Consider the following 113,147-nt stretch of genomic DNA (forward strand, 5'->3'; position numbering starts at 1 on the left):
GTTATGTGCTCACCAGTAAACAGAAGACATAAAACCACCAAAACTTTACTTAAACAACTTAAGGGACCTGAACCTCTTGAGGAACCTTACGGGAACAGATTAGGGGATCAGTCCACTCTACTCATGCTTTATAGGACACTAATCCGATCAAAAATTGAGTATGGGTGCCAAATTTATTCCTCGGCTAGCGCATCTATGCTAAAGAAACTGGATCGGATTCAGAACCAAGCCTTAGCTGTCTGTACCGGGGCTCTCAAAAACACCTCTGGGGAGGAGCTACACATACTAGCTGAGGAAATGCCACTCAGACTTCGAAGGGACGAACTTGTTGTTGTTCTAGGGTTTAACGCCATTTTTCAGCACAGGATAGGCTATACATAGCGGCCAGTATAACTGGTGGAGGAAGAACCCTGGAAAACCCAGTGAAGAACCACCTACCCACGAGAAGCTACTGGCAAGCTTTCCCACGTACCCACGCTAGCCGAGCCTTGGACTCGAACCCACACAGACAGAGGTGAAAGGGACGCACTAATACTGCGATACGAAACTAGGTTATCAATAAACGACGAATCAAACACCACAAGAGCTGTCACTGAAAACTGCCCATTTAAACCGGGGGTGGGTAGAAATACACGACCTTCAAAGGGAACTCGAACTACCGGATCTCCAAGAAGATAGCATACGGTACCCAGACCCGGAACCATGGAAATTTAACATTTCGAAAATAAACTTCAATGCCATCAAATATGGCAATAAACTGGGCTAACCCCTAGAAGTAGGGGCCACATTTCACAGAGAAATTCATGAAAATTAAAAGGGTTACACCGCTATCTATACGGAAGGATCTAAAACCTCTAACACCGAAGAAACTTTAGCAGCAGAGGTGATACCAGAGGAGGACTTCACGCTGGGGGAGAGACTACTTAATAACTGATCCATCAATACAGTATAATTTTGGGCAATCAGTCTAGCTGTCCAGTGGGTGAGAGATTCCAACACCCAAAAAGCAGTTATCATTAGCGACTCCCTCCGTGTGCTGCGATCCATGGAATCGGGAACCTCCTCTAGTCGGGAACATATGAATAAAAATAAACTACTCCACCTCAAGACCCTGGAGAAATAAAACATCATTATACAATGTATGTGTGACCCATGACATATAAACATACCTGGTAACGAAAAGGCCGACCAAGAAGCGAAACAGTCCAGACTGGCGGAAACTCATTAAACCTGACACTGGCTAGGGAAATCAGTCAATCCAAATGCAAAATTTACACACAGAAACCAACCAGACGATCCTACTCCAACCAACAATCTCTTAACATCTTGCTCTTCTTCCTTCACAATCACAGGAGAAAACGTAAACATAAAAATAGCACAACCTCGAGTAAACTTAGATAAAATAAGGTGGTCCTAAGCCCAGACCATCAGGCCCACCACACAAGGTGGCAATGCTTGGTGCACCTAAAGAAACTAGCAATAAGACCCGAACCAAATGATTACCCCAATAGTAGTCCGAGTTCCCTCTAACACTGCCACTCCACTTTTTGATATTTAGACATTTACGTTCGCGTGCAGGGTCAGAGTTGATTCCCAATCGAAATGTTGGAATTCACCGACACCATTTGGTGTCGGAATGGGGTAGAATCTTACTAGTCGGCCCAGCAAACTCGAACGACCTTTCATCGAGCTCTACCTGCATGAAATCGATAGGTATATGAATTATTTTGTCAAACATCGTGAACAAAGCATTCGTCATGTCTTTAATCCACTGACAGACGAGACGAAAGTACGTCGTTGCTGAAATTTGACCTGGATCTGCCCATTTGTATTCCAAGTCACATGACTATACAAATCTCGCAACCTACTCTCGGTGGTGGTATTGGTCGTGGCTGACATTGTTGTGTCTGTGGCTATGGTTTACGTTGTAGTGGCAGTGTCGTCACTGCAGGTTTGACCTCACAGACCTGTCTCATGATAAGGTGAGGAAAAAATTTTCTTTTCTTTACTTCTTCTTTCTTCTTCTTTTCCTTTTTCTCCTCTTTTATTCTGTCTTCATCCTGTATCGCCACCATGACCAGATCATCCAACAAACGTTGGGTATACTCCAGGTGCATTTGGAGCTCCAGTAACTTTACTGCTCTCTTACTCATCTTAATATTGATGCGTCAACGATTTGTAGCCAGACTGGTCGGTCGGTCGATCGGTCCTTAGAAGTATTGTCGTGTTCGCCCCCCTTGCGGACATGTACGATTTTTTAATTTCCCATTTGGGAATTATTGATTTTTTTCGAGGGGGAAGGAATGGTGCCACTTCCTCCAATGTATTAATGCACTTAAGAAGCGCTATTTGAAATGGTTCTATTTCGAGACATTTATGTCTCACGGGATTAATGGTTAGTAGGAATGGTCCACACGCACTCATCTAGATGGTACATGTCTGGATGTGGCAAAGGAGGATCGGGCTCAGTGGAAGGAGTGCGCCTTACATCCGGCATCGATTTTTGTGCCCCAATTTCCGAATAGTAGATGGCGTCGTTTGTCGTATTTATAATCAGAAAATCATTTGTGCTGTTTGTAGAAAAGATATAGATATGGATAGCAAGATGAATATCCAAGTCTATTTTAGGGAAAATATTATTTAATTGAATAATATTTGGTATTCTAAAAATAAATATTTCCGCCTAAATGACTGGGTTTTAGTCACATTATAGATTAATATTTTAAGGACATATTTCCTAATTATATGATTTGGTGCAACCTTGTGTGGCTGGTCCTGGTGATTTTGGGTTTCTAGCCACCTTATAGATCTAAGTTTGGGTTGTTACTCTAGTTTCTAGTTAGTTTATGGGTCAATTTGTTGCCGCATTATGCAGCGGACCCTGATGGCTGGAGTTTAAACCACCTTATAATTTTTAATTTTGTTGGCCAGTCATAATTAGTACATTCTAAGTCGAATCATCGTGCTTTAAGTAATGATAGAACAGATAGATGTAAGTATGAATGATGGTTTCTTAATTAAAGATCACTTATTGCATTGCTTAATAGATTATACATTTGGACAGCTCAAGGCGCCGAAGTGAGTGATAGATGCGATTGTAGCATCAGCCCGCACACTGGCAGTACTCCCCCCTATTCGAGCTATAAACCGTCTGCTTATCCCGCCCCCAATTCCCCGCCCAGCCGTACTAAGAGGGATGTCCGATAATGCACAATCAAATGTTGTAAGAATGTTTATTGATTTGTCCTATTTCTAAAACTGTCTTAAACTATATTGCTTATGTAATCGCCCTAGGTGTCCGGTCTGTCTGAGGATATAGACTTAGTTGGCTTATAATTTATTGATTTAGTCAATTTCCTTAAGGAAGATTAACATATAATCAATTGTTTGATTGGGTTTTGGGTTGATTTGGTAAAGAGGTACGGGGGAGGCATATGACGAATTAATTTTCTTTAATGTATTGACCAATTTTTTCCTTTGTTCGTCATATTTCCGACATATATTGAAAACATGTCAAAGGTCTTCATCATCAACGCAATCGGAGCACTTAGCTCCAATTCCACAAATTAGCAAGGTCATATTTCCCCATACTGCTTGCAAATAAGGTTTTTCCTGTATTGATTCGGTTAATGCTCCGTTGATGATGCTTGATATTGGTTTTCGGTGGTTTGGTATTGCGACTCATTGTTTTTTATCGAGTACAGTGTACGTCCTTTGAGGCATGTATCCCACTGTTTTGCCATTAGAGACAATTTCTGTGGTTATCATGCTGTACAATTCTGGGACGCTGTAATCTGTGTGGGTTGGTTCAAGTTCGCTCAGTGCATTCTTTGCTGCTTGATCGGCCTTCTCGTTGCTTGATATTTATATATGCATATGATGGAACCCACATAAATTCTACAATTTGGCCTTGTATTTCCATGTTGTTAATTAGCAAATAGATTTTAAGGAGGTTTTCAAGCCCCTTTGAGTTGCCTGTTTCCGGTGTTTTAAGTACACTAAGTGAATTGCTTACTATTAGTATTTTCTGAATTTTCTGTTGATATGCTATCTTTATTGCTTCAAATATAGCCCAGAATTCTGCTGTGTATACTAAGCATTTGTCCGGAAGTCGGCTTCCTATTTCGTTATTCAGTTCCGGTATAGTGAGTGCTGCAGCAGTTATGTCTGGGTTATTTAGATTTAGACCTGTATGTGTATATTTTGACAAAGTCTTTGTAAGAGGTGTCTAATATAGTGCGGATTTTTGATCTTATTTCCAAGGGATGTTCTTCTTTGGATCAGAAGGTTGTTGCTAGGGTGTTGATAGTTGGTTTTTTCATTGACCATGGGGTAGGGTCTGGATATCGTATTATTTCTGCACGAAGGCAGTCGTTGTAGTTTTTTACATATTGCGTGGGTCATTTTCCCGGATGGCGGGAAGGGGACGAGTCTCCGGCTAAATGGGATGTTGCATTTGTTAATGATGATCTTTCTTGGGTAGTTCGGATTTTGTATTGAAATTCTGGCTGCATATCTTAGTATCAATTCTTCTCTCCTTAGGTGTTAGAGATATTTCGCCTGTTATGATTTGTAGTTCTTCTTTAGAGGTGTTTCTGAGTGTGTCTGTGCATATACGTAAAGCTTTTGCTTGGATTATGTCAAGGCGTTTGAGTACTGGGACAGTATGGGCTTTCCGCCCAATTCCATAGGTCTGTTTTCCCTTATTGCGGTTCCTGTGTTGGGTGTTAAGATGTTGTCGCCCAGGATATGTGAGATAACATCCAACGGGTGCTCAATAACTAAACTTGAGGAGGGGCTGGATGTAAAATGCCCAAGAAAGTTATTGGGGGTGGGGTATAACGTTTGAAATGGACCTGTTACTGACGCCATTGCTTTCCATATTTTCTCTAGTCTTGCCAATCTTGCCAGAGGCGTCAGGACTTGCTGAGTTGTTCCCAACTGAGTTCTTCACTATGCTGGGTTTTTTTTAAACAAATTGTTCGTTTTCCTAACTGCATATCTACTGGTGTTCATTTTAATTTTAACTTGAGATCCAGCAACTCTGGACATTTTGAAGGAGTAATTTATGGTATTGAGTTATATGGGGTATCATAATTATCTATGTGTATACTACCATTTCTACTTAATTGAAAAATGTAAACGTAGTAAAAATTGTGAAAATTGTTAGGCAGAATGAGAAATAAGAAAATAGAGAGTAGAGAATTTTAAACAGCACAAATAGATATATACCCGAAGGTTTAATGCCAATAATTAATTACCTTTAGAATCCCTGACTTAACTTGGAGATGAAAGATGGTGTGAGCGTATTATTGGGTTCTGCTAGGCGGGCAGCAAGACCTCATCTGCTAGTCGAAACGGCGGGGCGGCAGCTGGGCCTCTTCTGTAGGTCGAAACAGCTTGGCGGGCAGGATAGCGGGCTGCCTGTCCACTTATGCAGGTCGATACAGCTTCGCGGGCAGCTAGGCCTCGTCTGAAGGTCGAAACTGCTGGGCGGTCTGCAAATCATCTGGATATTATTGTTGTTGTTGTAGATGAAGGTTGCGGTAATGTTTGATGGTTGTGGTCATGCAGCATCAAATCAAAAAAGAAACTTGTATCTTTTGGATCTGCCACTTCTTAAGAGCGGCAAAATCCAGGTGTGTACTGTTCAGTGTCCGGCTATCGAATGAATGATGGTCAGACTGATGATGATGAGATTTGATTAGCGCCGCTTGCGCACATAGTGCATGTGCGACTATTTAAATTTCGCAGTAGCGGACTAATTAATTGTTCGAGGGGGACGGAAAAAGAGCCTTATCCCCCAACGCTTGAATGCAGTGCTAATTAGTTAACCTGATTATAGACGAGTGGGAATCGGCCCACACACTCGTCTTTAGATGTCCGTGCAGGCAGGAGAAGAGGGACTCAGAGGAGTGGTCCAAATGTCACTGGAATGCATCTGAAACGCCAAGATTAATATTGCCAAATTCAACCCAGTTACTTATATAATGGGTATCCCCCATTACCAATTCTGTGTTAGCCACAATCGCAATTAGAGTCTCGAATTTAAGTATTAAATTTTCCTATCTTAATTAATTCCAAGTGCACAAAAAGTGCATTAATACTTTAAATCTCAAGAAATTTAGGTCTAAGAGACCAAATGAAAATGTTTGAATGTCAAGTTAGGTATTTCGGTTTTGATTTAGAACGGTGGTCAAATGATCATATTAGGTATGATAGTATTATCAAGCCAAACTGAAATCTCTTAAAATGAAAACAAAAAGGCAAATTTTTCATAGCCCTCAGAAGGGCTGAGGGCTACCCCTCAGACAGTGGATACATGAACGGCGGGATGTTTGATGGAGGGTTGAAGCTTTCCCTTCTACGGGCTGCGTTCCATATGAACCGCATAGGTCCCCCAGGATCAGGAGTTTCCACTGGTGGTGATTTTTAATTGGATTGGACTGCACTCCATGGGGCATCAGAAGCTCGTTTATCAGCATCGCCAACATTGGTCTCGGGCAGTCATAAAAATCTTCGCCCAGGGTGCTGATATCTACAATTGCTTATTTGGCATCTTCAAATATTTTGCGGTTTTTCTTTCCTAGTTCTCCATCATAATAGATCTTTTGATGGACCTCAAATATAGTCCTGAGTGCGTCAGTGAAATAAATGGCTGCGCTGTTGTTTTGAAGTAGGCAGGAAATGCCCCATGCATCACATTGGTCAGTCACATAGCTGTCTACGTCTGTTTTTATTGTCGCTTGGTCAATCTTGGTTGGGCCACTTGTTCTTGTTTCTTTAGTGTCTTTTCTTGCAGTTTGTAGTAGTCGTTTTTTACTACTTTCTAGTGGTATACACCTTTTTGGTCTGGCACAAGTGGTTGCTGACTTGTTTGCAGTTGTTATTGTTGTTGCTTCAGTTGGATGTGCAGTGGGTTGTTGTTTCTTGGTACGCTCACTAGTTTTGGTTGTTGCTGCTGTTGTTGTTGTGAGTTTCCCACTATCGGTAGTTTTACTTTCAGCAATTTTCCCGCTAGTTGATTTAGGGGGTACTGCAGTAGGAAATTACAGTGATTCTGATGCTCGAGTTGTTAAGTTGTTATTCCAGTTTTTGGTTTAGCAACAGTAGTTGTTGATTTTGTTGTAGTTGTGGTTCCTTCAAATGGAATTAAGATTGGTTGTTGTTTCTTGGTGCGCTCACTAATTGGGACGTCGGAGATGTCGTTGAACCTGTTAGTGGGGTTGTTGTTGTTATTAAACCCGTGCCACTTGCTGGGCTATGAGTGGTAGTGTAGCTGCTATGGATCTTCTTAATTTGTTAAGATCCTTAGTTTTGTGGGGAGGGGTACTGGGATAGTAAAAGGAATTGAAACTGTTTCCTTTTTTTTTCATCATCCCTTAGGGTATCTTCAATTGCCATAGACTCCTGTCCACTAGGTAAATGATTTGATTTCACTTCCATGCCCCTCTCTTGAACCTCTTTTCCATTTCTGGTAGATTTCAACTGTTCTTGTCACCAGTTGAATATTTGGAGGTGGTTTTACAGTGTTGACATCATTACGTGAGTGGGAGTCGTTAAGTTATCGATACAGGGAGTCACTTGCATCTGGGTGTATAAATTCTGCTGTTGTAAGTTGTGCTCCCTCTGCGGTGCCTCGTTTTCTCTTCTTGGTGTCGGTCTTCTTGGGGGAGCATTTCTCCAATTGCTTTTATTGGCACCTCTCCAATTGTATCTTCTATCTCCTTTACATATCAGCAAAAGTGTGGTTCTTTTGCTTGAGCACGAAGGCTCCATCCCGTGGCAACTTGGAGGCTGAACTCCCTTATCGCGTTCAAGGCTTGTATAAGAAAAATTGCTTCCATCATTGACTCTCTTAGTAATTCACGTGCTGCTTGGTCAGACTTATTTACTTACTTACTTAGTTGGATTAAAGTGATTTTCGCTCTAATGGAGCATGTATCACTGTTTAATGCACGCACAGCGTGCTATTTAATTACTTCTGGGGGAAGGTAGGACAGCCACATCCCCACACTTTTATGTGTTCATGGAACACTTATTAATTAGGCCGTCAGATCGAGGTATTATTTAGTTCCTAGCGATCTGGATGTATGGCCGAGGTGAGTGGGATTGGACCCAGCACGCACTCATTGCTAAGGTTGCATTGCTTTGCTGATTGAGACGAGTGGGATTGGACCCAACGCGCTTCGTCTCCGCACTCTGAGCCAAGAGACCTTCGATGTGACGAATCTCTAGAGTGATCAGTGGAGGAGAGGAATGATCATACAAGTCTTTATACCACTGATGCAACACGGCTTCTTCCGAGGCGAGACTCCAAGTTTCCTCTAGATACTCGTTCAATGTTACTTCTTGATTCAGCGTCAGACATTTATCGTGTTGAATTTGAATGGGATGATCGTTCTGACATCCATAGCAATCTTTCTTGATTGATTCCGAAACATTTTCTGCGAAACTAAATGTTGTTCTTGTTCTGGCCAGCTGGACTTCATGACTACGTCCTTTTCGTCTTTGTCTTGGGGTTATGCTGGCACGAAATCCCAACAAGATTATCCACAAGTAAAAGAGGGATAACAGTCTTCCATGGTTCTAATAGTCTAGAATAACTTCTCTCAAACAGTTTATTTCTATGGCATTATCGACTTCGGCATAAAGGATGCCGTTCACCGTGTTTTTACATGTATTGGCTTTGCAAACTGAAGTTTCACACGAATCCGTCCTGATTTTATTGGGTGGAAATATCACTCGTCGCTGCCTTGGTCTGGGGTGAAATCAAAGGCCCACAAAGTGTAACCTTCTGCATAATCCTCGTACGTAATGCCGTGACTAGTGTTGGCTCTTAACTGTCCGGGGCTTCATACAGGGACAATTACGATCTCAAGTAATTCTTCTTTACGTCACTTAAGTCAGGTTCGAAAGGTCTGGTACACAAGGTCATGCCATCTCGACTGACTTAGATCTTGGACGAATTGTAGTGCTGAACTCAAAAGGATTTCCCTTGAAGGTTCCATTGAAGGATGTATTTTTGACGATACTAATGTCCAAACGTTTGAGTAACTGCCCTTGGAACAGATGAACATCGATCATGGATTGATGTTCAGCGTGAATGGTGAAAGTTTTCACTTCAACGCGTCGTATCGGATACTTGGCGGTCGTTCTGCTCAAAGTGTTACTGGTGTCGTTTCACGCATTAGGTAACATTTCGACGCATCGTACGTAGAGTCTGACTTCTTGGATGATGGTTCTGTAATAGACAGCATCACTTACTAAATGGAAAGCGGCACTCCTACGATTCAGTCTCAGACGGACATCCATGCCGTTCAGCAAATACTTCTCTTGCAACCACATGTCAAAATGCAAACGATCAGTTATACATTTTTCTTGGAGCCATTGATCTTGTTTCGTCGGGCGTTGAATCCCACATTGTGGTTGGTGGTCTTTATCTGTAATCAAATCGGTATCGTCAAACTTACCCGCTGTATCAGGTTTCCATCCCAAGCAAGCATCCACATGGGTCTTCTTGGCTTCTTTTCCGTACGTTAAGAGATTTTCCAGGTACGCTCGATAAGGGTAAGTGTGCATGCTGATACTGACCAGTTTGTTATTCAAATACAAATCTACTCCACTGAACAAGGAATGCATGAAATTGTTGACAGGGTTATTTTATCTTCGTCCTTTATATCGGGACCGTCCGTCGATTTGTCGATCACTGTCAGTTTCAAGTACAAGTAACTGCTATTCAGATCGATGTAATCTTCGGGCTGTTCTGATGATTTCATACTCAATTACAGAGGAGATGGGATGAAATTCGACCCATTGGGATTCTTGCATCATCATCATAATGGGTGGCATGGCAAACAGATCCAGTTCCGTCTTGAAACAGACGCAAGACTCTCGGCGAATCATTTTTGTCTCTATGATTTAATAATCAAAAACGTCTAAGTCTCGAGCAGTTCTTCTTTTCTTAATCTTTCTAGATTTATGAGTGTCCTCTGGAGAGTTGTTTTCGTTGTCTCTTTCTGCCTTGTCCTTGCTGTGACGCCAGGGAAGCAGGAATGCCTAACTCGGCAGCTTACAAGGCATTTACAGGAGTTTCTCGCCTACCCAAAATGGCTTTGCCCCTTTAAAGCAAGACATTTTTGCCTGCTCTCAAGAAAGCTTCCTTGAGGTTTTGTTTGTCGATAATGACATTCTGGAGACATTCTTTCCCGTGCGTAAATTCGGCATCTTTCAAAGAGTGCAATTCTCGTGTCACCATCGGTTTCAACACCGGAGCCACCAAAGGAAAGGCCGATTTCAACATACCTCCTAAACCATGTCCTCGTTGTCGAGCAAATCATCGGTACACTGGATACATGACTTACAATTCGTAAGAGAATAGTTTTCAAAAATGGAGTTTCACCGTGACTTTTCCTTTGGAGAATGGAATATTTTGTCCCAGAACTCCTTTTATAGTAATGTTGACGGTGTCGAAATACGACTTACTGACGGGTAAATACTAAGGATGTACGAATTCGCGATGAACGTTATAGGTATATCCACCTTCCTGGTCATTGGTCGTGGAAGAATTCACTTTGAAAGGAATGACACGCAGAAACGGTACGGATGTGTGTCCCACCACGTTGTACTCCACCACATCGGGATACACAAAGCTCACATTGAGTCCTACGTTCAGTTTCTACAGGGGATCCAAAAGCCCTGTAAAAATCCATATTATTGTTGATCTTTGGGCCAAGATTGTGTGCTGCTATCTGTGGATGTCCACCCAAAATTTCAAAAAAACTACCATTAAACTTGAGGGACACTGTGTTGGTATTCTGAAATTTTATCAGTAGACGACGTGCCACTTTATGATAGTCAATCTTAACACTTCTCTTGGCTCTGTTCAGGGATTTACTTTGTTGAAACAAATTTTGAGTAATGTAAATGACGCTGTCATTACGATGATGCCCTTTGCGCGTAAATCAGTTTAATTTCTTCTTCGTCGTTTCCTAACATGTCATCGAAAATGACCAGATGGTTTTGACTGGAGTCAGACACGATCCCGTCTTCTTCGCTAGGAATACCTTCCACAAACACGATTGAATCGCCTTGACTTTCTCCCAAGAGACTGTACGCCGATTGCCACTCTTTGTAACACCACACGAATCGTTGAGGTGGACGATCGATCAAATGATGTTTATGTTCGATAAAACTTTTGAAAAATTCGGTTTTGCCTGAACAACTAGGTTAAGCAATTAACGTGTTAAAAGCATGGCAAAGATACAAGGCCTCCCGACTAGTACGATCGAAGTGTTTGTCGATGACTTTGAAAGTGGAGGAAGAGAGAGCAGACACAGTAGAGGTAGACATAGTGCAGGGAATGTCACTTTTGACACGAAGACAGACAAGAGTTTTATACTTTTTAGGACACGTTTATTGCAAGTAAAATGGAACAACATGAAAGACAAAACTACATAAAAACCAAATGGGTAAGTACAGCAATAAGAAACACATCAAAACTATCACATTGGAATATAAACAAGTCACTGTACAACATGATTTTGATAACCAATGTGTCCTAGGGACAGTGTAATGTTTTAGAGTCTCTACACTGGGTACAATCACACAGTTGTCCTCCCGGAATTGCCTTTCGAGAATGTCTATGACAGTCTTGCCCTGAAGGGAGTGGCTGTCCAGGGCGACAGGGTCTTCTAGCACTGTCACTAACACAGGTTTAAAAGTTACTTTTTTCCGTGGACGTTTGAATTGAGGATCACAACTCTTGAGCATAACTGACCACTTCTTTGGTCCGAGCCTGAAAACCTCAACTTTTCCAGTCACGTACATATGTCCAATGAGAGTGTAAGTCACAAGCTACACACACATTGTTGTACACATCTTCAGTACCTAAAAGTTGACGAACCTTTTTCCCCCGTAGAGGTCGAGGCGTATCCAGATGAAAACGTAAGGCTTTGAACAAAAGTTTCTCGTGCTCATTTAAAGAAACATTTTTCATGTTTTATTTATTGGTAAGTACTGTTCGGAAAGAGTCCGCAAGGAATCAGCTGGTAAACGAAATTCTAGAAAGGAAGTCACTAAGACAGACACCACACGTTGACCCCAATTCAATGGATAGAGTTCTCGTAATAAGTGTTGGTAATCCTCCTCTGTCTTAATAGTGTCATTGATTTCCTTTCACGGAATCTGTTGTATCACGAGTGATAAAGGTTGTGGCATGGTAGCCCGTTTTTATATCCTCTTTACGGAGGTAATAAGTGTTCTTTCTGCACAGAGATGATCGTATGATCAGAGATAATCCAGTGGCGAATATAAATGATTCAGTCACTATCCTGCACGTCACATTTCGTTCAGAAGTTTCCTCTTCAACTAAATTTAAGTTGTGTGAAAGATTTTGGTAACCCTCTAACTCTTCTTCTGGAATTTACTGCAGTAAGCCTACCTTGTCGCAAATAGAATCAGCAATACAACCCAATCCTTCGTGCCAATGGGTAGTTGATCAATGTCTGAACACTGGAACACTTTCATCTGAATCAATCCTCTTATACCATTCAGGTTCCAGTGGTTTAAACACCGATGACGTAACGAATGCAATTCTTCTCTGCGTTTCACTTGTAGTTTGACCAGCTCTTGGTAAATGCATTCTCTCAACTCCACAGGCAAACCACGAATGTTCTCTTGTAAATTATCCATGATCACGTCAGTCAGTATTATTTTATTTAAAATCTTCTCCTAGAGCAAAAGCAATGAACATATTGAGTAATTTATGACCACAGCCATTCAGGGTAATGGTCAAGAACGTAAATAAAATCTTCTGATGTAAACGGTCTAAAGCGGAATAACACGATGAACGCACACTTGATCCAGAGAAATTTTACCCGTTTGTTGACTTTTTTCACTTTCCTCTTGTGAATTTCTCGACATAAAAGTTCTAGTCACCAAATGAGATTTTGCTCTGGCAAGTCCCAACCAAACTTCCTTGTAGATCTTTTCTTGCAATTCGTTTGGTAATCCTTGAATATTATTTTTGACTGCGATTTAAACACTTGTCTAGGTGTTGTCCAACATTTGACTAAGATGATTTCGTAAACGACATGGTAGGCCACTTCAATGACTAGGTCCATCTAAAGGTAGGTAGTGACAATCTGGAGACCATCGAGCATGTTCCAGGTAAGCTGACTCTTTATGCTTCCACTGGTGTAGTGACATGCTACAACTGAAACACCTGACTTTATCCCCTTCGTCCAAGTAGAAAAATCCGGCTCTGGCAAATTCTTTGGGGGTAGGCCCTCCTAGATATTTAGGCCATCTTCCTTGGAAGGTTTGGAATCGACTTTCAAAGTTGCAGTATTCAGGCAAACGCACAGGGAATGAAATATCTTTCACATGTTCATTTCGAAGAAAGTAGGGTGAAATCCGCAGGAGTTTGCTCAGTTTTGGATGGCATCCATAGGGTGGTAGCTGCATGGTTTCAAGTGGAGGATAACATTGACCATGAAAACCAGTAAAGTGCCCACGATAACGAGTGGCATCGCTTTCGCATCTGTCAGGTTTGACACTGTAGTAAGTATAGCAAAATTCCCGTGATGCTTTACTAAATTGCTGAGTTCACAGCATATGGCACAGCTCTCATTGCAAGGCACAGCATCACACTTCACTTGAGAATCCCCAAACTTGAATGATGTCTGTTTAAAAGGATTCATCTTTCTCGCTTGGTCTTGGTAGTAACAATGAACTATAGGTCATGGACGTTGTCCCTTTTTATTTGTTGGCCAATATTGACATGACCGTACGGTAAAGTGAAGTGGATGGGAAGCTGCACTCGCTTCTGGTAGACAATCTGATACGTTTCTCCAAAGGTTGACTGATGATTTGGTGAGTGGGTAAATGTACAGTCTTGTGCAGTTTGTAGGTGGTCACTTTAAAGTGTCCATCCTGTCCAAACTGCAAGGCTTCTTTAATATGCCAAAGTTCACCACTTGACTGTTGAGATAATTGAGAGTCAATCCTTTCACTTTACACTCTGTGTGCATTTCTCCTTGTTTGTCCGTAATTTTTAGGACCGCCACTAGCAAAACATAGAATCTTGTCGTCGGGGTGTTCGTCCGTCCAGGCTCCTAAACAGTCTCCTTCGATGTCAGGGTGACGTTGATCCAGGCGATCAATGTAGATGCAACTGTCCATGTCAAAGTACAGGACACGTTCTCCGAACAGTTCTAAAGCTTCATAAAATTTTAAGTGAGCATGAGCTGTCACGTAAGCCGCAATGATGTCATTTCCAAATTCATCGGCTTCTTGGACAGACGAGACCGAAGTACATCGTTGCTGAAATTTGACCTAGATCTGTCCATTTGCATTCCTAGTCACATGACTACACAACTCTCGCAACCTACATGTCAAACACATCAGAGGTCATACAGACACGTATATCAACAATGCACCATTTCTAGCATTGCTGTAGGAAAACAAATCGAGCGTATACATGAAAGTCACGTAATTTTTATAGAAAAATGAAGAAAGAAAAAAAACAACAATCTGTAATTGTTTCAGCAATTTGAAGAAAACCAGATTCACTACACAGAGAGTACATGTCAATGTGGTAGTCATGTGACACCAACAAAGCACATCGCTGACACGAGCTTGGTAATTCTTGAAAATGGTTTTCTCCACCCTGTTGCGATACCGACAGGATTCTGGTCGTTATTCTCAGAATAAATATGTTGAGAATTAAGTGTGCATTATATTTATTTACAAACATTAAGTGACTTCTACATAATATGTCCAAATTCTATGTACAGCAGCTTTGGAAATTTGTTTATTGTTGATATCATATGACTATATGAATCCTGACCAGATTTGTATAGTCATGTGACTCACAATGCAAATGGGCAGATCCAGATCAAATTTCAGCTTCGACGTACTTTCGTTTCATCTGTCAGTGGATTAAAGACAAGACGAATGCTGTGCTCACGATCTGTGATAAAATAAATTATATTCCTATCGATTTCATGCAGGTATAGCTCGATGAATGGTCATTTAACTTTGGTGGGCCAGCTGGTAAGTGGCTACCCCATGCCGACACCAAATGGTGTCGGCGAATTCCAACTTTTTGATAGGGAATGGACTCTGACTCTACACCCCAACATAAATGTCTAAATATCAAAAATGGGGTGGCACAGGTCAGAGGAAACTCGGACTACTATTGGGGTAGTCAGTTGGTTCGGGTCACATTGCTAGTTGGTTTAGGTGCACCACGCATTGCCACCTTGTGTGGCGGGGCCTGATGGTCTGGGCTTAGGATCACCTTATATCATCTAAGTTTACTCGAGGTTTCGCTATTTGTTCATTTACGTTTTCTCCTGTGATGGTGTTCATTTATCTTACTGATAAGGTGATTTCATACTGTCAGAGATTTTGCAGTATTTTATTGTTAAAACGTCAGACTCTTTTGCTCGTATATACAAATAGAGTCAATCGGACAACACAGATTCGCCTGGAGGTGTGTCAAATAATCAATCTCTGACTGGTTAAATCGAAAGGCTCGTTAAAGTTCTAAATTGATCACATAATCATGTGTGTGTAAAAACTTAAAATAACATGTCCAGTTTGTAACCAGCAATTGCATAAACAATGTTTGGTTCTGTTTTGTTAATCGGGGATGTTAATAAATAAATATACACATTGGGATCAAATCCTCCACACTTTGGATAACATTTGGTTAATAAATTAGGTGTCATTAAGTCTCTTAAATGTTTACCAATTTTATGTAACAATCAGTTTTTTTATGGCTGTACAAATAAAATTTATTTAAACTTTGGATAGTACAGGGCTTCATTTCACATAAAAAGTGATGTCAATTATTGGCTCATTAAGAGCAACAACAGTTGTAAAATACGACTTATACAAATGACTGCATTTTATTTGCTTACCATAACACATTTAACTGTAATGTACAAGTTTGTGTTCAATGCACTTTCACGTTACATGTATATGTCGACATGGTCAAGCAAATGAGTAGACTTACCAGCCAGCATGAAAAAGATTTGCCAGTAATTGTTTGAACTTATATTTCTGTATAAGTACATCTTATAATAAAGAGCATTTACTAATTAATTTCAACCTTTATTGAATATACATGTATAGCTAGCAAATACATGTATACAATATGATGACAATGTAAATTAAAAGTGTGCATGATTCAATTATCCAGAAAACTCGTTAATCTGGACATATTCATTGGGAACAAATGTGTCCAGATTATATATATATATATATATATATATATATATATATAATGAAATCAAGATATAAATTTATCTTGCATACATGATGTATTCACAAACAAAAGTGAAAATGCAATAAGGGGATCACGAAAGCAATAAACAATTTTATTAGTACACGTATATCATCACCTTGTTAGGCTAAACAATGTGTATAGAAATATAAAAATGAATGCAAGTATATTTTGACAATGATATATCTTCTCAATATAGGTTTGCACTTTGTACACACACACACACACACACACACACACACACACACACACACATATATATATATATATATATATATATATATATATATATATATATATATATATATATATATATATATATATATATATATATATATATATATATATATATATATAAATTTTAAAATTAAATTTAAGCAAATCAAGAGCCAATCCATATAAAGGTTTATGGACCAGCAAACCCTTTTTAATTTTCTGCTGAAACGGAAGCCATTCTGGAGTTTTAAAAAGACTTGATGGTACATATATCTATATCAGTATAAAAAATAACTCTTTGCCGCTCTTTTTTGAAATTTCAGTAATCATTCTTGATTTTCTGTACCACTATTACCAAAGATAGAACAAAATTCAAAATGACCTTTTCAACTTGGTTTTTCCAGCAAAAGGTATTGTCTATCACAATGCAAGTTGTTTTTTATTCTCAGAATGTTGTATATCCGTTCTAGTTTTTGTGTTACTTTGAAGTCATCTTTCTCACCTTGTACTCCTGCTAGACTTCCTATGATCATGGCTTTTGATTTAGCTGCATTTACCTTCATACAATTGTGCTCACACCGGTTGGCTATTTATATTAAATCTTGATTTTCTTAGTGCTAATCTCACGGTCTGTTCATCCAATGCTTCATCATCTCTTTTTCTTTTTGCTGGATAAATAATCTGTGAACAATGTTGTTCATTTGATCTATGGTTTTATCACGAGAAGACGTCTTAATTAAACCTCAGTTCTGCTTATCAACTGACTAAAAAAAGTATTTTCTTCTCTAGCTCTGCTGATCTATCTCTTTTTAATTCAGCCTAATATTCATTTATGTTGGAAGTAGGTACAATTTATCTATTTGCTGAATCTCCTGTTTTTCATATTGTCAGATAAAGGCTAGATTCTCAGACTTTTCTAACCACTGAACTGTTATGAAAGCTCTGTATCAACACTGGGATATTCAGCTAGACCATTTAGGCTTTCTGCCTTTGAATTTTATTTAAATTACACCTCAACAATCTTTATTCAATATGTATTGCATATTTTCTTACGAAATCCAAGCTGACACAGTTATTTAGAGTATAATAGTTCCATTAATATAATGTGGTTCTTATCCAATCAGTGTATATATTAATTCATTGAAGCCATCTGCAGTATTTACAGGCTCAACTTGTATTTGAATTTGTCTTTTTGCTACCACATCGTCATGGATTTTCAATTTTGTTTATTTCTAAATTTTCACCTCCCTAAATCATTCTTCCTGTGATATAAATATCGAAGATATTAACCTTTGATTAATGGTAAAAGTCCAGCTATAAAATACAGGGGTTCATCAAAAACAAGAAAAGCAATTACTCCTTTTCTCCAGAATTGGAAAAGCACGAACAGGAATCGAATGCAACTATTGCAGTTGAATCATACAAAGAGATAACGGGTAAATAAATTATCTTGTGCTGGAAAATGAAAGTTGAAAAGGTTGTTAATAAGTTAAGTTGCTACTTAATCTCTTGAACAGAGCAATATCTTATCTCCTGGTTGCTTTGTTCTTGATGCATTTGTACCGTTTTAACAACTAACTTTAAGAGTATATGTCTATCATGCATTTAAGTCAATAATGAAAAACAGATCAGATACAACTGTCTTAATTAAAAATTTAGTTAGCCATTTTAAGCGATTTAATTATTTCTTGTGTGCTTTGATCATTTTGGACCATAATTTATCACTCTGGACTTATATTCACTGGATATCAGGTACCATACCTAGTGCTTGAGAATTGAAAACCTTTTCTTTGTTGGTCAGGGTTTAACAGACCAAATTATGAACAAATAATGATTTGACCTATGCCCAAATCATCTTCACGAATGCCTTCATACTTTGTCCACTTTAACCATATAGGATATGTGAATTAAGGGAACACCCAACATTTTTAATGTCTTATCAGATTTAAGTTTTGCTTCCATGAAATTAAAATTATTAATTATTACCTTTGCATCCTGAAATTGTCATGACTAATGGTGTGTATTCTTTACTGCATTCCTTGCATTCATTTCTCCTTACTTATCTTCTTGCTTTACTCTGTTGTTGTTTTTTTTTACTGTACTAATGAAAAGTCTATAGCTGTAACTGCTAGATCTGTAAACGTCACATTTTTCCTACATCAGAATTTGGACACAATTCTGTATCTGCAGTTTTCATTTACCCAATTAAATTTCAACATTATTTTCACTTATAAACGTGAAAGTGAAAGATTCTGCTTTGTACTAGTGCACTCTACGTAATGATTTACAACTAACCCTTTAACATCTTGAAATTATGTTTACTTAACTCTCAAAATTTACTTGCAAATTGAATATATAGTACACAAGACAAAAATAAAGAAGAAACAAATATTAATAAAAAATACAAAAAAGATGACTTCACAAAAAGCTAAAAGATCCACAACAAGTTCAAATTTACCCTGAAAAAATTTTAAAAGCCAGAACTGAAAATTTGAAGACAGAAAAAGAAAAGTCTAAAGCATCAAAAGATGATGCAAGCACAATACAAAAATAGCTGTTGGAACATTTTTTGGTCAAAAAGAAAAGGTTTTTCTTCACATAATTTTGAACATCCAGTTGTGAAAAGAGTTAACAATCAACCAAAACAGAAAAAAAAAGAAAATATTTTGAACACTGGACAAATGTAAAGTGAACAAAACATACTAACCAAAACTATTACCACTGTGCAAACAAAGGTTAAATTAAACTTACACTGCTAAATGCTTTACCGTTTCTTCACTAATAATTAGCATTGTTTTACCTACTGAAAAATGTAAACTAAATCAAATAACTTTAGCAACACTCTGCTCTTATGAGAACCAACATAATGCTTTTGAGAAAGGTTTCAGCGGTTTGCAATTTGTCCACCATCATGCTTGGATACTGAAGCAGTTTGAAAGATAACCATTGTATTGTAGCAGCAAGGCTCACATGTGAGGCAATCATATTAGTGATATGCATGATAGCAGCAAGGCTCACATGTGAGGCAATAATAGTAGTGATAAGCACGATAGCAGCAAGGCTCACATGTGAGACAATCATAGTAATGATCAGCACGATTGCAGCAAGGCTCACATGTGAGGCAATCATAGTAGTGATAAGCATGATAGTAGCAAGGCTCACATGTGAGACAATCACAGCAGTGATCAGCATGATAACAGCAAGGCTCACATGTGAGGCAATCATAGCAGTGATCAGCATGATAGCAGCAAGGCTCACATGTGAGGCAATCATAGCAGTGATCAGCATGATAGCAGCAAGGCTCACATGTGAGGCAATCATAGCAGTGATCAGCATGATTGCAGCAAGGCTCACATGTGAGGCAATCATAGCAGTGATCAGCATGATTGCAGCAAGGCTCACATGTGAGACAATCATAGTAGTGATCAGCATGATAGCAGCAAGGCTTACATATGAGACAATCACAGTAATGATCAGCACGATTGCAGCATGGCTCACATGTGAGGCAGTCATAGTAGTGATAAGCATGACAGTAGCAAGGCTCACATGTGAGACAATCATAGTAGTGATCAGCATGATAGCAGCAAGGCTCACATGTGAGACAATCATAGTAGTGATCAGCATGATAGCAGCAAGGCTCACATGTGAGGCAATCATAGCAGTGATCAACATGATAGCATCAAGGCTCACATGTAAGGCAATCATAGCAGTGATCAGCATGATAGCAGCAAGGCTCACATGTGAGGCAACCATAGCAGTGATCAGCATGATAGCAGCAAGGCTCACATGTGAGGCAATCATAGCAGTGATCAGCATGATAGCAGCAAGGCTCACATGTGAGGCAATCATAGTAGTGATAAGCATGATAGTAGCAAGGCTCACATGTGAGACAATCACAGCAGTGATCAGCATGATAACAGCAAGGCTCACATGTGAGGCAATCATAGCAGTGATCAGCATGATAGCAGCAAGGCTCACATGTGAGGCAATCATAGCAGTGATCAGCATGATAGCAGCAAGGCTCACATGTGAGGCAATCATAGCAGTGATCAGCATGATTGCAGCAAGGCTCACATGTGAGGCAATCATAGCAGTGATCAGCATGATTGCAGCAAGGCTCACATGTGAGACAATCATAGTAGTGATCAGCATGATAGCAGCAAGGCTTACATATGAGACAATCACAGTAATGATCAGCACGATTGCAGCATGGCTCACATGTGAGGCAGTCATAGTAGTGATAAGCATGATAGTAGCAAGGCTCACATGTGAGACAATCATAGTAGTGATCAGCATGATAGCAGCAAGGCTCACATGTGAGACAATCATAGTAGTGATCAGCATGATAGCAGCAAGGCTCACATGTGAGGCAATCATAGCAGTGATCAACATGATAGCAGCAAGGCTCACATGTGAGGCAATCATAGCAGTGATCAGCATGATAGCAGCAAGGCTCACATGTGAGGCAATCATAGCAGTGATCAGCATGATAGCAGCAAGGCTCACATGTGAGACAATCATAGTAATGATCAGCATGATAGCAGCAAGGCTCACATGTGAGGAAATCATAATAATGATCAAAACTGTATCAGATAGATCGTCTCCATAGTGGTAAAAAGTCTGGGAAAAAAATGGAAGATCAGCTTGTTAATATATATCTCACTCATTACTAAACATGCAAGACCTTGATGAAATACCCATGTTTGATCAAACTGGATCAGAAATATGGCTTCCGCGGTTATGACAAGCAACTACTGACAGATAAATGATGCAAAATGGATGCTGGATACAATCAGCCTAATCTCTTAAGGGTGAGTCCCATTGGGCTTATTACTGGATTAATTAGGTATATATGAAGACATTAGACTATATTTATATCCACTTGATAAGACTAGGCAGAGCCATAGAAATGTTGATGATGATTACAAAATGACAATATATTTTTTTCACCTCTGAGCCTAATAAATATTTTCATTAAGTTGAAGAATTGCTAGCCAGGTGATGATAATTTAAGAAAATTAATTTACAGTGTCTGCCAATAAACCAACAAGCTGGGGTAGGTTTATTATCAAACATAGATTTATCACCAGATAAATACAGTACTTTCAGGTCTGTTCAGTGTGATAGGATGTGTCATTCTCTACTTTTATTCAGTACCAAAGATGACAATATCTGTTAACATAAAAAGTTGTGTATATACATTTTAATTAAATGTTGTAAAATCTCACAAATCTGCTTAATTAAATCAGTACAAAAATCATGTTGTTCTAACACTGAACAAATTAGGAGCCACAAAATAATTTATTATAGTACAGTGAAAATATTATTGCCAAGCATCATGTCAACTGAAATAGAAGGAGAAGGAGATGAGGTGGAAATTATTTCACTGTAGTTGAGTCAATAGCACATAAATATAATGCAGACAACACAAAGTAGTTTTTATCTTGTCTCCAAGTGAATCTAATATAGTAGGAGATGAGGGGAACTTACCACAAGATAGTGGATTATAAAGCAGGCAAACATAATGCAAAGAAAATACAGTAGTTTTTTATACTTATTTTTTTGCAACGGTCTGAATTCAAATACAATATTTCAAAATAAAATGTATCACGTAACTATTGTGCTATCAAGGTTAATATACCAATAACATGATTCTTCTATATACAACATGTTTAATAACAACTCATAAGAAATGACATCACAACATAGCCTAATGGACAGACATTAGAATATAGTTTCAAACACTGGTTTTGCCAATCAAATTCCCAATGGTCTGTCACATGATAAACAGAATCTTACAACTATTAGTATTGTACATGTTTTATCTTCAAGGCTCGACAAAAGAAATAAATTATTTAACTTGCCTCATAAATGTCATCTGAAATGAACACTCATGTAAGATTGTCTGTAATTAAATAAAAACAAGCGGAGAATGGTGGAATTTGTTAAAATCATTTTATCAAAAGCATCAACAAAACTCAGTAAACAATAGGTATAAAAAATGTCACAATATCTATAAACATTCAAATACATTTAAAAAATCTTAAATAGCATATTTTAATTAAAAAATACATAATTCAACAAATGTAAAAGTGTTACATTTTATAAAATAAATACAATTTGAATAAGAAACAGTTTCCAAGGGTAAATCCTTGTGCCTACAATAAAATATTGCACCATTTCATTTAAAATTAATGAACACCTAAATTCAATAAAATAAGACAGAAATATCCTGAGATTAAAACAAACATATGAAAATAGTGGATAAAGAGTGGAGGATTTCTTCTGTTGCTTTTGAACTTTTTTAAGTCTGTTGCAGCATGGAGAATATAACTTGGTAATTGCTATACATGGCTGATGCTTAACTTTCAGCTTTTTATTTAAGTCTGAAAAATAAAATATAACAATGAGCTTTTTTTAATCATAAATGCTCAAATGACATAAGCTAACAAGCCAACCAAATGCATAAACTTGTCACATGATTTAAAATACATTTAGAATTTACAGTACAAATTAAAGATAATTCCCTTAAGAAATCGCTAATATATGAAAATGATTTGTTAAACTGATAACAATTCATATGATTAGCATATAAATTGTCTATTAGTATATCAGTACCACAAGTACTCTGCCCATTTTCTTACCCCACCATAGCACAGATACCCATGAAATACTCACCAGTCATACCAGCTGTGGGTTGCAATTTTATTTTTGTCAACTATACATGCAATTGTATCTTAATGGTTCTAAAAATAAAGCTTATCTAAACATCATCCACATTGTGAGCTGCACTTCTGCAAGCAATATGCCAACTCTATAGTTCAAATGCTGAACCCAACAATATGGCATCTCAATAGTTGAATTGCTGAACCTAGCAATATGGCATCTCAATAGTTCAAATGCTGAACCTAGCAATTGTCAGGAATTACATCACAATTAATACTTCCAGTTCAGTACCCATGAATGTAGTTCTAGTCTATTTTTAGAACATTTTTTCCTCTCTCATTTTGGTGGTGATAGAAGAGTTTTATTTATGCATTTTTGGTAGGGATTTAAAGGCAACTGTTTATTCTTGATAATATGAGCTCAGGGTGTTGTTGTCTGTATGTATTTTGGCGACAGTGCACAGTGAGTAATAAGGCCTTGGTGATGATCCAGAAGTGAAATATGTGTTCTGTTTACATGCTGTTATGTTGACAGTCAATCATCTAAAAAAAGAGCAGGTCAACCTTTGACAAGAACTTCACCGTGAAGTCATCTTTGAAGGTATTTTAGATTAACATATGATTTGCATTGATTGTCACACAGTGGAAAGGTCAGTACTGAGAAACAAATGTATAGAATATATAGTAAAATTAATTGTGTACTATGTCCTGTCAGGGCAGTATTGGAGCAAACTTTAAATTGGTATAAAATCTTTATTATCAACGATAGACACATGAAATTTTAATATGTCATGTATATTGACTTTTAAAATATAAGAATGAAATTAAAAGTAAAAAATTAATTTTTATTTTAAAAATTTTAATAAAATTTTAAAAAAATATAAAAAATAATTTAAAAAACCCCTAAAATGCACATATATAATATTTTTGGGAATCATATTAAATGTTATCAGCATGTATATATTCCTACACCATATAAAAGCTCCAATGTTGGATTTTTGTCACATTTTGTCAGAGAAAATATCTTTGTAGTCAAAATGAGACCTTCACTAAAAATACATGAAGACAAAATTATAATTTGTATTGGCCATTCAGACTATTTATTAGGGGTCCAAGAAGTTAATTTATGTGTTTATGATGGGGTCACTTCCTGAGTAACACATATCTGCTTGTATAGCCTTCAGTAATTGTTTATAAACATAGTTATAAGGTATTTAGTAAGAGAACAGCAATGAAAACTTTATACTAGAACCTACTCAAGTTCTCTACTAAATCATTTTAAACTGTCTGAGAATGAAATACAGGTCAAAGGGATAAAATATGCTTCCCCCAGGTATATTTACCCTTGGATGTAAGAAAAAGGCAAAATGATGTAAGTTGAACACAAAATGCATTCCATTTTATTGTTCAGTTAGGTTAAGATATTGATTGGTGTAGTGCGGCATTGTGGCCTATATGATGTTATGGGAATTCTAATTATCCATCTTGCTTTATGCATTATTAATTACTAATACTATTTGTTAACTGACACTCTAAAGATTACACAAGAAGCATTCAAACAAATTATTTGAATTTAACTTTGTGCATGGTTACATATCCCACATGTACAAATATCCATTTTAGAATGTTTGGGATCAAAAGTTCACATTCAGTACATCATATAGGCTGACATTGTACCAATAGTGAATCTGTAAGGCACATTTATGGCTATGTGCACTGAAAATATCCTAAAATGTTATTTTCATCATGAATATGCCTATGTATGGTAACATATTTTAATTTAGTACTTTGACAGAGCGCGGTATTGAAACATCAGCTGATATCTGATTCCATTCAATCAATGAGCTTAATAATTGGTAACCAACACTCTTTAAAAATACCATATAAATGTTCAAATAGATCATTTGAATTATGTTTGCACATTTGATCTTAATAAGTACATTGTATATGTCCCACATATGCAAATTTCCATCCTTGTTTACAAGTTTTGGGGATCAGAATTTCACATTTAGCTGATGATATAGGATTTATTGGTACCTATAGTTGATTTGTATGACCACATTTGGCTGTATTCACTTGCAATATCCAAAATTGTTATTTCCCTCATGAATAAGATTGCTTATAGTAACACATTCTAATTTAGTACATTGTCACTTGACTTTCCTGTATACTGGTATGTAATAATGTTTGCACCAATGATCAAACCTCACCACCCCAACATTGCCTTAAACTTTATGATACATAGTCTACCTGATTAGTTATTTAACTTGTAAATGGCTAAATGTGCTTCTAGAAACCTCATATTTTTTAGGATGAATTTAACACTTTAATATATGGCCAGTGCTTCACATTTCTGAGTGTCACTCTGTCAAGTTTAATATTTTCCCCCATGCTTGCAACCTTAATGTTAATTTGAAATCACCATATCTAACACATTTTAACTTCATTTACATAAATCTTACTGTTTTCTAGAATTAAGTGAAACATATTGTATCTTTTCAGGTCTAGCCTGGTATCTGGAACAAAGTGTTAGAGTTGGATCAGCTTGGAAGCTCTCCAGTAGTCTGGTGGTAATAGCATGGTTTCATAAAGGCATGTGCAGTGTACTGCCTTAAGTGACCAAGATTAGTTCATATCACCACACTGATATATGGCACCTCAAAGACATGGCTTAGGTTTTCACGAGAGAGATCAGCACCATTTTTCATTAAGGTAGAACCTCCCTAGAAACTATTTTCCTATCCCATTGCCACCTTTTGTTGTTATCGACACTGAAATGGAATGCATTTTTGCTATAAAACATGGTAGTGGTCCCATCAGAACTTTAAATCTGAATGTGCTATTAGTTATGGAAACAACTGCCTAAGTACCTGACACAGTGAATGTGGAACATAGCGCCTGTCAGTGTTTCTTTAGTCTGTACACCTATATGCATCTGGACAGGCATATTGCGGTTTGCTGCCAAAATCACTATGAGCTATGATGCTTCACTACCCCTGGGGAAAATGTTATCAGTTATACAGACCCAAACTACCATTTGTTTTAAATACCATTCATTAGTCAACTTTTCTGTCTAAAATTTGTCAAACTGTGTTTTAAAACTTGTATGAAAATTTAAGTTTTCAATAAAATTTAGTTTTTAAAATTTAAATGTTTATTTAATTTGCCATTAAAACTGAATTTATCAATATTTGTAACTTTTCAAACATATTTTCAGACAGGGCTTATCTTGTATCACAATTAGGTTTTTAGTGCATTGAAAAATTCCCACAATTAAGGAAGATATAGCAAATTTAGTTTTGGTTTCTCAAGAGCACTTAGACCAGAACTTGCACCCTGTGGAACACCAGCACTACATACTTTGTGACAGGTGTCACATGTTTTGTTTGCAAGGAAATTCAAAAAGACTTCTTGTATAAAGTTGAAATAAGTATAGCATGCAAATATAAAAGTTTGACTAAAATTGGTGTAAAACATGGAGCCTGTCAGGAATTACATCACAATTAATACTTCCAGTTCAGTACCCACGAATGTAGTTCTAGTCTATTTTTAGAACATTTTTTCCTCTCTCATTTTGGTGGTGATAGAAGAGTTTTATTTATGCATTTTTGGTAGGGATTTAAAGGCAACTGTTTATTCTTGATAATATGAGCTCAGGGTGTTGTTGTCTGTATGTATTTTGGCAACAGTGCACATTGAGTAATAAGGCCTTGGTGATGATCTGGAAGTGAAATATGTGTTCTGTTTACATGCTGTTATGTTGACAGTCAATCATCTAAAAAAAGAGCAGGTCAACCTTTGACAAGAACTTCACTGTGAAGTCATCTTTGAAGGTATTTTAGATTAACATATGATTTGCATTGATTGTCACACAGTGGAAAGGTCAGTACTGAGAAACAAATGTATAGAATATACAGTAAAATTAATTGTGTACTATGTCCATATGGCATCTCAATAGTTCAAATGCAGAACCCAACAATATGGCATCTCCATATTTCAAATGCTGAACCCAACAATATGGCATCTCCATAGTTCAAATGCTGAACCCAACAATATGGCATCTCCATAGTTCAAATGCTGAACCCAACAATATGGCATCTCCATAGTTCAAATGCTAAACCTAACATTCTTTGAATATCATTCACATTTTGATGACTAGTTCTCTACCAATAAAAAACACAGGATGTTTGCAGCATGAATTTTTGTAAAATTTTGTTCCTTTTCTTTTTAAAAGTTCATATGAGTACAATTCTGATCATTCCAGTATGGGAATACAATACAGCTTCACAACATGTTGTGTCAAAAGCCTTTTTGTTTCAAATTAAAGCTGTCGGTTCCTTTATTACTTTTAGTGGAAAAGGGGTTTAGAAATAAATGTGTACATTGCATTTTTGTGTTGCACATTAAATACACACTGCTTTACACTAAACCATAATAAAAACATCATTTTAAAAGAGAGAGAGAGAGATCAACAACACTTCAAATTTACCCTTTTGGAAAAAGCTCTAATTTTTTTATTTATGAGTGTATGCTCACATCATAGCAAATTAGTCCAGCTACATTTTAACTGTTTACCAAACTATTGGCAAAACCACTCAACTACAAAAACTACCAACACAATGAGCAGGACTTGACTGAAAAAATGACCAAAAAAACCAGGAATAAAAACTAAAACATGTTCTTTCTTTTAGATACACAGTTTGTTATGTCAGAAATGTTAAAAAGAAATGTTTATGAAGCTGTACTTAAAAGAAGTTTTTTAAATACCTAGTAGGGTAGGGTGAGGAGACAATGTCTATTGAGTAAATATTCAAAATAATTTACTCTCAATGTTTAGATATTGAGAAAGATTTAATTCACTCACACTCTACAATCCAAATAATGAGATCTTAAAACATTATTTTAAACATTAAGTAAATTTCCAATCAACCAAACTAAAAGAATGAATGTCATTACATAATACTGTATATGGGTACAGAGCCACATCTTAATCCCAGTATTTAAAAAACCACACAGTATATTCACAAAATTTGAGTGCATAAACAACTCAAATTTTGATGCTCAATATTGAACAAACAGATCTAAATACAAAATATTTGTAAGTTGTGATTTATTCGGCTGAAGATTGCTGTTAAATACGGTAAGTGATTTCATTAAAATAAAGCATGTATGATGTAATATAATGAACCAAAATACAAATTTGAGTGTGCAGTCAAGTTAAAGAGTTTTGTGAATATGGAGCCAGAAACTACAGTTTTCCCAGGGATTCAACAATAGTGATAGGTATGTTAGATTCACCCCACCAAACCATCCCCTGCAACAACAAAAAACTACATTTTGATAACAGTAATACATTACCCTTCACTACTGTGTTGTTGAATTTGTCAGTTAAGGGGGTATATTGATGCTCTAATTACAACTTATCAAAAATAGAGAAAATTTAATGTACTCACTATTGCATATCAGGCCCATTTTATAGAATAGTGATATCTCTGAGTCACATGTTGTTGCCATAAAAATATGTCCCAGAGAAATATTGATGTGCTTGTTTTGTGTGGTGCACAACCACCTCAACAGGAGGAAGCAACATGCCACTCAGGGCATGTGGAGAGTGGTGCACAACCACCTCAGCAGGAGGAAGCAACATGCCACTCAGGGCATGTGGAGAGTAGTGCATCACCTCTACTCTGTGGAGGAAGCAACACACTGAACATGAAGAGTGTCTGACATCTCCATTCATTGTGATTAACTCCTAGAACATTCAGTCCCTCTCTCTGACCACTGAAGATGCTAAAGAGCAGAGGTAATAGGAGAAGGCATGGAACTGATCTATCAACAGGTCTAGAAGACCAATGAACCACGATTGCAAAGGCCACAGTGAGACTATGAGATTCATATAAGCAGTGAAGTTCTCCTTTTTTACAGAATTTAAGGTAGAATTCAGAAGATTTTTTTTTTTTTTTTTTCTTGGCATCCATCCGTCTACGGGAGACGATGGCATAGCTCCAAAGTACACTTTTGCTTATCCTTCTTTTTAGCTCTCTTTTCAGCTTGCTTTATTCTTCTCTTTTCCTCTGCGTTTTGAACTCCCTGCCTGACAGCTAGACGCCAGCTGGAACGGTTGTTTGCACAGCTCTCCCAGTCATTGACATTGATGTTTGCTGTCTTCATATCCTTCTTGCAAACATCTTTGTAGCGCAGATGTGGTCGTCCAGTTGGTCGTGCACCTTCTGCTAACTCCCCATATAACAGGTCCTTGGGAATGCGACCTGGGTCCATTCTCTTGACATGGCCGAGCCAGCGAAGGCGCCTCTCGCTGAGTATGGAGAACATGCTGTTCATGTTGGCGCGTACTAGAACCTCTGTGTTGGGTACTTTGTCCTGCCACTGGATGTGCAGAATGCGCCGCAGACATCTCAGGTGGAAGCTGTTGAGTTTCCTCTCGTGTCTTGCATAGGTGGTCCATGTTTCACTGCTGTAGAGAAGTGAGCTGAGCACGCACGCTTGGTAGACACGCAGTTTGGTCTTCTCTGTGAGGTTGGGGTTGTTCCAGACCCTCTGGTTAAGTATGGCCATCACTGCTGCTGCCTTGGCAATCCTGCCGCCCACCTCAGAATCAATGGAGAGTGAGCTGGAGATGTTAGACCCGAGGTATGTGAAGTTCTCGACAACTTCAAAATTGTACCCATCGATGGAGACAGAGGGAGGGGAGTCTGTGTCCTGTGCCATGACATTCGTTTTCTTCAAACTGATGGTCAGTCCAAATTCCTTACATGCACGGGAGAGGCAGCATACCAGCTGCTGAAGTCCATCTTCCGTGTGTGATGTCAAGGCTGCATCGTCGGCAAAGAGCAATTCACGGATGAGTACCTCTGTGACTTTAGTCTTAGCACGGAGACGGGCGATGTTGAACAGCTTGCCGTCAGCCCTGGTATGGATGTACACTCCCTCGCTGCAGTCCTTGAATGCGTACTGGAGAAGCATGGAGAAGAAGATGGCAAAGAGCGTTGGTGCAAGGACACAGCCTTGTTTGACTCCGCTGATGACAGGGAATGCTTCAGATGTTGCGCCATTGAAGCACACTGTGCTGTGCATGTTCTCGTGGAACGACATGATGACAGCAAGCAGACGTGGGGGGCAGCCGATCTTCTGCAGGAGTGTGAAGAGTCCACTCTGACTAACCATGTCAAACGCCTTCGTCAGGTCTATGAAGGCAATGTAGAGGGGCATCCGCTGCTCGCGACACTTCTCCTGCAGCTGACGTAGTAAGAAGATCATGTCTACAGTTGACCTGCTGGCTTGAAATCCACACTGGGACTCTGGGTAGACGCGGGAGGCTAGGATCTGCACACGCGCCAAGGCAACACGGGCGAAGGCCTTTCCGACGATGCTGAGGAAGGAGATGCCCCAATAGTTGTTGCAGTCGCTACGGTCTCCTTTGTTTTTGTACAAAGTGACGACGTTGGCGTCACGCATGTCCTGTGGGATGTATCCCTGTTCCCAGCAAAGGCAGAGGAGTGTGTGTAGGGGCTGGAGCAGTGCTGGTTTTCCGCTCTTGAGGACTTCAGGCGGAATGCCGTCGCTTCCAGGAGCCTTCCCACAGGCAAGGCAATCAATGGCTTTTCCGAGCTCTTCCAGGGTGGGCTGTGTGTCTAGCTCCTCCATGACAGGCAGGTCTGGAATGGCGTCCAGGGCAGTTCCAGTGACATTGTTTTGGGTTGCATATAGGTGGCGCTATACAGTTTCGCATTTTGCATAGGGTTAGGAATTTAAAGAAAAAGAATGTCCCCGGCTTTCCTCACTGGTTATACTGGCTATTTAAAAAAGACCTTGTATATCTTAGGTATATTGCAAAGAACCTTTAATTCCCTTTATTTTGGTGTATGATTGATGGGTGTACTATGGGTTATAGAGTATACAGCTTGGCCTTACTTCAAATGTGCACCTTTCAAAAAAGTGCTAGCTCTACTTGGTCATTTTCACTTCCTGAACTTCAGAGGTCAATTGTATAAAAAAGAGCCGATAACTTTTTTTACATTTTATATATTTGGTAATTCATTCATTGCACTTTCAGAAGCTGGTATTGTCTAGTCTGGCAAAATTCATTTTCCCTATTTTAATAGCTGCTATGTATAGTGTACTTTAGACTAATTCAGACTGATTTTTTAACACAAGGGAGCAGTCATTTTAATTAGCAGTGTGCTTAAATCATGTAAAATTTCCAAAAGTACAATATCAAAAAGAAATATCATCCACATTACATTAATGTAGCATAGAGGTATGCAAACATTCTCTCCACTGTGCATGTTTTAAATGCCAACTACTTCACCTTACATACGTCACTCTCTCAAAAGTACATATTATCTGGTGAGCGCCACCATAGCTCGAGATAGTGCTCAACCCATCGCTGCAGTTGTTTCCCCTGGTCTGTGATGACTTCGCCCGTCTTGGACTTGAGGGGGGCGGTCTTGTAGCTGGGGGGCCTGTCGCCTTTTTGATACCCTCATACATTCCTCTTGTATCCCCGGTGTCAGCAGCTGTCTGTATACTGTTGCAAAGGTTCAGCCAGTAGGTGTTGGCACAGTGGCGGGCAGTCTTCTGGGCATTATTCCTTGCAATCCTGAGGGCTTGTAGTGTTCTGGGGCTAGGTGCAGCCTTGTATGCCAGGAGGGCTTTCCTCTTTGCCTCAGTCACGGGCTCCATCTCCTCCCAGTTTGCCTCATACCAGTCGACATTCTTTCGCTCCCTCTTCCCGTAAGCTGTGATGGCTGAATTGTACACAGAGTCATGGATATGGGACCACTTGGAATCAATGGTGTCATCAGGTGTTACTTTGGTGAGGGCTTCCTTCAGTTTGCTGATGAACTGCTGTGTTTTCTCTGGGTTGCTTGCACAGCAGGTGTTGATACGTGGGTGACCCCTCTTCTTGGCGTGGTGCAGCTTCTTGGGCAATATTCGCACCTTGCTGGCCACCAGGGAATGGTCCGTGTCACAATCGGCACTGTGGTAGCTGCGGGTAAGGAGGACACTGGCCAGTTCTGCACACCTGGTGATGACAAGGTCTAGCTGGTGCCAGTGGCGTGAACGTGGGTGTCTCCACGACACCTGGTGGATCTCCTTGCATTTGAAGAAAGTGTTGGTCACACATAGGCTGTGGGAGCAGCACATCTCCAGCAGTCGCTGACCATTCTCATTGATCTTGCCCCTTCTGTAAAAGCTGAGACAGGTGGTCCAGGCCTCATGGTCAGCTCCCACTCTAGCATTGAAGTCTCCTAGTAAGTAAAGGCTTTCATTGTTGGGGATACTGGATATTGCCTGATCCAGTGCCTCATAAAACTTGTCTTTCTCCTCGTAGGTGGAATAGAGGGTTGGGGCGTACACACTGAAGATGTTGACCGGGCCTAAGGATGTTGACAGCTGGAGGGCAAGGATTCTCTCAGTACCTGATGATGGAGGTTCAATGAAGGCGATTAGTGTGTTCTTGACGGCAAAGCCTACACCATGCTGCCTAGGTTCATCCAAGGGCTTCCCCTGCCAAAAGAATGTGTAATTGGCTTCCCTGATGGCGCCGCTGTCAGCCAGTCGGGTCTCCTGGAGGCAGGCAATGTCGATGTTCAGTCGGGAGAGTTCTCTGTCAATGATGGCAGTCTTCTGTGCATCGTCGATCTGCTGTAGGTCAGTGGTCAATCCAGGACACATGGTCCTGATGTTCCAGGTTGCAAAACGAAGAGTTGGAGTCTTTTTATTTCTTCTTTTAGTCTTTCCTGGTGCAGAGTTTTGTGGCCCACTTGTCGAGATGGTTCTCTAAGCTCCACGCACCCAGTGAAGCAGGCAGGCCATGGCGGGCAGCACCTTACTGACTGGGGGCTGCCCAGCTTGAGGTGGGCGGTAGCTGTCCAGTGAGACCTGATGATCTCTCCCACCGTCAGAAATAACCCCTGGCGCCAAGCTCTACGCCAATCGAGCTTTGACTTAGAACCGGTAAACTGCTACTTCTTGTGTTGTGCCGACGCCGTATGACGACGCTGGAGTGTCCTCTCCAGTGGAGCTATGAAGCCTGGGAGAATCAGCTGTTGCCCATGCAGCAGATCCCCCCTCTCCATGCAGCTGGTGTGCCCAAGGGAACGACGAATGCCAATACAGCTTGGCACCAGCGGCGTCGCAGGAGTTGCCGGAATGACGTTGAAGTCAATGTCATACCGCCTTAGGGACTCCATCTCCGGATTTTCTGTCGGGGTTTACTCCCTTAGCCTTTCCTATGAGTGGGTATAGCCACAAGGCAGCAGAGGTTTGGAATCGGAGTTTTCCTTCTCCTAGATGAGCTACCATCCAAGGTTTACGAGTCCCATCTACCCGAAGCAACTGGTTTTAAGGCGCCAGTGGGCCGCCTTCACCCCTTCTCCTGTTAGTAGAAAACATGGTCTGCTGGGCTTCAAATCTAAGCCACTCGCGAAGGCCAGGAGCTGGATTTTAGTTGACAGAGGCAGTAAGAGACACAGGCCATATGGGGCATTTTGGAGGATTGGGGCGCTTGCCTCCCACTCCCACCCCGGGCAATGTCAACCTTAGACCACAATTCAGAAGATACATGAATGCAAACAGACAATCCCAATGGAAGCTGAATGTGTCAACTTCACATGTTCTCTGGTTTAGGACTGGAGAGATATATAAGGAAAGTTTGCCGTTGAGTCTGGTGGCAACCAAGTCCACCAGAGGCTTTCCCCATGGGTCCAATCCATGATGACTCTTTTTCCTGACCTAGGCAGATTGTCCACTAAAACATTCTTCTTTCTTGGAATGTGAACTTAGAGGGTGACTTTATACGAGGTGGCAGAGCAGAGCAGGTTCCACATTTCCATGCAAAGGAAGAGATGTGTCCATCTCCCTGACATCAGAGCTATGATATGATGGACATCAATGACACATTGACCCTTTATTTGCTGATATACCCTTGAAATGCTTGAAATACAGCTTTCAGTTCTATAGGTTGTTGATGTAGGGTTTGAATTGTCCCAAGTCCAAAGACCCTAAACAATTATGCTCTCCACCTATCAATGAGTACCTGAAACAGAATCAGACATGTCATCAGACAAGAAAAGGAGTTCTGTGCATGCATGGGAACCCCACTCAGGAATCTGATCTGATTCATCCTCCTATGCAAATTTTGAAAATCTGGTCCTAAACAATTTGGAGTTGAGAGAGAATCTCTGTCTAGTTTCTAAATTGCAAGAAGGAGAAACTGTCGAGGGTGCAATGAAGACATCCTGTAGGAACCAGACCTGCAACACTGTTCAAATGTAAGAGTATGGAAAGGTAAAAGTTCAAGAATATGATCTGTTCTGGTTCATGAGGAAATGCATTACCATGTAAACACCTTTCTTGGTAACCAGGAAGATTCAGGAATAGAATGTGGGAGACTGAATGTTCATGACTCTCTTAACTGCCTCTTTCTGCAACAGGGTGGGCACCTCCTCTCTCAATTTCATCAGACTGGGCTGGAAGAAGAACACAGCAGTCTTTGACAGAGTGGGTTGTTCCCAAAACTGGAGTCGGTCATGTTGGCAGTGCTCCACCTCCATAACGGGAGGGAACAACATGTGTGTGCAGTGCTCCAACTCCCTACCAGGAGGAAGCCTCACTTGTGTGATGTTCCATCTCCTTATCAGGGATCATCAACACATTTGTGCAGTGCACCACTTCCCTAATTGGAGAGAGCAATACACTTGCTGCTCCTCCTCTCTATCTGGCTGGAGCAATACACTTATGTGTTGTTTAATTTCCTTAATGGGAGGAAGAAACATGCTTGTGTGGTGCTCCACCTCCATAATGTGAGTAAGCAATGCACATGTGTGGTGCTCCAACTCACTAATGTGAGTAAGCAGTGCACTTGTGTGGTGCTCCACCTCACTAATGTGAGTAAGCAATGCACTTGTGTGGTGCTCCACCTCCATAATGTGAGTGAGCAATGCACTTGTGTGGTGCTCCACCTCACTAATGTGAGTGAGCAATGCACTTGTGTGGTACTCCACCTCCATAATGTGAGTGAGCAATGCACTTGTGTGGTGCTCCACCTCACTAATGTGAGTGAGCAATGCAGTTGTGTGGTTCTCCACCTCAATAATGGAAGATACCACCTTGCTACTGTAGTGCCATGAAATGAGTGGCACACCACCTCCTTCTCTTTTGGTCTCAGGAGGGTGCAACACACTGTCCTAACATGAGGAGTATTTAACATGTCCCTTGCAGGGGTAGGTGATCAACCTGTACATTCAGTCCCTCTTCTGGAAGGCCCTCATGTGCCAGTGTCTGAAGAAGTTGGTCCCATAAAGAGCTGAGACCCTGGAGTGCTCTTCTGAGCTGAAAAACTAAGCCAGCCTCATATTTTTTCTACCTCGCCATCTTGGAAGCATCTCTCAGAGAAATACCCCAAACTTACCATCAACTCCAGAGCAGCAATAACAAGATAATTAAGAGGTGTTTGTAGTGGTTATATTAGATGACCAAATGGTACCATTTCCATTCTGGATCAAGTCTTTTAGTGAAACCCCATGTGAATACATCCATCCATTAAGGAGGAGTAGCATGATTAACAATATTTTTAAGATGGTTGTCATTGTAGCAATAATAATAATAATAATAATAATAGTAATCTTTATTTCACAAAGAAAATATATTTGGTCATTAAAGACCCATCTGCATTTTGTCCTCACTTTTTGTGATGGATTTTGTTATAAAACCTTTTTTTAAAATAATGTCACTTGCACACTCAATTAGCCTTGCACATGTACTCACACAGATTTAAAATAAGTTAATAGATGTAACTATAGTGATCAATACATGTATATACATATATAGACAGGTATACACATTTCAGCATGTCAGAAATCATAGATACATGAATAAAGCAGGCACATATTTTTTCTGAATACACTGAAAGAATTCTCTATTGGGAGCTTTAATATTTAATTACAATTGGTCAAGAAAAATATTCTTTAATGAGGTTTTAAACAAAGCAAGGAAATTTAAATTATCTATCCTCAGAGGTAAAGAATTTCAAAAGGTAGGTTCTAATACAAGGTTGGTTTTCAACCAGTGAATGTGGAGATCATTCACAGATCGCACTAGGCTTCACCAATGTCGCAAACTGAGATTGTTCTTCCCTATTGGCGACAAAATATATCATCTGCAGATTATTTTCGCAACATTTTTTGCTGTTAAAAATTGTAATATGCAGTCTTGGGTTTTGAGTGGAGAAATTCAAAGGCACCAAGACAGGAAGCCACCAACTTGGAAATAAATGCAATGAAATCTTCTGTTACATAAATAAATCCTTTGTTCATACTGACAACCCACCCTAACAGTGCATTGTTATATCATAATCCGCTTATGCTGATGCCTGGCCTTAGTACTCTGTGCTGTAATATAACCTAAATAGTCATGCTACTGACTATCAACAATCGACCACCTCTAAAGGCGGGAATGGGAATGACTACAATTGACCAGACAATGGCAATATCTTTTTTGAAAAATGTACCCAAAAAATAGTTTTGCTGAAACTTCCAAGAAAACTTATTACCTTTGAAGCACTGATCATTCTGTATACATACTAAGCAAATGAAGAAAATAAAACAATCTCAGTCAATGTTCCACAATTATTTGATGTTGCCATGGCAATAAAAATGGGCATTTGTTTGGTCCTTCATACCTGGCCTTTAGCAGTACCTTCAATAACACATACACCTTCATCAAATTCGCCAAAGACCTTTGATCAAAGGAAGTCAGCAATAAACTTAAATAAAAGTATTCTTTCATTTTTCATAGTGATTGGAACATATTTATTGTGTCATGAAAGTTTCCTGTTTGCAACAAAAAAGTTCATGCTTATGATAGCTACCAATGGCGAAGTAAAACCCAAATTAAATTTCCAATATTCTGAAACAACAGATATCTGGCCATCAAGTTGAATGAAGGTGGGACATCTCCCAAGAATGTTTGTTAAACTTATTAATTTGTTCATTTTCATTTCTCTATGAATAGTCTCATCCCCTTGGTAGCCTCGGCATGATGGCGTAGTTGTCTCTGGCTGATAAAACTCTAGGCAAATTTAAGTACATGTACATGTAGCATTTAAACAACAGCCACATGCTGCTAGGATAATGAATATCAGAGTGAATTGTTTCATGAAACGTGTTTATTGACAAATGGATATAGATCAAATGAGGGCTGCCATTTTTGTATACATACGTGTTGTCTTTTCTAACTGGATTTAACTGATACATGAAATTTCTATAATACTCAAATTCATGGATTTTTCATATACATGTACATTCTTTAACTCATTGTGGAGTGTACTACACAAATGTAAGTTATCAATATACACAAATGTAAGTTATCAATATATAAGTGTATTTCAGACTAGGTAGCTGTCTTCATTTAATTAAAAATTTCCATTGTTTTTTTTCTCTGTGTAAATCCTAGTCACTGGCAACAGGTCACCTCTTCTTGTATGCAAAATTTCAATTTTTTTTTTTTCAGCCTCACCCCTTACCTATCTAAACATCAGCTTATGTCAACTATATTACCTTGGTCCAATGATGTTGAGATAAATGGATAGTACTTTATTATGAAAATGGTGAAAAAAAATTAAAAGTGGCAACAAATTATTGAGGGTGGCGATTTTTGGGTGAAAACTTTTGTAAAGCTAGCACCAACCCTGTCGTTGTTAGCTGTTCATCGGAGATTAAGCTCAGTATTTGATGATCTTAGTTTAGTTAAATTATAAATTTAATCTGGACAAAGATCATTCAACGGCTTATGTCATGATTCCTTTAAAATAATGCATACATTGTATAGATAGCCCTTGTAGAAACAAAGCAGTCAAATTTTAGATTTTAGACTTTTTGGTCTTATATCATAGGCAAACCGGTATGAACTGCAAACAGATAGATGAGCCTTTGCAGAAAGTAGGATAAGATGGGCATTTGGAATAAAGAGTGGTCTTCATACCAAAATAATGGCTCTGTTTAGCAAAAAAATAAAAAAAAAGAAGTCCAACTTTTATCCTTCTGCTCATGCACGAGTCAAATAGCCAACAAAAAACAATGTTTCTAACACAACTAGGCAGTATATTATTGAAAGATGACTGGGGATTTGGTGTTTTTGAGTCTATTCAGAAATAGCTTTCAAAATGTGTTTCCTACTCGATTTTCAGGCAAAAATGAAAAAAAGCTCCAGGGGTTAATGTGTTAACAAGTAAAGCAACCTTTAGCTTATGTTCAAACTGGTCAGTCCAAGATGAGAAAGAATTTAGAGGTCAGCAAGCAGAGGAGATATAATTAGATTTAGTACTGAGTAACTCAGTCAATCCATATTGCTTATACACTGGATATTCTGAAATCAGTTCTCTTGCATGTTACGCTGTTTGAAATGTATATGACTATCCCTCCTCCCAAGCTCTGGTGTTGATCTTGTCTTTCTAATTAAAAGTTGATAATGGAAATCAAACAGTTAGGTACATTACAATCTAGAAACATTTTGCATAGTCCAATTACTGCAAGGATGGATTCATTTTATCTCACAAATCTTCGTTCATCAATTTTTTGGTAAGATGTTGCAGCCATATTGGATCAGCATCTTTCCTGTACGGAAACTTCATAACAGGTCTTCTAATGAACACCCCATGTCAATATGGTGATCCATTCATGTGGTGTAGGAACATCAAGATTTTTCAATCTGGCCAATGTGCTGGCTATAATCGATGCCAGATTTCAGTATCTTTATTTAAGGCAAGAAATCTTTTGGCAAACCCCTCTTTGATATGACTGTCCACTCAAGAGGAGTAGCAGTAACAAGATCATCAAGATAATCACCATGGTTGCCATAATGGATGTCTGAGGAGCATCAGTTAGGACCAACTAGATCTTGGGAATTGAAAGTGTGTCAAGTTTTATTGCAGTACTCCCAGATGTTTAAAAGTAGTACATGTAGCAATAACAAACTTGTGATAACAGACACCAGAGACTGGATGACCACATGACATATAAGAGACAAATGATGAAATGCCATCTTATAAAACCTTCTGGTCTATTGCCATTAGAGATAAAAGTTAAACTATGTTTCTCATATATTCTTTATGTCAGTAACTTGCAAGTCCATGCAACCAAAATTAACTGTTTTAACATCTTTAGTTTGGTTGTATATCACTATGCCAAGTCCATGATGGACATACTGTTTATAGACCAAAAATGTCTACCATTTTGACATGGTTTTTACTAAATCCATGACACATATAATGTACCTGCTGTGTGGCTGTATCAAATAGGTAGCTTTTACAGTTACTCCAGACTTTATGAACATTTATCTCTAAACAATGTAGCAGAACACCACCTTTTGATAGTTTAAAATGTATGTACTCATTTCAATCAAGAATTACATGTCCAGTTATAACAGGCCATCTAGTAAGCAAAAGTTTTATTTTCTCAAACATTAACCCAGAAAATGAATAAGTGGTCTGAACATTATACTGCATGATTCATTTACTGTACTGTTTACATGCAACTTACAAGACAAGAGTGATACAAACTCTGTCAGAAAAAAAGTTGGAAAAATAAAACCATTAAAAAACACTGTTTTAAATAAAGCAGTATGTCTGCCAAACAGCAACGAATTTAATATGCCAAAGGGCTGCCAAGTGTTATGTATATTTAATTTAATTGTTTGTTTGCTTGTTTCATATTTTTTTAATTACATCTTAAGTTTAATTAAAAAAAATTATTACATGCTACTGTAATGTAACATTGTATGCTGGACTTGACCTTGTCCAAAATTGAGTTCATTTCTGCTTGACCTGATTGACTTTCTTTTTTTTTTTTTTTTTTTCAAACTACTAATAATAGCTTCATTATTCTTTATGTCTATGAATTTAATATCAGGATTTTTATTCAGTAAACAAGAAGGAATAAATATGTTGATTTGGGTCAGGATTTTGGAGCTTCCTAAGTGAATTTTACAGGTTATTGGATTGTAAATAAACAAGGCTCATTAGATCATTCTAGAAGGTTATTTTCCATTAGGTAATGTTTTTTAAGAAAATGCTAATTGTGACCTGATGTCAAGAAGAGAACTATATTGTTACGTTTAGGCTCTTACAAAATGCAACAAGAAAAGAATGAAGACAACAAGCTTTGTAAAATTTAACAAATAATTTATTTCCCTACAAAAAAACAAGGTAAAAATGGGAAAAAGAACTTGCAGTTTTAAAAATAAAATCCAAAAATAATCCCAGAATAATCCAAGAATTAAAAACTAGAAGTCCTAGTAATAAAAACTCCAAATGAAACTGAGTTCAAGTCCTGATGAAACCCAAAATGGAAGGTGATGACGTATGCTGATCACAGCATCATCTTGATGTGTCAACAGTTCTTTAATGAATCACAGAAAATCATATTCCAGTGTTTGAAATCTTTGTAAATTTTAATAACTGTCCTTGTCCAAGAATTAATTTAGAGCACAAGTATTTCCAGGAAAAAATAATCTCTTAGAATCCAAATAATTTGAACATTTTTTAAAAAAAAATCAAACTGGTCACAATAAAACACCTTTAAGTGCCAATGGTTTAAAGTCTGACTGCCCAAATTCTCTATAGGAAACAGTTTTACACTAATTTAAGACACAAAACAGATTCCTGTATGAGGGTCACATGATCATGCTTCTAGAACAAGAACATACCTAACATCACGTAGTCCGAGTATGGCCTTGACTAAAACCAATGATTTTTACTCTGGGAAAGAATTTTTTTAAAAACATATATATCCACTCTACTGATTCTGAATCAAGGTCAGGAACTAGGTCATTATTAGATAAAAAGTTTCTATTATTAGTGCTTACAATAAATAGTCAGGTCAAGCTGAACTAAATTTCTGGAAAATGTCAAGTCCAATAAATAAAATTACATTACAATAGCATGTAATGGCATAGAAAAAAATTAAATTAACTGTAACTGTAAGGATTTACCATTCGTGCTATAACATCTAGCACTTTAAAGTTATATTATGTTGTGACCAGTTTGGGCTGAATTTTATTTTCTTCAAATTATTGAATTCAAGTGATTATTTTCTCTGGAAATACAAAAGTGCTCTGATAAAATTCTTGGATAAAGACATTCACTGGAATTTATACTGAATTCAAACCCGGAATTATATTTCTGTGATTCAACAAAAGACTGCTGACACATCAGCACTCCATAAGCTGTAACATCACCTTCAGTTTTGGATCTCTTTGGGACTTGTACTGAATTCCTTATGTCACTTGTTTAGGCTTGAATAAACAGTAACACATGAAAGAGTGAAACAACAAGCTTTGAAAAAATACAATAATTTATTTCCCTCAAAAAATTCTGTAAAAATGAAAAATTATGAACTTATGATTTTATATAGCATCAAATCCAAAAATAATCCAAAAATAATCCAAGAATAAAATTTTAGTAGTCCTAATAACAAAATGTTCAACTGATTTCACTTTTGAATCCTGACAAAGAATCCAAGATGGAAGACGATGACGTATGCTGTAATCTGTAGTGTTGAAGTCTACAGTTCCTTGTAGAAACAAGAATTATCACTCCAGTTTCTGATAGCTGAATAAATTTTTATAAAAAAATGTTTTGTTCCATAATATTACATGAGCACAAGTATTTTCCAGATAAAAAATAACAATTAATCCTTTTGAATCCAAGTAATGTGAAATAACTCCAAACCAAGAAAACTGAAATAACTCCAAGCAGCACTACAACTAACAGTTTAACAGCCCAGCTTCTACTGAAATTAACTCTGCAAAACAGAGGTTACATGGTCTTGTAAAACCTAAACAAGGGGTCATGTGATCATCTTCTGGAAGCTTATAGAAAGCAAGTGCCTGTTATAGGTCACATACACCCAGTGTGACCCTGACGAAAACCAATTATTTTACTCTAAGAAATAAAAAAAATAAAAAAATTGTTTACATCTTAAAGACAAAATCCCATCATGACCTCAAAAACAACCAAAAATTTTAAAATAAAATAGAACTTGTTTACGATGGTTGCTACAAATTCTGAAACAAGGTCAGTGTGAAGTGTCGAAGTTTGAATTGAAGTGAACTTTAAACTTGAATGCATTAAGCATTAAAATTTTATCGCATTTAAGCCAGAAAAGTCATTGTGAAGGGTCTCTTCAACCTTTCATTGCTCATCTCCCCCCATGTCAGTGTGAACTTCAAAGGGGCAGCATTCCAACTCAGTGAAATTGACCGGGGTATCTTAACACGGTCCTTAGAAAGTAAATAGTTGAGCTACCAACCCTAACCGCTTGGTAGGAACTTATGTCCACTTATCATTTTTTCAAAGGGAAATTTGTTAAGCACAGTCACTCACAAATTCTGAGCTGTCTACACCTGATGAAAGAATATATTTCTTTGGGAAAAATTAGGGACCACTGCCTATGATTGGGCAGAATAAATTCAGGCATACATTTTAGAGCAATCAGACTTTAAAGTGACGACCTTAGTTGAGATTCTTAAGTCTGAAAATCTCCTGAAAGAGGAAGTAGTCTCAACTCCATGTGAAGCCTAAAGAGAATAGTGATTTCATCACTAAACAACAAAGGGACCAGGTGGCCATCTTGTAAAAAGAAAGACAGGGTTTAGTGCTAGGACACACAAGTTCTGAAAGAGAACAGCAATAAGGTACGCAATTTTAGTTTCACATAATATTCTATTATTTGATTGTTTGTTTTATGCAAATGTGTTTGTTATGACTAGGTTTCCATATTATGTATCGTTTATTCAATTCATGGAAATGTGTTGACGCTAGAGTTGTTATGCAATTTATTTTATTCAATTTCATGGAAAGTGTTGATGCTAGAATTGTTATGCAAATTACCTTTTTAATTTTACAGTTCTTAGTTCAGTGGTAGAATTGATTGCATGCAATCCAAATGTTCACATGTGTAGGATTTCATAGGGTTATATGAAATAACTTCCTTTGTTTGTTAGGATGATACAGATCATCGTGAGTTAATGATAATTACCTAATTATATCTGACTTTGTAATGTTTGAATAATCTTGTAGATTAAGGATTACTGTGAGTTACAATTTGTGAATTTCATGCATTACTAATCGAACATGTAGTAGTATGTAAAGGAATACAGTAATATTCTAAAGACGCTCATGTGGTAACTTAAGACCTGTTGCTGGAAGCGAGGTCAATGTCCTACCGTACTAAGTCAGATTTTACGCAGTGTTTGGATAGTCAACATGCTCTGAATAACGTGGGTGAATTTTATATACGTCTTAAAGAGTGGGGTATACAGAATTATTGGGTAATTTTGTCCTTTAAGGAACAGCTTTCTAGGAGAGAGAGATGAGACAGTCTGAAGACTGAAGTCTGAGGGAAAGAAGGATGAGGTCAGAACTAAAGGACCAGGAAGTCCATGAAGGGGGCAAAGTATAGAGTTTAGGAAGTATGAACTAGGAGACGTTGATATATGGTAAAAAGGAAGGAAGGTGATGCACATCAATCGTGGACATTGCGCTCTCTTCACCTCTCATTATGATGATGAAATAAATTCAAATTCGACATTCCTGTTAAATTCTATTGATGTAATCTAACTTGAATTGGAATTGCCATTATTAATTTGTTTCTAATTCAATTTATTATTTTCTTGTCAAAGGGGGCTCGTATTGCTTTATTTCTTTCCAGTATTCTTGCTCAGTTCTCTGTTGAAATTCTATTCTTCTTTCACTCCTGCTGGGCAATAATATCAAGGGAGGTCATCCTCTAGATAATGCCAGCCAAATCCAATTAACCACCGTTCTTTCTAAGAGGGCGATGTTACAGTCAGGATTTAGATCAACACCTGGTGTTTATAAAGTAACAGTCAAGGTCAAACTATTTTCTGAAAAAGGTATCATCTCTAGTGAATTAATTTACATTACAATATAGGGGCCCCGAGTGGCCAAGTGGTCTAAAGCGCTTTCCGTTATGGATCACTGCCATCTCACCTCTGTCTGCGTGGGTTCGAGTCTCAGATTCAGCCAATGTGGGTATGTGAAAAAGCTTGCTAGTAGCTTCTCATGGGTTGGTGGTTCTTCCCTGGGTTTTTTCCCAGGTTCTTCCTCCACCATTGATACTGGCCGCCATGTATAGCCTATCATGTGCTGAAAAATGGGGTTAAATGCTACAACAACAACAACATTGCAATATCAAGTAATGAAAAAACTTTTAAAAAATGACAAACAATTCAATTGAAATAAATATATATCAAATCAGATATAATTAAATCAAATATACATAACAAATTTTATTCAGGACTTTAAATTACTAGGACTTGTGTCTGATTCTTGTATTTATTTGGGATTTATTTCACAATACCATAAGTTCTTTCTTCTTATTTGCACTTTGTATTCTAGGGAAATAAATTATTTGTTAAATTTTACAAAGCTTGTTGTCTTTCACTCTTTTCTGTTACTTATTTTAAGAGCATAGACTCATAACACAAGATAAGTTGGTTACAGGTGTGAATAGATGAACAGAAAAGGTGGTCATACTGCCTTGTTCCTACATCATGATGCAAGACAATAACAAAGAAGATCCATACCTCTTCCATATTTTGTTCTCATGAATATTAGAAACTACTTACTTTTTGTGCCTCTTAGTTTCTCACATGACCCTCTTCATTCCTAGAGTATGAAGAAAGCAAATCAACAAAATATTTCATCAATCGCTATTGTAATTCTCCTAAAATAAGCCTGTTACTGTAACTCTCCTATCATAAGCCAATGCTTGATGGTATGCCCATCTTCTGCTTAACAATTTTTTTTATTTTTTTAAGAAAGCCTTGTTCAGTTTATAATAAGCCCATCCCTGAACATAATTTAAAGGTGTCACATTGGGCTTATTAGAGGATAAAATCTGTTCTGTACATGAAAACATTTAATTTACTTATACCCCATGCATATTGCTGTGTCATATTATTTTAACCTTAAAATAACATATGTTTGCAAGTTCATGGGATCCAGTTTGAGATGTAATTTGTTTTGCTGTCAGCCAACCAACCCCATTTTTTATGTGACAAATGCACAATTTCATTGAAATGTACTAATTCAACTGCACCCACAGACACCATTCAAAATAATGTTTAAAACAAATTTTTAGGAAACAACATTACAAGACTTTTTCTTCATAAGCCTGAGCAGTATGATTTAAGAAGAGCACATACATGTATTTTCTAAACTGAAGTTGTATTAGAGACAAATGCCAAGTTAATTACTTTTTCAAATGAACCATTAACCTTTTACCTCAGAACATGCTACATGTCTCTAATATGCTACAATACTGTACAATGTAGCATCCACAGAACAGTATGCTGCCAGCTGACAATACTGCAATATGAATATCTTGGAAAAACTGCTCACTGCTATATTCATATTTAATGCTTTCAAATTCAATATTTATTGTTTTGTTATTGTTTCTTTCTGAAGTATAAATTACTATACAGATTTTTCTTGCATACTTGTATCAGAAACTTGTGTACATGTAGAAGTCACTACTTATATATCAAGCAGTGAGTCCACCCAATATTGGGTCTCAAAGATTGTAATCAATGTCATTGCTGTGGAAGCTATTTTGGCATCGTTTGTTCTTTTTAATTTACTAAACAGATTTTCATCAAACCAAGTTTTGACATAAAATTAATCCCCAGAAATCAATCTGCATTTCATGCTTCTACCTGCAAACAATGACATCTGTATGTCTCTCCTGCAGACATAATGGCAACCATTTCTGATTGATAAATTTTACAAAGCTTGTAATCAATGTGATTGCTGTGGAAGCTATTTTGGCATCGTTTGTTCTTTTTAATTTACTAAACAGATTTTCATCAAACCAAGTTTTGACATAAAATTAATCCCTAGAAATCAATCTGCATTTCATGCTTCTACCTGCAAACAATGATATCTGTACACCTCTCCTGCAGATATAATGGCAGCCATTTCTGATTTGGGGGAATTCCCAATGTGCTCTTTTCTTGGACTGACACTGTTGGATTCACCTAATACACTTGTACATGCTATGACATGACAGACACTTAAAGAAAGTCTGTTTTACTAGAGGGGATTGAGATAATTTTTATGAACTGACCATGGAAATAGCAGTTGTTTAGTATGGGTGTTTGGAAGCACATGGACATACGGTAGGTGTGGCAAAAGACACTTGCATTTAAAATAAAATACCAGACACACATATTGTTGTACTATATATTATTATAGTACATTTATTATTTATTATGAGTGATCTAAAGCACTCGCCTTCACTGCCAAGCCTGTGACTCCAACCCACATGGACAGAGGTAGCTCTGTGTGTGTGTGTATGTGTGTTTTTGGATTTTCGACATAGCTTTAACAATTTTGCAGTCACATCACTACCATGTCTGCAGTGTGGTAGTTTATAGTGATGTCTAGCACTGGGGCATCATGCCGCAGACATGTAACATGATGTCCCACCCAGTCACATTATTCTGACACCAGGCCAACCAGTCCTAACACTAACCTCTTAATGACAAGTGCCTAATGAGGCCGCTGTCAGTACCATTTTTATAAGTCTTTGGTATGACTCGGCCAGGATCAAACCCACAACCTCACGCATTCAAGGCATATGCTCTAACCACTAGGCCACAGGAGCAGTCCAGGAGCTGTTGGCTTATAGATGATTTGTTGTATGACAATACAGACAATTCTTGAACTTCATTTATCAGATATTTCTATCCAGCATGTATTATTGACAAATATACCTCTATAACAATAATAATAGTAATAATAATAATAATAATAAGGCTTTATTTATAGAGGGTGACTTATCAGTCAAGGACTATTCTCCCTTGAGGCCCTCTTAAGAAGAGTATAACAATGCACATTATATCAATATAGTAATAATTACTGTTTATTTAAAAATGTTTAGCATTAAAATACATAATTCCATTATCTATTAGAAGCACATACATGCTCATGATATCTCTTCTTAAATACTCTAAGATTTTCAGCAGAATTTTTACATGTAGTGGAGACTGTTCCAGTGGTCTAGTGGTTAGAGCGTCCACCCTGGATGCAGGAGGTCAAGGGTTCGAACCCTGGCTGAGTCATACCAAAGACTTACAAAAATGGTACTAACAGCTGCCAGGCTAGGCGCTCAGCATTAAGAGGTTAGTGTTAGGACTGGTCGGCCTGGTGTCAGGATAATGTGTCTGGGTGGGACATCATGCTACATGTCTGCGGCATGATGCCCCAGTGCTAGACATCACTTTGAACTGCCACACTGTAGACATCGTAACAATATGACTGGAAAATTGTTAAAGCTATGTTAAAAATCTAAATCACACACACACACATACATGTAGTAGAAGCTTGTTCCACAGAACTGTACCAGAGTATAAAAGCATTATTTCCATTGGTATGCAATGTTATAGAACTGTTATAAATTCACCTGTTGCTAAAACAAATACAACCGATATTGACATACATTTAGACAATACTGAATATCAAATCTGAAGCAGTTCTTATGTTACGTGTTTAGGCTCTAATAAACAGTAACAAAAGAAAAAGTGAAAACAACAAACTTCGAAAAAATTTAACAAATAATTTATTTCTCTGGAAAAACACTGTAAAAATGAAAAAATAAGAACTTAAGGCTTTAAGAATCAAATTCAAAAATAATCCAAAAATAATCCACGAAAATTAAATTTTAGAAGTTCTAGTAATGAAATGTTCTAATGATCTCAAGTTCAAATCCTGATAAAAAATCCAAAATGGATGGTGATGATGTATACTGTAGTGTTGTATTGTCTACAGTTCTTTTTTATTCCACAGTCAATAATATTCCGATGTTTGAATTTCCGAATAAAATTAAAATAAATCTCTTTGTCCAAGAATTCTGTATGAGCACTCAAATATTTCCAGGAAAAATAATTGATCTTTTAGAATCCAAATAATCTGAATAAAAATTATACCTCCAAACTGTCACAACAAAACAAACATCTTTACGTCCCAGTGTATAGAAGCCCAGCTGATAAATATCTCTATCGACAGTGGTATAAAACCTGACTAGTGTGCAATTTTGGAAAACCCAGAATTGCAAAATAGAGGCTGTTTACATATAAAAATCACATACTCCTAGTATGACCTTGATAAAAACTAATCATTTTACTCAAGAATAAAATAAAAATAAATAGTTGTTTACTTGTCTCAGTGAGTTCTAAATCAAGGTTGGGAACTAAGTCAGAAATAGAAACAGTGTTTCTATTATTAGGTAATTATGAAAAGATTCAGGTCAAACTGAATTTTCTGGAAAATATCAAATTCCTAGCAAACAAAACCACATTACATTGACATGTAATGAAATTAAAAATAAAAAATTTAAAACTTACAAACACACAATTAAATTAAATCAAATATAAATTAAATCAAATATACACAAGACAGTTGTTGTGTGGAACCAGTTAGGCCCAATGAACATCCATCATTTATTTAAAACTCTATTCAGTACAATTTGAAATGGTCAAATAAATAATCAATATTCAGTATAAAGTACATTTTGTCTCTTCAACAAAAAAATTATGGCATGAGAAATAATGATAGTGCTGTAACTGGTGCCTTAATCTGTTAGGGGCCAATGTAAGTGCTCTTAAAACTTTCTTATTTTGACTGCAATAACATAATTCAAGATTTATTTTTACTTCTTAATTACTGTCATCATTTTTAAATTTTGTAATTTCATGATGTCTGCTTTTTGTAATCTTGTCATTGTATATGTTTTACTGTCTTATCTAATATTGCAAAGCACTTAGAGTGTCTAAAGATTTGGTGATGTAATAAGGCTACGTTATTATTATTATTATTATATTATTATTATTATTCTTGTTATTATTATTTGTATCATTATTATTTTTATTTATTATTATTATTATTATTATTATTATTATTATTATTATTATTGTTATTATTAGAAAGAAAGAATATGCTCTGTACCAGCTGAGGTAAAACTCCCATGCTTACTGATCAAACAACACAAGGAGAGAAAGAGAGAGGCCTTCAGACAATTTAATAAACAAAAACAAAATAAAGCATCAAAAACTGATTAAAAAATGTGTGTTCCACCTGCCAGTAGCTTAGGAATTTACAGTAAGTCTACTTATCTCATGAAACTATTGCAACTCTCCATCTTTCATATGGTGTGACACAACAAAACTCCCATATACTTATACCATTATAATGACTTGGGTTCCTCTAGCTTACTTAGCAAGTTCAAGTTTAAGGTTTTCATCCAGCTCAAATTCTTTTATCGGTCTCTTACTTCATAGATTTCCATGCATTTTTTTTGGGGGGGGGGGGGAGGGTCTCTGATGGCATGAGAGAGGGAGAAAGATAAAAGGAAAAGCAGAGGTGATTTTGATGAAGCTGTATTTTATATTTAAATTTATTTAGAGAACAGGGATTGTTAATATTTTTCTTGCTATTTCAATATTTTATTCATGATTAATAAGTGGAAAACATCACCAATCTAAAGAAAAAAAGAATAATTGTCTACCATTCCAATGATGATTATATGCCTATTCATATGCAAAATGGGCAAAGCACAATTTTCTATACCAACATTGTTGGTAGATTAAAACTGGTTTAGTGCAACACTTTAAGTGTGTGTGTTTGTGTGTATGTGTGTGTGTGTGTGTGTGCCAAACCTGGATGCTCATATATAATCATCAATAAATTTTTTTTAAATTCTACCCCTGCAAGGCTTTTACAGCTTTGTTAAGGAGGACCCAATGACAAGTACTAATTTTAACTAAACTGAAGAAAAAAATCCAAGATACCCACTAGATAATTTAATATGGTTTTCTTTGAATCCATTGTTGTACATGTTTATGCAGGAAGACACAGTTGTGTTGTTTTGACACATATATTACAAATGTGAGTATATTTTTGTAATCAACAGACTAAAGTGAAGTTATACTTACAAAATGTCATAATCCTTGTTCATGGAACCCCGGAGTTTAATATTTAGCCTTGTGTCCATTCTTGTGCCCATTTCATCAAAGACATAAAATTCATCTCCCTCTGTAAAACACAGGTTTGATCACTTTTGAGAAATGATCATATCATCTCTCTTGACAGGACATTAATAGCTATCAAGTGTTAACCAGCACAACTAACAATTTGAAGATACAAGAAAGGTATCTACCTCTACATTCCACTTGTAAAACTTTCCATGTAGTTAACCTGGGGCTAGTCCTAGATATATACTGTGGAAATGCATTATTGGTCTGTCTGTATTGCAGATATGGTGATTTATTCTTGAGCTCTGAATTTTTAAAAGTGTTGATAAATGAATGGATTTCAACTGCAGTCACAGAATAATAGATTTTTCCTTACTTCTCAAATGGAACATAGGTTTTGGACCAGTAAGTCACCCATTATCTTACACTGTACTTACAGAATACACATCCTCTGGTTACAAGCGAATTTCATGGAATATTTCACCGAAATTAAATACATTCATTTTTGTACATTAAGCTCATTAATTCAGTAATGCTTTCAAGAAGTTGAAGATTTGGTATCTTCTAACATTTCAAACAGATTTGTAATATTTGTCATGATATTTGTAACAAGAAAATTATAAACAATATTATTCTGTTTTCTTCTCTTTATTTTCTACTTAAAAAGATACCAAAAGTTTTAAATATAAACAAGCATACACTACCCTATGTGTGCCCCAGTGATGAAAAAGTCTCAGTGACATTATAACAAGAAGTAATCCTTCTAAATCTGCACCAGTCAAAACAGATGCAGCTCTGTGTGATGTGTCTACCTTTTTGTTGTAAATGTTTGTAAGTTTTATCCTCAGATTTACTAAACAAGTTTGATTCTTCAGTAATAATAGCAGACAAATTGAAATTTTCCACACTTAGCTCTGTTTAGGGTCATTTTACCCAGAATTCAGCATTTTGTGGCATTATCTGCAAATCCATTCAAGGTTGAAATGCTGTAGCTGAAGCTACTGTCCCTTAATTATCTGTCTATAGCTGTGTTGTAACCATTAAGAGTATCTGGTTCATGATAGAAACTATCCAGCTTCATTAAAATAATCATGTAGGCACCAATTTTGAGTGTCTAATAAAACATGCGGTAAAGTTTTCTCCAAATGTAGGACATTTCTAACCATGCCTTGAGCCCTGAATTGACTCCCAGAGTCTTTCTTACAAGATTGTCTGGATTTTTTAAAACTTTCAATACAAGATTTCAGCAGCAAAGTACTTGCTCTCTCTCTCTCTCTCTCTCTCTCTCTCTCACACACACACACACATACATACACACACACACACTCACACACATATTTGGTGTCACTCTGCATACCAGCTTTATTTGAGAATTCATTGTGAAACATTCTGTAAAACTATTTTTGTCAGCCTCTAGTAGCTCTAATTTATTAGTGGTAGACAGTTGTTTGTTGTTGCACAGGGGATTCCCTAGAGGTAAAACCAGATATTTTCATCCAATATGACAGCTTTTCTCGAAATTACAAACATGTATTGACATTTTTAAATAATTTAAAATGTATGGCAATAATCATTCCCAATATTTTATAAATGGACTGTAATTAAATACTTCAAGTTGTAAAAGTGGTTGCAAACTGGGTGTGCGATATGGATGTTTTAAGTGTGTAAATGGAATCAGAGACAGAACATCTGTACAGAATGCCAAAACAGGCATGTCCAATTATATGGGATGTAAACAAATTATTAAAATTTAAACAAAAGACCTGACCTTGTTTATAACTTAAAATGTTCTTCAAATGAATTTTTAACACTCACCCTGGTCCTCTTATTGTGTTTTAGGTTTTAATATTAAGGTTATTCACATCAGAATTAGTTATTCATATCTTAACAGTGGAAGTGGAATTAGTCTTTTGATTGTGGTCAGTTTTAATTGAGATGCTTTATTTATTTAGATTATTCATTGGAACTACAAAGAACTCATTAATACTTTCAGATTAAATCACTACTGCAGGATTTTTTCTGTCTATTCACTTGGAGACATTTTGGATTATATTTTTGTGATACATAAAAACTGTTAGCACATCAATACTATTCCAGGCTATTGGTACATCAAATTCATGGTTGGAATTCACTCAAAACAACACTGAAATTCATTTGAAATACTCTATACTTTTGGACTTATGATAAAACTTTTAGGTCTCTTTGGGATTTAATTCACATAAGCATAAGTTCCTTTTAAATTTTTACTTCATATTCAAAGGAAATAAATTTATTGAGTTTTACTAAATTTGTTGGCTTTTGCTCTTTTCTGTTGTTTAGGACAATATAGTCAAAACAATGTTGTTTGTCCTACATATTACTAGAGAAAAACTGCATATATCCAGATCTGTCAGTGCATTATGCAATAGCAGATCTGGGTCTGCACATTTCCCATCTGAACTTGACCTATAAGCAAGTATACACAGTACTGTTCTATATGAGGTTTAAAACTCTTTTCTTCTTCTAGCCTTTAGTATTCTGCCTTCATCAAGAAATTATTTCATTTTTTAACTACACCTGTGCCAAATTAGTCTTCAGGTACTATCATTTCCTAATTGGATTGCTTCACTTCTACTGTAGCCTCAATGGCTGGCTGTATCAACTTCCTAGAATCATCAAGACACAAGCTGTCCATAATAACTGCTTTGACAGAACAGTGCAAAACAGAATGCCTGACAAATATGATCAATGAGAGGATCACCAAAACAGAATGAACCATCTTGATAAAGCATTTGATATGGAATTTCACATCATAAAATTTATGTTACATCTCAAACTAAGTTATCTAGAAATTCCATAGTCATGGTATTAATTGTCCAAGTTACTTAATGTTGCAACAACAGATCAGGTTCAATTTATATCCATATGGGGTTTCAGCAAATGTATGACACTAAAGGGATCTTTATCTGACACTGTTAACAATATCTTTGGAAACTTCCAAATGATGCTGTGATTGTGTAATAACAGAGATTCTGAGGAACCATTCTTATTTTCCAAATATTAAACATTACAACTGGTAAATGAAAACTGCAGTCATTATGTGGTTGACAATGTAACATGATGCCATTTTTGCTTTCTCACTAATGATTACAAAATACATAAAATGATTACAAAATACGTTAGATGGCTCTCCAAATGAATAATCATCAATGTAAAACATGGAAATTGACAAAAATATTTACTTCTTGTTTTGCAGTTGTATTGGGTTCTAACCACTATTCCTTATTTGGATAATATAAATTTTCATGTCCTCTGTTACTCCATGGCAATTACAGATTTTCCTTTTCGATTTGGTCACTGGAGCATCTATTGTCTCATTACATCATGTCTCTGATACAATTAATATACTGGGTCATTTTTAATAAGTCTCTGTTATTCTTTGAGATAAGTCATCACCACTCACACATATGTTTTGGAGGTGTGTGATATCAAACTGACTTAAACTTTATCACTCTATTATATTGTAGAGAATTATCATGGGGAAAGCAATCGGATTTATGTACGATGTATATAAACCCTGTTTTATGGATGTATTAGGGCAACACGTACAGAAAGTTTGTTTAAACCAGCCACTAGATTGATGAAAATAATAGGCAGAATGGTCAGTGATGTGATTTGGATTTTTAACATAACTTTAACAATTTTTCAGTCATATCGCTATGATGTCTGCAATGTGGCAGTTTATTGTGATGTCTAGCACTGGGGCATCATGCCGCAGACATGTAGCATGATGTCCCACCCAGTCACATTATCCTGACACCAGGCCGACCAGTCCTAACACTAACCTCTTAATGCTGAACACCAAGCAAGACAGCTGTTAGTACCATTTTTGTAAGTCTTTGGTATGACTTGGCCGGGGATCTAACCCATGACCTCCCACATCCGAGGTGGATGCTCTAACCACTAGGCCACTGGAGCGGTGACTGAATGGTCAGTTACCAAGAATATGCTGTGGATAATCCACGAAAAAGATGCTATTATTAACCCATTATTTTGGACACAATCATCAAGGATCAAAATTAATCCACAGCTAGATTACACAGATAAAAAATAAAGATACTTTAAAATAAATTTGAAATCTTATTTTTTTGGTCATATCTGAGTAAGTTTCAACACAAACACCATGTAATCTATGGAAAGCTTCTTACTTTCAGCCGCTATCAATGCAAAAAATGACACCATGCTAAGATACTGTGAACTTCAGTATATTTGATATTGACTAGCTAACATAAAATCAACAATGTAGCTCCTTAGGTGATTAAACATGAAACAGCCTCCAATTAATTTTTTTTTCTGTAATATTTGCTTTTCGATCCCCAAACCAATGGCCTAAAATACTCTTTTATATTCCAAAACTGATGCAGACAAAATAATGGACACAAAAGTCAGACACCATGCACTTGAGTATGTTACATCTCAACTACCATACAGTTGCCTGTAACAGGATGTTTCTACTTGTATCGACTGGATGTACCAAATATCCTCTTTCTCTGCTGAAAGAATCACTGTAATATGAAAATATTCTTAGTCTGATATCAAGGAGTGCTAGTTATACTTGGAATCTAATAATGAGTACTGAAATTAATGGAAAGTTATCAACAATGGACATTGATTTAAAAATCAAAAGTTCTTGAAAATTAGTCAAAATACTTGAACTGTCGATTTCAAGTGGAATAGCTTATAAGTTGAAATCATTGATTAAAGTTGTCTTTATATATTTTCCATTTTTAATGAGCAAAAATCCCATACACAACAAGTTGATGACACAGACGTAACCATGACAACAAAGTAGACACACATCCTGTTGATCTGACAATGAATGAAATCATGTGCTTGTATGATGTTAGGCTTTCATAAATGAGTAGCAAATATGTACATGTCATTAAAAACACTGCTTGATGTAGAAGAACTATTTTTCCAACTGATGCCAATATTTTGCAAGATCCAGAGGCAAAAAACATTCTGATAAGAAACTGATTTACAAAAATCAAAAATCTATGTCAGATATTTTATATTAGTGCTTTCTTTATATGACATGTGTCATGAATTCGGTCAACAAATGTATTTTCTGCCCAAAGTCAAACACAGTTGGGAACATATGATACTAGCTAATAATTAAATTTTTGCGACATCACAAATATGTATATTTTCAGCCAGAATGAGAACAAAATAATTTTAGAATTTATTTTGATTTTGTTCTCAAGATTATTGTAAATGTGTACTGTTATTGCATTGTCAGTAATAGTAAGATCAATGACTGTTCTCTTAATGAAGTATTACAATGGCAACTAATGAGGATACCCCCATTACAGGCATGAAAAAACTTGGGAATGTCCTAACCCTTTATGAAAATTTCAGCTTTTAAATTCATTTTTTTTATGATCAAGTAAAACATTTACAGTATTATCTTTCTCTCTTGTTAACTTAAGTTTTGCTTGCTGGCTTTTTAAGAACTATTACATTTTTATTTTAGACAATGAATTTTTAAGATAAAAATTTGCTACAGCTGTGTGAATGTTAGGAATAGAGCTATCATCAAGCATGGGTTATCATTAAGAAATCCAGTAATTAGGTGTGGCACTCGAACTTCAAGTAGCTGAGGGCTTTTCAGAAACACTAGCAAGATAGTAATCGATCTCTCTTTCACTGCCTATCTCCCTGCTTAAATGCTGTAAGAGGCATTACACTTGAGATCAAAAAAGGCCTTACACTTGAGATTAAAAAAGGCATTACACTTGAGATAAGAAAAGGATTTACACTTGAGATTAAAAAAGGCATTACACTTGAGATAAAGAAAGGACTTACACCTGAGATTACAAAAGGCCTTACACTTAAGAGTTAAGTTAATAAATAATGTACAGATATCCAGACACATTATATGTTTCACAAGACTTACCTGTGAAGGGAACAATGGGTGCATTTTCCATAAAATCAACAGTATCCTCCACAATATCCTCTTCTACAGCTGAAGTAAAAACACAACTTTTGAATTAGATTACTTTTTCACAAATGCAAGGACTCTTAATGCAATAATAAGAGCATTGGCAGCTGGTAAATTGAGTAATTTTGTATATTGTGTATGCAACTTCCCTTCCATCACAAACAAATTATGCAAAATCCAAAAATATCACATGATCAGCTGATTTCTCATGAGTTATTCCCACATCTTTGCTGATCTCACCTCAGCAGGAATGTTTTCCTCCAGCATGGCAGTCTTGATCCTGATTCATTCTGGACAGGTATTATCCTCCTGATAACAACTTTATGGTGATGATGGAGCCATTTAACTCATAAAGTTCATTTACTGATCAAAGTTTGGAGACGAATTCTACTTTGCAATGTAATTAATATGCATTCCTGAATCAGGTGCACAATCCATCAACTGCCTTCAATACTTAATCAAACATGATAGCCAGCTATTTTACATTAGCTGTATTTTAACAGTAAGATCAATGACTCTTCTCTTAATGAGAAAATGTGTATTATGATGGCAATTAATAAGGATACACCCATTACAGACATGATAATACCTGGGAATGACCTAACCCTTTTGAAAATTTCAGTTTTGAAATTTATTTTACTTATGATCCCCAATCAACCTGATAATAGGTACAGTCAAGTGGGAAGAACCACTTGATAACTAGTATCTGTGGCATGAAGAAGACAAACTTGAGATCTGATGAGTCAAGTGATACATAATCAACTTGATAACTGGTTGAGACAAGCAAGAAGACCCACATGACAAATGGTAATTGTAGTTATTGTAGTTATTGTAGCGTGCAGAATCAAGTTATAGACAAACGTGAGAACCAAGAAGTCAAGTGATCTGTGATCAACTTAATCACCACCTGATACAACATAGTCTGAAACAAAACTAAAGTGTATGAAGCCACAGGATAGTTGATGTACATGCATTGGTACAATGCAACCCATGGGAAAATCCACAATAAAGTGCAAACAATTGAAAATGTAAAGTTAAATACTTTAGAAATGGAATGTTCATGTAAGGATATCTTCAGAAATATAAAAAAAAAATATTTTAAAAAACACTGCAAAATTCAAACCTGAAGGGTCATCTAGTGCCTACATAATGGCTTGACATGCCTAATTTAATTTTTGTGAATTTTCCTGCAAGCAGTAATAACTGCATCCCGCATAGATTTGTACAAATAGTATTGCTTTTGTTTGTGTGTGTGTGTGTGTGTGTGTGTTTTTGGATTTTTAACATAGCTTTAACAATTTTCCAGTCACATCACTACCATGTCTGCAGTGTGACAGTTTATAGTGATGTCTAGCACTGGGGCATCATGCCGCAGACATGTAGCATGATGTTGCTACCCAGTCACATTATCCTGACACCAGGCCGACCATTCCTAACACTAACCTCTTAATGCTGAGCACCAAGCGAGGCAGATGTTAGTACCATTTTTTTCAGTCTTTGATATGACTCAGCCAGGGATCAAACCCACGACGTCCCACATCCAAAGTAGACACTCTAACCACTAGGCCACCGGAGCGGCCCCATTGCTCTTTGTTTGACAACTGTATGATGTCTGATCAGAATTTATCCTGGCAATCCCTGCCTTCAACTAAGAATGGAAATTTACCATTATGCTCCCATCCCAGAATGTCATGTATGGACAGGAGGTGATCTCTGTTTGCTGAATCTGATTCAGTGACCATGCCAGATCAAGGTAATTACAAGGTGTAGGACCACTATGTATGAAACATGGAAAAATATGACATATTACAATATGCTTGACATTCAATACTTATGATGTAATTGTGAAGCAACTGAAATCAACTGAAAGTCTAATGCATCGGGTCTCTAACTACTTGGCCAATATTATTGTCACCCAAAACATAACAACAATGTCCAGATGTAAAAAAAATGAAGAGAAGACCTGCCAAACTTCATCCATATTTCAAAGTTCTGCCCCAAAACCATGAAACTTCATGGGCGTAATGTTTGTCAAATTAAAATCAAGGTCTGGATGATTGTCAATGCCAGTAGTGAACCATGCAAGCTATTTGCAAATAGAATGGCCTGTAATTAGAGTGAGAGGTATATTAAATGAAGATCAGGACTCAATTAAGGGGGGGGGGGGGGAATAAATTAGCAAAATGGGCGTTTACTTACATTACAAATCCTCAAAAGCTGTAATGCACAGTGGAAATAAATTAGCAAAATGTGGCAAGGTGGAGGCGATAACTAAAATTATACAAGTTTTTCCAGAATAAAAAGCTACATCTCTGTTCCTTTGTGGTTCCATATGTGACAGGAATTACTATTGAGTAAATTATGCATAATTGTTAGCCCTAACAATGATCTGTCAATGAAACCCATGATACGCTATGGGGAAATTCAGTTGGCCCTTTATGTCTGATCTCCTTATCATAACAAAGTACTGTACAAAGTAGACTGAACCTTATTACACCACCCATAAATTTACTAATGCAAGTGTCAGCAGTTTTACTTATAAGAAAGCAAAAAATTTACAGTATTTTATCTCTCTTGTTATCTGTAAATTTTGTTTATTATGTTTTTTAATACTATAAATATGTACAGATATAAAATTTCTTTGATTCAAATTCTAATTATCAGTTCTCAGATAAATCCAGGGTGTCAAACTGATAAACATGAAAAGTACTGGGTGAGCTTGTTATTTACAATGAATTTTTAAAGATAAAAGTTTTGCCAAAGTTTTGTGACAGGCTAACATCATCAAGCATGGGTTATCATTATAGAAATATAGTAATTAAGTGTAGTGCTTGAGCTTTAAGATTAACAAAGACCATACACTAAAGATTTAACAAAAATGTACATTGATACAGACACATGATGAGTTTCATTAAACTTACCTGTGAAAGGAAGAAGGGGCAGATTTTCCGCAATATCAACAGTATCCTGAGCAGAATCATCATCTAGAGCCGATGCGAAAAACCAAATTCTGAATTAGAATACTTTTATCAAGACTGACTGATTGGGTTGCTTGGTGTTCAATGGCATATCAATACGTGTAAGGTTATTAACGACTCAGCCAGTGCAGCTGTTTAAGCCTGTATGCATGTATAAGTATACATTTATATAAATCTACACACGTGTATAAATTCATATAACATTAATAGCTGCAATTAAATCATCCCCCCAAAAAGAGGTCCCTTAGCCACGCTCATTCTAAATACAAAACTGCTGGGCAAATTCTGATGGTACAAATGAAGAAAATGTTTTGGCCACAGGGGAACGTGGCACTGTGTCCAGTGTTGTGGGATTCTATGGCATTATAAATCAAATGTTTACAAATTTTAAGTTTTATCAACTGTTTTTCTGAGTTATTTCTGGCATTATGGCAGCAACTCAAAATGATTATATAATAATAATATCACATAATATCATGGCCTGAAATGGACTTTTTCAATACTAAATGTAGCACAAATTTTATCGTTGTAATATTTTCCACTTAAAACTTTCTAGAATTTACCAGCAATTCCAAACCCTGAATAAAGATCATATAATAAGATCCCTAATTCATTATTTAATTTTTTAAGTAAATAAAATGTGCAGAATTATTTATAAAATTTACAAGTTCTAATTTTATAATAAAGCCTTAATGTAGTGAACTGCAAAATATTACCTTCATAATTTTTCTTCTGACCATTTCTCCACAGTCTACGTCCTATCTCACGTAACTGTAAATAAAATGTGTTCATATAACTTCGTACAAATTATTAAAATGGAAAAATACACACACAGACACACATACAGATGTATAATGCACTATTAGCCATGAACAGTACCAATCTACTATTGCATAATGCGTCAGCAGATCTGCTGTTCAGATCCAGATCTGTTGTCACATACCACATGGCAGATCAAGTTCTATGCTGCTTACTGTTTGAGCCAACTCACACACAAAAACCAAAAGCATGCATATATATATATTAATGTTTCCTCTGATAATAATATCAGTACCAAAAAGTTCCATTTAGTGACAAATGTTACAGTCAGTGTGACCAGAGCTACAGATTTTAAACAGAGTTGGATGGTTTTAATAATAACAGTAATAATAATAATAATAACAACAATAATAATAATGATAATAATGTGAACTTATTACATCACTTAATCTTTAGAACCTCCAAGTGCTTTATAATATTAATAACACATAAAACATACACATGTAGTACGAAAAGATTACAAAAACAAACACCATGAAATTACAAAACAAAAACATGCTGACAACAATGAAGGAAGTAAACATTATTAAGTCTTTAAGTCTGTTCTTGCAGTCAAAATAGGTGAGCTTTAAGAGCACTCTTGCTAGAACATAGTGTCCTTGTGTCTTAAGATCTATAGGCAATTCATTCCATGAGCTGGGCCTCAATGGTACACACAAGAAGGTCTGTATGGTTTATTTTAACAGTGGTTACTATGAGGTAAGTCTTTGAAGAGAAGCATAAGTTTCTAGATGGGGTGTACACATGGGTGAAGTCAGATAGGTATATTGGACTGGAGCCAGTTATATTAGACTGGAGCCAGTCAATGAAATGTAGCATAGTGAACAGATTTTGTGTTTGATTCTTGATCAAAATGATGGCCAGTGAAGGTTACAGAGCAGGGAGAGGTGCACTCAGTTCTTCATACTCTAAGGATGATCTGAGCAGCTGTGTTTGAAGTTTCTGTAGTAGATACTGTGATGAACCAGACAGAAGTGAATTTCAATACTCCAGCTTTGAAAGCACTAAGGAACACACGAGTGTTTTAGCAGCATCAACTGAAAGAAAATTGTGAATGGAGCTGATGCATCTCAGCTCCAGAATGAGAGAGTACTGTCGAGAGTGACACCTATGTTTCTTACTATGTAAATTTAATTTTGGTATTACTGATGCTTATTGTTTGAGGTAAAGGATGTGAATGAGAAAGTCTTTGCATGTTGATCAGGATGGCTTCATCCATGACTTCACTTTCGCAATGCGGTAAAGGATGTGAATGAGAAAGTCTTTGCATGTTGATCAGGATGGCTTCATCCATGACTTCACTTTCGCAATGCACCTTTCTACACCTTGGATGGTAACCTCAACTTCAGCTGTAGCTATATTTGAATAGTTGTGTGTCATCCGCATACAAATGGTGAGACTCCAGATCTTGAGCTATGTAACTTGAGAGCGGCTGCATGTATAAAATGAAGAGAACTTGGCTGAGAACAGAGCTTTGTGGAACATCAAAACATAGATCAACTGGGCAGGAATGTTTTCCATTTAGAGACATAATTTGTGTCCTGTTGACAAAGTAGGACTTGAACCACAGTAAGGCTATATCATGAACACCAAATGCATGCTGAACACGGTGAAGTAATGTATCATAATCTATTGTAACAAATGCCGCAGACAAGTCAAGGAGGAATAGGACTGTAATTTTTCCACTATCCAAAGCAGAGAAAAGGTTGTTAACTACTCTCATTTTTAGTATTACATGATGAGGGCAATATGCCAGATTGCACATTGTTAAAAAAAACTATTTGAAATCAGATGGAATACAAGTTGGGATAGAACAACTTTTTCTAAGATTTCTAACATGAATGAGCAGAAACAGTGTGGTAGTTCTTTAAATTGTTATGGTCAAGCCTTGGTTTCTTCAACAGAGGTTTTACAATGGCTGTGTTTTGAAACATGATGGATATTGCCCATATGAGAGAGAAGAATTGATAACATTGGTTAGTGATGGCAACATTGAATCTAAGCCCTCAAGCAGCAGTGATTTCAGAATCTGATCAAGTTCACATGACTTTGGGGCGCTCTTCTTCACAGCTGTATATACCAAATCCATAGAGACAGATTTAAATGCTGTTAAAGGTTGCATTGTATATTATGTATCATAAATGTATGGTAACTATGAGTCAGCTGAAACTGTGTTGTCAACCCTGTCTCTAACAGATTGAACTTTGTCAAATAAGAAGTTTGCAAACAGGTCTGGAAGATCCACCAGAGAGAACGTCATTGAAAGTTGTGTACATTTATCCCTTGACATTAGCTAGTTCGTAATCTCGAAGAGCTCTTTGCAGCTGAAACTTTCAGTGACCTTAGTAACATAGTAAATTTTGTGGAATTTCTTTTACAGATCTTTATCCAAGACTTCATTCAGTGAAAATAAACACATCTTTAAACATATTAAGTGACTGCTTTTTCGTTGCTGATAAGATACAAGTTACCTTTCTTGCTAAAATGCAAGTTACATTTGTTGTGACACAAAGAAGAGCTTACTGTTCTTTTCTGAAAGTAAAATATTTATAGCCCTATAGTGTATTAATATTTTATTTTATGTTCTTTTGGTTTAGTCGTTTGACTGACTTGGGTATGTAATCAGCTTGTGATAATGGAGCTTACTGGTTGGCTATATTTCAGTTATTTCCACAACCAGCTTAGTAGCTGTGGCATATACTACTTTTCATGTTTGTAAAGTCATTAGTAATCATTCAGAAAATGGAAAAATCACTTTCCTGCATCATGCAGTATACACAAATATCTGAGTGCACTGCCACCAGTAGGTCAACAATTGATTTCAAATTCAGTTGTAGAGGCCTACTTGATGATGATAAATTCTGTCCAACACATACATTTGAAAGAAGAATTGTATTTATTACATGGGGAATAAATTATATTTTTGGCTGTCACGTTTTTGTTTTATTTCAGCTAGAAGTTTTGATATTATGCAGTCTATGTTGTGACTCAAAGCAGCAGGCTAATAAGTTGGAAATCATTTCACAAATTGTTATTAAATGGAACTAGATGAGCTTTTTTATGAGATAGAACTTATGTATACATTCTATAAAACTGAAGACCTATATTTATAAAAGGACACAATTTCCTCTCAAGCAAGAGGTGGGGTGGGGTTCATTTAAAGCCTGAATCTTGTAAGATTTTGCTCTTGCATCACATTTAAGTGTAAATGATTGATATTATTTCACTTATAAGTGAGCTTCATTTATATGTTGATCGCCTAATCTGCAAATAAAATCATAGTTGTTCACCTGTATGTCATTTATAAGTGACATAACATCGTAGCAATTAAGTAGCTCAATTTCACTTCATTTATAAGTGATATACCCAATTTGTATATAAAATCCTAATCCCTCATCGATATATCACTTTGCAAGTATCATATAAAGATGTTAAGAAATCTTATAAGATACTGTAGATATCCTATCTTGAACTGCAAGGTAAAAACACTTTACAAAATATCTTACAAACTTCATTTCACAAGACAGAAATTACAGGGCTTGAAATCAACCTTACCCAATACCATAAAGCATTTTGATTTTTGCAGTAAGTTCAATTAGCAAAAATCAGGCCAAGCTCTTATGTCCACCTGCATCTTTTTAATACAAGGAATTATAAGCAAGAAACTGCTAATTCATTTTTTTCTGCTAACAATTACTGTCATCAGAACCATAAGCAGCAAAAGGCTATCTTGTATATCATCTATTTCAAGCTATGAAATCATATCTTAATTACAGTCTACCTTAGAATACTTACAAGATATCATATATTATTAGCCCAACTAAAGGATATTTAAAACTGTATCAGATATGGTAAATAAAATTATTATATTCTGACACTAAAAACAAGAATTATAACATGAATTACTGGTAATGTCTTTGAGCTATAGCTGAACTACCAGTTTAGTAGCTTTTGATTCCCACAGAATTAATCATGCAAGACAAAATTTCATTGATTGCATTGTTGTGAGTGGAGGTGAGCCTATTAACTCCATAGCTGACTTCTGTGGAATGAGTTACTCAATGACACTTAATCATATTTTTCTGCATTTCCATGTGAAATCATTTATTCTGACCCTTCTTGAATAAGAGCTGAATCTACATGATACATTTCAATACCTGATATCATCCAAAAATATGTCAATCAACATGTAATGTAATAAAGCACACACCTGTTTGTGTCTACAACAGTCAGTGTTGCAGTATCTTGGTAAATGTGGTCCACAGATAAAGATTTTATGATACTTTACTATGTGTAATGCATATGACCTGTGATTATAGCTATTACTCACATGCATGAAAGTTTATCCACTGGAGATTTTTTTATTCAAGCAGTTGTCTAAGCATTTAATTTGAAATTTTCTAGTAAATAAAGAAATTATATAACTTAATTAACATTATCTGTCATGCAGTTGTGTGAACAAGATAGCTGAGAAATAAGCATACATAAGGTATATGTAATTTATGGATCGGTATGATTTTAGGTGTACACCATTTTTATAAGGCAGTTGTTACTTGGTATGATGACAAAAACTTTTTTATTTGGTAAAACAAGTGACTTCTTGGAAACTATATATCTGTCATTTTTGCAGTAATAAGTTGCCCAGCAGGAGTTTCTCACAACATCCAAATGAAATGTTTGAGTATGAAAGAAGTACAATAGAATCTTAAGTTATTTTCTTTTACAATAAAATTCTGTAATTTAAAATGCTCATAAATTGCCCCGAAACCTCATATCAATATTTCATATCCTATAAATATACGTAAACTGTGAATTGGATTTGAAATAAACAATACTGAGGCAAAATTGCTCAGTATCTGGCAATGTTCTGCACTGGGATCCATGGAGCTGATCATTAAGTTTATAAGATATTTTCTAAGGTACATAAACCATCTTATACACATGATAACATGAAATATGTAGAAAACAAAGTTATTAAATTTATACAATGTGCAAAGTAATTTATAAGCATAATTAATATATAAAATATGTGTGAAATAGATTTTTAATTATAAACTGTTATGGATCTTATAAAGCTTCTGAAATTTCTTATAACCTTCTATAAATGTTATTTAAAAATCTTATAAATACTCCAGTATTCTAAGATATATAATACCCTATAAACCTAATAAACTGTTATACAAATGTATGTAAGATATAATACAAATTCATATTAATAATACAAGTTTGTATCAGATAGATCCATACTTTATTTGAGATTCAAAATGGCCACCATTGCTTAACAGGTCTGAAGCAACTGCTCTGGAGTTCTGTGCCGTTTCTCATGTCACATGTGTTTGCTGTATGCATCAGCATTGGTGGTTCATCATGCACTGGCTGCTCTGCTGGAATGCGTTTTTTAATGTGCTTGTTTAGTGGAGGGAAGGACTGTTAGACTTTGTTTTTAACATGACATCATCACACAATACGGACCAGTTGACCCATTTATGCTACGATGGATACTCAATAATTGTATGAAATAGTAACTCCCTGGCACTCCATACCACACAATGCACTACGTTTCACCTGAAACTACATTTATCTTTACATAAATGTAAACAGCAGTGAACAAATAAACATAAAGTGATGAGCTAAAGTTTGTTGATCTAACATTCTCCGCTCATTCCATCAAGTCATTCCCATGCCAATCGTCTGGACATAAAATTGTTTTCATTGCAAAAAACTAAATATTTCACCATCTAAACTATATTACAACTTTCTATTTTGAATACACATTGTTTGAGCTGTTCCAAACCTCACTCACAAGGGAACAAAGGTCAGTCCATTTTTTCTGCCTCTACCACCTTCCTCTTAGTACAAAAAAACAAGCTGATTGAATCACTCTTTTTGGAGCAGTTTCTTAACCTCCTGAGGTATGGAAATTTGATATGTGGCAGCCTGATTATTTTTGGAGATTTCAATTTTCACTTTGACTGTCCTGGATTCTATTTAAATTTTCAAACAGTCAGTTAACCATTTCATCCATAAACATGGGCATATTTTAGACTGGATTCTTCAAAAAGACCAGACATAATATTGTAAATTCCCACATTGGTGTCCCACAAACTTGCATCAGATCACTTCTGCATCATATGCCATCTCACCTTATCAGTTCCTAACCCAGCTCCTCCATCACTGTTTGCTACAACAAGAAACCTCCCTATTATACACTGAACCCAACTAATGCATGATATCCAACCAAACCGTAACATCTTCATTTTGTTTTGTAATTTCATGGTGTTTGATTTTGTAATCTTGTCATTGTACATGTTTTATGTGTTATCTAATATTGTAAAGCGCCATGACTTTAAAGAACAGGTACTGTACTAAGTCCACATTATTATTATTATTATTATTATTACAAAATCAAGTGAAGAGTATCACTATGAGGACATTATTTTCTTGTATATGTTTTTATGTAATTGCATAGAAATGCACAGGATACACTAACTGCTTTAAAAAAAACAGCCACCCCAACCCCTACTGAAACATTAGTTTTGCCCAAGACTCCTGGTAAAATAATATAAGATTTATTCATCTTGTTTGCATTTCAGGCAAAAATGAAGCTGTTGATGTAAACGATTAGACAGACTGCTCAATGTGTTTTTCCAATTTTTAGAACAGCATATTTTCAGTAAAAACCTTGTCACCTCGATTCATCTGCATCCATCATTTGCAATGTCACGCTTTTATATCTTGAAATTAATATAAAGGAATGCAACTAACAAAGCTACAAAACTTAACAGAATTATTCAGAACTTCTATACAGCAAACTAAATCTAATCTGTTGTCTGAAAAAGTAGACTTGCCCATGCACATAAGGCGGTCTTGTTAGTAAAGAAACACACTTTGGTTTTAAACGTGACCAAGATGAGACCCTCTGACGACGATCCATTTAGAAATTATACATTGATGAATGAACACTATGTTACATGCAATTGTTTTATCCTTGAGGCTTTTAATCGGGGTGGGTAAGTGAATACTTATGCATCTAAACTTCAAAGTAAACACCATTATGGGTTAAATTTACTTATAAAGTCAGTACGACTGGATTCAGTTTATTTGCATTTCTTCTTAATAATCATATTATTTTTCATCTTTTATTTCCAGAATTGGAAGCAAATGCAGGTCACAAATATATTGGTTTCAAAAAGTATATATTCTATCGTCAATATACTGGTGACGTTGGTTCGTGCCGTCTGCATTTCTTTTTTCTTTTTTCTTTTTTGTAAAAAGTTTCAACACCTCCCGTTCCTATCCAATTTATATTGATACTATTTTAAACGCAAGCGTTTATTATATTGTTGGTACTTACCCCGAGGCTCAGAAGAATTCTGATTCCCTCAAAGATACTGCCAAACATTGTGTTAATAAACACAATTGTTCTAAGGCATTTTGAATTTGATGGCGACTCCTAGTGCTGTTGCCATGGAAGCTCAAAGTCCAGACTGGTGCCTCTTTTTTTATCATATCGCGGACATCTTTTTATTTTATTTATAGGCCGATGGGTCACGGTCCCAGAGTACCTTAGGAAAAAAGGTGCTGGTTATCAAGAAAAATAAGAACATCCGTCAATGAATATCGGGAGGAGTCCATTCTGTAACAATATATTGTTATCGTTATTGTTATTCAATGAATAGAAGGGTAGGGGTTTCCAATCTGTAACAATATATTGTCCCTTTGTCTCGTTATATGCACAGGTACTCGACGCAAGCTTGATGCTGAGAAAAATAAACAATAATCTAAAGGAAAAAAAATCATAGAGGGTCAAAAATACCTTAGATTACCCCCATGACCCGTAATGACATAGGACCCTGTCTATCATAATATATGATAGAGAGGGTCCTATGTCATAACGGGTTATGTTTGTCCTTCTCAGGGCTAGCCATAGCGGTAACCAAGTCAACTGTTCAAACTGCATGAACAAATCCCTCTGAACATAAAATTTAGACAGAAATAAGTTGTCCTCTCAATAGCCGCGGTGTGTGTTTTTACTTTTAATCTTATTTTGTATATTCATACCAATGATTGCTTAGAACTGAACGAAAAGGACAAGTGGATTTGGCAAGAGCAACCATTACCAGCGTGTTGCTCCAATAAAAATGAGGTCAGATGTACTCAGTTACTTTCGCGACGTTCCGTCGGCTGGCCATCTGGATACAGAAAAGACACTTGAGAAAATCAAAGATAGTTTTTACTGGTCAAATATGAAAAGGGAGATAGAAACCTACTGCACAACCTTCTATAGCTGCGTAGCAAGGAAAACACCGAAGATATCACGCAGGGCACCACTAAGCCAATATTTAGCTGGAGAGCCAATGGAGCGAATAGCAATGGATAGTTTGGGTCCATTACCTAGGAGCAAAAATGGATACCGATATATCCTTATCATGTGTAACCTGTTTACAAAATGGACAGAAATGTATCCATTGCCAGATCAGGAAGCTCAGACTATCGCAAATGCCTTTGCTGAATGCTTTATTAGTAGATTTGGCACTCCATTTCAAGTACACTCTGATCAGGGTACTAACTTCCAGTCAAAGATATTTCAAGAAATATGTATCTTCTTCATATCAAGAAGACGAAGACCACCAGCATGTATCCAGAAACGAATGGAACTGTTGAAAGATTCAATCGGACTCTCACAGCTATGATTTCAATGTATTGTGAAAAGAATCAACACAGTTGGGATGAGTATCTCCAACAAGTAATGTTAGCCTATCCGTTAACGCCAGTACTGGATTTACGCCAAACATGATGACTTTGGGAAGATAAATTACATTACCAATGAAGGCAGTAATAGGCAGTCCGCCGGAGTTGAACAGCATGGACACAACTAAAACTGAAAGTGCAGATTATGTCAAATATCATCAGTTGAGGTTGAAGGAATCACACAACATCGGCCGTACTCATCTTAAAGTCAATTCCCAATACCAGAAGAAACAATATGATCTACAGGCAAAGAAGAGATTATTTGAAGTTGGACAGGCAGTTTGGCTACACAATCCAATAAAAAAAAAAGTAAGAATCTATCAGAAGTTTGTTCCAAAATGGAAAGGACCGTATCTGATCACAAATAATCTAGACGATTTAACCTATTTAGTTAAGAAATCGAGGAAACAGTCAGCAAAGGCTTATCACGTTGACCGTCTATTGCAGTATAGAGGAAAGAAGATACCAGTTTGTTTCTACCCACAGAAGTAGACGTATCACAAATTGAGTAGCAGGAACCATGTCCATGTTAAAATTATTTCAGTTTTCCCGACGAGTATGAAAAGCCAAGAGCGGCAGATTGAGAGGGCAGCTAAACAAATTCTAAGAGTAGGAGACGATTACATGTTGGTGGACGGCTTAGTGCAGGCAGGGTGAGATTTCCCTATACAAGAGAACGGCTTAGACTTCGTGATGGTCATAACTCGAGATCAGAAGGTACATACGGAGGCTGGTCCAAAACCTGCTCAGTGTGTTATGGTGGGATGGTCCAGAGACGAAATACGTCAAGATCAGCTGCAGGATCCAATATTGCCCCATATCATAGTTTCAGCTGAAGCAGGTTCTGGCAGACCCGAGAAGTCAAATATCTCAGGCAGTCCAGCAGAGCTGAAGACGTTGTGGCGCAGTTGGGATAGGCTACACATAAAGGATGGCATGCTGTACCGAAAATGGATGAGTGAAGATGGCAAGACCACCTATTACCAGCTTGTTGTTCCAACAAAAATGAGGGCAGATGTACCCAGGTACCTTCACGACGTTCCATCGGCTAGCCATCTGGGTGCAGATAAGACACCTGAGAAAATCACACAGAAGAATATTAGTTAGAATTAGTTTTCAAATAAAAATGGGAGGCTACAAGGATTTTCTTCGCTATCATAGATAAAGGTATAGAGTGATATAAACCGAGTCAATCACCTACTCGAATGAGTCAGATATCGGTGTTTGGTTGACTACTAGTGATGATTTCATGTCAAAATTATCAATAGCTCCGAAATATTCTTGCAATGCAAATATGCAACGTTCTTAATGACATTCTTCATTGGGTTTTCTCCAAACTTAAACTTTTATACTTTACTCAAAACAACCTTAGATTCGTCACTAAATTATTACCGACTATTGATTTTCAACTGTCCCGTTATTTCTCTATTTAAATCATGCAATACATGTTGCGGGATCCTGATAAAACTTCGTTGTTTTAAGCTCTTATCTTCCATCTGATTAACCCTAAACTCTTTTCATCTTCTAATGACAGCGATTTCAGGAACATGAACACCAACAGACACCATTAATAACGCGTTCTGCGCTTCCGTCACATTTCTCTTGTTCTAATGATCCTCATTTGCGAAACCATTTCGATTTTTTCTTAATTGTATAATCTGATACTCCATTTTTTCAAGATATTTTTCAGTCACTTCAATCTTTCTTGGCTAAATGAATTGTCTGGTTCTGACTGTTGGTCAAATCTTTGACTGCTACAAATTTATAGTTTCCAACCACGGTCAATATAATTAGTAGTGTACATAGACCAAATGAAGTTGAAAATCAGTCTTAATCCATGCAGTGACTATTTGAAATATACTTCGCTAATTGATGTCAACTTTTCATGCTCAGATTGCATCTCACTTTTGACCAACGTTATATTGTAGAGGGAATTATAAATAAGATCAGGTGAGGAAAACCTTGTTTTGAATTAAAAGGCATAAACATTAGTGTAGTACGAGACATCCATTTATCACAGACTCTATTCACCGTCTTGAGACTGAACCGAAGTGGCCCCAGTTTAACAAAACATCTTGAAATTTCTTTCTCGGGTTAAGATTAGTTAAATCTATTTCATATTGCTTAGCATGATTTTGTTTAGCAATTGAATTCGTTCGGTATCATTTGTATATTCGCACATATTTGCATCGCATTTTCCCAAATGCAATAAATCTAATCTGACAGTCGGATATGGCACTAATTTTCGGGGGAGGGGGGTCCTAAACAGCTCGCTGCTGACTATGCTTGAGTAGTCAAGATGTAGGTGTTTTGGGATTTTATTGTGTAAGCGACACAGATTATATCCACCATGACTTTTGCCCGTTTTAGTAACCAAACCACACACATTGTGCAGCCGGTAGATTATTGTCATTTATAATCCACGAAAGTGATGTGGCCCAAACAAGCAACCAGAGTCATACAGTAACGCAGAGAAAAACCGCCATTGTCATTCATGTTCTCAACAGTAATCAACTTCGCATTGCCAGATTTGAAATCACCGAATCTAACAGTCGCTATCGAGCGGCTTCATGACCGAGTTTGCTAACCGCAGCCGGCATAGTTGATGTAGATCGTAACGTAATCGCCTTTGGTGATGTAGAGTCACTAACCGTCATAGTTGCTCTGAGCCACTTGCAATCTCTGTTGTTGTGTTTTTTTTTTCTTCATTTGATCCTCAGCAACATTTTTGATACTATAAACGACTCGCATAGCAACTTGTTTAGCCATTGGCGCAGATAGCGAGTAAGCACTGTTTGGTGCAATCAACGACAAAAATCACCAGAATCAGTTCCATAATTCCATAATAGGTTAATGTTAGGACTGGTCGGCCTGGTGTCAGGATAATGTGACTGGGTGAGACATTATGCTACATGTCTGCGGCATGATACCCCAGTGCTAGACATCACTATAAGCTGTCACACTGCAGACGTAGTAGCGATATGACTGAAAAATGATTAAAGCTACGTTAAAAAGCCAAATTATACACTCCATAATATTTACGTAAACGGGTTATCTCACGTTAATCACACACAAGGGTTTCAGACGATAATGTTTCACATCGACGATTTACCTTGCGCCTGTCTTGATTCACAATGGTTAAGCGAATGTGTCATTCGATTATTACGACATGGAAGATGCACAGAAGCCAAGGGAGTAACTGATGTCAAATCACCGGGTTCCACAGTTGAGGACAACCCAAATAGTGTATAACCTTGAACGACTAAATCTGTCGTTTCAGACCGGAGTTAAATAATTGCCAAAGGTTAAATAGATTTAGGTCGTTGAGGTAATTCTGACTATATCACACGTAACATTGATATCCAGTCCCGGATGCAGGTGATGCAAGTGAAACAAATTGATTTTCTGAAGATCTTTGGGCCAACCAAGAACTGTTCTCAATGACGACTGCCCAATATTAACCAGATATTTCGGAGATTCAATTCAGATGACGGAGCTGAGTGTGGGATCACGTTCACGTGTATAAATTTTATAGTCTTTACTGGTGAACACCGAAATTCTTCTTCGGACCCCATCATTGATTGAGGTAATATCATACACCCTTGTAGGAAGTTCTACCATACCCATGATGCTCAACGATCTGATGAAAACACAAACGTGTTTTCGGAACCAGACCATCAAACGGATGTGATCGGATTGTAGGCCAACAGGTATACACTCGCAGCGATGGTAGTGCAATCACAAGTGTGCGTGATGAGATTGTAATCGTCGAGGTAACACTTTGGGTTGTATTTTTAACATCCTTATGCCTCGCAGCATAGATTTCGCGGAAGAGATGCAGTGTATCAATCGCTTCATAACTAGTCATCGGTGTTAAACGAATGAAGTTCGTCTTGTACGTTAAGGATATCTTCAACAAGCTCATGCATGTATTTCTGTCCATGATGTCAATGGTGAGCAATCGCTGACAAATCGATGCAGTCTCAATGACGTTGATTGGCAGCATGAACTGATCACTCCAATTGTTCCGTGAGGTCGTTAGGGTCACTTACACTACCAAGGTCTTGTTTTGATTGGTGTTGATATATTTTTATTTGTTCGTCTATCCATTTTTGTCGTATTCCTTCACTGTCACATTCGTAAACTCTGCGTCGAGGTTGTTGATCTAACCACTCTGCCAATTGTTCCCATTATGCCTTTTTGGCAAAGTTGGAGATATATGTAAATCTTGTGCTTCGAGTAAACGTCAGCTTCATAGTATATTTTGTTTGTTCTTGTAGGAACATCTGGAAATAAGTGCTCATATTCAAGTAATAACTGTTATAATTCATTCACTTCTTGTTGCTGCAAATGTGAAGGTTTCTGGTCCAGATTATTCATTATTTCTGAATTCGAAAATCAATATAGTCCGATTGCATTCCATCGCTTAAATTCTCTGTGTGTGGGACAGGTACAACTAAATTAATTGAATGATTAACCTTGCTATCTCTCTCAACATACATCTTTCACATATTTATTTGGCAAAATTATTTTTGTTTTCGCCTCCCAGGAGCATTTATGGTATAATTTAAATCATTTACTTTCTTTTCAACTGTGTAAGGACCAAAATACTTGGTCTGAAGAGGAATTTGAAATATGGGCAAGAGAGACAGAACTCGATCACCAGGCTGAAAACTCTTTGTATTTTTGTCATACCTTATTTTCATTTTTGACTGAGTAGAGTGCAACCTCACAAGCCTTTGACAACTTACACTTAATATTGGAAACATAATCGAGAAGATTAATTTCTTTATCTTCATTAGAAAGAAACTCCTCTTTTAAAAACTTAAGTGGTCCACGCACAGTATGTCCAAATGCTGTATCAAAGTGATTGAATCCTAAACATTCTTGAACTGATTTCCTAACAGCAAACAATAGTAAATGAATGCCTTCATACCAATCTTTACCTGTATCAAAACAATATGACCAAATCATATTTTTCAAAGTTTGATGAACTCTTTCCAAAGCCCCTTGGCTCTCAGGGTGATAGGCAGAAGAATTGAATTGTTGGATGCCTAATTCGTATATAACTTGCTGGAATATTCCAGACATATAATTTGACCCTTGATTAGATTGAACAGATTTAGGAAGGACAAATTGAGGGGAAAAACTGTATCAAGGCTTTTACTCTTGTTTTAGTTTTTATGTTCCTCAAAGGAATCGCCTCTAAGATTCTTAATGACTCACACATTCTGGTCAAGAAGTCTTGGTTACCTGACTTGGTCTTAGGTAAGGGACCAACACAATATACCATTATTTTGCTAAATAGATTGTGAAATGCACGAATGGGTTGCGAATGAGCCTTAGGTATCTTCTGATTGGGTTTTCCTACCATTTCACAAGTGTGACAAGATCTGCAGTATTTACAAACCTCACTTTTAATTTTTGGCCTATAGAAGTGATTCAAGATCCTGTGATGAGTCGTATTAGTCCCTAAATGACCATCCAAAAGAGTTTCATGGGCCAGACTAAAAATTTCCTGTGTGTACGATTTTGGAACTACAGTTTGATAGTTCACTGACCACTCGTCAACAGCAGGTACCTTAGATGGTCTCCATTTTCTGATAAGAATCCCATTTTAACGAAATACCAAATAGGTATTTCTATGGCTTCAGTTTAACTAATAGCCTTTTGAAACAAGCAGTAGATTTCAGGATCTTTTTCATGTTCGACGACAACTAGTTGTTGTTTGTCACCTTGATTTGAATAAAGAGAATTAGTAGTTTAAAAAAAGGATCGCTGTGATCAATACCCTTTGATTGATCCAAACAAGGAGTGAAAGTGACCTCATCAAAAGCCTGACCAATACATGTGTCAGCTAAAGGAATATTTTCCTTATCAACATCATTCTCAAGAGTTTTCTTTGCCATAGCTCTGGTAACTGCAGAAGCTGGGTATAAATCAGGGAATTCTTTTTTAATAGGATCATCTTTCTGATCCAAACAAGGCTTGTCAGCTACAAGTGGATTAACCACAAACTTATCTCCAGCTAAGTCATTGCCTAGTAATAAATGAATGCCCTTAAGTCTGATGACAAATTTGCACAATGGAGAGTACCATTAACAACGCTGCACTCTACTTCCTGAATAAGAACACTCTCATTAGAAGAAGACTTCTCAGAAAAAGGCAAATTACCTGATAATAAAAGACTCTGAAAAGCCCATGTGTTCCTTAAAATTTAATAGCGATAGGATTGGCTGGATCACCCGTGAGTTATATTGAACCCTTCGACATGAATGGTTCATAATTCTCCATAATAAAATCAGACTGAGGTTTGTTAGACCCAACAAATGTATTACTTTCAATACATGACCGTGACCTTGACCTCTTAGAAATAAGAGCATTTGGAATAGGTCTGTCTTGACTCTGTTGCCTATTTTTCAATTTGCAGCAATCAGAAATAACGTGTCCTTTCTTCTTGCAATAGGTACATCTAGCAAGAGACAAAGACTTCTGATCAATTTTATCAGAAAATAGATTTCTTAAAGTTGTGCCAGATTGAGATTTAGAAAGGCTCGTATTAGGCTGAAATACTTTTTTGACCAGTAAACTGCTGAGTGGAAGACTTACAAAATAAACTTTATGAGCTAAGGAATACTCGTCAGCAGTACGAGCAGCATTTTATAAGGTTTCGACCTTATGCTCATAAAGATAAGTCTCAGCGTCACTATGAACCCAATTCTTGAACTCTTCAACTAATACGATTTTTTCTGAGAGTTTCGTAATCTTGATAAACTTTCTTAGCTAAGCACCACCTATCGTATAACTGCTCTTTTTCTCTTGCAAATTCAACACGATTTTGTCCAGCTTCTTTCTGATATTTCATGACTTTATGTCGATAAGCCTCAAGGACTAACTCATAACCATTTAAGACGCATTCCTTAATCAGATCATAATCAGCACTTTGCTGTACTGACAGGGAAGCAAAGATGTCTCGGACTTTGCCAAAAAGTGCGCTCTGTAATAATAGAGTCCAATGCTCTGTTAGCTATTTCGAATTTTCAGCAATTGTTTTCAAAATGAGGAAAATAGTTATGTACTTATTTTTCTCTAAAAGGGGGGAATAACCTAATATTCTTAACAATATCAAAACTTGACTTTGTTTGTAAAGTGCCGATGTGTTTTGCATTGCCAGCTCTAATTATTTTAATATAAATTTGAAATTCTCTTTCTTCCTTTTCTTTTTGCATCTGCACTAGCATTTTTATCGCTCACCCCTCTTTTTTCAGTTGCATTTACATTTGTTTTTCTCTCTTCTATTTCTCAAATTGGATTTACATTTGTTTCTCTCTCTCTCTCCTCTTTCTGCAACTACATTTTCCTCTCTCTTTCCCCTTTATCTAGCTGCATCTGACTTTCTTAGAGCTCAGGCTTTCTTAATTCAAATTCCATCTTGTATTTTAACTTTAATTCCTTTACTTTTATGTTAGGGTCTGATACATACTTTCTAAACAAATCCAAAGCACTTTTGTCCAAAACATTCTTTTCCACCAAATATTGGACCAAAATATTTTTTTATTTCTTGCTTCGTTAATGAAGATTGTGCCTCAGAAAGATCATATTTTCTGGGAAGCTGAAGCAATTCGTCTTTTTTCAAGAAGTCTAACTGTTCCTGGGTAGGATTTGAAATAAAGATCTCCACTTTAGACGACATTGTTAAAAGCTTGTTGATTTCACAAAGGATTTTTAAAATGTGAAATAATATTTGGGAATTTTAGAATTCCGAAATTGGGGGAATTTAAATTTTAAAAACAAATTTTCTAAAATATTTTAGCAAAATTCGTATCCCAAGGACGAGAGCCCAATTTTCTGTTACGAGTTTATGCTCTTAAAATAAGTAACAGAAAAGTGTGAAAGACAACGAGCTTTTTAAAATTTAAAAAATATATTTATTTCCCTAAAATACAAAGTGAATATGAGAAAAAAGAGCTTACAGTATTGTGAATTCAATCCCAAAATAATACAAGAATTAAAGACAAAAGTCCTAGTGATTTAAAGTCCTGAATAAGATTCAGAAAAAGTCCCAAAAAAATCCCAAAAACTGAAGTTGATGACGTGTAAGTGGTAGCTATTGAAGTGTTAATGTGTCAACAATTGTTGAATCACAGAAATATAATTAAAGGTTTGACTATACTAAAAATTCCAATGAATGTCTCTATTCAATAATTTTATTAGAGCACATTTTGTATTTCCAGAGAAAATAAGCACCTGAATTCAATAATTTGAACCAAAAAAAAAAAGATTCCACCCAAAAATTCATGGTCACAACATGTAATACAACTTCAAAGTGCTAGATATTAAAGCACAAATGACCAAGTCCTCACAATTAAAAGATTATATAATTATCTACTTGAAGAAAAAAAATCCTAAAGGAAAATAACCTTCTGAAATGATCCCGATGTTTCCAAAATCAAAATCATAACCTGTAAAATTCACTTAGGAAAGTCCAAAACCCTGACCCAAATAAACATATTTACTTCTATTAATATAGATCTTGATATTAAGCTCAGAAACATGGAGAATCATTTAGCTATGTATTAGTTGTTGCATAAAATGAAACAAACAAAAGCAAATCAGGTCAAGCAGAAATTAACTCAGTTTTGGACAAGGTCAAATCCAGCATACAATGTTACATTACAATAGCATGTAATGAAATGATAAAATGTTAAAGCTAACAAACAATTAAATTAAATATACATAGCAGTGTATGTATGTATGTATGTATGTATGTATGTATGTATGTATGTATGTATGTATGTATGTATGTGTGTGTATGTGTGTATGTATGTATGTATGTATGTATGTATGTATGTATGTATGTGTGTGTATGTGTGTATGTATGTATGTATGTGTGTGTATGTGTGTATGTATGTATGTATGTGTGTATGTGTGTATGTATGTATGTATGTATGTATGTGTGTGTATGTGTGTATGTATGTATGTATGCATGTATGTATATATGTATGTATGTACCTACTTATCTAAATACATGTCTACTCCCACACATACAGTACATACGCAAGTCCCTACTTTACTCTCTTCTCTCTGCCTACCTATCCGTCAGTCAGAATAGATTGTAACGCACATGCATCATGTAGTGCAATAGACCTAACTTGATAGGCATAATGAATTGAACAACACAATTCATGCATTAAGTATTCACTTGAACGCTTTTCTTCTTTTTATACAGTATTACGCAAGCTGTATCCATGGCACTTTATGCAACCTTGATCAGTAATCAAACTGCTGATCTTTTACTTCCGTACATAGTTCGCGTGTTCGTACCAAATGGAAGTTATGCGTTGTTTCACGTGGTCCCAAGCGCAGCGGGTTGATGGAAGTGATTTAATACAAATCCTGTTGTTCCGTCCGCGATACGTTATTAATCTTGATACACCTTATGCTTATGCTACCGCTTACATTGACGACACTCTGTCTTATTTCCCGATTACTTAAGTATATACGCGATAACAGCTTGGATTCTACAGTTGTATAACTTTGAATGACTCAAAAGCAGTTCTTAAGACTTGATAAAATGTGTGATCTTTCTCTGTCCAATGCGCCACCACCCATACTGTTAGAGTAATTAAAAAATTATATATATATATATATATATATATATATATATATATATATATATATATATATATATATATATATATATATATATATATATTCCTGCCATAATCTTGAAATGTGTATATTCCATTATGTTTATTATATTTATTGAACATATTCGCAAAACTTTAGGCTTTTGTTGAACTCATTCCATTATTTTATTAAGCTGTGAAGTACGATACAGACCGAGTCTAAATGGAGATCATTATCTGTATTTCACAATCCCCCCACCAAAAAAAAAAATAAAAAAAAATCCCCCGTCTTTTGACCTAAACAGAAACCTGTTATTATTTATTAATTTCCGTATCGTGATCAGGAAAACCTAAGAATTTAGAAAATTTTGGATAAAGGTATTGCATTCTTTCATTTATCTTATCTAACTTTTAAGCTTTTTATTCTTATTTGTCCGAGTTACAAAAGAACTGGCAATAACAGAAATTGAGGCTGACCCTGAAATCAAACAGTCTGTGTGGGTAGTGCGTATGAAAATGAATGTGGCAGTTAAGGATCGACGAATAAAACGATTTTTTAAACATATTATATTACCTCGCGCACAGTGTAAATGGCAATTGGATTGGAAACAAACGCTGTTAACTTCCGCGTTCTTTTCTCATCTATTATAATAATGAACACAGCGACAAAATAATTATTACTGCAGCAACAACAACAATAATAATAATAATAATAATAATAATAATAATAATAATGATAATAATAATAATAATGATAATAATAATAGGACACCCATTGGTCAACCTGATCATAGATAATAATGAAAAAGATTTTGACCTTGGTGACGAAAAAATTACCGGTATCATCTTTCTTATTTATTTTTTGTTTCCATTTTCTATTTTTACCATGAATATTTTGCTGAAAATGGGATACTGAAAGATTCATTCAAACTCTCTTTAAAATGAATTCGTAATTATTTATTTATTTAATAAAGAAAAAGTTTATTTAAAGCACAACAACAATAGCAACTACTACTGTTGCTGCTGCTACTACTAGTACTAATTTGTCTTCCTCTTCTTCTTCTTCTTATTCTCTACATTGATTGCTCTTCATTAGCAGAAAAAGAGTTTAGTGGTTAGAGTCTGGAATATTGTTAAATAGCTATTTCAGGTCAATTACCTATTATAAGCATTTATATCAACTGCACAACCGCTTTTATCATTTTGTAGCTGTTCAGATTTCTACATGACAAGACGACGAAACTGATAGAAAACATGGTCCTTAGACTCATGACCGCTCAGTTTCGTACGTGTCAGAATCTGGGATCAAACCAAGAATCGCATAAGTGCAAACCGAGCGCATTAAAATTATCATAACCAGCCTTCTTCAAGGTAGATAACATCGAAGTCGCAGATTAAAATAGATTAATAATCTCCATTTTCATCTACACGTAATATCAAAACTGAGTGTGACCGAAAGCATCAACGTATGCACTGTTAGGAGATTAATAGACTCCGTATGGTCAGGTAAGGAAAATTTAAACCGAGGGTCAAGATTTGTCTGTGACGATGCTTGCCAAATCCATGAAACAAGTCTTATTCCTGAGGGTTGTGTCTTTCTTTTCGGCTATATCGCTACGATGTCTGCAGTGTGGCAGTTTATAGTGATGTCTAACACTGGGGCATCATGTCGCAGACATGTAGCATGATGTCCCACCCATTCACATTATCCTGACACCAGGCCGACCAGTCCTAACACTAACCTCTTAATGCTGACCGCCAAGCGAGGCAGCTATTAGTACCATTTATGTAAGTCTTTGGTATGACTCGGCCGGGGATCTAATTAGTGTATTTTATGACGAAAAAAGTTATCTTTTCTTAGAGAATCTGTATTACCTATATCGGGTCTGACACTTGGCTTTACTGCAGAAAAGACAGATTTTGCGACTACGAAGCTGAAACATTGTGGCAAAATCATACAGACTAGTTGATCTGGCCTAATCAAATTTTCTTATCGGAAAAATCATTAAATAAAAATGAAAAACAAAAATGGAATATCATTGCTTCTGCCAGTTAAACCTGGGTTTAAGAGTATAATCAGTCGTATCAAGCAATACACATTTGTATTGATACCTTCTCTTATCTAAAACCACATTTTCTAAACATTCATATATTCCCTCGTTCTAATTCGTGAAGACGGAAGATAGCGAAAACAACAGTCAGACGATTAGGCTCTTATCAACCGGGTCAAGTTTCAGTGACGTTGATTCGTGTATAGGATTGGACTGTGATAGAGCACATTGTTAAATCAGTACGACAACGGTAGACAACGCGTTACTACAGCTTGTGTGTAACTGAACACTGTTGCACGAAAGATGGAGAGAAAACGGGCGTACAACTTGGATATTATTCGAACCAATACCAACATAATGGTAAGAACAATATGTTTATTCTTTTCTATCAGGCCTGTAACTTGATTGAATGTGAATTTGTACCATAACATGCTTCACTATAATTACATTTTCAGATGCTCTGTTTTGTTAGTAATTATTCACTATATATATTTCGAATCCGGCGTAATAATCACTGAACCACCGTGGCTACTCGAAAATTTAATGGTTGCTACAATTGTAAGATCCAACAATGGTCCATCTGTGAAAACAATAACAATCGTTCCGCAATCCAAGAATTTTTGTACCGAAAAAATGTCAATTCTCGTAAAGCAACAAAAATGTGTAGACTTGAAAATCAACAAATAATCGGTAAGGAAGAAAGATGGTATGACTTGGCCATTTATCCGACTCAACGATAGTTTCAACCAATTATGATGTAATGGCGTGGAAGTGCGGGCATCGAACTACCGGGAAATATGATATTAGATTTCCGGTCAGTTATTTATTTGTAAGCCCTTCTTGAACCACATAGGTTGATTCATTTTTCTTGAATACTTTTACTTTTTCATGACATCCCCACCCCCCAATACGTAAAAGATGTCCTCCATAATTGTATTAACTCTTGGAATCTATGGAAGCTCTCTCTCTCTCTCTCTCTCTCTCTCTCTCTCTCTCTCTCTCACACACACGCAAAATTAGCTACATAACAGTGGAAAGCTTAACCCTATAAATTGTAAATAGTGGTCTAAACTAGAATATATATATATATATATATATATATATATATATATATATATATATATATATATATATATATATATATATATATATATATATATATATATATATATATATATAGTTAAGTATATTGTCTGCTAATACAATCGTCAGAAAAAATAATCGTTATAATACAAAGTAAAAATAAATACATACATACATGCATGCATGCATGCATACATACATACATACATACACACACGTGCACACATACATACATACATACACACATACACACATACATGCATACATACATACGCACACACACATACATACACACATACATACATACATACACACACACATACATACATACACACACACACGTACGTACGTACGTACATACATACATACATACATACATACATACATACATACATACATACATACATACATACACATTGGTGGATATATAGAAAATTTGTTAATCTTTTAGACATTGTGCTTAATGTTTGTGAGCCCATTTTCGGCATTAAACCATATATTATAGCTATATGACTTCAAATGAGCACATGAGACAGTATGGTATGCATGTATGACCACTTTGGTGTGAAGACAACTGAACAAGCGGTCTACTTACATTTCTAGGAGTTGTTTCAAAATAGCTTTGAAATGTTTGGACATTTTATGCGAATGTTTTAGCAACTAACAAAAACTGAATTGGCTGTTAAACATTAAATATGTTTACCGTTTTCCATTAACACAAAGTAATCTTTTGTACTTGTATCAGTTTGAATATATTTCAATGCATAGGTTCTGACGTGTTCATTGGAAGTCATAGACAAAGCATACCGTGTAATTACTAAAGTGGACACTTAAACCATAATCAATATTTATTCAAGAAAATATCTTCATTTATAATTCAAAGCAATTCAATAGCAAATCATTATGTAGTAAGATACAAGCTTCTTCAAATAAGTTTCCACTATTATAAAGAACTTCTAAGAAAAATAAAATATTTTTCTGCAGACTAACGTGATACACCATCAATACTAGTATATGTAATTATCTCAATACACCATCGGTACTAGTATATGTAATTATCGCAATACACCATCGGTACTAGTATATTAAATCATCGTAATACACGATCGATGTTAGTATATGTAATTATCTCAATACACTATCGCTACTAGTAAATGTAATTATCGCAATACACCATCGGTACTAGTATACTTAATTATCGCAATACACCATCGGTACTAGTATATGTAATTATCGCAACACACCATCTGTACTAGTATATGAAATTGTCGCAATACACCATCGGTACGAGTATATGTAATTATCGCAATGCACCATCGGTACTAGTATATGTAATTATCGCAATACACTATCGGTACTAGTATATGTAATTATCGCAATACACCATCGGTACTAGTATATGTAATTATCTCAATGCAACATAGGTACAACTTTATGTAATTTTCTCAATGCACCATCGGTAATAATATATGTAATTATCGCAATACACCATCGGTACTAGTATATCTAATTATCGCAAAACGCCATCAATACTAGTGTTTCTAATTATCGGAGAGAGCTGTTGTCATAAAAGCATAATACATGTGATTGTAATCCATGTATTAGTCTAAAAACGTTCTGATAATTTTTGAAGGGTTGCACTTCCTAGTATAACTGAATTAATATCATAGAGTTCATAGAAGTGCCAGTTGGTAATATGGTAATGTGGTTAGAGCAGGATGTATAATATTTTAATTTGAATAGAACACGATGTATCATATGGTAATATGAATAGAACACGATGTATAATACGGTCATGTGAACAGAACACGATGTATTCAAGCTTTTATTTTCACATTGTAACAGAAAGTGTTAAGCTACGTGCAGTCATATGCAAAGCAAACAACGGTGCCTCGACTAGGACGTATAATTCATTGTGAAATTAGCCGCGAACAGGCCGTTGCGTAAAGGTTACCCAACAGACAGGCAGTTTCTTTGTCCAGAATCGGGTCTGTAGACGAAATCTTACGTAATATGTATTAACATATCCAGGTAATCTTACTAAGAAGTAACTATAAGAAAATATGTGTATACATGAAGCCTGAATATATAGTACGTGTTTGTTTATGCTGCTTTGAAATTTAAACAAAAATAGATTACTTATATATATGATGGTAGAGTTGTCTAAGAATGAACTGTTGAAGGGATAAATGAAATTGTTATACAACGTTGTTCTTCACAAAGGAGGCAGATAAGTACCCGATATTCGAGTGGTATAGGATTCATTGTCAACAAAACAAGTGTCGAATTACAGTTCAATTCCTCGCATAGTACAGCTATCCCAAATTTAATCAGTATAGTCAACAAAGGCAACTATATACAATTTACACATTCTTACCAAGAACAAACAATCCAGTTGATATTTAAAAGTCTTCAAAGTGTTGACATTTTTCCCAGGATACTTCAGAAAAAATGCTTGGCATGAATATGTGAAGTGGCGTTCCGAGATTTTATAATAAATAAATGCTTGTATTGGGACAAGAACTGAATACCTTTGCTTGCCGTCTGTAGTATAGGATGAGTGTTAAAGTTGGGTTTCGTTTTCAAAAGCATTGATTTTTTTCTGGGTTAAAAGTCGCGTGCCATTGGCGGGACTAATCATGTACGTTTTGAATATCCGAATTTATAGTCTCGCCAACCTGAATAGGATTTTGAACGATTATATAAGTTTAGTAGCGTCTGTGAAAAATATAACTAATCATTGCATAGTTTATAATAGTGTGTGTGTGTGTGTGTGTGTGTGTGTGTGTGTGTGTGTGTGTGGTCAAATGTTAAAAGCAATAATTGTACTAGGATAGATCTTTGAGAGAATACGCATTGATGTTTCGATAAAATCGCGATCAACTTGTTATTTCGTATTGTTAAATAATTTTCTAACCACGACAGTGAACTACCATGAAAATCATTGTTTCTAAGTTTCATAATCAGTCATTAGTGTCAAACACAATCAAATGCATTTTTATATGGAAGCAAGTAGTTATAACTTACTTTTCCTGGTCCAGAGCAAAGCGAATCGTATTATACATATACAACAAACAGGGCCGGCTTTAGGCTGATTGGGCCGATTTGGCCCAATTGGTCCCCGTTCTCACAGAACCCAGCATGTTAGTGATTTTAAAAATATATCTATAGAGAGAAATTATTTTTAAAGTCATGGAAGAAAATGTTAAGTTCAATATCATGTAAAGCATGTTTAAAGGTTTATTTCCAAATACCGTGCTCATTGGGGGGCCCCGCGGGTAAATCCAGGGGGTGCCGCCTGCGTGTACTGAGGCCATTACTGGCAATAAGGGATGGGCTGCATGTCATAAAACACGGGTTAACTTGGTACACAAGAAAACTATGCTGAATAATGTAATTATTATATATAGAAATATTTATTGACACACTCTGAAATAGCATTGACAAAATTAAAAGAAGTTCGAATGGACGATAATTGAAAACATTTTTCTACAATCCTATTTATACTGGGATCACTATTGCAAGTTTCGAGAATTTGGAAACGTTTTAATTTCAGTAGAATCATTAACTATTCCACAGAGTGTTTAATTGACTGACATTCTTTAAGTAGCATAGGATACAGTAAATCCGAACCACATGCCTGATTTTGGTTAAGCCAATCATGACGTTGTAGACGTCATCTTCACCATGAAACCCCCCAAAAACGTGGATAGGAACATACAGCTACCTAAGGGTACCTATTTAGAACATAAAACCATAAACAGGATAATAACTGGAAAAACTAAACTAGCAAGCAGTTTTGGAAGGTTTATAGGACCCAAACCAGCAACCATTAACTACTTTAACTGCCACACCACCGAAGATCTACACCACGTATTCAATATATGCCCAAAATATCAACCCGCTCGGAAAATATTTATCAAAAACCAAAAAGAGATTGGATCACCACACACATACCCAGAGTTACTTATGGAATCTAATAAAAATAAACAATCAGCATATAAAAATATAAATCAATTCATAGACTCAGCAGGACTTAGGAACAAAATATAATTACTATCCCCACAAAACCAAAAGACCCAGTAACTAGCTAAATAAATTTAGAAGCCACCACATTAAAAACCATAACATTTCATTAAATTTTATAAAAGTATTAATAAATAATTCACTTACGAAGCACCTATCCAAAACTAAGGAAACCGCAAAATCGGATGGCCTAGATGTCCTTAACGAACCGAGTAATCAGCTAGGATTCCTGTCCTAGATGTCCTTAACGAACCGTGTAATCGGCTAGGACTCCGGTCTCTTGTTAAATAAAGTATAAATAACATTCAGTCTCTAAAAACATCAATTAATAAATAACTTAAAGAGGTAATATCTAAAAACTTATAAATAACATAACGTAGGAAACACACCCTAAACACCTCGACTAGTAATCCCATAATAACCTTGAAAATCTCTCTTCATACATGATATCTACTAAGAACCTCTATAAACAGCATAGAACATCCCCCCTCCTTTTAGAACATTTTGAAGAAGAAAAAAAATCTCGGAAAAAAAAAAAAAAAAAAAAAAACACACCAGGCAAATGCAACAAGAAACCAGCGATGTAAAGCAAGCAGGACCGTTCCCGAGCTCTCCTTCCCGCTAATGACAGCCAACCATTCAACTGTAGGGACCTTTATGGACCCACAGATTGAGGCCAAACTATCAGGGTTCCTTGAATCCATAAAAGCCTGGGGGGAGGTGGCACCATCCCCTTCCCCAAGAACAACTAGCAGGCTGCGGTGCAGTCAGAAAATAGTGGCACATGCACAATTGTGCGAACGCTACTAATAATTAAACTCAAAAAAAAAAAAAAAAAGACTAATATTACTACAATAAGGAGGGACCGATACAACAATTAACGCATGACTGATGCGGCAGTTTGGCAGTAGTATATATGCTCGGATTATTTATACTCGAGTGTTCACAAAATAAATCATAAAAGTGAAGCTTCCTCTCCGCTATCTATTCTTGTAGTCCTATGATTTATCTGTGATGTGCAAGATTTCTTCTTAAACTTTCCCTGGATGTCTTTTATGATTTCCCACCATTCCTTAATACAGTGACCTTAGGGCTGCATGTATTGGACAATTGTATTGGACTCCCCAATAATGAAACGAACCAAAGATACCAATACTAAATATGAACCCGGGATCTGATATCAATGTTATATCGCTCAAAGTTCCAGAATGTTCTGTAAAATTAGTTGGTGTTTTTTTTTTTGGGGGGGGTGTAGAATTTGGTTTAGATTAGAAGACAGACAAAGTTTGAGCACTATGACAAGGAAAAAGAAAATTTGCGTTAATTTTTTTTATAAGGACTTAATAATCTACCCTAGCGTTCTGGGTTCTCTCGATGCTATCTCACTATTTGGTTGTCTTTATGTCCCTTCTTATCAATATATGCTTCCTGTTTAAATATATTTATACTCAGATCCTTTTAATACCAGGCAATCCAAGATTATTAAATCATAGAATTGCATGAATATAGCTTTGATATCCTGTAGTTAAGTTTAAGCAGTGAGTTTATTACTCGCTGCCAGTTGTGTTTATTCATCACCCGGGCTTCTATTTGTTTTCCATATGAAAATCATAATGATAAAAACGTTCATTGATGTTCGTAGGGTAAAATAGTATACACAGCAATAACATGCTGCTGCAATACTTTTCTGATCCATGCTAGCAAAAAGATTATCATTTTCACTCACATTGAATGTATATTCAAACAATGATTTTTATTTCCGAGAAACCGTCTTAAAGTTAACCTTGATACAATACGATCTTGGTCATTTTGCACCTTATAACATATCATGCGTGAATGGCAAGTGCCTTCAAGCAATCGGGTGATATTCCCGTCTCATTTGCGATTTTGTGACTGACATAAGCAATATACACAACATTAAAGATGCATACGCCAGCCGGCTTCTGCTACGTATGCGAAGTTCGTGGATATATTTTTTTTTCTTTAAAAATTTCGCATGATAAACAAGAAGGAATAAATAATAACAGTGCAAGGTTTGATTCCTTCATTTTATTTTCAAATAAGTGTTTTGTTTATCTATTTTATTGCAGCGTGCATGGGGGGGGGGGGGGGCGGCACAAATCCAACACAAAATTATTTCGCTTCTTAAGTCTTGGGACATACCTTGAGGAAAAAAGTTCTGGGACAGGAACAAAACATATTATTTTATTCGTAATACCTCAAATTTTGTATAATAGTTTTGAATTCAATATGGTTATAATAATGCTAAATAAAGAGTTTGATCAAAGTCTCTACTACGAATATTCAAAATGTATTATGATTATTTTAAACATTAATATTTATATCTGCAGTAACATTACTGTACTGTACTCCTTTATTTGATATGTTTGCATCACACTCTTTCTATCCCTCATCTCAAGTACACTGTAGAGCTTTCTACGGGATTTAGGAGAATTTATGACTTTTCCATCCCTCACCCTATTCGATCCCACTGCTTCAATCCATTTTTATTGTGGCAAAATAGGGTGTTTCGGAAAAAGAAAGAAAACTTTTGTCCCATCACTCCTTTGGTTACATCAATATGCAACACAGAGCACCATATTTGCTGTACAAATGAACGATCGTAAGATATATCACATAGACATCAACATGGGGAAATTAAACAATTGAATGGCTAGTCGATATAGAAGTATACGTCATATCCGTTTTTGGCACGCGGAAACTACCGAATGTTTACGGAGATTGTCGAATAATTTTTTCACTTATAAAAGCGGATTTTTAAGTGTAATTAAATATTTTTATGGTGTGCATACATAATAAATGCGTTTTTATGACTATAATAATATCACACGTTTATATAATATAGGTCGCCAGTGACCTTTAAGCGAATGGAATCGCATGATAACCGCAATTTTTTAAGAATACTTTGTTGCAAATAGAAAATCACTTTCTGAAGCAACAGCAATCTTGATGAGAAAAACTTCTTTGATGATAATAATAAAATACCTTTTTACGTCATTGACACATTTAATGATTTTGACGATAATCATTAGGAAAATATTCGAAAAACTTATATTGGATGTCGTTAATAATCATGCTGCAATAAACCAAAAATATTCTCCAAATGACTCACCTCCGTACATTACGAGTGAACTTAGAAAATCTATATATAAAAAACGTGTGCCCTTTAATAAATTTAACAAAATATAAAACTCAAATACTCAGGAAAGCGTACCAAAATAATATAGAATCATTGTCAATAAAATCAGAAGACAATCTGTTAGACCTTATTTCTTTGAAAGGTGTAGTGGTTACTTGTTTTGGACAACCAGTAAATAATTTTAATGAACCAAAAGTAAAAGTTCCGTCTGTAGCATCTTTCTGATGGATGTCCTGATTACTGAACAGATTGAAGTCTCTGAAGATTTCATCACGTTTGATATTAAAGCAAAACACACTGGATTAAATGAACTGTTGATGACTCAGCTATTAACCCTAGCATACAAGGTGTTCTTGACAATCAACCCCTTAAAAATATCCGACCCTCATAAACTAACGTGTATTGCCAGAACAAGTTTTCAAAATTATCAATGATCTATCGGGTTTTAAAAAGTTGTGTAGATGTGAAACTACAATACTGAAACTGATCGAGTATTAAAGGGATGCCCTGGGCTATAGGTCGAATGTGGGTGCAAACCTAATGGACCTATCCAAGAACATGGACGGTCTTTTGCACTGCCTCATTGCTGAAAAGATGAAAACTTATGAGACTGGTTAGAACTCGATTAAACGAATAAAAAGACTATTTGTTTTTATCGAAAACGACGTATTAAACTGGAATCCTCATATAGTAAGTGGAATACAACCTCCAGAAGCGTACCGCAAGGCTCAATAATGGGACTTCTCATGATTAATATCTTTACAAATGGCATTTCTGATTCAATAAACCAACATTTTATAATTACACATGACAACTCCGTATCTTACATCATAAAGATCCAATTAATCTCAGATATGTTTTACATAATAAGAGCAAAATACTTTCCGACTGGTCTCCATCGAATGGTCTGCAGCCAATGGTATGCATCCAATGGTATACATCAAATGGTCTGCATCCAATGGTATATATCGAATGGTATGCATCAAATGGTATGCGTCGAATGGTCTGCATCCGATGGTATGCTTCGAATGGTATGCATCGACTGGTCTGCATCGACTGGTATGCATCCAATGGTCTGCATCCAATGGTCTGAATCGAATGGTATACATCAAATGGTATGCATCGAATGGTATACATCAAATGGTATGCATCCAATGGTATATATCGAATGGTATGCATCAAATGGTATGCATCGAATGGTCTGCATCCGATGGTATGCTTCGAATGGTATGCATCGACTGGTCTGCATCGACTGGTATGCATCCAATGGTCTGCATCCAATGGTCTGAATCGAATGGTATGCATCCAATGGTCTGCATCCAATGGTCTGAATCGAATGGTATGCATCCAATGGTCTGCATCGAATGGTCTGCATCCAATGGTATGCATCGAATGGTTTGCATCCAGTGATATGCATTCAATGGTATGCATCGAGTGCTATGCATCGAATGGTATGCATCCAGTGGTATGCATCGACTGGTCTGCATCGAATGGTATGCGTCGAATGGTATGCATCGACTGGTCTGCATCGACTGAAATGCATCCAATGGTCTGCATCCAATGGTCTGAATCGAATGGTATGCATCCAGTGGTATGCATCAAATGGACTGCATCCAATGGTCTGCATCCAATGGTCTGCATCCAATGGTATGAAAGTCAATCCCCAGAAATCCCAAGCCATTGCTCTTCGCACATATGAAGAAAATATTTCTAATTTAACCAGACAAGTCCATTTAGTTTCATATGAGAACTGTGTGAAATTCCATGGAGTAGACCTCGATTAGATGTTAGCAGCCACATATATAAGATCTAACAGGCTATAATACCACCACCACCACCACCAAGAATATTCCTGTCTTTTCAGAATAATCAAATATCATAATTGCATCGTTCCCAGTGTTTTGAACAAATTTTTAAGTATTTGCATAAAACTAAGACGTACTGGTTTTGAATCAAGTCGAATTTATGTTTCAGAATATTTTGTGCATTATATAGAGACCGTGGGTTTGATATTAAGACTGTGGTTTTGGTATTGAGACCGTAGGTTTTATAGTGAGACCGTGGGTTTGGTATTGAGACTGTGGGTTTGATATTAAGACTCTGACTTTGATATTGAGACTGTGGGTTTGGTATTGAGACCGTGGGTTTGGTATTGAGACTGGGGGTTTGATATTGAGACTGTGGGTTTGATATTAAGACTCTGACTTTGATATTGAGACTGTGGGTTTGGTATTGAGACCGTGGGTTTGGTATTGAGACTGGGGGTTTGGTATGGGGACATTGGGTTTGATACTGAGACCGTGGGTTCGACTGATAACATGGGTTGGGTATTGAGACCATGGGTTTGGTATTCAGAACGTGGGTCAGGTATTGAGACCTTGGGTTTGGTATTCAAACCGTGTGTTTGATATTGAGAACATGGGTTTGGTTTTGAGACCGTGAGTTTGATACTGAGACCTTCGATTTGATATTTGTGAACTTGGGTCTAATACTGAGACCGTGGGTTGAATATTGAGACCGTGGTTTTGGTATTAAGACCGTGGGTTTGATATATGGTGTCAGACCCAGAATGTAGTTCTACTCATGCCATCAATAACATGATACAAAACCAGTATATTTGAACGGTATGAAATATAACTCTTGCTCGAGGTGATAACCACTGGTTGATGCTAGAAATAACTTAACTCATATAATTGAAATGGGGGGCATGATAATAACTTTATTTAGACATCGGTAAGTGATGATCTCCCTGGATAATAAATTAATAAAGTAAAGAAACAAAATTCTGCAAGAAGTTGATAATTTCCAAGGTGGAAGCACAACCTCAGGACAAGTGCTAAGTCGAAGTAATTCAGTACATAGACATGTAAAATCAAGTAGGACAGGTCAATGATCAATATGGTTTGGTAAATAGGTTATCGACTCAACCTAATAAATGTAGCCTGACCACTCCTTGTCTCTATTGTTGTACGTGCTACGCGTAGCTTCGTACAGAATTTAAGTCACATTTACTAAGTTTAACGAACATTAACTTCCTTTCATAGTCCAAGGAGTAAATTTGGCAGCTAAACTCGAATAAATAAGAACCCATAGAACAAATGCAAATAGAGAAAAGTGTATTAAAAATAAACCCAATTATGGCAGTATTTCTGCATTGCACACTAGGGCTTTACTCTGATGTATGATCGACCACATCGTCGTAAAAGCCTGCGTTGAGACAAACAGACAGGGACAGAGAGACAGATAAACTTGTTTTTCTAAAAGTATTAAGTTCTGATGATTTAGAAAACCAGCTACCAGAACATACTTCCAGCATAACAAAATAAGCTCCAGGGTCAGATCAGGCTGGGGGTCCAGAGGGTCCGGATCCCCTCCACCAGGCTAAAAAACACATACGCACACGTAAATTTACAGTCACGTGCAGTATACCACCGTTTTATTCTTGCGCACGTTAATTGGGTATTATGCATATTCTGAGTAATAGACACATGGACTCTTGATACGGTGCCCTTTCAAGGAAAGTCAGGGCCATTTTGAAACGGGGGGGGGGAGCCACTTGAACTGATCCTACCCTGGACTCAAAGATACAGAAGAAACTCCAAAGACAGGGACTTAGCATCAAGACTCGCTGTAATCTACTGTTGCAGAAAGGCAACAAATGCAAATCCATGAAGAAATAGAGATGGAAATACTACACACAATTGCTCCATTTGATGAACAGGCAAGAAAGTTGATACGTCATTGATGAATAACACAGAAGAAGTGGAAAATGACCACTTTCAGTCAAACGAGTACACACTTTTCAAGAGTGAATGATGTATGACGTTGAAGTGAATTTAAACAGATTACAGATTTTAAAAACGATCACTGAATGAAAGAAATCCAAACAAAAAATATGTAATGCGAAGAGTTTGGGAAAATGCTAAAAGTAAACGTGTGCTATTGGTTAAAAATCTAACACACCTGGAAAGCAAGTTTCAAGAAAATATTTAGAAAACAAAGTTAAGAAATTAGAGGAAACTTACAATTAGGTGAAAGGTTTACAAGCTACTTAAAGAAAATTTTGTAAAGAAAGTTTCGTAAACTATTTCAAGATGTAAACTATAGCAGCTCCTGGAACAATGTAAGATTCTTATTTATTTCATAGTCAATACTATTTTATGTGGTTTCTAAATTGCCATATGTAACCTGAACTTCCCAGCTTAGGATGCCATCTGCATTTCTGTCAGTAAGATTGTCATCATCACAGTTCTTCTCTATATACCTTTCACTCACTTGGTTTTCTTGTTTGTTCTCGACAATTTTACTGTCTCTTATTGCATAACAGATGTTTGTTATAACGTTATTTTCTATCTCGGAAATAACGGTTGGATTTAACCTGAGTTTAAAAGAGTCATTGGATTTATTTAAATTGTTGTTGTACCCAAAAATATTGTAACCATTTTTATGACCATGTCATTCAGTGACGAAAATACGCCATCACTAACAAAAGCATTGTCTAATTTCATTTTTGCATCTGTTACGTATTGTTGAAATATTATTATCCTGTTTTATCAGAGTCGTAACCTATCTGCCCTGATATTTAAAGCTCCATTAATTTCTTTTTTTATTAGTACCTGATACTGTAAAAAAAAGCTGTGTAATAGATGTTCTATTTTGAAGTTGTCTACCTTAAATGCAGATTGCATAACTCTGCTACAGTCTAGCAGTTGCATCATGTATTAGTTTGTTACTCAATCGCGTAATGAGGTCGTGTTTTTGCAAACAATTCATTAGCTAAAAATGTTTTTCAATTTTCAAGAGTACATTGGCGATAGCCATAATTACGTTTTCAAGCAGCTAACGCAACAGCTAGCATAGACTCTCAAAAATCCGTCGTGTATGGTATTATTTTCTTCTGGCCCAGTTTATCAAGTAATTGTCTTTTTCCTTGTGTGTATCTCCAGTCATGCTGTGGTGGAACTTTACAATGATTGCAAATCAAATCAAATACTTTCATTTCTATGATAATGTTATTTTATTTGAATACTGCATTAGCAACCAGCGGTATGTTGCATTCATACAATATATATATATGTGATAAATTTGATTTTGTTTTCTAAATACAGTGCGCATTTATTTTCGGTTTTTTTACACCCACATTTATTTTTTATTTGATCTCTCTCTCTCTCTCTCTCTCTCTCTCTCTCTCTCTCTCCGCGTTTCCTTTTAATTCAGTTTTTAATTTTGTTGATTATACACAAACTTTACATTTCTAGTAATTTATATTTCTCTTTTCATTAGCTCTATTAGTTTCATTTTATTGAATTAGAAGCACGCCACAAATGACTAAAGAATTGATTTGAACTAATACTAAATGTTCAATGAAAGTTGTTAAAAAGAATTCTTCAAAATCTATTCATCCACACCTGAAAAAAGGTATACTGGATTTTACTCCACCCATGTGGTATCAAGAATCATTATATACCAGCTGAGTTTGTGTTTTTGCTTGAGTAATTATTATTTGTTGTTGTTGTTGTTGTTGTTGTTGTTGTTTATTGGGTTTCACTACTTTTATCAGAACACAATAGGCAATACATGGCGGCCAACATATCTTGTAAAGCATGAACCCAGAAATATCCCTTAAAGAACCACCGATTTCAAAGGCTAGTTTGACATATTTTCCATTCTGTCACTTTTAGCTATTTGGAACTGCTCTTTTAATCATATTCAACTTCTTTTTTAAATGTTACCTCTTTTCATTTCTTCTGCGATGTCGCTTGTTACCCAGTTATTGAACCTAAACTGTAGTCGCCTTATGAGACGTTATATATATATATATATATATATATATATATATATATATATATATATATATATATATATATATATATATATATATATATATATATAAAATTTATGTTCTGTGTTTTATGTGCTTGTATTTTTAAGCCTGGTGTTTCACACATCATACATGTTTTAACTCTTTACTTCTCTATTCCACAGCTGTCACATTTTATAAACTCTTTATCTTTAAACAAATTCCAAAATTTATGTTCCTTGGTACTTCCTATGTATTCTTTTTCAGCCGGTTACCAATGTAAAGTTATTCGTCATCTCTTTTCGGGTACTGGCTGGTCAAGTGGTCTAAATCGCTCGCCTTTGCGGATCTCTCACATCTCACATCTTTACTTCCCTTTTTTGTTTCTTTTTCAATTTAAGCGTGCTTACCTCTGTTTTGAGAAGACATCTATCACTATGAAAATGTATTTGTATCCATTAATGCATTTTTCATATTTATACAAGTAAGTAACAGTGGTATCCAATACTGGTGGTTGATGCAAAATGACTGCATTGAGATGTTGTAACTATTTTGTGCACGTGAACAAGCTCCATTTGATATATTAAATAAATAACTGATTAATGTGACACGTACCACTGTGCAAACTTGACAAACTTACTTATCTGTGTATATCTACATATGTTTGTAAATCTCGTAATTTGAACGGATTTCGGGCAGTATACGTGTAAAAATTACAAGGTGTATTTAATTTTAAGCATCTCTGAAGGTAATGCAAAAGCGAATTTGCACATGTGTGATGTCGCACGGTATGTACATTGGCATGTTAACAAATTGTAAATATACACACGCGTGATATATAGTAATTATATTTACAATTTGCTGTAATTTCAGTTTGGACGATAAGTCTGTCTGTCCGTGTTAAACAGTTCTGGTGCGTAAATACGCGCACTTTATTTTATTTATGTTCTTAAAAGTAGCCAATATATTATATGGTAGCTAATTTTAAAACTTAAATGCGAACGATAAGTGTTTGTACGTGGCTACCCGGTTCTGGTTGCATGTTTTGTGTTTAAGAACAGACATTTCTGTATACCTGTCCGTCTATTCTTTCTAAGTAGTATGTCAATGCATGGGACGGGATGGATGACGGTTGGCTGAATCGATGGATGGATGGATGAAGCAGTTTAGAGGTACATGAACGTTGATCATTAGAATAAAAGCTAAATAGTAAGAAAACTTTCTTCACATATGAACTCAACATGAATTTTTGGACTGAAACCCCCTTTTCTAATTTTATTTCTCGTTATCTTTGTTTCCTAATCGGAGCTGGAAAATGAAACAATAAAGTAACCACGAACTGATTTCAGATGATTTTGATAGCGAGTTAATAAGACAAAGAGATGATATATTTCACTTATTTCCTCGGTCTGGCATGGAGTATTTATACTGAGCCGATAAACACTATGGTCTCAGTCCACGAAGTACTTCGAAAGTTATGGAGATAATTGTGAGTTATCGACATGTTTCTAAGCCAAATAGGAGGCATAACTGACATATTTGGACAGATAACGGTCACAACTTAATCTAGACATATGCCCATGAGATAAAAAGATCCCGATAGCACATGAACCCCGTACATGACGCACTGACGCACACAACATATGCACTCCGTAAACTATAATGAAGTATTACCTGTCCGAAGGTTACTAGACCACTCAGTAAATTAAGATAATTAGCAAAATGGAATTGGGAAAACTGCAGCGAACACAATGTAGTAATAATATAATTTGCTTACTATCATAAACAACGGCATGCGAACTGGTCAACGAAGATTGTTAAAAATAACATGACTTTAAAGGTGTTGGTATAAAGTAATTTGACATACCAAAAGTATAGTGGAGGCTGAAAGAATTAAATTCTACTCAAATGGCAAAAATTAAAGTTAACACTAAACTTCCGAAATTGTACCGGACTTTAGCGGAGACTGAAAAAAGGTCCAACATAAGGGATGTAGAAAAATGGGCCCAAACTAAAAAGCAAGAAACCAAATATTCTAAAATTTACCGGGCTGTAATGTAGACTGAGAAATATCGGGAAATATATTTTTTTAAATTATTCAAGACTAAAACTAGTAATATCCATAATTATCAAGGACTCTGGTGAACACTTAAATTTTTTGGAAGAAATTTAAAATATGGTCAAAGCTAAAACTAATACAAGCATTTCTAAAATACAGAATTTAGTGGAGATCAAATGAACTTCCACTAAACGTACATTTTTAATGATTTTCATAAATTATCCCAAACTTTCTATAATAAGTAAGAAACCTAATAATTTACATATCTTACTGCAGTAATAATATAAATATACCGAAGTTAGTGAAGACTAATTTTGACAGTATTTTACATATTGTGAAAGTAAGATTTACAATTTTCATTTAAAATGTTTTAATTTTTTGTAGTAGTCAAATTGTGTTGTAATATCTTATTCGTACTTAAAATATAAGTTTGTTTACTGGATTTTGAATTTTCCAGACATTAGTTTGACCTGACTGTTTTTTCGTAAACACCTAAAAGTAGAACGTTATATCTTTATGCTGACCTAGATCCTGATGCGATTTTTAGGTATGGCTGGATACTACTGGAAATTTTGTTCCAATATTTTCACAATTTCTGAACCCCTGACAAAATTTATTGAGCAAGAAAAACAGGTTTCTTTGGACTGAAAAATGTCAGGAGGATTTTGATAAGTTAAACGCCATACTTAAAAGCGCGCTACTTCTTACAACTCAAAATTTCAGCCAATAATTTAAACTGTCTGTTGATGCAAGTGATGTTGGGGTTGAAACAGTAATGATTCAAGAAGACGAAAGTGGTGTTGATCATTCAGTCTTCTATTTTTCCAAGAAATTAAATACGCACCAAAGAAATTATTCAACAATCACGAAGGAATATTTGGCTTTGATATTGGCATTACAACATTTTGAGGTTCACCTTAGTTCAGATCCTTTCTAGATTGTTGTATTTAGTGACCACAGCACCCTTACTTTCATCGGCAAGACGAAAAATAAAAATCAAAGACTACAGGAATATAATCTTGACATCAGGCACATCAAAGGAAAAGATAATTTAACAACAGATGCACTTTCCCGTGTATAGAAATAATTACTCTATGGTAAAACGAAAGCTTTATCATATAGATCTTTCTTTTTCTTGATGGTGGAAGTGTTGTGTATATTTGATTTAATTTAAATTTGATTTCATTTAATTTATTGTTAGTTTTAAATATTCGATTACATGTTATAGTAGTATAATTTTGTTTACTGGAATTTGACATTTTCCAGAAATTAGTTTGATCTGACTGGTTTTTTTTCCGTAAATACCTAAAACAGAACTCTGTATCTTTATGCTGACCTAGTTCCTGACCTTGATTCAAAATTAGTAACAGTTGAAGTAAACAACTTCTTTTTTATTTTTATTTTATTTATTCCTTGTGTGGGATTTTAGGGTGGAATCGAGGCTCTACTGGGTGTACGTGACGTTTTACATGTATTTCGAAATTCTGGTTTTACCGGAATTGCGCAGCAGTCGGGTTTAATACCGATGTTTTGAGAAACAATCTCAGTTGGGCTTTTAAATACCTAGATATCAAGGTGTTTTTCTGTTGTGACCAGTTGGAGTTTAATGCATTAATTTTTCTTCAAATTATTTGGATTCTAAGAGATTAATTTTTTTCCCTGTGAATATTTAAGTGCTCATAAAGAATTCTTGGACAAAGACGTTTATTGAAATTTTATTCGGAATTCAAAACTGGAATATTCTTTCTTGTGGTTCAAACGAAGAACTGTAGACACATCAGTACTATACTGGTTACAGTATACGTCATCCCATTCCATTTTGGATTTTCGTCGGGACTCGTACTCAAATTTATTAGAACATTTTATTACTAGGACTTTTAATTTTGAATTCTTGGATTATTTTCGGATTATTTTTGGATTTGATTCTTAAAACCGTAAAGTTCTTTTCCTCATTTCTACCTTGTTTTTCTTGGGAAATAAATTACTTGTTAAATTTGACAAAGCTTGTTGTCTTCACATTTTCTTGTTACTATTTATGAGAGCCTAAGCAAGTAAATATATAGTAACTCAGGAGGTAGATTCTGAATGTGATCCTTGAAATTGTCTATTTACAGGAATTTGTTCAGATCAGCTGAACATTTTAAACTAATCAACTTTTTTATAGCATTAAGATATCAATGTTAAAGCGTATATGTCGTAGAGAATGTAAAAGGTAACTTTTCAAACCTCACACACGTGAAACAATTTTGTTTATCGTACGAACATGTTACCCACAAAGCTCTAGCTTAGGCATTTTCCGCTGATAAACAGATTTTATATTGTTCATGAAAATATAAATGTTGCGTCTGACTTGTAATAAAATATTTATTACTAGTTTTAAAAAAATATCTATTATTTCGAAAGTTTTAAACTAGATACATTGGCAACAGTGCAAGTATCCAAAGCTTGGAGGGGATGAAGGTAGAGGTAAATATATAAAGAATGGATATGGGAAAAGTCTAGTGCATGGAAAGTGATTTGCGAAAATCATGATTTCATTTAGTATGCACTAAATGAGACGTCTGGATCAATTTATCACTGAAGCTATGATTTTTCGTTTCGGGTCACGATGACTCCTACCGTGAAATAAAATGCTAAAAATGGTCATCGACTTATTATTATGGGTTTCAGTGCCCTCTAACGGAACATTTAGTCTTGAAACTACATAGCTAGCCAATACACCGTTTGGAATGTCTAACACTCATCTATCTACTGACCAGTTACATCGTTAGCTTCTATCAATCCCATAATCATTTGCAAATTTGATATTCCACTTTTCACATTTTAAAACTTTTGTCTAGTTTCATTTTCATTTTTCAAATTGTTTAAATTTTCATATAAAGCTTCACTTTCATTTTCCTCTTTTCATTTTTAATTTCATTTCTTTAAATTTAATTCTTCGTTTTCATTTGCATTTTTTCATTTTTCATTTTGATTTTTAATTTTTTTTTTTTCTTTCATTTTAAATTTACATTATTAAATTTAAGCTTTTTAAATATATATTTCCAAATTATCATTTTTAAATTTTTATTTTCAAACTCGGATCTTAGTTTTCTATTAAAAATTCTCATTTTCATTTTATCATTTTCTGATATTTGTTTTTCAATTTTCATTCTCATTGTTTTCATAGCCAATTTTCAATATTTCAATTTTCATTTTCTAATTTCGTTTTCAGTTTGTTGATTTTCACTTTCAAATTTAATTTTCTAAATTTTCTTTTTCAATTTTGACTTTAATTTTTAGGGTGCTGATATTGCTTTGAATAAAACTTTTTGTTGTGCTAAATCAAAGACTGAGAAAGTAAAATTTTCTGTTAGAGATTGAAAATGGTTAAATTTTGTACTTATTAAGAAAAATAAGAGTGGTAGTAGTGTTTACATACCTACAAGTATATTGTGAAAGACAGGTACATATACAGCCCTTTCCACGTCCGCTTAGGTCACTTGGAAAAGCAACACTGCTTAAATGAACGCCAGATGAAATAAAAACGAAATTGCTCCATTATAATTACCACTCATGCGTGATAATGTAAAAGTATGTTTACGGAAACTGTTCTGACCTCATCAATACGACCTGAAAACGACGAAGAATAGAATAAGAAAATCTGTCAGAGAATTGGATGATTTTGATTACTAACTGGAAAAGAAGGAAGAAACGATGAGATTATTGTGAATGTTCCAAGTCAAAAATCGATCTGTTTGCCGTCCAATCACACGATGACGATGCAAAAATCCTGCTGGGTAGAACCCATGTCATTTTTTACCACCGGGCACATATCGAGTTGAAATAAAAACGTAAGTCGAATATATATTGATTCTAAATAACAGTCACTTGTACCTGAAAGGCAGAGTTCTCAAAGCAGAAGTAAACTTGTAATTGAATAACAAACTAGTGGAGAGGAACATCAATACCTACCATTACCGAGCTTTCCTGGAAAACCTCTTCACGTACGGAAAGGAAGCTAAGAATACACATCTGGGTACTTCTGTTGAATGAAAACCTGACACACTGGATGTCTTCAACCAAACAAGATGACCAGAACAAGAACAACATTTTGTTTTTAAGTTTGCTAATGCAATGGCTAAAAGAATCATCGAAATGAAAAGAGACCGTCGTAATTTATGTAAAATTGATCATGCTAATTATAAACAAACGTTTAATGATGATGTCAGATGAAAAGTTGGAAGAGTACCAGGAAGAGGTCTGAATTCTCATCTCAGAAAAGATTTTAGGAATGTGTATAAAGAAAGAGTGACTATTCCTTACCTCCATTAACTTCTCTGGTGATGAACGCATCGAGGTTCTCTTGCAACAGAGTAAAGACACTGCATATTTTTCAATGACTTACTTGACCGATATTTTCCAGGAAAAAGGCATGTGTGAATTAATAATGTAATGTGCAAAAAAGAAAAGAAGGAATACCTGGGAACTTCATTACCCTTAACGCACCATTCGTATACAGCTTTTTGGAATCATGTGGTGGTGCTAAAGATGAACTATTCACATCAAAAACTTAAAGACGTTCAAGACTATGTCATCAATACAAAAGATAGCCATCGTTCACTGGGTACCTGTTTACCTTCCCAACAAGCACAGTGTGAAATATTTTTATTCCTATTGATTATCATTTCTGGAAGACGACATTGTCGATTTATGAGACGAAATGTTATATCTGCTTACTTCAATGATGTGGGATTACAAAGATCAGATCCAGTGTGAGTTTGGACAATATTGTGTGTATTTTCTTCATCAACGCAGTCTTGGATTTCACTCCGAACATTTAGTGATTTGTTTTGATTGTAAGTACTCTAGGAATGAAAACAAAATTTAAAAAATGGTTTTGTGATCATTATAATCATTTTCTTATGTTCGTAAAAGAGGTGACATAATGATAATGCCTTAGATCATTGGCAGTCGAGTCTGACTTCACAACGTTGTCAACCTTGTATTTATATTCATGTTTAACATATGTCCGTTTGTATTCCTGTAGAGAAGTTTCTTTTGTTATTAAACATGTTGAATTTGAAACAATTTTATCGTCATGGTTTTTTAAACGAATTCTGCATACATGTTTTGTTCAAATTCTCTCTTTCGGTGTTTCTTAAAATACGGTATTTTCATTTCCGTCCGCGTACCGATAATGATGGGCATTTTCCCCCACGTCCGTGCTTCTGCCAGATAGACCAAGTTGGACAGTATAGTTGGACAGAATAATTATATGAGTGTGTGCTGGGTCGAATCCCACTCATATAGACTTACCAAACATAGCAACTTCAAGAGTAATGAGTGTGTGCTGGGCCCAATCCCACTCACGACGGCCCTACATTCAGGTCATTAGGGACTAGTTAAACCCACGACCTGATGGCCAAATTAATAAGTGTTCCTTGAACACATAAAAGCCTGGGAGATGTGGCTTTTCTTCCGTTCCCTCAAAGCAATTAATAAGCATGATGTGCATGCACAAAACGGAGATACATGCTAGAAAGAGCGAAAATCTCGTTAATTCAATGAGTCAATCAGTATAGATGGGGTACCGGTCACTATATACGGTATGTTGATGATATAATGTGTGCAGAGTTGGATATGACTGGGTGTTGGTCTCTACAGTGAATGTTGAGTGTTGGATAGTAGATGACTGGATGTCGATCACTACATGCAGTATGCTGGATAGCGTATGTGGGGTAATGGGCACTACATACGGCGTGTTGGATATTATATATGGGATATTCGTCCATAAATACGCCGTTATGATGTATAATGTACTGTGTTCGATAATAGATTACTGGGTATTAGCCACAACATACGTCGTGTTGGATAGTATGTGAGGTATTGGTCATTTCACACGGCTGTTTATGTTATAATGTGGCGGGTTGTTGATGGAATAATGTGGGATGTTGGATACTAGATGATTTAAGGTGATCACTACACATAACATGTTGGATAATATATGTTGGGTACTGGTCAGTACACACAGCATAGTGATGGTATATTGGGGTATTGGATAGTAGATGATTGGATGTCGGTCACAAAACACGTTGCGTTGGATAGAATATGTGTAGTATTTGTCAGTACACACTGGGTGATGATTGCATAGTGTTGGGTGATGAATAGTAAGCCTAAACATTTTAGCATTAGATTTTCCACAGCGGGACATAAAATCCAAATTTGATTGTGTGTGAGAATATTTCATCCATCCCCACCCCCTTATTTTACATCATTCCCCTCCTAAGTGATAGTACCTGTTTGTAAGTATAATGTGTTTGTAAGATTAATGTGTGTATAAACACTTCTACCATTTTAGTTAGATATTAGGGATGTGTATTGTATTGCAATAAAACGTGTTAACATTTCCCATATACCTCTATAACATCTCCACAATGGTTAATGGATACGATATGTATATAAACACTCCTACGCTTGTGTGATACTGTGTATGTAAATCTGGTTTGTACACACTCGTATCCTTTCTAATTGAATAGTAGGGGTTTGTGTTGGATTGCATAGCAAAACTCGGATGCTGGGTAATAGGGATGTGCGATGGATTGTAATCACTAAGCTGATATTAGGATGAAAATTGGAATATATATCTATATATATTAACATTACATTTAACAGAAGTCCAGATAACGTTCCCACTATCTTCGTTTAGGTATAATGCGTCCATAAACACTCTTGCCCTTATGTAGCAGTATGTTTGTATGTATAAAAACTCCTAATCTTTTCGTTGGATAGTATGTTTGTATGTATGTAATAATAGTGTGTCTATAAACACTCATACCCTTTTCTTTAGATAATAGGGGGTGTTCAGACAGTATTCGGACCGTATACATTTCTGTCCCCATGCAATTTTGTCTACATAATATCATGGATAACCTATGGATAAGTTTTACAAAAGATTTCCCGTATGACCAATAATATCATCTAAGTGTAACATAGAATTTCCCGTTTAGCTTTCAAGTGGTTCATAACGTAAACCTATGTGTAATGGTTAATTTCCGTTTGGCTCGCAAGAGTTATATATACAAATCCGATCTCTCATAATGGTTATCATGTGTGACCCTCAAAAATATACTTTCTAAAATTATATAATTTTTATACATATATTAAAGACCTCAAAACACATTCAAATTTACTAACACATAAGAATGCAAATTCGCACATGTCCAGATATATGCAAATAGGTGGATAAGAACAATGTATAACAAACTACAATCGTCTGTTTGAGAACATGTTGTTAATCTATGCAGTCTTCTGTCATATACCCTCCTATGTATAAGGTTCACCGTCCGAAGGACTCCAGGTACTAATTAACTCCCATTGTAAATCCATGGGATCGCCATGATATTAAAAATTCAGTTTGTGGATGCTCGTGATCAAAACCTATTTCAATCAGTATAGTCTCATAGTTAATGCAAGCTTATGTGTGAAGAAAACCATTAGTCCCGCTGCATTTGTTTGATTTATGCGTGTTTCAAACATGTTTTCTCGATTCCGCACCTAAAGAATTAGGTGTGCCAGTTTCAGAAATGAGTCTTCCTAAGTCAGGTCAGTAAAAGGACTGAAATTCTTTCATAAAATATTGTCTCAGTTGTTGTCAGTTACAAATATTATAAGCTTTCAAAAGATTATTTTTACTAAAAGTTTACTTTTCATTATCAACCAATCATGGTCAGCCAAACCAATATGTGCTGTATTTTATTAATTTCTATACTGGTTACCAGTCTTCCATATAATTAGTACTGTGAGTCATATAAAGTGTAACAAAGTGACATGTTTTACTGACATAATTTGATTCATTGTTATTTATCATCTACCATCGCGTTCTTACTTATGCATTCAAAAAGTCTGGTTATAAATGCTAAAACAATGTAAATTATTCTCAAAATCGGAACCCAAATCCCACCCCCACCCACCCATATACGAATATTTTTGCAGTTTTTGTGAGGCACCTCAACTGCTTGTATGACATGTTTGTTATCTTTTTAATGTTTTGATCGATCGGAAACTTCTGGTCGTGGATTCCTGGCATCGCCAAAGCTCACCATTTCCCCAAAACAGGGAACGCTCTGTCCTCTGCTTAGCATAACTTTGTTAAAATTTTAATCGTGTTTTTTATTTAGCTCTAAATGTCATAAACCAGACGAGCTAACGAAACAGTATGTTGTCCGTCGTCCATCCGTCCGTTAACGCACTCGGTCTAGTTAGTCATAAATGAAAATGGTGTTGTTCGGGCATCCAGTATGGCCGCCAAAACTTGTCATCATTACTCACGTGAATAGATGTTTATATCAACATGGGGTTTTCACTAAAAGATTTCTTATGGCATCTAGTTGGTCTCAAATGGAAATAGTGCTGGTCTGACGTCCAATATTGACGCCATATTAGTCATCTTGGATGGTAATATCAACTTGGAATCTTCACAAACAGACTTCATATGATACTTAATTGGCCCTGAACGAAAATGGTGCCAGTCGTACATCCAAAATGGCTGCCATGACGACTGTCTTAACAGTCTTGTGAATTACTCAGCATGAACGGGTGATCGTTATGACACGGGGTTTTCATCAAACGACTTCTAATGAGGCCCACTTTGTCCTAATGAAAAGTGTGCCATTCTGGCATACAATATGTATAATACATAAGCTAATTTGAAAATCTTGATATTACTGAAGAATATAAGAGATGGTTTCAACACTCGAAAGGAAGAAATGGTCTTTACTTAAATTCCTGAAAATTCTTTTCTCCCATGAGAGCATCAATCCCGTCGAAGGAATCTTGGGTTTTTTTTATATTAAACTTTAAAAAATCACAAAAATTAACAGAAGGCTTTAAACTATATCATGAAATACAGACGATGATTTGAAGTTATATTTATTTTAAATTTATATCCGTTATATTGCACAAACTGCATGGGTGACCCACTGGGCTCTTAGAGACCTATTGACCATCAAATCAGGTAGATGAAAAATGTGAATATGTTAAAAGTTAAATCCCGCTTAGTAATTATGTTAGCCATCATGTCATGGAATGTCTTTTATGCGATTATTGGCAATCGCCATGCTATGCCAAAAAATCAGTTGGAAATACATACTAATGTTCTTTCTCTTTCAGATGCAGCGAACGTTCTGCCATATGAAGAAGAACGCTATGGCAAAATTGTTACTCTGGTGTACTGGATGTTTTGTATTTGCATATGTGTTACTTTCGAGCAAAATTGTACAGAACATGAAATCTTCTGCGATCTTGATTACATCAAGAGAACAACTTGAAGAGATCGAAATAGTAGAGGATCAGACTTTGGAAAAGTATGTGAAGTCTGTGCACAGGGAAATTATTCATATCAGGAGAAAGCAATCGGTTACAAGTGCCCCTCAGGAACCTAACTTTGTACCGGAAACTAAGAGTTCTCCAAATTTGTTAACATTATTTTCATCCTGGTACGAAAGTGAAGAAAAAATATTAGTACATAATAATACCATAAGAAACTGGTTGTTACTTAAACCTGAAGTAAGGCTAGTTGTTTTTACAAATGATTCCAAGACAGGTATTGTGTGTAACAATCATGGTTTGCACGTTATGCCCGTACGGGTGGCAAATGCGGGAGACGTCCCTGTATTAAAATATATGTATTTAGACGCTATGGCTAATTTTAATTCTCAATTTTATGCTTTTGCAAATTCAGATATTCTTTTTACAGATGGTTTGATAAACACATTAAAGTACTTACTGCAGTCATCAAACGTCAGTAAAATCCCTACATTGATTGTAGGTCGGCGGACTAACGTAAATGTAACCAATACTAAGCAATTTAGCACGTTGCAGAACGTAACATTCATGGCAAAAACCAAAGGTGAACTATTTCCGGCATTTGGTGAGGATTATTTTGTAGCAACGCCATCTTTTCCGTGGAAGGATATCAAGGATGTGATAATTGGGCGGAAGGGATATGATAATTACCTCGTAGCATATGCGCGTAGGAATAACGTTTTAGTGATAGATGCAACAAATACTATTCTTGCGGTTCATCAAACTACATCAGCTGGAAACTTTGAAAGCAGCAAACATACAGACAAAGAGCACAATAAACAATTACTCCATGAGGTTATGAAAAATATTAAATATGAATCTGGTTACACTACATGTACTGAATACTATACTGACATCAAAGGAAATATCACTATCCTTCACAAGAGGACTAAGTTTCCAAAGTATTGCGATAGATAATGTTTTACAAAACATCATGTACATCATTCAAAATTTCTTAAACATCTAGATTGGAAATATATAATATGCGTGTTGTTTGTTATAAGAACTAATAATGTATGATGTGTTCACAAAAACTTTTTGAAACCACACATTAAATGAAAGGCTGATGAGAGTTCACAAGAGCCTAAATTGCAGTATAAATTCAACGCATAAACGTTTAAGCTAGAATTTAACCAATTTGACTAATATTGTCTTCATTTGTATGAAAAATGTTTGTTACAATTTTACGAACATAAACAGTAACTGTTTCAAGCAACAGCTGAGATTAGATCTTAATGACTTCTTCAAGATATTATTTGTTGTACAAATCAGTATAGTGTTAGGTATAGGGGTCAGCGTATAGTTTAATCTTTTATGTGTGAAACAATGGGGCTCTGTGAAAATTAATGATATGTGGAAAAGTTCGACACTGAACAATCTGTGTGTATTTCACAATAGGGTCATGTAGCTATTTAATATTAGAAGACGTCATAGGGACCTGTAGGAAATCCACTTTTAAACCGGCTCGATGTTTTGGGAACCCTGTGGGAATTTAACATGGCTGGGTTGGGTTGGGTCCATATGTGGATTAACATGCGAATGTGTTTGAAATTTATATCAAAAGAGTCGAGGTTTTATAGGGATGTATATAAATTGAATAGTCTTGGGTGCTGTGTGGTTTAATGAGAATTTAACATTGGGTTTTGGGCGGTACAATGATGTATGGGTATTAATAGGACCAGGGCTAAGAATATTATTATGGACCATATAGTAATAGAACAATGTCTAGCTCACATGCCTGAACTTACAATCCAATATACCATCTCTCATACAAAGGGAAAGTGAGGGAGTAGCTCATATTCTTAGACTTGCTATATTTTGCTTTTTTATTTATTTTTTATTTATACACCCATATCCAATCATACGTACAGGAAAAGAATATATATATATATATATATATATATATATATATATATATATATATATATATATATATATATATATATATATATATATATATATATAATTCTAACTAATAGTGATTACATTCTTCTGCGTAAGGGATTATTATATTGTCCAAGAACCAAAGTGCATGATAATATTAATTTAGCAGAAGCGTTTTTCAAATACATAAGATCATTAAAATTAAAAGAATTTTTCTCACAATCATGTACATATTCACAATATGAAAGTAGTTTTCACCTACAAAATAAGCCTTTTTTCAATAAAAAAAAGAACCATCATTTACACCTTCGATTTTTATATTGAAGCAACTAAACAAGAAATTTTAAATAGCAGTCCTACAAGAAAACATTTTACAAACATATCTAATAAAGAACTAAATTCGTTACGTACCTTATCAAAAGACGAAAGTATTATTATTAAAAAAGCTGATACATCTAGCACCATAGTAATAATGAGTAAGGAGGAAGGAGGAATTATATTAAAGAAGTAGAAAGAAAATTAAATGATGAAGTATATTAAACAAAACTTTCCTATTATCCTTCTGAAGTAACTAAAGAAAAGAGAAGCAAATGTATCAATGAAATCTCTATACACAACTGCTCCATATATGAGGAACTAGATATCTTCCGAAATAAAGTACGCACACCTCAGTTTTATATTTTACCCAAAATACATAAAACGGTTAATAAGTCACTACCTTTAGGATATCCAGGAAAACCCATTATTTCTCCATGTAACTCAATTACAAATAATATATCGCAATATATTGATCATATTTTTCAACCACTGATGAAATTATTACCTTCATATGTCAAAGATACTTTTGATTTCATTACCAAATTGAAATCTTTACCGAAACTAACTGAAAATGCATTCCTTGTTACACTTGATGTGATTTCACTCTGCACGAATATACCACACAATGATGGTATCGAAGCGTGTAAATATTATCTTGAAGAAAACAAATATACATGTAAACTATCAAAAGAATATGTTTGTGATTTGATAAAACTTGTGCTTGACAATAACTTTGTTCAATTAGGTAATACGAACTATCTCCGAAGACGAAAGAAACTTTTAATATGCGTTGTGATACTAATTGTGCAACATCAAATGTTATTTATTTGATCACATGCAAAAAATGTGGCATCCAGTATATTGGACAAACCAGTCAACAAATACCTCAACGTATGAACCAACATAGATCAGATATAAAAATGATATCTATCAATCATTTTCATCTCATGTTGCCGCACATTTTAACAAGAGTTCCTATACTTTGCAAGATTTATCCTTCCAACCTATTGTTATAACTGGTTCTTATATGGAACGTCTGCTAAAGGAAACCTATTGGATTCACCGTCTTAATACGATATATCCAAAAGGTCTAAATTCCAAAACACTGTATGACATTCATTAATCAATTTTTTTAATTATGTCCCCTGTTTAGAATTAGTTAATTAGTTCAAAATATTTTTATATTGTTCTTATTTACAGAATAACTTAACTAGTGAAAGTATAAACTAATATCATAAAAATAAATTTACTATTTTTTAAAAAATGAAAGGGCATTTCAAAATTAATTCTCGATATATTATGATTAATTATTAATAAAATACCTGAGTATAAATATTATGCACACCATAAGTATTTATTATATAAATTAAGTTCAGATGAAATATTGAACATTCGTAAAGATATCATATATTATTTTTGCATGTATATATATATATATATATATATATATATATATATATATATATATATATATATATATATATATATATATATATATATATATATATATATATGTGTGTGTGTGTGTGTGTGTGTGTGTGTTATACTTAATAAAAATATTAATAAAACTGTTTGCGAGATAGTTACCAGTAGAGATATATGTATCTTTAAGATCCAGTTTTATGTATTTTTAGGAATTAAAATATCAGTAATCTGTGTTGTATATGCACAGTTCCATATCAATTATTCGTTGAAGAATAAGACAATTATGTTACAAATGTAAGCTATGACATCATCTTTTTGAAGTCATATTGCTTACGTCATTGATCACTTAGAAACAGAATATATATATATATATATATATATATATATATATATATATATATATATATATATATATATATATATATATATATAATGACATAAGCAATGATATTGAATTCAGTTTGAATTTAGTCTGATGAAGCAATAAAGCGAAACCGGTCACACATTCTACGTGTTGGTGGTGTTAATTATGTATAAATCGTGTGATATACATATACCTTATACAAACACATCATCGTACATATACAACACAAACACAAAGAGAGAAAGAGTGGGGCGGTAGGGTCTCTTATAATGTTTTAATACACAAATAAATGTAATCACTGTCGAAACTCCATATTAGGGTACGTTAGACCCATCTACAGACATTTGAATAGGTTGTGAACAAACTGTCTGGAAAGACGGATAAAGGCGAACAATATATCTTTTACAATTCAATATCCACAAGTAAAAACAAATAGATGAAGAAAATTAGGGATAATGGTAACTAATACACCTTCTCAAAGGCAAATACCGACACATACAAACAAACACATAAAGGAAAGAGGAGTCATGTGATTGTCACTAACACACATCTCTACTAACCAACCGCCATCCATACAGATGTGGGAAGGTGGAGAATAGGTAATGGTCACTAACGCACATCATTACGGTCCAACACGCACATATACAATCAGATGAGGAAAGAATGAACAATGAGACGATTACTAACACATACTTTTGTCATCCAACGTTTATCCTTACAAACAAAATTGATGATGGAAAGGAGATTCATGCGATGATCATTAACTTTTGACAACCTTGCAAACATAATGGAGATAGGTAATAGTCGCTAATAAACATAGTCACAATTGTAACTCCTACCTTTACAAATGAAACAGATGAGGGAAAACGGGAATTACGTAATGATCACTAACACAGTTATTTACCTAACAACACAGAATGTATTTTCAAAACACGAGAAGTTCAAAGGAAAGTCCGATATTATTTTTGCTGAACAAGAAAGGTTTGCCTGATTCCAGGAATGCGGCTGCAACATTGTACAAACCATATATGTCGATTCATTGTTCTTGAATAATTTATTACTTTTATTTTAACCCCCGCCCAAACCCCACCCCACCCCCAACACATACTAAATATCCTTCGTAATAATATTAATTCAAGGAATCTTGGGAAAATATCTCTCTCTCTTTAAATAATTAAATCAAATAAAGAAAGGAGTTGAGAATAAATATGTGTTATATTCACAGTATTATGACTAAAAATATATTATTATTATTATTATTAACATTAAAGTCAGGTTTAATGGGGGGGAATGAAGAAATTTGAAGAAGCTACTCAAACAGAACAACTGAAATTAAAAGAGGAAAAACAAGTGAATGATAACAGTGGAATGTATATCCAGATTTCAACAATGACAACCCTGGGAAACGAGTTACAAGGATCAACTTCACATGTACATCAACATCTAGATGTGATCATGGAAAGGATAAACTGTATTGAGGGAAAGTTAGACATAATTTGTACAAGACACATGTCTTTATACAATCAATCTAACAAAGGAAGTGGAAGAAACGTAGTCTTGCAACTGAAAGAAAACCATGAGCCATCGGCGTGAAAAAGAGAGTAGGTATGGCACCTCTCCATCAACTGATCAAGAACATGTATCACATGGACAGAAAGAGATACACAAAGAGCCTGATAAAGCTCTTACAGCAAATACGTCTGGAAATGGTCCCGCAATGTTAATATTGAAAGAAGTCCAGCCACTTTAGCGGAATGATCGGATTAACATAGTAGCAAATGTGAGTCAAAATCAGCAAACATAAGTAACATCTAAAAACGCAACTGAAAATAAGCCAAAGAGCTTAAATTATAAAGAAAGAACAAGCATAAAAATAAATAAAAATAGCACGAATAAAGCCCAAAAAGGGCACATCAAATCACCAGAAGATCGAAGAATGCTCCCGAATAATGAGGAGAGACAGAAAAAGAAAGATACATATTGAGACTATAAATACCAGACCCAATCAAAGGGATATAGAATCGGATGTTTTAGAACCAGTAGTAGGAAACGAAATACAAGACGTATTCTGTTGTCCAATGTTGTCCAATGTCAAATCATAAAAGAATTTTGATGTAGTAAGGACAGCTGTTACAATCCATTTTAAGGAGGAAATTGTATATATATATATATATATATATATATATATATATATATATATATATATATATATATATATATATATATATATATATATATCGACTAAATGTAATGGGCAAAGATTTTGAACTGATGATGAACAACGAATCATTTTGGAGTTCTGGAATAAAATTAGGGAATAGATATCAAGCAGAAAGTGATGAGAAGGATACCCATCTAATGAAACGCATGAAAAATATAACATGTAGTATTAATGAACATAGTCATATGACTGGTAATTGCGTCATAATTGTAATTATTCTCATCATTTCAACCTAGAATGTACACGGTATAATGTCTAGCATGCAGAAACTAATTGAATTGTTACCAGACACAGATATATTTGTTATTATCCAAAATTGGCAGAAAATATAACGTATTTAGATAAATTACATGACGATTTTAAAGTAGTACCACTTCCTACTAAACACATACCACAATGCTGTAGAGATAGTAGCAGGGTTGCCGTATTTTATAGATCATCGCTATGCAAGGTAAGCACCTTACTATCTGATTTACCAAATATTATGGCGGTGAAAGTCTTAGTGAGTGAGTTGGAACCTATAATTTTGATTACAACTTACTTTCCCTTGACAACCTGAACTGATGGTGCATATGACATATTTTGTGAAAATGTTTGTGATGTTCATGATCGATACTTTATTAAAATATATGTATACTAATAAGAGACATGAATGCAGATCTTGTGTGTAAAAATCCATCCAGAAGAGACCTTGCTCTCAGGAAAAGAATAGAACAGAGAAACAAAGCTGCTACGTCAGTGATAAAACCTAATGAACAATTACATCACGTATAAATCAAAAGACATGGCACGGACATCCACACTTGATTATATACTAATACCTGAACTAATCAGAGGTGGTGTAAAAAGTCTCAGAGTAAACGACAGAAGTGATTTCTCCATATCGGATCACCCACCTGTTACAGCAACACTTGCAAAAGGTATGTTGAAAGAAAACATGAAGACACGTGTAGTTCCAAGAATTAGATGGCACTTGGCGAATACATTAGAAATGAGCATATATA

At 35.7% G+C, this 113,147-nt stretch overlaps 2 protein-coding genes across 5 annotated transcripts; one reads left to right on the top strand and one right to left on the bottom strand.

The window, feature by feature from the left end:
- Window positions 1-22,448: 22,448 nt before the first annotated feature.
- LOC149783002 (uncharacterized) lies at window positions 22,449-67,483 on the bottom strand. 2 transcript variants are annotated; one of them, XM_089934568.1, is made up of 7 exons: window positions 67,382-67,483; window positions 59,925-59,979; window positions 59,152-59,214; window positions 56,186-56,254; window positions 50,212-50,311; window positions 44,848-44,887; window positions 22,449-22,896 (listed from the first exon to the last, which is right to left on the bottom strand). In XM_089934568.1, the coding sequence occupies exons 1-6, from the start codon at window positions 67,427-67,429 to the stop codon at window positions 44,860-44,862; spliced, it is 363 nt and encodes a 120-aa protein (XP_089790694.1). In that variant the 5' UTR covers window positions 67,430-67,483; the 3' UTR covers window positions 22,449-22,896; window positions 44,848-44,859. The 2 variants fall into 2 exon arrangements, with proteins under 2 accessions (XP_089790694.1, XP_089790695.1); XM_089934569.1 differs by lacking the exon at window positions 50,212-50,311.
- Window positions 67,484-80,676: 13,193 nt separating this feature from the next.
- LOC149783003 (uncharacterized) lies at window positions 80,677-110,064 on the top strand. Of its 3 annotated transcripts, none has more exons than XM_089934570.1 (2): window positions 80,677-80,818; window positions 105,737-110,064. In XM_089934570.1, exons 1-2 carry the CDS (start codon window positions 80,762-80,764, stop codon window positions 106,847-106,849), a joined length of 1,170 nt encoding a protein of 389 aa, XP_089790696.1. In that variant the 5' UTR covers window positions 80,677-80,761; the 3' UTR covers window positions 106,850-110,064. The 3 variants fall into 3 exon arrangements, with proteins under 3 accessions (XP_089790696.1, XP_089790698.1, XP_089790697.1); XM_089934572.1 differs by lacking the exon at window positions 80,677-80,818 and adding an exon at window positions 82,682-83,572; XM_089934571.1 differs by lacking the exon at window positions 80,677-80,818 and adding an exon at window positions 95,624-95,699.
- The last annotated feature ends 3,083 nt before the right edge of the window (window positions 110,065-113,147 follow it).

This window comes from Sinohyriopsis cumingii, chromosome 15 (genome assembly GCF_028554795.1).
Source record: "Sinohyriopsis cumingii isolate HCF-2022 chromosome 15, ASM2855479v2, whole genome shotgun sequence".
NCBI lineage: Eukaryota > Metazoa > Mollusca > Bivalvia > Unionida > Unionidae > Sinohyriopsis > Sinohyriopsis cumingii.

Bases quoted from the DNA above. Each gene is read 5' to 3' on its own strand.
- LOC149783003 (XM_089934570.1), top strand. From the start codon at position 80,762: ATGGAGAGAAAACGGGCGTACAACTTGGATATTATTCGAACCAATACC. The intron at 80,819-105,736 runs GTAAGAACAATA...TTTCTCTTTCAG, and splicing joins GAACCAATACCAACATAATG to ATGCAGCGAACGTTCTGCCA.
- LOC149783002 (XM_089934568.1), bottom strand. From the start codon at position 67,429: ATGTTTGGCAGTATCTTTGAGGGAATCAGAATTCTTCTGAGCCTCGGG. The intron at 59,980-67,381 runs GTAAGTACCAAC...TTTTATTTACAG, and splicing joins GAATTCTTCTGAGCCTCGGG to TTACGTGAGATAGGACGTAG. The intron at 59,215-59,924 runs GTAATATTTTGC...CATCGGCTCTAG, and splicing joins TCAGAAGAAAAATTATGAAG to ATGATGATTCTGCTCAGGAT.